The following is a 144,179-nucleotide window of genomic DNA, read 5'->3' as shown; positions in this document are numbered from 1 at the left end:
TTAAATATTTATCTAAGCCAAAAAAAGTTTATAAAGTTATTTCTCTGGCCTTTCTATCATTCCTTGGTTTGAGTCCCGGCTAGAGCATTGCTCATTTTTCTTGTCTCTTGCTTCGAAATAACCTAATGTCTGTACAACTTACACCGATTTGTTAAGTGCACAAAAAGCTTTTCAAAGTTTCTCTAGACCCAGAAACCGATGGTGACAGAAGTGTTATTGACTACCTTAAAACTTAATAAGCCGTGAGTACGAGATCCTTTACTGCTGGGTTCTTGGACACATACAGATAACGGGTAACGAACTGGCAGATATCACAGCAAAATCTGCCGTGGGACTGTTTAAATCAGCTTGTTACTTTGAGAAATATTAAAGTGATTATCAAGGGTAAAATCCTGAGTCTATGGCAAGGACCTGCAAGTGAATAATAAAATTAGAAGCATAATGCCTAGAATTAAATATTGGGAATCAGAGTAGGAGGAAGTCATTTGAACCTGTCTGACAAACGGTCACTTCCAAATTACGCACAATTATCTCTTAAAAGCGGATAGTGAACCAGTATATTCCAGTTGTAATATTAATCTGTCCTATATGACTGGCGGGTGGCGATTGGCCTCCCGAGGACAAATGTCCAAAACCGGCTGGAAACCACTGTAGGCGGTGTGAACCGTGCGCTTGAGATCGTCGTAGGCAGTGGCGGAAGGCAGGAGACCTGGCGTTTGATCAATGGGCGGGACTGTGGGAATGGCTTTAGGCTTGCCTGCTTGCGTCTCCCACAGCTTAGCGTCAGCCTCCTCGTGGTCCCGCTGGAAACTATGCTGTGCCTTGGTCCAAGCCTTTGCTCGTATAGGCTAATGACGCTAAACAACCAATCACAGGGGATCGACTGGTGGGAATTTCCGGAACCGACCATTTATGGGAGGAGACCCGGGGTTCTCCCAGACCACTGGCTGGACTTGTGTCCTGCCAGCTTCGATTTGTTGGGTAAATAATCAGACTTCACAGGACTAGAACCACAGGTCCATCCTATGGTAGGCGCGGGCTTGGCAGGGACCGTACTGGTACTGTCGTATCCGTTGCCTTTGCTGTGAGGGCGCTCTCATGTAGATTTTGAGTGCTGTGCCGAGGGGGGGGGGGACGGCTCCCCGCGTAGCCCTCAGTGTGATGGATTATGGCGATGAACATGAGAAGTCCCTGCGGGCTGTTCGGTGGGTTGGCGCCCCGCCAGCGCAGTCAACTGAGGAAGGCCTCTGTATCATGTTAAGGCACTCTAGAAGCAGCCAGGTAATGTTGCCCGAATCGGAGTTAATGTTCTGTATGACAGATTTTGTTAGAAATGCTCACGTTTTGATAGACTTCAGGAAATACTATTTCACTTTTTCAGGTACTTCTCTCGACTTTTAATTGGAAAACCAATCGGGTCTCACGAAAATTTCCTGCCACCGCAAATATCGTTTGAGCAAATAGTTCGCGTTGACGTGTTGAATCATATTTTGTCAAACAATTTTTGGCGTTTGAAAGGAAGAGACTTGCTTTAGAACACTATATTGTGAAATTTGTAAAAAAAAATATCATTATTATTATGTACAAGATGTCTGAAATGGAACTATCACGCTACGAGATTTAAACTATCATTTACTTCCAGTTTTATTGCAAAAAGTCAGCTACAGAATGTCACCAAATCGTGTGTATAGCTTTAGGTGTGTGTGTGACTATGGCAAAGCCTCGAGGGCTATCTGCCTAAGGGGAGGAATGCCTTCGTGGAGGACTTTCTAAGGGAAACTGTCTCGTAAACATGTTACACATGGGGAAAACCACGAAAACACCCATGCAGCCAGCCCATTCACGGGATTCGAACCTCGTATAGCTTTATGTACTACTAATGTTTGACATTGTTAAGGTCAGTGCCGGATTTATGTATAAGGTGAACATAGCTTAGGGCCCTCCGAAATATTGTAGCATATCCCATATAAAAAAAATTGACTGATATCCCTCATAAAGGGCCCCATATTTCAAATAGCTTAGGCTCTCGTCAAATCTAAATCTGGTGCTGGTGAAGGTTTGGTATCGAAATTTCAAAAACAAGCATTACGACATTCAAGAGGCAGAGCATTCGAGTCGGCCTACTGATGTTGACGAGGTCCGCCTGCGAGAGTATGTGGAAGAAGTGCAGTATGCAACCAATTGAGAGCTTGTTAATGAGTTAGTGCCATGTCCATTGGTCGCAGTATGCATCTCATACACTTGACGTTAAAGTTGAATCGCTGGGTGATACATGAGATGATTAAAGCAGATAAGGACGGACGTGTTTGGGCCTGCACTAATCTGCTCGAATATCAACGCAAGGATAAAATTCTGTACCGGATCATCACTTGTCATGAAAAGTGGACTTCAACAACACAGGCCAAAAAGAGGGGTTGGTCTGCACCCGACGAGCCCATCGGCAGCATCGCAAAGGCCAATTTGGCTAACAAAAAGATAATGTTTTGTATCTGATGGGATTGCCGGGGTATTATCTGCAATATATATCTGGAAAAAGATAAAGAGCGAGATGCTAGTCTGTGTTGACGCTGCTATTAAGGGCAAACGTTGAATTGAGTTCCGGAGCAAAGAGGTAATGTTCCATCAAGATAATACAAGACCACATGTGTTTGCTTTCACTGACTGGACTCTGTAAGGACTCGAATGGAATCTTTTGTCACACCCCCCCTCCCATATAGCCCTGACATTGCTGCTTCGGATTTCTACCTTTTTTCACATCTGCAGTTACATCTTGCTGGTGCTATCTTCCATTCGGCACAGGACGTCTGAAATGAGGGTGATGTTTTTTGGATTCTTGGCCAACAAGTTTCTATGCCGAAAAACTACCAAAACTTTGGCAGAAAATCATAGATTTGGGAAGTGATTACTGCCCGCACTAAAGGTACTGGTTTCATGTTTTCTCCCTAACTTTAATGAAAACATTAACCAGATATTAATCCATTTAAGTTTTTAAGGGAGACTGGGTTTTATTCCTTAATCTGAAGTGGTTGTAAAGCGTTTTAACGTACTTTAATAATTAGAGATTTTACTTGGCTTTATATTTTATTTGATCTTGTGAATTTTATGCATCCCTTCACATCACGGTTTTACTACGAGGCGTTTCATTATTTTGTTGCTTTTATGTTGTTTTGCATTTTTCTCATTACATAATGCATTTTCAACATGTGTTAGCTGATTTTTATAATTTCATACCATTTCTAAAGGAGAGAATAGATTATCATGCTTTTGACCCATTATAGTCATGTGCCAAAATATCCACCAACTAACCAACAGTATATAGTCATAAACAGACCTAAAATTGTATAAGCTTGGTTTTTTGAGATGAATCATAATTCTAGACGGAGCGCACCGGAGTCCTAAATAAGAACGCTCCGGCACTTCTATGTAACTGAACAATAATTTCAGTAGAAATATGGTCTCGAAAATTTTATTTTTAGCAATAAAATTATATTAAAAATTGCTTATTAAATTTTAATTCATCTCTGTACATTTCAGTGCTGGTTTAAGCTCATTTCCGGCGCTGTGCGCAGAGGATCTAGGGGGCCCCTTGGCACTGGCAGATCCAAGGAGGAGCGATAACAAATGAAACAAAATTTTAATTTTTATTGTAAAAATATATATAAAAATAAACAGTATTCTTAAAAAAAATAATTATACCAGCATTTGCTATGACTACACATAAAGCACAAGGACAATCATTCAAAAAAGTGTAGGTATACACTTAGCTGAACCTTTTGTCACATTAAGTAGAGTAAGAAATAGATACAATTTAAAAATCGCATTGCCCGTAGATTCAAAAGAACATATTACAAATGTAGTTTACAAGGAGTTATTGTAACCAGATTAAAAGAAGCAATACTTTTATGAAATATATATACTTAAAAAAAACTTTTAAAGATGAATACTATAAAATCCATTCTCAGAACGGGTAGCTCTGCTAGTACTACTACTAATAATTTACCTTATTCACTACTATCTGCTATCTTGCAAACCAGTACAGTAATCTATCGTTTTGTTTTTCTGGCAGTCCACACTCCATTATTTATTTATAATGTTTGTGTCGTGTTACATATTTGGTAAGGTACTGTCTGTAGTCTAATTCATCTGCCTGCTTCCTGATGTAAGACTCATTATAGTTGTCATCCCACTCTTACCACCCGGAGCCACAAATTTGATATAGACAAATAATATGGACATGGATGTGCAGGTGAGAGGCGTAGATTATTTCCACAAAACTATTTATAGTTTTTCTATCGAAATTTATAACCAAAAATTCTGGTTGGGTCCAGCTTATCCGGGCTATTTTATATTATTATTATAACTACTTAGGTTTTTAAATTATTAAAGTTTCTCATAGCCATTTTATTTATTTATTTACTTTTGTTCCTCTTTCCTGATGGTCTTGCATAGGGCTTCGGCATTTTAGAAACTAAACCCTGGTCATAAAAGACAAAAAACAAAAACATAGCACCAAAATGTATCAGATTTTGCAGATGAATTAAGGCTGTTTTCCCCAATATTTCAATAAATTATCAGCAGCTGTCTAACTATACTACATTACAAATATGAAAATAATTTGGGAAACTTTTCCTCCGGTGCGTATCAGTGCATCCCAATATATAAAGCCTCAGAAGAATGCAGTTTTGTGAAGCCAATAAAAAAATATTCACGATTTTCAACAAATGATGGAAAACTAACAGTTCTTTCAAAAAATAATAGCATAGGAAAATGAGTAGTTAGTTAAGGCATTTTCTGCTCTAAAAACAAGAAAATTAATTAATTTAGGAGGAAAATTATTCAAAGAGAAAGGAAAGAAATAAAAGGAAAAATTATGTAGCATTTGTGAATGAACAAGACAGATTTTAATGCAAATTGATCAAAAGCATGTATTGTGATTTGCTAGATTATACAGAAAGTATGCCAGACATTTTGAGATTTATTAATTCCTACAAATATTTTCCATTAGATGCTATTTCACTACCTTGTTGTAGAACAGCAATTTGCAACTGGAAAGCAGGGAAATGTGATTAGTTGCAGCTTTTCAGCCACATACCAGCAAGCCATCATTGTACCTTTTACACGAATTAGATGACTGGCTATTAATATCATATTGATCACCAATACGACATTCGACAGTTGCAACAGGATTCACTTTTTCTTCATAACTAGACTCTGACATTGCGACTCTTGTTTAGTACAACAAAAATTATTCCTTACTTAATAATGTCCTGAGCCATTCATTTCATTACACCAAGAATCTTAGCACCTTCACATCAATCCAATCTCTCTTGTCAGAACAGCTGTTACCAAAGGGTTTTCAAAGATCTACAGCAAATCACATCCAAGCAATCTTAAAAAAACTGTCTTCACTTAAAATGGAATATCTGCAATTCCTTGTCAGAATGTCAAAAAAAAAAAAAAAAAAGCATTATGTAATTTTCAAAACATATTATAATTATGAAATAAATCTTACCATTTCTTTTATGTCTTGAAATGTAGTGTTTCCCTTGTGCTACTTTAATTGAAAGTAGTGATTACACATTTCCATTTTTTGTTTTCACCCCATGCAAAAACTAACATATTAACTATATTTGTTAAACTATCATTTGTTAAAATCAATTCCTTCAAAAATTTCAGTACTGTTCTGTTATCAGGATCAGATTCAGAAATGTATGTGTTCATGTACGCATATATATATATATGTACACATGAATGTATGTACATTTCTGAATCCAGTCCCGGTAACAAAACAGTACCAAAATTTCATTATAAAACACAGTTGTTACTAATAAATGCACATGTGTAACTGATGTTTGACAAATATCATTATATTAAAGAAATATTTTTATTTCATATAATAATCAACAGATGATAAAATAACAATCAAGAAAAACTATAATAAAGCAAAACTGAGCATAGGTGAACTTGCTATCCTAAGGAGGGTCCAGACACCAGACATAGAACTAAGATGTCCTAATTTTCACAAAAGGGAAATCTGAAAATATCCTAAAAGCACTTATTTTTTGAAAGCTATCCAAATGTACTACATAGACAATCATAAAAACAAGTGCCATTGGGATTTCATGAAATATGGTCAAAACTATATTGAAATCTACGTAAATTAATTTACATTTATATCTTTAAACAGACACAAAAACATCATGTAAGCTCTTATTTCAATATTAACAATAAAAAAATGTCAGCAGAGATTTTAATGGCTAACAGAGAAAAAGAAATTGATTATAAAAAAAATCCCTCCTGAAACAAAAATTTAAACTAGTTTTAGGAGACTATTTAAAATTATTAACATTAGAAACAGTCTCAACACTGACAGACATCAAGGCCTAAATATGAAATCGAAACAAGATTCATCACAGCAATTTAATTATTAAATTTCAATATATAAAATTTTGAATGTATCAAATTGTATGGTTTTTCTTAATTTGCATAACATATTGATTTTAAGTTTTCCTGTTCTCAACTTCTCAAATTTCCCTTCACATTCTCTCCAGGACATAAATTTAAAATTAAGTGAAGTGCTATTTAAATGTGTGATTATATCAGTTTATTCAGAGCGTGTTTCGCTAGCCTAGCACACGTTTCGTAATTTCGCGGTCACTCGAGTAAGCCTTTTGGCCTCATCCGTTTAGTATCACACCGATTAGAATTCTGTGATTTATAACAAAATTATCGAAAAAAAAGCAGATTTAAAGTTGTTATGTAAAGCTTTATTATTGCTGTAAGTTCATCTCAAAATCTAATTGTATTGAATCTCATTCTAATCGTCTAATGGTAATAAATATTATTATTATTATTTCATTAAATTAGTCATTACCATTATTTTGTTAATGAAAATATGTTATTAAAAATCACATTCCAGCCTGCAGACTTACAAAGCTAGTTTGTATTTATTATGTTTTGTTAAATTTTTCTCTTGTTTTCTTATTTCTAATACGAAAATACGCGAATATAAATGAAGAGTGAAAACAAAGTTAAAAAATTCACAAATTATTTACGAGATTGATCAGAAATAGTGAGTGAAATATAAACATTGCATACATTTTGTTCTAAATAAATAGTGCACTAGATATGCATCCAGTACTGCATATTTATTCAGAACTTCATTTAAATGAAAGCAAAATAAATATTGAAAAAATCACAAATCTAGCAACTCATCTACTATGGGACAGCATCTGACAAACATGTAAATTTTACTGTATCCATGGGGGGGGGGGAGACTAACGACTTTTCTCATTAGGAAATTTCAAAGAGGAGGCAAAACTGTTTTGGATTACGCCGGTCTGAAGGCTATATTATGAGAATTTCGGCCCAGTTTTAGAAGGTGAATAAAGGGTTATTTTGCACGCCTCTACTGTGCTGGTATTTATTTCACACCTGTGACAATTTGCCAGGTTCATTGTAGGATCTAAGTCAGTGTATGTAGAAAAGTAGATAGATCTTACAAAATTTAATATTTAGAAATAGCATAGCATAAAAATACACAGGTTTCCATGCCACCCAGGAGGTACTGTGTCAGCTCGTTACCATAATGGTTCCCCAAAACTTGCATTTTTACATTCAGTTCTACATAATTACTATAATTTAGGTTTTAAAAGTAAAGTTTGTAGCTAGCCAAAGTAAAAATGTTTGTTAAAGGCCTATAATAAACTAACTTCATGAGAAATGAAAGTTTCAGAAAAAAAAATTAAGCTGTTTAAATTTTTTAAAAAGTGTTTACTTATATGATATAAAATACTAATAAAAAAAATAAGTTTAGGACATATTAATTATTTTGAATATGAAAAACAGGATAAAATACATCACTTACATAAATTTAATACTACAAGAGAATTAAAATTTTTAAAAAACAAATATACTAAATATATCATTCAAAACCAGACTAGTTAAAACTTTAGCTCTCATTATCTCAGACACATCCATTTACTTGAGTTTTCAATCTTTAAATTTTTTTTTTATCATTTCCAATGGCTTGGCAAAAAATTAAAATTTTATAAACAAAGGTTACAAACAATAGAACTATGGTTAAACAGATTCATGGTTTTTTTATACAGACACAGTATTTTTATACAAATAAAGCAAAAATAAATTTTCTTAAAACAAACTTTATTACATGAATATTAAATTGTACTAAAAAAAATCATTAAACATTTTAAATCATGACCTGCAGAAGATTTTGGCAAGCTTCAGAAAGCCACTGTTATTTCAACATAATGAAGGTATTAAAAAATGAAACAGATTAAAACTGTGTAAGATGAAACCATATAACCTGACTAATGTACTTTGGTGTAGGAATAAAAACTCAAAAATCTTGGTCTTCTGTTTCTTATCATTAAAACATGCAAAATTATTTCCTGAACTTACTTTCCTTCATTTATCTTCCCACCTAAACTAGTATAAATAAACTTTCTGAAATCATATGTATTAAAAGGCTGATATCCAAATGTCGGCTAAGTTGATGCACAAAATAGCATATAAATACACCACAACTCATACCATCATTTTGAACAGTGTGACTTGGAAATGAAACACACCAACTATCACTAATGTTTAAAATACTATTTATGACTTTTTGCCACAGCTGAATTAATGAAGATACTGAATTTTGAACCGAGTTAAAACCAAGCGGATCATAAAATTGAAACATTTTATCTTTAATTCTTGCTACCAGTAAAACCCAATGATTATTTTTTACAAGAACTGGAATAAAAAAGAAATCAACAGAAGCTAAATCCTCTTTTTGCCATACAGTTTGATCTTTACTACCTGATTGAAAGAAAGGTGTATGATAACACTTGGCTGCTACTGAAGAAGAACCACAAAGACTAATAAAAAGAAAAGCATCAATAACATTGTCACTGAGCCAACCAGGCTGAAAATTTAAAGATGCAGATTTTAATGTTTGAATTTCCTCACATGGAATGTATGGATCCAGAGATTTTACATCCAAAAATGTTAGCAGTGTTTCTCCAACATATAAAATGCATTTCGAAATATCCTCATCAATAAGCTTGGGAGTAAAAGTACTTTTATTAATTGTGCACGCTAAATTAATGCCTAATAAATCTTCTTTAACGGTTTTTTTATTCTGAATATTCAGGTAAGTTGAAATTTTACGCTTTGCACTTTTTGAAGCAGTTGTACGAAACAAAGTCTGACGGGCTAATTTTAAATTTGGGGGAACACTGACAAATGGCATTTTGTCAGGAAATTCTTTCAGATAGTTCGACTCTATTACACCTTTACAATTAGAAACAATTTCTTTCAAATTTTTTGTTATAGTAGGCAACAATATTTTTTTAACTGTTGGATTAGGCAGCATAACCTGTAATTCAGATATTAAAGTCTTACAATTATCAATTTTATGTTCTAAGTTACATGCTACTGCGTTCGAAATAACAGACTTTGTACCTGTTTGTATGGCTGATGAACAGCTTTCGCTTTTATAAGTATCTGTTAAGAAGAAGGATGGATCTCTTTGTCTGACTGAATGTACTTTATGAATGTGTTTACATAATGGACTGAAATCTGGACAATTACAATTATATAAATGACTACACAAATTAAGGCAATAAGCTAATACATTTAGAGTAACAGTGATCAGTTTGAGGACATAACTCATATAAGCATTTAACTGTATACTGAATATTAGAAGTCTGTGATTTTACAATCCACAACAAAAAACCAGCCCCTGTTACATCACTATCTAAAATTTTTATTCCCGAATCATGTCGCTTATTATATGTTGGTGGACAAGTACTCTGCTTGTAATTAGTTTTAATTTTATAGCTGTGAGCCATGTATGTATCCTCTTCAATTTTTAAAAGTACTTCAATTAATTTATCTAAACGCCTGTTAAATTTTCGTCTAAAATATGTAGTTTTTAATTTATTATGAAACGATTCACAATACATATTGGTATCTGTGAACGCATGAGGGAAGTTTCTATGGGCCATTGACCAAAGAATAGCACGGCTATAGTAATGTTCTTCAAAATATTGTATAAAAGATGGTGCAATAGTTCGAAACTTCTGAAGGAAATTATCCATCATCACTATGAATCGAGCAGAATTGCTTTCTTCAAGTAATACTACCATATTAAAATAGATTTCATCTTTAAGTTTTTGATTAGAAACCATTCGGCACAAATTACGTTGCCAAGCACGATGCACATGCCATTTACATAACAAATGTGTAATACCAGGACCAAATACTTTATCAAATGCAGGATGGGTAGTCTTATCATCATCTGTCATAAGACAATTGACATAAAGTTCCAGTATTACACATTTGATACTAAGGAATAAATTATACGTTGTATCCTGGTCTAACTGATTTGTAATGAAATGCGCTACAGGATAACCACTACCAAACTCATCAGGAACGATTAAATTTAATAAATAAAAATCATATTGATTTGTTTTGTGAGTAGAATCAATACATAAAATCCTGGAGCAACCTTTAATCATCATATCTTTCTGCTGTTTAGTCTGCAATCCTAATGCAAAAGACTCATTTGTAGAAGAAAGTTCATCAAGCCCTTTTGGACCGTACAATGTTGGCTTTCCTTGTGGTTTATAAATAAGTACTGGATCATATGATTCTTGCCTGAGTTTTTCAACTATTGTGGCAACTGAAAGTGAATCATCACCAGGAAAGGAACATACTAACCGCTTTTTGTAAGTGTTTATCACTCTTCGTGTTACAAATACATCTTTATCATATATGCCCTCCCTATTATCCCGCAGTCCACTTCCATCTCTGATAAATTCTTGAATTTGATCCGTGGATACACCTAACTGTGCATAAGCTTTAATTTTGTTACGGAAACTCTGACTAAGTTGGTGGAACCTGCTATTTTCAAAAGACAATTCATGATTATGATTCGAATAAAATATGGCTGTGACAAGGTGCGATTCTTCACAAACTAAAATTTTTGACGGACACTTAAAGTTGGAAGGTAAAGTATCTTTTAGATTTTTTCTACTGGAAACAGGAACTTTCTTTTTATGCATTACATTAAATTGACAACAGTAATAATGAAAAGTTTTATCATTCCTACATCTACTTCCAGCAGACTTTTTATAAGAACTGAATGTCTGCTTACTATGCGATTCTAACCAGAATTGAAATTCTCCTATTGATGAAAATGTAAGTTCTTGCATAGCCATCTCATAATCATGATATTCAGCCAAATGTTTATTACATTCATTATCAGAACAAAATATTTCCTTACAATCAGGAATAACACATGGCTTAGAATTATTAGATGTAGGATTTTTAATACTACAGATCTTTTTATGATGAAAAAGGTTACTGCGGCTTTTACAATCTCTCTCACACCAGTCACAAATATATGCCTTTGGAATACATTCAGCTGATGGTGCTTTGCAACATTTTTTATGATTGGAAAATGATTGTCTAGTGGAGTACGACTTCATGCAAACTTCACACACTCTGGGATATTTCATTTCTACAATACCTTTACAGTTACGTTTATGATTAGATAAGGACTGTTTAGAAGAAAAAGGTTTCTTACATTTAGGGCAAATCTTAGATTTTCCATTAGAAGCACAATTTTCTTTATCATAATTACTCACGAGTTCAATTTTATTGTTATTTTCAGATTTATTTGGACTCTTAGCACCCCCAAACTTAAAGTTTGAACATTCATTATCATCTTCAAAAAGTGAAATCGATGAAATGGTTGAAAAACAGCCGAGAGATCGAAGATCAACAACTGTAAGATCTGATGAGATGAAAGAAGCCGAGTCTGAAACAGGAGAACTAGAATAGGTGAGAACCTGAAAAGCAGAAGATTCAGAATTGAGCACAGAAGCAACAGAAAACTGAGGAACAGATGCAATGGCATCAACATTATTTGGACCAATGTTAACAGCACTTTCAAGAAATGGAAAATCTGATAAAGCAGATGAAATGGAATTAATTGCAAGCTCAGAAGCAACTGTAACAGGATACAAAGAACCAGAAAGCTGAGAAACAGATACACTTGGATCAGCAGAAAAATGAGAAACAGATGGAGTACTGGAATTCTGAGAAACTGGTGCAGTGATGTCAAGAATACTCGAAACAGTGTCGGCTATAGGCTCAAGAACTGGAAAATCCGATAACAAGAAACCACTGGGATGATTATCCAAAGACGTGTTGGTAGAACCATATTTTAAAACATCTGAATAAAGAGGTTTAGAAAGAACATCAGGAGAATCCAACAATACTGAAATACTGGGATGGTTATCCAAATCAGTCAAAACACCAGGTAATGCTAAAGCATTAGGGCGACTATCCAATGTAGTACAGACATGCGAAAGTTTCAAAACACTTGAATAAAGTGGTTTCGAAGGAACACTTGAAGGAGCACACAAAACTGAAACACTAGAATCTGATAAGCCTAAAGTATCAGGATGACTATCCAAAGTGCTGCAAACAGAAGAAACCCGTTTCAAAACACTTGAATAAAGAGGTTTAGAGTGAGTACTTGAAGTATCTGAAATGACAGAAGCACGAGGATAATTATCCAAAATCGTGATAGGTACAGAAGGATGTTTTCCTGAAACAGTGGATAAAGCTGGAAACTCAATAGCAGATACAGAGGAAAAAGATGTAGCACTTACCTTTGGAAGGGATTTCACACTCAAAACGCTCTTTATGTCCTTCACAAAAATTCTCCCAAGCTGTGCATTACCCTTACGGTTCAGATGCAATCCGTCTCTTGACAGACAAGTACTCCAATAGTACTCACCAGATCTGCAAAAAGAAAAAGCTTCTCGGCCTTTGAATGCTTCGAAAAGATTAGTGTTTATCCGAGCTAATTTTCTGTTCAGCTTCTTTAAACTGTACGGGTTGAAACCATTCTCGAATAAATTTCGTTCACGCGGGAGGACACCTGAAAAGAGAATGATCTTCGGGTTTAAACGCTCAATAACCTTATACAGACAATCATATTTATGATGAATATCATCCAAAGTGTCACAAGAGTTATTGGTACCAACGTGAACCAAAACTAACTCAAATTGATTGTCTATCAAGGTTATCTTGCGTGTCAACCTTTCAATCGTAGCACCCGGAAAACAATGAAAATGAACTTCATAATCCAGTAAATTCAGCAATAAATATTCTTTTAAATATTTTATCATCGAATCTCCGATTATAAGTATTTTCATTTTTCCTGTTTGCTTAGACAAAGACATAATAAAAATAATACAAATAACAAAATCAAATTAAGAATTAGCACGTGCAGAAAAAACACTCACCGACGAGAATGGCGGAATACGATTTCTATTTTTACTAGATTTACGTATTTGGCGCCAGGTCCAGTTTGGCGTGAAAAAGATAACCCTCCAACCAATCACAGCAAAGTACATTTTTCCGTAAACATTTGGCGTTTGGCTGTACATAATTGTTCAAACTCCGAAGCTACTAAAGCGAGGTTGCCAAATTTCCATGATAATTTTCTGAACAGGTGACAATACCAGATGTAGATCTTTTTTCCTCCCCGATTGAAGCACGGCTGTACCAGCTTGACTATCAAAAGAGGAGGGGAACTTCTGTTACAACCTTTAAAAGTATTATTGTACGATACTGTATCAAATCTACGATAATGTGTAAAAGATATGCCAAAATTATTAGTTGCTATTATACCTTATCCAACGAAGACTTCATCTGTGGCCGATATATGGCGCCACCCCTGATCAACTTCTTCACTACTGAAGATTTTGCACTTTTATTACAAGTGCACAGGACTTTTCCAGTTTATGGAATTTAACGAACTGTTACAGGTCCTTAGGGGATTGATAAACATGTAGTGGTAAAGGCCCTCGGGTCGAACAACCACTTGACGAATGATGATCTCCGATAAAACTACTCTTTACAATAACATTCGAATCCAATTCTAAGGCAACCACAACATTTTATAATAATTACTTTTCAATAGAAATATTTAAACATATATATATATTGCCATTTTCACAACCTATTGCCTATTTATATCGAATATGTACACATAAAAAAATAGATTAAAATTTTTTTATCATTTTTAATTAACAAAATTTAAGTAATAATACTTTAATTCTAAAATTTAGTGTGAAATTTGGACCTGTTTAAGAGAGATCAAGGTTTTTAAATTCATTTGTTGAGATTATGTATCAATTTTAAAAAAATTATTTATAATGTCGGATGCTAATTTTCTTTCATTTTCAAATTATTTTCGGTTCGAGAACTTTCTAAAAGTGGTAAAAACTTACAGTATTATCCAATTCTTTAGACCATTTACACTATTTCGCTATATTTCCGCATACGGAAGTTCGGTGGTCGATTGCATTTATTCCTTGATATTGCGAAAGCTTTTGATAGGGTGTGGCACCGGGGACTTATATACAAACTTATCAAGTTAAACTTCCCCCATCATTCTATTAGAATTATTCCTTCCTATCTCCAAGACAGAATCTTTGCAGTGAAAATTGGCAATTCTGTTTCTTCCACGATAAACATTTTTGCTCGAGTGCCCCAAGGATCTGTACTTTCTCCATATTTATATAACATTTACATTTACGATATTCCTAAAGACCCACAAATTACCATTGCTCTTTTCGCTGATGATACTGCAATTATGACTCAAGCTTCTACTGTTACTGATGTCCAGCTCCTTCTTCAACATTACCTCAGTCATCTAGAAAATTGGCTCACTCTTTGGAGGATTGCAGTTAATACCGAAAAATGAAAAGCAATAATTTTTCGCAAAGGCCAAACAAACTTCACTCTACCTAGACCTCTTCTGTTTGATGAAGAAATTGACTGGGTTGACGAAGTTAAATATCTAGGAGTCATTCTTGATAAAAAAAATTGACTTTTCAGAAACATCTCAGAAAAACTGTGAAAAAAATCAATATCACGCTTGCAACTATGCACCCACTTCTTGGCAGAAGAAGTCATATGTCCGTTTCTAATAAACTCCTCTTATATAAATCTGTACTTCGACCAGCATTACTCTATGCTAGTCCTGTCTGGAGCCACGCTTCCAAAACTCACCTTCAACACATCCAAGTTCTTCAAAACAAAGCAGTCAGAGAGATCATCAATGCGTCATGGTTCATTCCAAATTCGTATATCCACCGTGATCTCAAAGTAGATACAATCCAAGATTATATTCATAAACTTGCCAGAAATTTCTTCTATTCAGTTCTCACTCATCCTAACAACTGCATCAACTCTCTTAGATGTTCTCCGTTTCCCAGAGAAAAGCACAAATATCCATCTGACATTCTCCATCCTTAATATTTCTTACTTATACTAGATTCTTCAGTTCACTGATTAAAGGCCCGTCTACACGTAGCGACAATTTTCTCGGCCGACTTATCTGGCCGACAATATCTGAGATAGCTCGCCTGTCCACACGGAACGATTTTCTCGTTAGTACAGGAATTCGCTCAGCCAATCACTATAAAAGGAAGTGTTCCCGCCCTCTACAGCGTCACACTGTCTACGATTTTAAACAAAACTTACGGTGTTGTCAAATAGTCAAAATAATGGATGACTATTTTAAATTGGTACCATAGATACAGCTACAATTTTGAACTTAGCTTCTGCTACATAAGCGGGGAAAAAATGCGTTTGGACTAGAAATTGGGTAAAACGACGAGAAATTCATAGTGCCTTCGTAATTCCCTGCTCCGGGAGTTGCGTATTGAAGACAGTACAATTTGGAAAGTATTTACGGATGATGCCGCGTGATTTTGATTTTTTGCTAAATTTAGTTTGCAGGAAAAAAAAAAACTTTTCTTTTCTGTACTGAGTACACAGATTACTCCTTTTTTAGTTTATTTATTTATTTTTAAATTTCCCTTCCTGGCACTCCTATCTGTGTATTTAAATCTTGAAATAATAAAATAACCATGTTTCAGAAAAAATAATTAACTACTGTGCTTTAAATCAAAACCTTTATTAATGAATAAATAGACAATAATATCATGAATATCAAACCAATATGAGTAAAAAGTATTAATAAAGAATAAATTTTAAAAAAATAAATTTAAATTTTAACAAACGCGTATAAAAGTAATAAAAGCAAATTAGCCAAAATTAAAAAAAGCAAATATAAAGCCAAAAAAAAATTTTTTTTTAATTTAAAAATGTGTAAGCATATAAAAGATTTAAAAGATTTAATTCTTGAACTAATCTACAATATCATTTAAATTCAGAAGCATGAGCAAATCAAGTGCAAAACCATTCCATGAAAATAAATTCACTAATTTAGCAAATTAAAATTAACCCAAACAATTTTTTAAAAATGCATAAGTGAATGACTGTTGAGCAGGCAGGAGACAGACTTTGTTTGGATTAACTTTAATTTGCTAAATTAGTGAATTTATTTTCATGGAATGGTTTTGCACTTGATTTGCTTATGCTTCTGAATTTAAATGATATTGTAGATTAGTTCGTGAATTAAATCTTTTATATGTTTACACATTTTTTAAATTTTTTTTTAAATTCTTTTGGCTTTATATTTGCTTTTTTTTATTTTGGCTTTAATTTTGCTTTTATTACTTTTATACGTGTTTGTTAAAATTTAAATTTAATTTGTTTAAATTAAAATTTCATTCCTTGCAGCAATAGCGCAAAGAATTATTTAATTAAATTTGTATTTAAATTTAATTAATTTATTTAATTAAATTCAATTTTTTCTTATGAAACAATAAAGAATAAAGATTACTACATTACAAAGCAACAGTGTAATTTCAGTGCAAAAATTTTAAATAAGAAATACCATAAAGGTGCAAAGTCTTAAGTAGTATATTTATTGAACATTAAAAAACTAATATCAGCATAATTAAATAACTAATACAGTCTGAAAACTATGATTATATGACTATCAGTTAATCAGCGAATAAAATTTAGCAATATTGAATTAAATTGGGCTGTAATTTGCTTTCGCAAAATTCAATTAACAAAACTGAGTTTGTGACTTTCTTTTGAGCAGTAGATCTAAAACACGTGCCAACGGCCATTCGAAAAATAAAAAGACGTTAAAATTCAATAAACACTCCACCCGTAGGCGAAAAAATAAAACGTGACTTTTAAGCCATGCAGTTCGGATTTAGCAATGGAGAAACTAAAAGTACAAAATGAAGATAGGGGATCGAACCCACGATCTCGATGTACGGAGACAACCTAGTCTGCTCTTTACCACTATGATCGCTCGTGTAGTAGTTCTCGGAAAAGCTATGTACTTCGTCAACTGATTAACTCTCATTTTCGGCGAAGTCAGTCGAGTCTCTGCGCTGCTTTATTCTCGACTGGAGATTTTGCTTTTTCATTTTTTCAATTAGTGCGACCACAATTTCAAGTAGTTTCTGAATATTTTCATCTAGTACCCATGACATGGCATCATTAATAATTTTTGGAACTTCTCTTAGGGGAGTATCATTTTCACCCGGAATTAGAAAATATTTGAATACATAAAGTAATGGGGAAGACAAATCTTATCAAAATAAGAGAATCCCTTAATTTTTTTATTTTTAAAATTTACATTACTCGTGTCCCACAACACAACATTTTCTCTATGGAAATCTATTAGCTGAGTTTCGCTCCAACGAAATGCAGCCATGTTTATTATTCCAAATGAGGAGAACAGCACGTGATCACTCAAAGCAATCTTATTGGCTAGAGACTCCGATTTTATCGTTCGCTAGTGAGCAGTGAACACCAATTCTGAAATCGCGGCAGAGAACATGACCGATTTTTGACGCATGCGCACATCCTTAAAATTGTTGCTCTACGAGAAAGTCGGCCGAGAAAATCGCTACGTGTAGACGGGCCTTAAGACCTTCGACCCAGTGGCGTAACTAGAACTCTTGGATCCCCTATGCAAAAATTTTTCCTGGTCCCCCCTCAATTAATTTAATGTGCTTAAAAATAAAAATAAAAATAAAAATTTTTAAAAAGTTAAAAAAATCACGGATTTCACGAGCCAGTGTTTTTATGATGAATTTTATTACATCTGGATTATTTGCTAATGAAGAATAAAATGACGTCTTCTATTGTGGTGATGGCGATAAGGAGCGCGCCTTGCGCCCTCCGATAAGTGTGGCAACCCTAGAGGAGAAGTTTCTTACGAGTAGCGAGCAGAGCGAAACAGGCAGGCTGTCGGGCAGTGTGCGCGAAGTTCCTAAATAAAGCTTAATTTTTATTGTGCACTATGTCTTGTTAATATTATATTAATGCAGTAAGAACATAATCTGTGATATGGAATTCGAGGATTGGTGGTAAAAACATAACCGGAAAACACCATAATGGTAACCTGGACTGTGTTAAATCGTATGAACAGTTCTCAAGCACTTTCGGTTTTGACTACAAGCCATCACTCAAGATCTCCAAACCAGAAGTAATGGATTACATCGGTTTTCGTCCTCCGGATCACAGATGAGTAGTAATTATAGATCATTTTATAATTCTGTTTTCTACTTATCATTTAATTTCATTTTCTTTAGTTAAATTTTTGCTTTTATTTTGGCTTAAAAACCTTGCACAATGTCTGATGTTTATGCCGTCCAAATTCCGGTTTATAACCGATCAGACCCATCTTTATGGTTTATTATGTGTGAAAGTACTTTTGCTCTTGCCACCCCCAAACCTATCACAGAATCCATTACTAAATATAATTATGTAGTTTCTCATCTTCCTCCAGATATCGCATCACTAGTACGGCATTTACTTATGAAACCAGACCCTATTGATCCATATGCAAAGCTTAAAACTGAGTTAATAAATCGTGCAAGAGAATCTTCTCAGCAAGAAATTCGCCAATTATTATCTGGAGAAGAATTAGGTTCTCGAAAACCTTCCGATTTGCTTAGAAATATGAAACGTCGAGCAGAATCTTTAAATGTTCCTGATAACTTAATGTTAGAATTATTCCTTCAACGTTTGCCTTCGACTGTTCAGTCTATTTTGGCAGCGGTTTCCAATTTAACTGTAGATAAAGCTGCAGAAATTGCCGACAGAATTTTAGAAGTAAATCCAACCACAGGGACTTGTGCCGTTTCTCGCACAGTCGATGAGTCTCTTGAAGATAAATTATTTAAACAAATAGAAAAATTAAACAAACGTATTGATCGCATTTCTCTTTCTCGTGGTCACTCACCAAATCGCGGAGATCGCAATAAGGAAAGAAGCAATTCCAAAAGGAGAGATTATTCTGTTTGCTGGTATCATAGACGTTTTGGGAAAAAGTGTAGAGATGACAAATGTACAAAACCTTGTTCATGGCAGGGAAACGAAACCAGCAAAGAATAGAGGCGACTTATTCTTTGCCTCAAGTTTCACGTCGCCTGTTCGTTCGTGACCGTAGAACAAACCTTTCATTCTTGGTCGATACCGGCTCTGACGTGTCCTTACTTCCAGCAAATAATTCTCAAAAACGGAATTCGTCCCAACAAACACTTTTCGCTGCTAATTCTTCTACTATTCATGTTTATGGTCAAAAAACACTTTCTTTGGATTTCAAATTAAGACGACAGTTTACATGGACTTTTCTTATAGCAAATGTTAGTTCACCCATTCTTGGAGCAGATTTTCTCCATTTCTTTGAATTGGTGCCTGATCTCAGAAACAAATGTCTCAAAGATTTAAAAACGCATTTTAAAACCGTCGGTTGCGTGAAAAATGCAAGCATTTATTCAGTAAAAACTGTATTTAATGATACACCATATCACAAAATTTTAAAAGAATTTCCTTCAGTTACTAGATTACCAGATCCTAACCAACCTGTTAAACATAACACCGTTCATTATATCGTAACTAAAGGTCCACCTGTGGTTGCAAAACCTCGTCGGTTAGCTCCAGATCGCTTAAAAATAGCAAAACAAGAATTTCAAACTATGATGCAATTGGGGCATTTGAGACCTTCGAACAGCAATTATGCATCCCCACTTCACATGGTTCCAAAAAAGGGAAGTCTGGAATGGAGACCTGTAGGAGATTATCGAGCATTGAACGCTCAAACAATAAAAGACAAATACCCTATTCCATGCTTAGCCGATTTTACTGCTGCATTGCACGGTACTAAAATTTTTAGTCATGTCGACCTGATTAAGGCATACCATCAAATACCAATTAACCCAGCCGACATCCACAAAACCGCCATATGCACACCATTCGGTTTATTCGAAAGTATCCGTATGCAATTCGGCTTATGCAATGCATCTGCGACTTTTCAACGTTTTATAGATGAAGTCACGTGGGATTTAGAAGGCGTTTACGCTTTTGTCGATGACTTGCTCATAGCCTCTAAAGATTCTGAGGAACATTGCAGGCATTTGAAAGCTTTATTTTCCAAACTTCAGGAATATGGACTTTGCATAAATGTTTCAAAATGCACCTTTGGTCAAACATCTATTGATTTCTTAGGTTTTCACCTTAGTGAAAACGGAATTGAACCTCTTCCTGACAAAGTCAAATGTATTTTAGATTTTCCTCAACCTACCACTCTCACTCAGCTTCGCCGATTTTTAGGCATGTTTAACTTTTATAGATGTTTCATACCTAAAGCAGCACATATTCTTTCTCCTTTAATAAAATTGTTAGAAGGCTATATTAATAAAAAGAAATCTCGTTCTCGTGTTCAGGATTCATCCCCACAATTAAATTGGAACGAGAATGCTGAACAAGCCTTTATTGCTGCCAAAAATGCCATTGCTCAGGCTACCCTTTTGAGACACCCTATTCCCGGAGCCCAGCTAAGCATCTGGGTAGATGCCTCAGACGTCGCAATCGGCGGCACACTTATGCAGTTGTCTCAACAAACATGGGAACCTATAGCATTTTTCTCTATGAAACTCAGTAAAAGTCAACAGAAATGGTCCGCGTACGATAGGGAATTATTTTCTATTTATTCTGCAATTAAGAAATTCCGACACATGTTAGAGGGCAGAAATTTTATAATTTATACGGATCAAAAACCGTTAATATACGCTTTTAAACAGAACCCTCATAAATGTTCACCTCGACAATTGCGCCATTTAGATTTTATTTCTCAGTACTCTACTGATATTAGGCATGTGCAAGGTTCAAAAAACGTCGTTGCTGACGCTCTTTCAAGAATCGAAATTGATTCCATAACAAAATCTCCATTTTTGGATTTTAAAAAAATTTAGGAAGCTCAACGGCATGATCCGGAGGTACAAGACATACTCAAAAACAACACATCATCTTAGAAACTGGAATTTAAACCGTGCCAATATTCTGATGGTAATATTCTTTGTGACATATCAACAGACATTCTTCGTCCATTTGTTCCGAATTCCTTTCGCAGACTCATCTTTAATCATCTGCATAATCTGTCACATCCAGGAATTGCAGCTACTACGACGCTTATTTGTTCTCGTTATGTATGGCCCGATATGAAACGTCATATCAAAAATTGGGTGAAATCCTGTGAATCTTGCCAAAAATCGAAAATTACTAGGCATACTAAAGCACCACTGGGCACATTCTCTCTTCCTGATGCAAGTTTTTCAGAAATCCATATGGATATCGTCGGACCGTTACCTCCATCAGAAGGCAACGTGTACCTTTTGACTCTAATAGATAGATTCTCCAGATGTCCTGAAGCCATTCCCATCCCGGATATGAAAACGGAAACCATTTGCAGAGCCATCTTCAACTGTTGGATATCTCGTTTTGGCTGCACATCGATCATAACAACAGACCAAGGTTCTCAAATGAGATCCGCACTTTTTGTAGAATTTACGCTCATTTTGGGTACGAACAGAATCACAACAACAGCCTATCATCCAATGTCCAACGGCATTGTTGAACGATTTCATCGACATTTAAAATCTTCTCTCAAGGTTCACGAGACCAATAACTGGACTGAAACACTACCAGTTGTTATGCTTGGTATTCGGACAGCCGTAAAGGAAGATCTACAGTCATCTTGTGCTGAACTGGTGTACGGCACAACTCTCAAGCTGCCTAGTGATATGATAACGTCATCTAAGATATCTCCGTATGACACACAATTTATCACGAATCTTAGGCATAGAATGCAACAGTTGAATCCAATAGCAACATCTGCACATTGCCAAGAAAAATGTTACGTAAGTGCTACCTTAAAGTCGTGTACGCATGTATACTTACGTGTCGATCGAGTAAAGCCACCTCTGTGCCAACCATACACAGGTCCGCATAAAGTCCTTTCTAGAACGGACAAAACCTTCACAATAGATGTTAACGGTCTGAAATCTACTGTGTCTATAGACCGTGTGAAACCAGCCTATTTGCTTTCGGACTCTAATTTGCCTGAACTGAAAACAAATAAAGACTTAAAGACAGTTCAGCAGAATGAATCTGCAAACGAACTCTCTAAGACACAAACTGTCACCAGATCGGGAAGACATGTTCACTTCCCTAAGAAACTTGCTTCTTACATAACAATTTAAAACATTTTTTCTAAATTCATATCTTAACATATTTCTTGTTATTTCATGTTTATTATATGTGTCAATACCTTGTTATATATTGAATTGCATTTTGATCTTTTCTAATTTTATATTCTAATTTTGTAATCATGTAAAAAATACCCGACAGTACGGATCCTCTGAGATAATTTCATAACCTATGTCGTTCCTTTGAATAGCCATTAAAGGAACTGGGGGGAAACTCTGTGGTGATGGCGATAAGGAGCGCGCCTTGCGCCCTCCGATAAGTGTGGCAACCCTAGAGGAGAAGTTTCTTACGAGTAGCGAGCAGAGCGAAACTGGCAGGCTGTCGGGCAGTGTGCGCGAAGTTCCTAAATAAAGCTTAATTTTTATTGTGCACTATGTCTTGTTAGTATTATATTAATACAGTAAGAACATAATCTGTGATATGGAATTCGAGGATTGGTGGTAAAAACATAACCGGAAAACACCATACTATATACATGACGAACATTTATTTAAACAATGAAGACGTTGAATAGCAGAGTAGAAACATGATATTACACAGCACTTAGCACTTTTCGCTTACATGCAATACTCACCATTGACTTTGGCTAACTACCCATTAACTAATTCTATGTATTACGCAGCAGAGAACTTGCTTATCACGCGCATGCGCTAGGGAAATCGACGGCGGTTGCCAACATACCCCCTTTTGACGTTGATTCTCCTATTCCTGAAAAGTAAAACAAAATACATATTAAACAGTGTTCAATCCTACAATTGTACAACAGTTTTGATGTTTAACGGGAGTCAGGGATTTGGTTAACACATCAGCTCCCATTTCACTGGTAGGTATGTACTGCACATCTAATTCACCGCGTTCATATACTTCACGCACAAAATGATGGCGAATGTCTATGTGCTTTGTACGGAAGTGAAACACAGAGTTCTTGGTAATTTTCTGAGCTCCTTGATTGTCGCAGTATATTGTTGTTGGGTGTTCTATGTTGTACCCCAGCTCCTTCAGAAAACAACGTAGGTAGACGGTTTCTTTGGCGACCTCAGATAAAGCCATGTATTCCGCCTCCGTTGAAGATAGAGCTACACTGCGTTGTTTTCGTGATTCCCAGGTTATGGCTGAACCACTTAATATAAATACAAAACCGGTGTAGGATTTTCTATCATCGACATTTGATGCCCAATCTGCATCCACAAAGGCGATGAGTGGTTTTCCTGTTTTCGTATAAATTAGTTCTTGATCTTGTGTTCCCTTTAGATATCGAAGTATTCTTTTCGCAGCATGCCAATGTTCTTTTCCCGGATTGTTGTTAAATTGACTTAAGAAATTCACAGCATATGTGATATCTGGCCTAGTAGCTACTGAAAGGTACATTAGTGATCCGATCAGATTTCTAAATGGAACATTTTTCATGTCAGCGATTTCGTTTTCGTTTTTAGGACTCATCTCTTTTGATAATTTTTTGCTATTATCTTTAGGTGAAGACACGGATCTGGCATTTTGCATATTATACCGATTTAAAATATCTTCAACGTATTTCTTTTGAGAAATTTTAATTGAATTCTCATTTTGGTGAAATTCTATGCCTAAGCAAAAATGTAACTTCCCCAAGTCTTTCATTTTGAAAGCAGAAGCTAAACTATTGCGAATTGTTTCATACGTTTGCTTAGAATCGGTAAAAACGATAAGATCGTCTACATAAACGATTATAATAGTTTCACTGTTAGGCGTCTTTTTAATATAAACACAATTATCTGAATTAAGAGATTTAAATTTCATAGATTTCAATTTTTCATCCAACTTTTTGTACCACTGACGTCCTGACTGTTTAAGGCCGTATAATGATCTCTTTAAAAGACACACTTTATCTGAATTAGTTTCATCACGAAAACCTTCGGGAATTTCCATGTAGATTTCTTCATCTAAATTTCCATTTACATAGGCAATTACAAAATCTAATTGTTAACCTTTGAGATTGTGTTCTACTGCGTAGGCTAAAACTGTTCTTATGGAACTTAATCTAGCAACAGGGGAAACGTTTTCAGTGAAATCGAGACCAGGGATTTGAGCGCACCCTTTAGCAACTAGCCTAGCTTTGTATTTTCGATAGTGCCGTCGTGATTATATTTTAATTTAAGAACCCATTTACTGCCAATAACTTTCTTGTTTTCAGGTCTTTTTACTAATTCCCAAGCCTTTTCTTGAACAAGTGAGTTATATTCTAACAGCATGGCATTATGCCAATTTTCAGCATATGGTCCATTTAATGCTTCTTGCACTGTAGGATTAATGCTTTCCTCAACAATATTTTGAGTTTGTTCATTTTTATTTACAACTGTATAGTGATATTCTTTTTTAGGCCTTCCTGGCAAACCTGTTTTTATTTTCTTGGGTCGACCAGGCCCCCTTTTAATCAGGATAGGAAGCATTGATTCGCTATCTAAATCACTTCCGCTTTCCTTTTCAGATTCAGAGTCAAGTGGCGACTCGCTGCCGTCCACAGGTGATTATTTTTCACGTGTTTTATTTATAATTTTTTTTTCCGGAGCGAAAGGTAGATTTATTTCTTGCTTTGAGTCATAACTACAGCAGTTTTCAAACTCATTAATAAATTTTACGTCTCTGCTTATTATCACTTTACATGCCTCGGGATCCCAAAGTCTATACGCTTTTGATTCATCAGAATAGCCAATAAAAATACATTCTTTAGATCGAATATCAAATTTGCCTATTCCTGGCCTTTTATTTAGCGAAAATGCTTTTTGGCCAAAGGTTCTGAAGTGAGAGACAGCAGGTACTCTGCCAAACATCACTTCGTAAGGTGTTTTTATTTCGTCTTTTAAACCTCGCGTTGGGCAGCGATTTCGAATGTAAGCAGCCGTATTGACGGCTTCGGCCCAGAATTTCTGAGGCAGATTGGATTGCAATAACAAATATCGCGCCATTGAAACCAAAGTGCGATTTAATCTTTCGACGACGCCATTCTGGGCTGGCGTGTAAGGAGTGCGCATTTCGTGTTTTATTCCCGCATTATTAAGAAATTTATTAAAGTCTTTCCCTAAATATTCTAGCCCGTTATCGCTTCGCAGGATTCTGATTTTAGAGTTAAGTTTATTTTCAAAAGATGCTTTAAAATTTCTGAAAGCCTCTTTAACCTCATCCTTAGATTTCAGAAAATAAACACGAACATATCGAGATTTATCATCAATAAATGTTGCGAAATAAAATGATCCACCGATTGATTCGGTTCTCATGGGACCACACAAATCAGAATGAATTAGATTTAACACTTCAATACTTCTATATTCAGATTCTTTGGGAAGGGAGGTTGCGGTTTGTTTACCCTGAATGCATACCTTACAAGTAGAAAGAGAGTCATTTTGAGAAAAAGAAAGACCTCTAACCATGTTATTTATTTGAAGTTTTTTAAGATCATTTTCATTTAAATGGCCAAATCTTATATGCCACTGATCTATTTCTTTAGCAATTGATACAGATTCAAATATTGGTATGACAAAATAAAGATAATTTTCGCGTTTAGCCAAAATTACTATTTCGTTATTAGAATTAATTATTTGAGCACATTTTTCTTTGAAAATTACTGAAAGATTATTTTCAGTTACTTTAGACACTGACATTAAATTATTTTTCAAATCAAGTACACACAATACATTTTTGAGTTTGATATTTTCAGTTTTAGAACCTATGCGAACTTTAAATTTAACAGTTCCTTTTCCAATAGCTTTAACAGTTTTATCAGCAGCTAATTTAACATAAGTGTCACCTACCTCGTGAATTTCTTGAAACAGTTCCTTGCTGTTACACATATGCGATGTTGCACCACTATCCAGACAAAAAATGTCTTTAGAATTACTATTAGTGCATGCTACGGCTTTTTCTCGCTCCAAGGAATTCGAAATTTCTGCAGACATCGCAGTTTCACTGAGGCGTTTTAGTTTCTTTACTTTTCTTCCTACATTCCGATGCTCTATGCCCATAGATATGGCAGAAGTTGCCTCTGTAGTTAACTGGATACTGTCTTCGGTTTGCAGACTTATCTGCTTTCGGTTTAGGAACCGGTCGTTGAGTATACTTCCGATCTTTTGAATAGAACGCATGTTGTGGTTCAGAAAACTTTGAATCTTTATTTTTGCGAGCGTTAGCTTCTTCCAACAGTTTAATTTTCAGCATTTCTGGAGGAGGCAGTTCATCACGAGATTCGATTGCTATTCGAAAGCTTTCATACGAGTCCGGTATGCTATATAAAAGCAATATTGTAAGCAAATCATCCGCAATGCTTATTTCCATTTCTTTCAGTTTGTCCACAAGAATGAAAAAATCATTTAGATGAACAGTCATTTGTTTAGAATCACTCATTTTTGTAAAAAGCAATTTTTTTAGAATTGTGGCCTTTCTAGCTGGTCCCTTCTATTCGTAAATAGAATGCAATTTACACCACAGCTCGTGAGATGTTGCACAATTCTTTACTTGTGGAAGTTCACTGGGTAAGATGGATAGGATTATATCCGCTTGTGCTTTTTGGTCAATAGTTTTGCATTTAGCAAATTCTTCATCACCGGGTTCTGGTTTCGGAATTTTCCCAGTTATATAGTTTCAATGATCATTTTTAATCAGTTTTGCTTCCATTTGCAACTTCCACATATCAAAGTTGTCCTTGTTTAGCTTTTCAATTGACACTGTATTAGTCGTCGCCATTTTCATTTCAGTCGACGCAGCTTGGCTTGCCGAAAGAATTTAACAATGGTAGTTGCACTGCACAGTTAAGCGCTATCTGGCACAGTTAAGCGCTATGAAGAATAAAATGACGTCTTCTATATACATGACGAACATTTATTTAAACAATGAAGACGTTGAACAGCAGAATAGAAACATGATATTACACAGCACTTAGCACTTCTCGCTTACATGCAATACTCACCATTGACTTTGGCTAACTACCCATTAACTAAATATAAGTATTACGCAGCAGAGAACTTGCTTATCACGCGCATGCGCTAGGGAAATCGACGGCGGTTGCCAACAGCTAAAAAATAAAAGCACATCCTTAGGGAACCAGTTGAAAGGTACGTAACATGAAGAAAGAATAAAAAGGAAAATATTTTCCCTTGATCAACTGTAAAATTTGCTTTAGTCTGGGTATTTGATATCAGATGATTTTAATCAGTTATTTAAGACTTTTTGTGTGCGTGCGAGAAACAGACTTTTCTCTCCTTTCACTGAGATACATAGTGATAATAAATGAATAAGTCTATATATAAAAAAAGAAGAAAAAAACATGTCACGTAAAGTAGAGCATTAAGAAAAGTAAGAAAGCTTAGTTTTACGGAGATTTTTATATAAAATCCAAGAGGTTTTACATACAAATATGTTTTGAATTTTTATATGAAATCTGCACCAATCTAAGTTTTTTTCGCTAAATTTAGCAAACTTAAATAACTGGTTATATTATAAAACATTGAAAACAATATATTCTGTGAAAATAGAAGAGAAACACGCCGAGTGAAAGAAAATTAGTAACACGATAACCTTAAATTTGGTGTAGATTTATGTTAAGATCTCAAACAATTTCTAGGTCAAGCAGTTTTAGGTCCCTCTTCGTCAGAAGTAAAGAAATCTACAAGACTGAAGAATAGTCATATTTTTCAATTGCGCCAAAATATGTGTAAATATTTATTTTTGAATGATTTTTTTACCAGGGTAACAACTTTTATTTTATAATATTAGCTATAATTTTATAAAAGCTCCTTGCCTTCATTTCCGAAAACTCTCGAACATAGTCAGAAAGATCAATTTCTTTAGGTGTATCTTGCTCTATAGAAATTAGAGCAAGATTTGTCAGCCTAGTCTCCGTCATAGAAGATCTTAAACAAATTTGTATGTATTTTCATTTTGAAAAATATCTCTCTCTACTTGCAACTGTTATAGGAAAGGACAGCAAAATTCAACTCCAGTATATTTGCAAAACATTCAAGATTTTATACATATTCTAAAATCACAAGGGGCTCCGCTCCAGGAACGATGTATTTTGACAGATCTTCCAGTTCATCACAAAGTTCCGAAGCTTTCAGATTACTCGAATGTTTATTTGTGAGTTTCAATTTCTAGTCTTTGCGTCTATTCAAAAGTTCTCTGAAAGATGTTTGAAGGTTCCTACGTCGTACAGGAAACTGTACCGTAGTATACTCCATATTCCCGAATAAGTTCAAATCTTTCTTCTACAGAACGAATAGCAATGTCTAACGTGTAGAAATACAGTTCTACTTTAAATTACTCTTCCAACACTTTGTATGTTTTCATATGAAGCCTCGTACCCAAACAATCTACGTCGCCTTAGGGTATGATGGACTGGCTAAAGGAAGGGTAGATTTCTAACGTTTCTGCCATTTACTTTTCTTCGGAGATGAAATCTATTAAATTATTATTTAAATTATTAAATTATTATTATCACTTCTACAACTTTCTAAAAATGTTTTCTCATTCTGCAGAGCTCCGACAGCTGACTGCAGATTCGTCTTTATACTTTGCAGAATTTACTCGCGTGGTTTACATGAATAAGTATATCATTCCAAATAGCAACCGAGACGAGAAATTTTAAATTTTGTCTGCCGAGGATGACGCCGAATGCCATAAGAAACTAGAATAAATATTTTTAGCAAGCTATAATAGTACAGAATAAATTTCCTCCACAAATAAAAAAAAATGAAAATGTAAACAATGATTTGTGTTAATTTTTATTTACTTTTTGCTTAAACCTTTAAAAATTTTGCAAAATTTGTAAAAAAATAGCTCTTTCTGTAACGTTATTTTATTGGCAATAAAACACAGAATAAGATGAAAATAAAAGAATAAGAGCAATTAACTTTAAAATTTCCATTTAATTAACCAAACAGACAAAATATTCTGCTTCTGTGCTATGATTCGGGGGAGGGAGCGCCATATAAGTTATCCATGAAATAAATATATGATGAAAAGGAAATGAATAATCAAGCCAGAAACGAGACAAGGGTAAAGCCAGTGAGAAACTTACTGCAAGTAAACGGCTAGAGGGGCAAAATTAGTTCATACGAAATTTACAAAAAAATCTGAAAGCTTTCAGGTTTTACGTTACGCCCAAAGGGGCATTTTTTTAAAGTTTCGTGTGCTACTTTTATTTATTAAATATCATGTTCTTCCCGCTTAAACCATTAAATTAAATTCAACAGCAATATCGCATGAGCATATCTTTAGAATTTCCGATACACAGTCTCGCGCACTAGCGACAATTTTTTTTTTCGTAAAAAATTTCCATTGCGCGCTTTGAAATCGTTGAGTTTCTTAATCAAAAACACGTTAAAGAGTTATAAAATATGAAATCGATAATAAAACAAATTTCAAATTCCAAATTCGGGCTTCCAGATGCCCATATTTGGTGCAAGATTACATGATTCAAAATTGGACGGCTCTAGGTACCGTTGTTTTACCCCAATGCGAGAAATATAGATACGTTTATGCAGATTTTTCATTATTTAATTTCTTTAAATATAACACAGGGCTGTAATATTTAGTGGCAACAATTTGAAAAGTGAAACGATATTTATAGTGAACCAACGCAAAATGCCAAAACGAAATCAATAGCCTTTTGGGGCTAAAAATTTAGAACTTTTAGTGTGAAAAATCTAGCGCAAATGTAGCTAAGATTGATCAAATTTAAATTTTTAAAATTTATTGTTTATACTATCAGGAGAGAGTAATATGCTTTTGAAAAAGATTATTGCAACCAATATAAATATTTAACGAATAAAAATTAAGCAAAATAAATTAATTTTTTAGTCCAAAAAAGGTGCAATTTGCTCTGTTGGACTATTATTTTCGTTTTGGCATTTTGCGTTGGTTCACTATAAATGTCCGATTCACTATTCAAATTGTTGCCACCCAATATTATAGGCCTGTGTTATATTTAATGAAATTAAATAAGGAAGAATCTGCATAAACGTATCTATATTTCTTGCATTGGGATAAAACAACGGTACCTAGAGCCATCCAATTTTGAATAACGTACGTTTCCCCCGAATATGGGCATCTGTAAGCCCAAATTTGGAATTTGGTTTGTTATCAATTTCATATTGAGTAAAACTTTAACGAATTTTTGATTAACAAACTAACCGATTTAAAAGTGAGCAGTGACAACACTCTATGAGGAAAAAAAAAAAAAAAAAAAAAAAAAAAAAAACGCGTGGAACTGTGTATCGGAAATTCTAAAGATTATGCTGATTTTAAAATTATTTTGCGACATTGCTGTTAAACTGAATTTTATGGTTAAGGTGTAAAAAACATGATATTTAATAAATAAAGGTAACACACAAAACATTTTAAAAACGCCCCTTTAAACGTAATTTAAAATCTGAAACCTTTCAGATTTTTTTTCTGAATTAATGCTATATTAAATTTTTAACTCATTTTATTTTTTTAATGTTTTTATTATATTAATTTCCTGAACTAAAATCTGGAAGGATTAATGTAAAAATGCATTACAATAAGTTTCTGATTATCTAGCTTCTGTAATGTATGTAGTTTCTGTGTGATTAACATTTGCCGGGATAATCCGAAAAAGCATACAAGTCTTTAGAGGTTAAAATTATGCACATTGATATTTATTAAACCGGGGCTTAATTTAGGAACTAAAGGTCCTACTGTAAGCCATCAAGAACAGTGAATGAAAAATGATTATAAATTAAACAAATAAAACAAGGAATAATTAAAAACAAATAAAATGTAAAGTTAAAAGGTATGTTTTAATTTTAAATCTAATGGTATATAAAGAAATAATAAGCAAATCGTAAAACTTATATGAATATTGAAACAAATGAAAAGTAAGAAAATTAGTAAGATAGGATACAAAAGACAAAAGAAAGGAAGACATTGAATACACACATATACATGCAAATACGCACATTTACATAATATACACACATATACAAGCAAAAACATATCTCGGGCAATTTGGAATTTATATTTTGTTGACTTTTACGCCTGTTACCGAATTTAATATTGCTTTAGTTTAGTTTTTCGCATCATTTTAAAAATCAAGGATAATGCAAAGAGTATACAGAAATAAACACTTTAATTTAATGATAAAAGAATGGATTGGATTGGATTATTTAATTATTGCAAAGCACACGAGGGCTATCTGCCTAAAGGGAGGGATGCCTTCGTGGAGAACTTTTTAAGGGAAACTGGCTTGTATACACGTTACACATGGGTAAAACCACGAAAACACCCATGCAGCCAGCCCGTTTTTCCGAGGATTAGAACCTCGGACCGAACTACCAGTGTTCAGCGTCTTTACCACTCGGCCGTTGGTGGGCAATAAAAGAATGAAAGGACATAAGAAAAATTTGTATTTTAGGCAGAATTACAGCTATAAAAACCGAAGATAAGGGAATTACAGATATTTAAACATACATAAGCACAAAAATTGATAATTAAAACTTTTATATAATAATCTTAACATTAATGTATTGCATTACTTTCCTGGCAATTACAATTTTAGCTGCAGTATAGTTTTCATTGTTTCTAAGCCGTATAATTAAATTCTCAAATAAGAATGTTTCAAAAATATTTTAAATGTATGCAATAAAACACGAAAAGCATTTATATAAAAAAATTTTTCAATAATTTCAGACACTTACTTCGTTTGCTAAACGAATTGTTTAAGTTTTGAATTATTGGAGTTCAGATTTGCCGATGAATTTGCAGTTCGGAGACATTACACATTAGAATCACATATCAAAAACGTTAAAAAAAAATCATGTTTGCATCATCTCTTAGACAAAACGCTCAAATATGTGAACTATTTCGGGGATCACCCAATTTTTGAGTGTTGTTTAAATGACAATTTGGTTTAAAGTACATTTGCTTTGCTCTTTATTTGTAATTGCTTTTGAATTTCGGATTTGCATATGATGGCTTTAAACCAATTTTTTTTGAAAGGTCAATTTGCATAATGAAAAGTTTTATGATTTTTTTTAGTAGTCAATTTGGCACAATGTTATGTTTCATTCTTTTTTCCAAGTGTTTCGAAAGCGTGTAGAGAAAATTCTCGTACATTTCAGATTCGATTTTTCGGTTTTATATCAATTTTAATGTCTTAAATGAAAATTTAATTGATTCTTTTTACGGTTTTAGATCTCAAATGAACCAGTACAACGAAATATGTTTTCAAAACGTATTAATCGACTATTATGAAGCTTTAATTCATTTTCTCCTGATGAGTTCTGAATTGGAGTTTCAGTAAAAGGAGAATAATTTTTATAATTTTGTATGTTTTCCCTTTTGCATTTTTATTTTTCGAGTTTGTACTACTATTTAAATTTGTTTAGATATTGTGTTAAACCGCTTATACACGGTTGCAGTTATTTATAGCGTCAAGGAATTTCCTTCCTTTGATTCCAATTTAATTTTAACTTTAGATGCTTCAAGTTTATTTTACGAGTACTTCAATCCTGCAGCTATAGCGCAGGACAAGTTTAAAAAAAATTCTTTTTTATTTTTGGCCTGTCATTATGTTTCTTAATGTATGGAAACATATATTTATATTTCATATTTATCATAAAAATATTTCATGTTAATATAACAATACGTTATTAATATTAGAAGACATTTGCATTGTTAATGGTGATAAGTTTGGATTTTTAGATAAATGGATTAAAAGTTTAGTTAAATTGAATTTTTAGTAAGTTTGAAATTATAAGAATTTAGTTTATGTAATATTACAAATCAATGACTTACCTTTATAATGAATAATTATATTTGAGATCCCTTTCAAATTTAATTTTAAAGAAAAACTTCTTTATGCTCTCGATGTAGTGATGTAGACTAGAGAAATGTCATTAGAATACGAGCAAGTTCAGTTTACTGTTCTGAGTCATCAGCCAATTACAAGTATACTGAAGATAGCATTTCACAGTTCAACGCAGCTGTTTAGCAAAGAAAGGGACCCCGCCTCCACCATAAATTTCCAGTGTCTTCCTAAGTTGAGTCACAGTAAAACTTTCATCTAAGATTTTACTGTAAAGATGTCCACTTTCCTTTCTAAAAAGCTGAAACATCTGTTTTTTTTTTTTTTTTTTTTTTTTTTTTTCAGTCAAATTCTACTATTATTATTGTCATATTCCAATGACACATAATGCATGACCTGCTATATCTTTTAGCATTTCCTCTGTACTATAAATGTATTTCAGTTAATGTATAATTATTAAATATTTAACAGTCAAAATTATGGATATTCGAATAATTTTAGGAAATTCTTCCACAAGTTTAGGATGAAATAATAAACAAATTTTATTGACCTGCATCCAAAGAGCATTGAAGGTGACTGTGTAATACGTGAAATGGAAATTTTAAAATTAAACCTTCCAAGTTTCAAGTTTCCAGAAATGTTTAATAATTTGTAGTTACACTTATTGACACTAACGTATTTGAAGATGAGTACTCTGTCGCATAGATTCTAAAATTAGCATAAATAAATACTTGTTTAGGAAACAAGTATAAAGTTTCTTTAATTACTAAAAATAAAGTTGCATGAAACAAGTTTTGCGCACTTCTTAGAGAAATGCGAAAAACATCATTTAATGAAAATAGATTTTTTTTTTTTTTTTTTTTTTTTACCCCAGGTCGATCAAAAAGCAAAAATCAGTTAGGAAAACAAAAATCACGATATATTTTAGGAGCATTTATATTTTTGATTATTATTATATTTTTTATTTACGTCTTAAAACAACTATTTCTGGCTCAGAAATTAATTACGTCAGATTTCCAGTTTTTACATTGCTTATAAATTAAGCCGTATCATTTTTATCTTAAACATTAATTTATTAATGACAAAAACATGAAAAATACATATAATGTATGGGAACATATATTAACGGAACCTATTTATGTGTTAGAAAAGCTACGCAGTGGTGCCAAAATGAAAGAGAATAATGCGAAAAGGGATTTTATGAGTAAAAATCGCATCATTTTCCACTGAAACGTTTTAACTAATTTTTTTTTAATTGCGAAAATTATTGAAATATTGCATTAAAAAAGGGAGAATTCTTTTCCATTCGTCTGTGTAGTGAACATTGTATTGTAATTCGTGTTCTTTCAGATGTTGAAATGCAACTTAAAACTATTAGGTCCAACGCTGACATTGATATGCTTAATATTTTCAGTAATTAATTTATTGAAATTTATGAAGTAGTATATACTTTTAGTTGTATGATGTCATTTTATTATTATTATTATATTATTATTGATGATTTCACGTACTGAATACTCTGTGCAGAGTAAAAGTAGAATAAAAATTAAAATAAATTAAAAGCAAAAGTGTAAATTTTAAAGTTTCATTTCAAATAACGGCACACTAGCGACTGAGCGGTAAAGTCGCTGAACACTGGTAGTTTGGCCTGAGGTTCGAATCCCGTGAACGGACTGGCTGCATGGGCGTTTTCGTGGTTTTCCCCATGTGTAATGTGTATACGAGCCAGTTTACCTTAGAAAGTCCTCCACGAAGGCATTCCTTTCCTTAGGCAGATAGCCCTCGAGACTTTGCTACAATCAGACACACACACACACTTTTTCATTTCAAATAACGATTAGAAAGTACTCCACGAAGGCGTTCTTCCCCTTAGGCAAATATTCCTCGAGTGCTTTATTATTATATAATAATTCAATTCAGTTCCGTTTAAATAACATACAAATTATTGCGCATTACTGAATTCTAAGCTTAAATGTTTCACGTTGTTAAAATGAATTGTAATTTATTATATTTTTTCAAACGAAGGGAAATTAAAATATCTCTTTCAAAACAAATTTAATATCTTCAGAATTATCTTTTACAGATTAGTGTGAATTTTTGGTTGATGAGTAATTTACAGACTAAGAAACACCACAGCTATTCTCTTTCCTAAAGCAAATCAATTTACGAGTTCTATGCCTTCAGATTTAATTCTCGTTTAGGAATTTTAAAGAATTCTTAACCTCCACTTTAGCTGCAATGTGAGAATATTTTGTAAATTTTGATATGAAAAATACGATAAATATTGATTTACTCATTATTTCAAGTAAAAATATTCATCCATTCCATTTCCTCTCCCCATAAGTGAAGAAGAAGTCATGAATTTCGATAAATTTAAGGGAAAAAAATTTACTGGAATATTTGCCGCTTAATGTTTAAGCAACCAGAATGAAACTTTGTGTTCTTTGTTGAAACACAACAAAACCTGTTGAATTGGGATTGCAAAGGGAGTTAGCTTTGTCGCATAAAACATGCCCCTTTTTTCTTTGACCTTGAATTCATTCAAAGATCCCTAATAAACGGGAAATCTCTCTTTTCTAAATGTGGTGTCATAAATTCTTTGCAATTCCTAGACGAGGACATTTCGACATGTGGGTGGGGCAAAGTCCTTTCAAGCCACGACTGCTCAACTTACGTCAATGATTTTGTGTCCTTAAGAAAGGAAAGCATACATTCTGGAGTTAGCAATTTATACTTACGAATAATTTCCCCCTCCAGATTATTCATGGAGGTAGGAAGTAAGATGGAGTCGCCCTAAACAAGTTTCTCCCGTACCCTGCTCTGAAGCACCGGCGATCCCTACGTGGTGACCAAAACATTGGGTCATTTACCATTGAGTTCTATGGGATTTGACACGTTCGGATGTAAATATTTTGTAATTACGTCGTAAATATACATATAAATGTATATATTTTCTTTTTCTACAACACTTCAGAGTCCTAAGTATGTGAAAACAACATATTTTTAAACAACATTTCATTGTGAACGGAATTAAATGCACAGGACAGTTTTCTTTTCACAGGACAGTTTTCTCAGAATGGTTTAATTTGAATGAAATATTTTCACAAGTTTTCGTTAATTACATTAGAAAAAAAAGTTAAGGTAATTCGATTTTATTCGGTTAAGGTACAAAAATTAAGATCAAAGTTTATTGTATTATTAATATTAAAATTATGCATTATTTCTTTTCGATTTATAGAGCTTCTTCCTAAAATACTTTCTTAAACATGACATGATTTTTTGGCTTTTGAGGCATCTTTTAAATCGAAAATGTAAGTCAATTTATAATTAATGCTCTATTCGGTTCATTTTAAATTAGAGAATTATTAGGCGCATCTCCTAGAATTTGCTTTACTATAATCCTTTTAACAGATTGCTTTCCAGTACGACCAATTCTTGCTTAAATAGTTTTATAAACGTGTTTGTCAACAGGATTTCAGTTTATGTTTACCAGTGGCGTAGCGAGAGGGGGGCATGGGGGTGCATGATGTCCCGGGCGCCGTTCGTAGAGGGGCGCCAAATGGTCTTCAAACAAGATTTTCCAGAAAATTTCAGTTTTTATTTTGATCGATTTCTGGAAAATATATTTAAACTTAATAACTATTTTAATTAATTATACATAATTAATTATTTATTTTCTTGATTTGTCTGATAAAATGTGTAATAAAATGTTTGCAGTACATCAACCAAAACGTTCTTCCTGACCACTTTATTTCTCCAAAGTAGAGATATATTTATATTTTTTTAAACGAAATGCACGTATATGTTCTGCTTTTATTTTAAAACGATTTCTCAAACATACCCAGTTCCTAAAATCCGATTCCATAATCTGGAAATGACATTTTGGGAAAATCCTAACGCTTCCGCTACAATGGATTGCGTTTGACTCTCCTGTAAACGACTGATGGCCTTCCTGGCTACCGATTCAACTATGTCATCTTGCTGAGACATCGTATATTCACTGCTACGAAGCATTCAACGCATGTGAATTGTTTTTAATCTCCTATTACAAAAGGAATACTGCAGGTCGCTCCTCACTCCTTATCTAAAACGGATAGGTTTTGACGTCCCAGACTAAATTTGCATATTCTCAACTTTGTAAGCGTTGTAATTTTCCTTTATAATCTCTTATATTTCCTTTTGTTCAAAAAGGTTGTCGATTATATGGTTATTTCATACCGAACCCACAATATCCCCTAATTGTTTAGAGCAGTAAATGTGACTGTACGACGTTACTCCGCAGTAGAAAAAAAACGGAACCTAAAACTCCACTACAGATCTATAGAGAAAATGTTTTTCCAAACCTAAGAGTCGCACTTCAAATACTACTTACATTCATTATCAAATACTAATTATGAACGTTCGTTCAGCATATTAAATAAATTTTCACATATTTACGATCAACGATGGGACAAGATCCCCTAAGTCATCTAGCATTTTTAAGTGTGGAAAGAGAAAAATTCGAAAGGGACGACTTTGGTGAAGTAAATAATAAATTTGCTTCATCCAAGGTAAGAAAAATGTATACATATTAATTAATTGCATTCATGTATTATATTATTATTAATAAATATAAGTGCCCGACAAGTCGAGGTGCACGTGATTGAAGGGAGATGAGGGCAAATTAAAATTTTTAATTGGCTGGTGGTGTGTGTGACAATTTTAGAACTTTGGCACTCCAAGCACGAACGTGTCTACTTGGCTATGTCCTTTTGCATGCTAGGCCATACGAAACGTTGGTGTATCAATTTTTTTTTCGAAGCCTTGATGCCAGGATGTGACAGACGATGTAACTGACTAAAAATGGCAGGGTGAAATCCGGAGGGAACGTAAGGTCGAAATCTTCAGTCCTGAACATCACAATAAAGTGATTTTCCAGGTGACAGCTGCATAGGCTGCAAGTTGAGATTGGTGGAAGATTTGCTTTTCAAGAGGTTTTGTAGTTCTGAATCCTGGTGTTATTCATCCGCCAGGGCAGCAAACTTTATTGGCGAAGGAATGGCTAGTTCTTCAATACGAGACAAGGTGTTTGCAACAATATTCTGCGAACCCTCAATATAACGGATAGCTGTTGAAAATTGCCCTATGAAGTCTAGGTGTCTCATTTGACGAGGAGAAGTTTTATCCTGTTGAAAAGCATAAACCATAAGCCTTTTTAAAGGGCGACTGGTGTTTTCAGGGAACCCCATCGCCAAATCCTGGGTGTGGAAAATCCTCATCCTTTTAGTTTGAGCGCCACTGTAGAGACATTAGGATATTTGGAAGCAAGAGAGATTGAAAAATTAGCAACCGTCTTCGCCGGGAATCGAATCGCGGACCTCTGGAGGTCCAGCGTGCAGAATCGCGGCCCAGCGTGCAGAACCACCACACCACGAAGGCACACTAGGAAAGCGGGAGAATACCTTATAAACGTATAGTGATAATGGTTTAAATGCGGAAAGATACTGCAAATTTGTTGCCGAAATTAAATCATTTTTGCATTTTTGGAACGCTTCTCGAGATTCTGCGGTCCAGGTTATAACACGTTTATCATTTTTCTTGCTTCCAACCAGAAAAGAATTTAGAGGTGCTTGTATGGTTACTGCATGAGATAAGAAACGTCGATAAAAATTGAGCATAGCAAGAAATCTTAAGTTCTTCACTGTAGATGGTTCGGGCATATCGCGGATAGCAGTGACTCTGGAAGGGGTTGAACGCCATCAGCGGAAATTTCATGACCAAGAAGGGATACTCTTGGTTGGCCAAAAACGCATTTGGAAGGATTAAGACTTGACACCGTACCTTTGAAAGTGTTCAAAAACTGTTCTCAAATGTGATAGGTGTTCTTGCTCTGAAGAGGAGGCGATTAAGACGTCATCAAAATAAAGTACACGAAAGTCGAGGCCGATTAACACATGATTCATGAAGAGTTGGAACGTTTGAGCAGCACTGCATCAGTCGAAAATCATGACCGGAAACTCAAATAGTCCAAAAGGCGTAATAACAGCAATTTCAGCTGGGTTAACAGCTGGGACTATTAGTTGGGTTAACGGGCATTTGGTGATACGCTCGCTCAAGATCAAGGGTTTTGAAAATAGCTTTTCCCTCTAAAACTTGCATACAGTTTTGAATGCGCGGGATTGGGTAACGATGAGAAATTGTAGCTGCATTTAACCGGCGATAATCGCCACTTACCATTTCGTTTCCGAACTAGATGGAGCGGATTGGCCCATGAACTTTTTGAAAGACGGCAAATTCCCTGTTCCATCATGTATTAAAATTCCTCTTTGGCGGCTTTAAGCTTGTCCGGAGGTAAGCGTCTAGGTTTAGCGGCACTTAGAGGTCCTTTAGTTTCAGTATAATGTAGTACATTGTTCTCGGGTTCGGAAATACCCATAACTGTGCGCGTGATTGTATAGAATTCTCTGAGAAGTTGATGCCATGGGGAGTTACCCGAAATCTGTTTAATGCTCAAATCTTCACTATTGCGAATTACTCCCGGATAAGTTAAGTTGGTTATGGAATCTATCAAACGGCGATTCTTAATATCGACAAGCAACGAAAATTTATGTAAAAAGTCAGCGTCAATGATAGGACAGTAGCAATAATGAATTGTCATTGGAAGTTGCGGCGCAATCCTAAATCAACAGATATCAGGCGTTCACCAGAAGTTTGAATATGAGTTCCATTTGCTATATAAAGTTGTAACTTAATAAGGCACTTTTGTTCGTGAAAATGTGGTGGAACGACAGAAACATCAGCCCCGGTGTCTACAAGAAACCTTAAGCCCGAATTCTTTTTGATGGCGAAAAGGCGTGCAAAATTCCGGCCGCTGTCATTCATGACTTCGAGCAACGGCCCTTCTCGTTTGCCTGGTCACGGTGGGTGGCATTTGTTTGCCTTGTTTCTAAATTTGTGGTGGTGAAAAACAAATACCCGGAGGAGGGCTTTCATAACGTTTTCTCAGTGGGTTAGGACGTGTATTTTGACTACGTGATGTGGAGAGGTTGCGGTAAAAAGATTCAGCTTGGATGGCTACTAACTGAGCAACCTGTTTGGACAAATCATCAATTTGAGCCTGTAATGCCACAATACCTGGACCAGGAGCCTGCACTGCGTGTATTTGCGCAGGAATGGCCAGTTCGTGAATTTTATCAGCGATTTCGGGAAGATTTTTAAGTGGCTCGCTACTGGCCGCTAAAATGGTTTGCATGTTAGATGGGAGTCTATTCATCCATAATGTTTTAAGAATGTTATCCGTTAGGTTACCGGCGGCTAAGTCTGACATTTTAGACAGCAACTAAGAAGGCGCCTTATATCACTCAACTGTAAATTGTGCAACAGCTGCTTGATTTTAACTATCTCGGATTCTTCATAAACAGAAATTAATCTTTTTTTAAAGATTTGTATTTGTCCGTCCCCGGTGGATTCAAAATTATTTCACGAGCTGATTGCAGTACCTCTGATCCTAACGCGGGGATCGCTGTATAAAATTGAGTTTTGTCGGCAGTAATGTAACTCAATTTAAACTGCGCATCCAATTGAATGAACCATAACGATGGGTCTCGGGAACAAAAAGGCGGTGGCTTAACTGCCACTTCGCGCCAATTGTGAAGCAGCATCGTTGTCAACCACTTTAGATCAATCAAATATGCACAGTAATAATATGTATAGAAAAATAATCAATATGTATATAGTGACATAGTTTCTTGGTACTTGAAATCAGAGAAGTTGGCGGCTCAAATGCAGCAGGCGATACATATATCCGCTGAAATTATGACAGAAATATATTGACTCGCTGACGGAATGCGGCACAACGTTGAAATACATATATCCGCTGAAATTCTCATCACACTGGATAACTTACTGCTGCTCAGGATTTTGACATATAAACTCCATATTCGTGCAATATTGAAGATTGCTATTCGTAATAAATACGAGTCACCAATTATGGTAGTACAATTTTTTGAGACAGATCATTAAATAATTATAACAATTGAATAGAATAAATATTATTTTGTTTTTGGTTGCTATGGGTTACCAGACTGGCAGAATTGAGTTGTAGTAGGCAAGTTGCCACATATCTATTTATCTATAATGTATATTAAACTTTTAATTGTTTAAAAATTGTACTTTTTAAAAACACTTATATAAATATGTAAAATAAATAACAGCTTTTTAACTAATTCTAGATCATCGTATGTCTTATTTTTTTCGCCGACACAGATGCATTTCCGAACCCAAGGCTAGTGTAGTTAGGTAGTGACTATTCTTAATATATTTTTGAGTATTTTATGGCAGATTCAGCATTTTATTATTATTTGCATTATTTTCTTATTAAGAATATATTCTATACATTATATACTGAAAGGTTTCTTGGCGGGGGAGCGCCATAAAGGTATTTTGCCCCGGGCGCCAGTTATGCTTGCTACGCCACTGATGTTTACAATTCAATATTAAGGTTATTATATGTTTAAATAATATTTATAATCATTATAAATTTAGATGCATTTAATAATAAGATTTCTTCACAGAATTTTATGAATGATTAGATGCTTTATTTCAAATACATTTATAAATAATTTAACAAACATTTACGTATTTTATTAAAGGCAGATACATGCTCTTTGCAAGCATATGCATAAATACCCATACATATTTCATATTTTTCATCACCCATACATATTCATCATTTCAACTTTGCCATTTTCCAGCATGTGCAAATCTTTAATTTCTGTGCATTCACTATATTTTTCGTGTAAAGTAATTTACACTAATTTAGCATACACCCGAAAGTTTTACATAAAAAATATATATGAATATAATTTGAATGAAAATTATAAGTATTATTTTAATACCCACTCAAAGGTCAGTTTTTCTTCAAAATTCCTCCACGATGGCATCTCTCTCTTTAGGCAGATAGCCCTTGCATGCGTTACTCTATTTAATAAAAACTTAATCTGACCTATGTACCTAATTACAAATATTTTAACATACATAATTTTATATTTATAAAACGTCTAAGCCCAAAGTGATTATTTTTCAGATATATAAAATTAAAACGATAGGTTTAAAATGAGCAGCAGTAAAGCCTCTCCTCTAAAAAATTTTAAAAGGTACATGTTACAATAATATATGGATGTGAAAAAAATTTGTTTTATTTAAAACATTTTGACGTTTGGAAAATAAAATAAAAGTAGCGAATACTCTATCAAGGGTATCGAAAGACGTATACAATTTTAAATGTACCGTAAGGTATATTTCATTCTTTAAGCATAACATTTTTCTTAAAATCTATATTTTTGTAGTGCAACAGCTTAGAATTTTATAAAACAAATTCATAATCAAAATCGCTGTTGTTAGTTATCGAAAAATAACCAAGATGTGATTTTTGCGTAAATGTCACTAAACTATACAAATTGCTATTATCCATCACGCTATGAATGTTTCTTTCATGCGAAAGTGTCCCTTTTTCGATTTCTATCGAACTATCGTGTGTCGAAATACTATCAGAATCTTGTCAAGCGAGCTTCTGAATGTAAACAAAGAACACCCCAACTGGTGACCCAAGCTTCAAAGCAGTGCTTCACTTTTAGCGCGGGTTGGCCCCTTCTCCCTTTCCTACCTCCATGAGATTATTAGTCTAAAAAAGAGAAAAAAATCAATCCGCCTTTAACTTTGCCATTTTTGGAATGTTTCATACTTCTAAAACCAAGATTTCCCAGTCCCTATACCCTGTTTTCTGGTGCGATGCACCGTCGTTTTTTACATTGTGAGAACCATACATTCAAACATTCTAGGTAACGTTGTTTCGTCCTAGTGCGAGAAACATACATACATTTATGCAGATTCTTCCTTATTTAATTTTTTAAAAAATAGTACAGGATGAAATTATTTGGTGGCAACAATTTGAAAAGTGATACGTCGTTTATAGTGAACCAACGCAATACATGTTATATTAAATTGTAAAAACCATTCATATTAATAAATTCAATTTCAAGCTTAATATTAGTCCTGATTTTTGGATTTGGGTTTAATGGAAGTGCCAGCAACAGATTCAATATATAAACAAAATTAAACGCTTCGGAATTACATATTATGAAAATTTCGAACTGCAAATAATATACCACGTTTCCTCTTAATTTGCAAAGGTCATTCGAAATTAAGTACCAGAATCCTGTTTAGTTACTTCTTTATTTATACTTAGAAAATGTGTCTATTAATTATTCGATCATAATAACAAAGTATATAGAAATAAATTAATATACAAAATAATTACATTATAATAAATAGTTATAATTAATTTTCACTTCCACCCCCTGTTGAATTGGGATTGCAAAGAGAGAAACCTTTCCTTCAGGGGGTCGCCTTTAAAAATTTTCCGGTAAGAAACTAAGAAATACAAAGGAACTTTTCCTATTTTCTGCTAGCACCTATGCCTGAACTGAGGTAGGTCACGAAGTTACTATTTGATAGTCGAATGATGGAATATTAACTTTTGCAAACAACTGAATTTAACTGTTTCATGTGCTTCCAAGGGCCCCTTTTCTGCGTCTTATAGGGAACTGCGTCACTGCACCATATAGGAAGAGGGCCCTTAAAAACTTAAAAGAAGACGAATTCTATTATATTAAAATAAGAATTCATAGTAGTACAAACTCTAAAAATAAAAATGAAAAGCGAAAGGGAAAAAGATACTTTTAACTTTAAACATGTAAATGTAGTTCAGCAGGACATTTAAGGGCCCCCTAAACCTTCGGGCCCTTATGCGACGGCATTCCTTGCATACCCTTATTTACGCCACTGCTTCGACCAGACACTCACCTTTTTCGTCGACTGATGGCGGCCACCTGACTTTTACTTTCGTCTTTTTGTTTTACTGGTGTTCTTCACGTGATACAGAGTAAAAGGAGGCTCTGCTCTCTGAAACTCAAATTCACTATGTGTTTTTAGTAGATTACATATTATGAACATCACTAATTGCATAGAAGCTAAAGTAAATTTTAAAAATTTCTTTGCGTTTCTAGAAGCCTTAAATATTAATGAAATAATATTTAATATATTTGTAATAATAAAATTCCATCGTCAAGAATACACTTAAAATTCTAACTGTATGTTCTTTTCATTTTTAATGGCGACGTTCTCTTATTTGAAAGTACGTGGAATTAAATCCACAGCCCCGTAGTCAAGTTGTTTTACCCGCTTTTTCTACACGTACAGTTATAGAATGTTCTCGAGATATTTTAAAGCGAACTGGATTGGCTGACGATTTCTTGGAAGCTCCGCCTTTCCAGAGGCTATAAAAAGACTCGCAAAAGGAACATCGGGGCTTTTTCTTAAATGTCACGATGCAGTAAACTTCATACAAAAAGTTATTAGTAATTCTTTTTATTTACTCTGGATATCTGATTTTGTAACTGCTATTTCTCCTGTATAATAATAAATAGATCCTGTTTGTTTTTTTTAACTTATCGTCTGATAATTTAACCTACGACTACATCTATATTTCTTCAACGATCTATTTATAATCTATATGATAATTTAACCTACAACAAAAGCTGGTACATCACAAGGAGTCGGCAGGATGGGTGTACCCAAAAGGAAAATAATTCCAATGGAAGAGAAAGAACTTTTTAAGTGCAAGTTGTGTCTGTTTTTTACAACTCAAGCAAGAATTGTGAATTGGGATACAGCTTTGTCTTCGAATTTTGAGCGCGTCTCATAGTTAGAACCGCATGATTTGGATTTCGTCTGCTGGAAAAAAGCTGAAGAATTTCAATTTTTTATGCTTTGTTTTTTTTAACAGCACACAAACGAGCAGGATTAAATAGTGTACTCAACAGCCAAGTAAGAACATATTTTAAGAAATTATTTTTTCTCAGTGTGTGAACTAAGATGCTACGACAAAATATATTATGTTAAAGTAATTACGAGTTTATTTAAATTTCAAGTCTTATTCTAATTAATAGTATTCTAAGTAAGATTTGATATTATCCTGAAATGTATAGTGATAATCTTAAAATTTGAGATTACAAAATTTTTGTTCAAGTCTATTATTTTATGAAGTGTTGATAATACTCTGAAGAGTTTTTGGTTTAAAAAAATATTTTAACTATTCTAAAAATATTTTGAGAAAAGTGCACATTTTTGTTCTCAAGAAAATTTTAAAGTTTTCAGTTACAATGTCGACAAATCAGGAACCCGTTAATCTTGACGATTCACTGAACGTGAATCAAGATACAATAGATTTAAATATTATTCCATTTGAAGATTCTACGGACAGTGACATAATTTCTTGGTTAGGTTATTTTAACAAAGTCTGCCAAAATAAGGACGAAAATTGGAAATTTCAAGATATTTCTCGTTACATTAAGGGAAAAGCCCTCTGGCTCTATATTAAAAATTGCCATGAGCTAAAAACTTACTCAGAATTTGAACAAATATTAAAAGAAAACTTTATCGATCCCACCTTAACTACTTTCGGCGACTTCGCTAATTTAAAATATAACGTCAGAGAAGACATCACAAATTACTTTCGAAAGAAAATAGAAGTGGGTAAGCGGCTTAATTTGGATAAATCAATGATTTTAGAAGGTTTGACAGATGGTTTGCCAACGAACTTAAAGTCTTTGATGATTGTTCAAAGTCCCGCTGATCCGATAACTTGGCTAGAACAAGCCCACAAACTTCGACAAATTCATGAATTTAAAGATGAAAATTCACAAAATTATAATAGACATAGGAATAATCAACAATTCAGACAAGCTAATTTCCGAAATAATAATCGTCAGTTTGTTGATAATCGACCCAATGCATCTAATTACAAACCTCATAGTTTTCAACAAATTGGAAATAAATCTAACAGCAATATCAACAACGGAAAGAAAGTTGTAAGTCATCATACTAATAGTAATTTTGACGGTATCGCCCCATCACCTTGTAGAATATGTACCAAAAGAGGGATACCAAATTGTTATCACTGGGCTCAAATCTGCCCATTCCGAAATGAGAACAATGAATCTGAAACTAATTCTAATGTGGAAAACAAAAATTCGCGGTCTTATTCTTCGGGAATTTGACAACTAAGAATTAAGGGATTTTTTTCCCATGGTAGATCAGTCGACTGTGTCGTGGACACTGGCGCGACATTGTCTATCATCTCAGAAAAATCTGCAAACAATTTACAGTTAAAAGTTCAAAAGGTAAAAGGTATTAAAATTAGACAAACTAAAGGAAATTTTTCTATTGATAAAATGTGTAGATTACAAATGAAAATTGGAAATATTATTAAACTAATTAACTTGTTAGTGTTAGATGCTAATTTAGATTATGTTCTTTTGGGTTTAAATGAATGTAAATTATTTGAATTAAAAATTGATTGTAGTAATTTAGTGGTAACTCAAAGAAATGAAAACATTTCAAATTCTGTGAATGTAAATAACAGAGTTTCTTTGCATGTACAACTTGATCAAGTACTTGAAGAAAACAGTAATGTAATGCCGTCAGTTAAGACAAAAACTAGAAGTAATATCTTTGAGGTAATAAGTGTTGATGAAAATATTATATCTAATGAAAATAATGTGTCTAAAAGTATAATAGTTAATGAAGGTAATAAGTCTAATATTATGAAGTTTAATGATGATAAGATGTCTAAAGTAACAAGAGTTAATGTAAATAATGAAAGTAATGTAAAACTAAAAAGTCAAAAAAGTGATGTGGAAAAACAAAGTAGTGAAATAACAACAGATTCAGAGAGTATGGAGGAAGAAAACCTTGAATTAATTAAATTGTTAAATAAATATAAGAATGTGTTTTCCAAAAATAAATATGATGTAGGTAAAATTAACATTGAACCACAACGAATTAACTTGACTTCTGATTTGCCTGTCACTGTAAGACCTTATCGAACTTCCCCTAAGGAAGAAGAAAAAATTAGACGACAAATTGATCAATTATTAAAAAATGGAATTATTAAAGAAAGTAGTAGTCCTTATGCTTCCCCAGTAACTTTAGTATTAAAACGCGATGAGGGCAAAAAAACTAGAATGTGTATTGATTATGGTAAGTTGAATGTTTTAGCAAAGACTGATGCTCATCCTCTGCCCCGAATAGACTTTTTATTAGATAAATTAAGTAATGCAAATGTTTTTTCTACAATAGATCTAAGATCAGGCTTTTGGAACATTCCTATTCACCCTGATGACACCGAAAAATTGGCTTTTATAACAAATTTTGGACTCTATGAATGGCTAAGACTGCCTTTTGGCTTCAAAAATGCACCGGCTATCTTTAACAGAGTTATTAAACGCATCCTCACTAAAAATAAAATCCAATTTGCTTGTAGTTATTTTGATGACATAATTGTTTACTCTTCTTCCAAAGAACAACATCTAAAGCATTTGAGTGAATTATTTGAAATATTTATTCAAGAAAGTATTAAATTGAACCAGAGTAAATGTGTCTTTGCCAATGATAAAATCAATTTTCTAGGTTATGAAATTAGAAAGGGTAAAGTTACCCCAGATAACCAAAATATTGAAAGTATTAAAAATTTGAAATATCCAAGTAATGTAAAAGAACTACAAAGAGTGTTAGGCAGTGTAAATGTTTATCATAGATTCATACCTAATTATGCTAAATTAAGATCTCCTCTAAATAAATTATTGAAAAAAGATGTACCATGGCATTGGGATGATCAGTGTCAAACTGCTTTTGACGAACTGAAAAATATTCTTATTTCAATACCAGTCTTACAATTGTATGATCCAAATAAACCTTGTCATGTTTTTGTTGATGCATCACAGATTGCTGTGGGAGCTGTTTTGAAGCAACCAGATGAAAGTAATGTATTGCACCCAGTTTCCTACCATTCTAGAGCTTTAAAATATTACGAAAAAAATTATGCAAATACAGAACTTGAATGTTTAGCTATTGTTGATGCATTAGATAAATTTTATTACTATCTTCACGGTCAAAAATTTACAATCCATACCGATCATGCAGCCCTTGTTGGGCTTAAAAATGTTAAGAATTTAAGAGGCAGATTATTCCATTGGTCACTCCGACTCAGTATGTTTGATTACGAAGTTAAATATCAAAAAGGCTCTACAAACGTTGAAGCTGATATGCTTTCTAGACAACCTGTTTCTCACCAACTCCAACATTCTGTGTATTTACTTAATCGTGATGAAATTATACAACAGCAAAAGAGTGATAATGTGTGTGATAAAAAATATGTAGAAGTAAATGATTTGATGGTAATTAAGAAGAAAAAAGGTTATAAAATTGTGGTACCAAAATCCTTAAGATTAAAATTATTAACTGAAACTCATGATAAATTCGGACACACAGGTATTCATGCTATGTTAAATCTAATCACCCCACAATATTATAAAAGTGGTATTTTTGAACACATGTTTCTGCGGTATTTCTTTACAGACATAGATCAACAGATAAGAGGCCAACCCTTGATGTTGGCATTGACAGATTTCACCACCAAAAGGCCTTTCCTCTAACATAGCGGACGCCATTTTTATCTTCTTTTGCTTTGTAATGTAGTGTAACTAAACCCATTGGCCCTGTTTGTTCGAATAGCTTCTGAGAACCGTTCGCATTTGAATGCGTCGGAGCTTGAGTGACTGAAAGACTACTTGTTCCCAAAGCTATCAGTCAGACACCAATAAAAATATGTTGTCCGTATTTCTACTCTCTCTCTGTGAGTTCTTCAAATACAGGAAAGGGTTATGCGTGCATTTGGGTGCATGTGAGAAAAAGAAATTGCTATTTTCATTTTGTTTTACTTGTATAGTGAAACATTTTTAAAAAAAACAGCTTTATATGCAAAGTGTTTCTCTGATGAATGAACTCAGCTGAAAACACGTTACTATCTTCTGTAAATCCCCCCCAAAAAAAAGGATGCTCTTTTTAAGTGAATTAGATTCTTATTGTGCTCTTATTACATGTTTCTAAATTTTTCTGTTCCCCTTTTCTTATAACACATAAGCAATTTTTCAAATATGCGTGACCCCTGAGCGCTAAGATCGGTAAGCTCGTTAAAGACTGGTAATTTGTATTAATATAAATTTTGTGCACTCTGAGTTATAATATGAACGAAATATAATACTGTTAAGTGAACCTAGCGCCAGAGTGTCGCTATGGTAAACAAATAGAGTGAATTTTAAAGCATGCATTTATTCTATTGTGGTTTATGCGCTGTCGGCGAAGTAGATTTAATTCAATCCAATAAGTTTAAACGAAATGCAACAAAAAATGCGTATAATTTATTATTCCGTACAAGGAAGTCATGTGGTGTACACATCAGATTTTTATAATAAGGTAACATGCGCTAAACAGTTTTGAATAGAAAGAAATCGCTCGCGCGCTGTTGGGCTTTCTCAGTTTACGAAATATGTATTTTAAGTTTGTTATTTACATAACAGAAGAACAAAATAAAATGACAGATTAGAAATAGTGCATTTTACTGACAAAACTTTCTTTGAAAAAAAAATAAATAAAAGTATTGCAAAGAATAAGAACGATATAGTTAACTTAACGGCGGCCGATAATCAGTGCTGGTGCATATGTTTTTGCAGAGAAAATCATTTTGTTAGTGCTGTCGTATAACAAAAAATATCCATAGATTATTTTTTACAGTTGTTAAAATAGTCCTGGACTAACTGTTTTAAGAGAATACCTTTTTGGAAAATTTTCGAAATGAAATTGGCTTGAACTCGCATAACGCATGGGGAAAATTATAAAGACACCAAGCCGCTAACTTGTTTGGTTGCTAGCGACAAATCCAGAACAAACATCAACATCCAGTACTCTTATTCACTCTAGTGAACGTAAATATTTGTTTGTATATTAGTAATAGTATTAAAATAAAAATATTTATTCTAATAAAAGCTGTTGTTCAAAAACACACCCTTGTAAGGCATTTTCTTTGGTTAAGAGACTTCATGTGAATAATAAATTCTGCGTTGAAGCAAGACAATTTCTTAGAACTTGATGCTTCAAACAATTGAATGCTGGGATTCCTAGGGAAGAAAATATCCTCAAAAAGTATATTCCACAAAAAATATTGAATTATATTCTTATAATGACTTATTAAATAATTAATAATTGTTATAATTATTAAATATAATGCTTACTTATTTTTTACAAAATGTACAATAATACCCTTTATTTACAAAAATACCATACTGAACAACTATATTATAAGCTAATAAAATAAAAACATTGTATTGTTTCTTATTAACTATGTGTCATCTTTCCTTTTCAGCTTTCTGTTATAGAATAATGTTTTTAATGCTATTTCAGACAAAGTGTACTGGTGTTTCAAGGACGGGAAGGCAAGAATTTTTAAATTTAGTCAATAAATTTATGATCAACTGAAATTCATAAAGAAAAACTATTTCAGGTTAAAATTCAATTTCAGAATATCTTGAATGTATATAAAAAAGTGAAATGCAAATTTGACATTGATATTATCACTGTTTCAGCCCTTAAATAACTCCTAAATGTTTTGTTTATTGCTCTTAAAAACAGATTAGGTGTTTAAAAGTTAATACCATAATTTTTGTATTAAAAAAATCTCGAAATTATTGCTAAAGAAAAAGCAGAAACAAAGGCATTACTATTTATTTATACCTAGGGCAAATTTAATTTCTTTGAGATCGAGAAGATATTAAAGGCAAATGTTTATGCTATATCCTGAAATTGTAGAGACATTAGGTATTTTTTAGAAAGAGGCAAGATGAAAAATTAACAACGCCTTCACCGGGAATCGAACCACGGACCTCTGAAATACCGGTCCAGCGTGCTACCGTTAAACCACGAAGGACGCTTGGAAAGTGGGAGAAATACGTTATATACTGCCCTTTTTAAAGGGCGACTAGGGTTTTAGGGGACCTAGTCGCCAAATCATGGGTGTGGAGAATCATCATCCACAACCCTTTTAGTTCGGGCGCCACTTGTAGAGACAGTAGGTTAATTGGAAGCAGACAAGATGAAAAATAAGCAATCGCCTTCGCCGGGAATCGAACCACGGACCTCTGGAATACCGGCCCAGCGTGCTACCGTTACACCACGAAGGCACGCTAGGGAAGTGGGAGAATACCTTATAAAATCACCTAAATTTTTTTTTCATAAATCAGATGAAAATGTCACATTTGAAACTCATCCCTTTTTCAAATCAGCTAGCTATCCAGGTATAATCATGAAAATCTTGTTCCGCTCTTGAAATTAAGATATTCAGTTACCAAATCTTAGCTCGCGGAATAATTAACTTTACTTAAAAGAACATATTTGGTATACATTAAGTATATATTGTTCACTCAAAAAACGAAATCTTTTCAGAAAATAACATCCTTTTTAAAAACTAAGTAAATTTCAGCATTAAATATGCCTTAAAAGTTTAAATTTTGAAAACTCCTTAATATTTAACTAGAGTTTCTCTAAAAGCAAGTTTAAAAGTCACATCAAGTTAAGTTGATTAAATTTGGCAGAAATAATAAACCATATATTTTTCATAGTAATTATTCAAATATTATGCTATATATCTTAAATTATAGGTAATATTTAAGTAAAAAGAAATTATTTAAAATAATTATTATCTGCATGTAAATGCATTACTAATTTATGACAAAAACATGGAAAATCAGAAATAATATCAAATGCAATTGAACTATAAACATTGCTTTTCAAATGTTTCATCAATCTCACAGAAGGAATGAATATTGCACCAGATATTTTTTTAATATGGATTTTATTAATAACAGTTTAACCAATCTGCATTGAAATTCAGATGATAATCAATGACCCAGAGATTTAGGTAACTTAGATTAAATATGAATAATAATAATAAAAGAAGAGCGGGTAAATTTTAAAATCAAGTTATTCCAAAATAAGAGTCTTTTAGGAAAGAAAACTTTAAGATAGTATTCGCACCTGTACCCCTCGGCATTCGGACGGTCATCACGGAGAAGCTATTATAGTCATTTGCAACTTTCTTGACAACTCACATCTACAGGTACTAATATTTATGGTAGTAATCCATCTTACTTACAGTCGGAACCCTTGATCTAGTATTCAGGAAGGGGAAAGAAATAACAATAGCAGTAGCTGACATTTTTCAGAGGTTTAGGGTTATTTTCCCGACATTATAAGGGAAGCTCGGTCCAAAATTAGTGACAGTTTTAAAGGTATTTGTAGAAAATCACTCGACAGGCTAAGGGCTAGGACACGCCCCCTGCTCCTCGACCAGCATTTCTTCTCACCGGCTCCAGTCAGCATTCGAGTATACATACATGAGGCACCGTATTTTCTCGTATTCATCATATCTTCCTCTTAGAGGAAAAATATTTAGGTTTTTACACTGTTTAGGGTTTCTACTTTGAATGTCTGCGAAGTATTGCCACAGCAATAGATACCCAGAACAACACAACAGTATCGCAGTAGAGCTTTTTCCCCTGAAACAGGCAGTGGAGAGTGATGACGTAGCCATGATGACACTAAGCGCGGAGATGCAATTGAGAACATAGAAATTAGCGTTTTAAATTTGAAGAACCAGCGTTTAAAATGAGCTGTGTGGGAAAGATAGCTATAATTTGAAATAGACAATGTTACTGCAGTATGCATTTTACACTGAACGTTAAAAAATTTAATAGAACTTACTCAATTCTAAAATAATAGATTAAATGCGCTACTCTTAGCATAAAGTTCCTTTTTTTTTAATTTGCAGGGATTTTTTTCTTTAAATGCCTGTTTGTTTCTAATCATTTCTTTATCTGCATGTTAACTAAGAGAACTGTACTACTGCTTCTAAAGTAACTATAATAACAGCTATTTAAAATTAATAAAAAAAACCACCTTAAATTGGCATAGTTTTAAACATGTATGGCTATATATGGCAAAATTTCTGCTAATCTAAGTTTGAGTTTCAGCCTAACTGTAAATTTTACATTGGCATATTTTTCTTCCGATTCAATATAATAACATATATTTTTTAAATAATTTTGTAACTTAGGCTTACATCAATATTACATCAATATTACATTTAAATAAATACATGTAAGATTGCTATCTTAATTTAGACAAAACAACTTTACTCACAGTACCTAAAAAAATTATTGAATTTTCCAAAAGTGGGGGTTAAGGAGGCAGGTCTTCTTATGCCAATTACTTTAATGCTATACTTTATATATACGTATTTTATCTAGAATGCTAAGCTAGCACAAAATCGAATCAATCGCACACAGGATACAATAAAAATAGCTTTAACGTTAACCTAACAAAATTAGTTCTCATTTAAAGTATGCTTTACGCTATTAACTTCTAAAATGTCATCTAGAAATATTTCAAATCAAAACATATTACATATGCTTACTTGTACAGTCTCAATGCAACTACAAGTTGTCGAAATATTATTTATTGGCTGCCACATTCGAAGCAATCCACTTTTTTGCCTTTTGGGTTGTTTTTCTTTGGGAAAAATCATATGCATTTCTATTTAAGAAACGTATTCTAATAAAAGTTCGATCTCTGCAAAATAAATGAATTGCTTCTCTGTTAACTTCAGGATAATAATTCTCCAGTTTATTAATTAAAAAGACCATCCATGAATGAGAAGGCGTAGTAAAACCTCCTAAGGACAATAATTTAATCTATTCTGAAACAAAATTTGGTTCATCAGCAATATTTTTAGATATTGTTCCCAATGATTGGTCTTTGTCTCGCACATGGTAGGCAATATAACCTGCAACATATGTTAATGCTTCTTTTTGGCAGTCGAAAATTGTCTGGCGGAATTCAATTCTAATTACCAAGCCATAGGCGAAGGTTCCTCTATGAAATCCAAATCCAAATCATCAATAGTATTTAATGGAAAAGTATCTTCCTCCTCAGTTTTCAAAGTCCTTTAAGGTATTTCTGATGTTAAATATGAATCAATATTTCTGCTTTCTTTAGTCATGCACACATTTGAAGATAAATTTTGCAGCTTATTGGCGAGTATTAATTGCTTTAAGCGGCGTATAACTTCACTAGGTGATGGAGGATCATTAAACCTACCAAGCCCTCGAATCTGACTACAGAGACTTTCAAGTGCATCCTGAATTAATCTGGAGGTTAAAATATATTTAGCATCATACGATGATTTCAAATCCTGGTGTAGGCCAAAAAGAGAATTTTTTGAAATTATTATACCTTTTTGGAAAAGGCAGTATGTTGGTTTTTCCCTGAACTCTTAATCCACCAATGACTTTCTTCATTAATTCCAAAACTTGAATTTGCTTTTCCTGATGTTCATTTAATCCAAATGCTGCTTTAAGTATTTTAACTGAATAAGGGTTCAATTCTGACTATTAACTATTAATTAATAAACTATTAATCGAAATCTATAACTCTTTCCACAAAGTACGAAATCCTCCTAAATCAGACACTATTGCTTTCACTTCTACTTCAGATGATTGAATATGTCTTATGAGTGAAAAAAGTTCTTTCTTCATTCGAGTGTTAAAATAAAAAATATTGGTTGTTTCCACTGCGAAATGAGACCTCTGATTAAAACAAGCTGCACGTTTTGAAAAGGACCAAGAATTTAGTCCAGTTTAGAGTCATAGCAGAGTTTAGAATCTATGTGCATTTCGTCGAAACTGAGAACGCATATTTTTTCTACACAATTCAAATATTCGCATCCTTCTTTCATTACAGAAAGAACATCACTCTGAATTCCTGGACTACATGAAAATTTAGCGCACCATGTCTTTAATGTGCTAGTGCTAGGTAAAGGAATTCCCATTTTTTTTCCTTTCCAAAAATCGTAGCTTTTAGATCATAGAACTCTTAAGACAATGCAACGTGAAATATCTTCACTAGTCCACCTGATTTTTTCCTTCTTTTCTAGCAATGCGGTAATCTGCGTTTTTGTAAAAATATGCTTTAGACGTTTTTCCAAATTCTCCGATCTGTGCTGTTTTTTTCCAAATTTCGCTGTTTGGGATTTTAATTTCTGAATTTCCGATACAAATTTCTTTCTAGATGTCGTCCACCTTCTTTGTCGCTGAGCAAACATTCTAAAATTTTTCTTTTCTCTATTTTTCAATATTTTTATTACAATTTTCTAAGGATATTATTTTGTTCTTCAAATTATCAATACATTCTTGTTTATCTTTACACTTAGGGCATTCAGGAATATTGTCACTTAGGGCATTGTCACTTGTGAGTTTTATTTCAAAATCATTCACATTTGATTTGTTATTGTCAGCTTCAATTTCGTTCTCGGCCTCAAAATAAATTTTCGTAGAAAAAGCAACTTATCTACTACAAAGAAATTAATCCTATATCGCTCCATACTTCTCCCAGCCCTCCTTTATGCAGCACCGATCTGGGGATATGCAGCTAAAACCAATATTAAACAATTACAAATTCTACAAGATAAAATTCTGCGAGAAATTATCAATGCTCTTTGGTATATTCCAAACATCTATATTTACAGAGACCTTCGAATCGAACTTATTCAAGAGTATATTAAACGATTAGTGGTCAACTTCTTTTATTCAGTGCAAACCTACAGTAATAGCCTTATTAGCACTCTCAGACACTCCCCGCATCCCAGAGAAAAACATCGGTACCCAGGTCACATCCTACCACATAAGAATTACAACCTTAATTGACTCATTCACGCTAAACTGACTCTGCGGTTTACCACCCGCGGCTACATCTTATAACGACACTGAACTTGCCACCACCCCTTGTTTTCGCCGCCGCTAGTGCGGACCTCACTCTCTCTTTTTTCCGCCTCCCACACTTCCTTCCACCCTACTCTTTCTCCTCTCACCCGATCCTTATCATCAGAATGATCTCTCACCCGATCTTTATCAGAAATCGAGCAAAAAGATGTTTCTACATCTTGACACTCAGGAATAAAATACGATGTGTGTAAAATAAATTTTCCTTGGGCTTAGTTCGCGTAGTCTCTCAAAAGCATTCTGCATTACTTTTCTTTTCAAATGTCTCCGATTTCTTGGTGTTATTTCGTTTACTGCATATAATAAATTTCTTTCGGCACAGTATTGCATTTCAACAGTTTCTTTTGCGGCCATCCAAACAAGCGATTTCTCTTGTCATCTTCATAATCACTGCACAGAAAATGTTCGCAGCAAATTCTTGAGTTTTTCACATTATTAGAATCCTGCCTTCGACATTTATGTATCCATTCTTTCGTCAAAAGCAAATTGTCCTTTGGGAAAGCATGAAATACAATATCTCTTCCTTTCGTATTTCTATAAGTGTTATGGCACGTTGCTACAGCACAAGAAGCCATATTACATAAAGGATACTTTAAATATAGAATTTAAAAGGAAAACCGACTAAAACTATATATATATATATATATATATATATATATATAAATTATTTTAAATATTTGCATTATTAGAAAACAAATATGTATGATTAAAATTAATTTGGGATATGCGACCTCCAGAAAATCGTCTCGCAACTGAATGAAAATACAGTTTTAAACGCGCAAAATCAGAGCAGGTGCAACACAGACAATTCAGATTACTTCTAGTTAACCCCCTCCATAAGGCTTGCGTCGGCGAGGAGTCGAACAAACGAATGGTCTATTTATCCCTGCTATGAGCCTTGTAAATGAACCCATCCTTCCTTGATCTTTCATCCTTACATGATTAGAAGCCGGCTAAAGGTATGGAGCGAAGTGAAGAAACTTACTCCAATATCAGCCAATCGTGGATTTATTTTCATAGCCTCGTATTCTCTTTTGGATGAAATCCACGTTTAATGGGTGCCGCGTAGTTACCGCGTGGTGACATGAATCGAGTGACAGTGTTAATGCGGTGATATTTGTGTACCTAGGTTTGATAAGTAATCTAATTTATGGTCCATTTTAAATTTATTTGAGCCCAATGTCATGATGCTTGAATCAAGTTATTTATATTGGAAGTAAGTGTTTTCACATGTAGTCTTTAATCACGTTTTGCCGACGTGGAGCGCCATGAACAATAATAGATCTTTCCCCCTTATCATTTGAACGACTGTAACTATTCTCTAAATTAATTTATTTACTTCTTTCTATATATGTATCTAAACATGTTACGAGTTTGTTGATTAAAAAATTAATAAATTTGCTGGAATGCGGCCTGAATGAAAGCGCGGACTATAGTATAACATGCGGTAAAAGCAGTGTAACTTAATTTTGATTATGATGCTGCTTCAGCTTTGTAAGGGCCTTTTTCATTCTTGTGCGATAGTGTTTACATCAGAATTGTTGTAAAAGATTTCTATTGTAAGGTATAGATTTGCAGTTGTCACCATGTTATTGCTATTAAGTTGGTGATAGTTATTTTCTTTTGATAAACTTTTCTATGAAAATGTATTGAAGGTTAGTCGGAAAATTAGTACATTATATATAATTACTCGTATGGTATTCCAGATGCATTAGACATAATAGGTATAATGTGACGTTAATTGAAGGATCTGTAATGGTAGAATCATAATAGTGTTGCAGAATCAAAACATAACACCATACTGTTAGTTTATTAAACATACAAAAAATAACCTTGCATTCTTTAATATCGGTTATTATTGCGTTATTTGCCATATTTAAATCAATTTAGGAGAGAGAGATTTAGTTTCTTCTTTTTCTCTTTAAGTAATCAGTCTTAATATTCATTCTCTGCAAATGCTTAACTATCTAGTGTTCATTTAAAAATTTGATGTCAGATTGTATGCTCGGTATTTTAACTTTAATTACTTATTTTAATGTAACGGCAAATAGCATCCACATAAGCATTTAAATCTCTAATTTACATTATGGTAACTTGGCGATTTTTTGGCGAAAATTTGGCAACCAACTCTCCTACAGCAACCCTCTATATTTTTTCCCCGCCGCCATTTTGTCTTCACGAAGTAAAGACATGTTTCTTTTCTTCTTATCTACTGAACACTTCTTCCAACAATCTACTAGCCGAATTACACCTATGCTGGAAATTTTATCAAACAAAACTGCTTAATCATGACAAATATTCACTGCAAAATTGGGAAAAAGTGAACAATACCATACTCCTTACGCGTTTTTCAAAATAACACATACACATAAACCATGTACACGCCGACTTATTTTTACTTAAAAAAACATCCCAGAATTGCACAAAAATGGCATTGCGCACACTCTTCACTATATCCATGTACACTGCTTTTTTCTCATAAATTAGAAAAATTTCATTAAAATACATGACAATTTTCTCAATCTTTAAACCCGGTAAAAAGAACATATATGAAATTACCTGATCGTGAAAAAGTATTTACCCTTTACAAATATGAACATTTCCACATATAAAATAAATAAAATATCCAAAAACTTTTACCTCTAAATCATCTATTACATTATACACGTCACCAACGAATTCATACCGCAAACATTACAAATACTTAGTATCAAATATTTAAATTATTTCCATGCACGTTTATTTCAACTTAAACGTATACCAAATTCCTACAAACATAAAATTCACAAAATAACAATCATTTCATTAAAATATAATTAAATTCAAAAACACTACTTAAAATATAAATGAGCACGTACATTAAATTAATAAAAATTACCTTACAATCCTAATTACTTTAAACTAAATCATTGCTAATAACAATTTTCCCAATAATACCAAATTCCTTTCCACCTTACATTTAGAACAATGCATAAAAATAATATCCTCAAATAATTAAAAATACTAACTTACCTAATCTTCTTCAGAATCTTGATTACGTGGTGGATACACTTTTCTAATTCATTCAATAAAATTATTGAAAGATTTTTTCTGCGAATTTTTCCTCCATACTTCCTCCGCTAAATAAAAAGCAAACTTCTCTTTATCACAATACCTAAATACCCATTTCAAATTCACTTTAGTTAGGGCCATGGGATCCAAAAATTACACAACACTGTTTCACACAACACAGAATAAAGCTAAATACAAAATTTCCACATTTTTTCCCGATTTCCCCCCTTTTCCGATTAAAGAACCGTAATTCGTCCATTAATATCACATGACATATTCCATGATCTCTCATTTCCCTCACGCAAAATAATGCGTAATCGGAACTGAGTACTGCTCACATTATTACCAAAGTCCCAGGTAGTAACCTTTATCGCCTCCAAAATGTTGCCAAACTACCAGTTTTACCATATTGTAAAGATCAACCCTCTATAATAATGAAAACAATATAGGAAGGCACTTTATACGGAAATGGAACTTTGTGTTCTGTTCTATTGTTAAAAAGAGTAATATGATTTATGTAGCATAAAAGGAATACAAAGGAAATATCAGGTTTCATTTTCAAAAGTAACAATTTTAGAGTGAGAAGATGGAATTTTTTTCTTCATTGAAATATGTTTCAAATATATATACGAGTTGGATTTTCTTTTCGTGACCTATCTTACTGTTGTCGGCAAGTATGTTATTGAGAAAGTAATTTGCATTTTATCCTTAAAAGTAATGTTAATAAAGCATTTAAGGGGATGATACTATAGTAATATTTTATGGTATTATTTAAAGACTATGAAATAATTCAACTAATTTTAACTTTTGTACTTCTTCCTTATATCGCACAATCTCATGTCTGTCTGCTTATATGTCTGCATAAAATTCTCTGCGCGTTCACTTACGATGAACTAGATTCTTCATAACTAAAATTTGCCGATTATAATTGTCAAATATTCAATAACAAATTAGCACAACAGTGATCATCAGATGAAGTGTAATTTTATCTAAATTTATTATGATCACTGTTGTGCTAATTTGTTTCGTAAGATAATTCCCTTTTCCACCTCTTTCAGAATAAATTTAGTAAGTTTCTTTTCTGTAATTAAAATGTTTCAATAAAAGGGTTTTCATCCACAAAGAATGCGTTGGCGCCATTGCAGTTTTACTCGGCAAGTTCACCAACTGTTGATCGACGCCAAGGATGAGCGGCGTATGTTTATCGGATATTAAAACACGTTGAAGTAAGCCGCATAAACATGGTATCTGGTGCATATAATCTAAATAATTAAAGAATAAGTAACATAAATTCAAGTTAGCAGAGAAAACAATATATTATGCACATTAATTAAAGAATAAGTAACAAATTCAAGTTAGCAGAGAAAACAATATATTAAGCATATGGAAGTGAAAACTCAAAATTAACCAGTTAAACGTGATATGCGAAAGCAAATTTGTACTGAATTCAAGTTAGCACAGAAAACAATTCGTAAAGCCTAACAGAAGTAAAATAATCATGTATTAATGACCTTTTTTCTTGGCAAAGTTATCTATTTAATGGAAAACAAATAATAAAATTCAGATCTGTCTTTGAATATCTTTCAGTACTATAAAATTCCCAAATATTCCGGTTTTTAACAGTGCAGTTTCTAAAGAAATTGTGAAAGTATAAAATCAAAAAGCCAATTTTATGATTAATATCTTTATTGCATGATTTTAAAGTACTTCAGAAACTATGATTGAAAATCCATTATCATCACATAAATAAAATCAATTAACTTAAATGAAAATCTCATTAAAAAAAAACTATTAACATAAATGAAAGTATCATTTTAAAAAAAAACTACCTTATTTGACGGCATATAAGATGCACTTTTTTTCTTAAATTTGGTCTCAAAAACGTTAATTGCATCTTATACGTGAAGGACACAGGCTAATCTTCGGAATATGGTAACAGGTAGTTTGGCGACATTTTGGTAAGGCGATAAACGTTACTAGCTAAGACTTTAGCAGTATACATGGATAAAGTCAAGAGTGAGTGCAAAGCCATTTTTGTGCAATTCTGGGATGCTTTTTTATGTGAAAATAGGTCGACGTGTACATGGATGATACCGTGTATGTGCAATTCTTAAAAACGTGGCAAGCAGTGGGCGATTCTGCACTTTCTCCCAATTTCGCACCTAATCTTCATCATGATTAAGCACTTTTCTTCCATAAAAGTTCTAGCATAAGCGTAATTCGGCTAGCAGATCGTTGTAAAAAAGTGTTGAGTAAAAGAAAAAAAAAAAACCATGTCTTTACTTCGTGAAAACAAAATAGCGTCCAAACAAAAACTAGCAGGTTGCTGTAGCAGGGTTGGTCGCCAAAAAATCGCCAAGTTACCATAATCCAAAGATTAACCGACACAGGTTAACTTTCAATACTGAATGCCATCTTTAGCCCGGATAAAGGTCTAGACACACATAACATTTCTACATCTGCCATAATTATTTTGCGCATGCGTGAAATATCTGTCGCCAAAAAGCGGCAAAGCTTGAAGCTGATGTCTAAGTTCGAGCAGGTTCGACGGTCACGTTACATCTATGGAGCCTTTCCTTCTTTACATAGACTTTCTTTGACTCAGCTGACACACTTTTCGGTATCGGTGCTACTCTGTATAAACATGTCGGTATCGGTGCTTAAAACTATTTGTTAAAAAAAAAATACGCTGGAAAATATGACTACAGGAAACAAGAGATTAAGCTATACAATTCAGTATAAACTAAGAGTGTTAAACTACACCAAAATGCATGGAAACAGAGCAGCAGCAAGGCATTTCAGTCCATCACCTACCGAAAATAATTATACGTACTTAGCAACTGCAGAAAGATCAACTAAAGACTGCTAAAAAACAAAAACATAACCTTCGATGCCCAGTTCTATCTTGGCCTGAACTTGAAAATGTGGGTGATAGATAAGAGGAAATCTGGGATAAGTGTTTCAACCAAAATGATAGTCAACGAGGCCAAAGAATTTGCAGAAAAACATGAGAATCAGAACTTTTCTGGGAACAGGGTCTGAGGGCTGGTGCTACAGGTTCATGAAAAGGCAAGGCTTATCAATGCGCACAAAAACAACTATTGCACAGAAAATGCCAGCAGATTATGAAGAAAAAATACTAGCATTTCATAGGTTTGTTATAAATGCACGCAGGAAAACATCTTTTGAGCTCAGTCAAATAGGAAATATGGATGAAATTCCACTCGCATTTGATGTACCATCTAACAAGATTGAGAATTAAAGGGTCTAAATCAATAACCATAAAAACCACAGGTCATAGAAAAAACCCGATATACGGTAGTTCTAACATGTTATGCTGATGGCACAAAACTACCGCCATTTTTCATATTCAAAAGAAAAACTCATCCGAAAGGAAAACTTCCAACGGGTGTAATTGTTCATGTTCATCCGAAAGGCTGGATGGACAAAGCTGGAATGAAACTGTGGTTACAGAATGTATGGGCGAGGCAACCTGGTGGACTTTTAAAAAACCCTTTCTTTTGGTTTTGGATCAATCTAGCATCTATAGAACTAAAACCATAAAGAATAAAGCTAGAGAATTAAAAACCCAGAAAGCTGTCATTCCTGGTGGACTGACTAGCCAATTGCAGCCTTAAGATGTATCGATGAATAAGCCATTTAAGGAAAAAGTGCGAGATTGATGGAACAAGGAGAGCCACCTCACACCTTCAGGTAGAATGAAGCGGCCCTCTATTTCGCAAGTGTGCGAGTGGGTAAAAAGATCTTGGGAGGACGTAAAGGCTGAAGTAATTGTTAAGTCCTTTAAGAAGTGTGGAATTAGTAATGCTCTTGAAGGAACAGAAGACAACGCATTATTCGAAGAGGGTAATACTAGCGTTGACGGAAACTGTAGTGATGACGATATTCGTGTTTTCGATGATGAAGATAGTAAAAAGGATTAATAATGGTTTTGAAAGTGATTAAAGTCAATTTCATGGTAGGCAACATTTTTCTTGAATCTGTGTTTTTTGTTGTTTCTGCTTTATTTTGTATTATGTTTGATTGCTTGCCGTTCATTCATTTATTCATTATTGAAATTTACATATCATGTTCAAAATAGCTTGCAGTTTCTTAATTTTCCTTAATAAAAATATGTTTGGTAATTGCATTCAATGATTGTTTACTTGGCTTTTACAAAACGTGAGAACTAAAAGAAACCACATTTAAGTTATTGTGGTACCACGCTGTCGTGCGGACTATTGAAACTTTTTTCCTTGTGTATGGCCTTCTAAAATAAGGGTGCGTCTTATATGCCGTCAAATATGTTAATTACAACTATCTGATTACATAAAAGTTTTTTTTAGTAATAAATTATATTCTGCTGGTCCTTTTTTTTAATGCATATGTTCATGTATTGCATAAAAAATAACATATTCACTTTAAATTTGGCTTATTAATTTTTATTAAGACTTGCTTTCTTGCATGTAACTCGTAACAAGAACCAAGGAACATATTTTTTGTTGTTCACTGCTTTGCAACTGATAATGCAGCTCATCAGCAGCCAAAGAGTAAAGTGACTGAAGTCTGGTAGTTTGGTTAGCCAAGCTATTGGGCAAGTTATATGGTTGTTTTCGTGGTATTCCCAATATGTAATGTGGATTTAAACCAGTTCCCTTTAGAAAGACATCCTTGAAGGCTTCTTTCTTCTTAGGTAGATATCTCTCCCATGCTTTTCCATAATTTAAACAAACCAAACACAACTGATGTATGTTGCTAAAAATTTTATTTAAGGTTCAAATTTAATAATACAAAAATTGCAAATATGGTCCAAATTAGATCATTTTAAATGCAGATATTTATATTAATTACACATATTTATTATATGAATATTTTAAATGTCTATTTTATGATTAATTATTATAATATATTTATGGACAACATTTATTTTTTGATTGTACTGTTCAATTTATCTTCGATTTAAATTTTCACACCATAATTTTATTAAAATTTTCTGAAATTTAGTCAGTTTCATTCGATCAAATCTGACAGTGTAGTTCACAGATGCAACCAACATAAGAACTATGTCAAATATCAGTCACTAAGGATGTATGGATTAGGTTTTTCATGCCATCTTTTTTTTTTCTTCTTTATTTTATGCTTATGACTGCATAAGAAGACTTACGAAACAAATTTTGTGTCACAAGCAGTGACACCAAGATGTTATTTCATATATAACTGAGAAGTACAGCACAGAGAAGTTAGCACTATAATTGTTAAAGAAAATATCCTAGCTTTTAAAAAGCTTCGTTGCATGTTGTGTGAAATTAGTTACTTTATGATTTTAAGAACAAGAAGGGTTTGTGTGTTTATTTAGTTTAATATGCAAAGCATGTAAGGGCTAGCTGAAAAAGGCATGCTTTTGTGAATATTTTCTAGGTTAAATAGGCTCATATTTAAATCACTTAAGGAAAACCACGAAAATGTCACAAAATTCACAAAACGCATGCAAAAAAAAAAAAAAATAATAACCTGCACAGTCAGCTCGTTTATCAGAATTTGAGTCGAGATTGAACTACCAGTATTCAGCCGTCTTAACTACTCATAGGACAAATCTAAAGAAAGTATTCGTAATATCATGTAATCAAAAGTTATCTATGTGTTGTATGGCAGGATTGCTTTCTCAAGTACCGAGGTAGGGAATACATAATCTATTCTTTTTTAAAGTGTTTGGTCATGGTATTAATCATTACACGTACTTTCCGTAATCCTGGTTCAAAAAACACTAATTCAAATCACACATAATATCAAGGTAAATGAACACTCCGAATCAGGTTTCAAAATTGCCAAGTTTATTCAAGTCTAACACACATTCAACTGGCACTGCCAGATCCAAGAACAAGAAGTTTAACATCATGAAAGGTTTATGCCCTCTTTGGCGATTAAAATATATTTCCACATAAAATTTCTTACACACTGGTCCCGGCTGAACTGTAGTTCAGAACAATCAAGATTATCAGTGACATGAACATTTTCAAGAATTATTAGCCATTTAAATACAAATTCAAGTTTTTGTAATCAAGAAATGTCACATAAATATCAAGAACATGTAAAACTTACCATATGTTCCAAGAATATCAAGTACATTTTCATTCATCAAGGATTATTTTCATAACATTCCTGTTCAAGCATCAGGATTTAAATCAAGAATTTGTATAACTCAAGATAATATTAAAGAAATGATTTTAAAATCAAGATTATCGTAATTCAACTAAAGTATTAAAATTATTACTAGAGACCTGTCTTTTTTCTTTTCAGAATTAAATTAAAATTTTAAACACACTTATACATTTCTACAACCTTAAAATTTTCTAATATATACATTTCTTTAAATATTAAATATACAGTACTTTAAATAGAAATTAAATAAAATAGATACAACATTAGTAGCATTACGATTACATTTTCAAGAAGAAAAATACAATGACACAATATTAATACTCTTAGAACTCTAAATTTAGATAGAGGTAATGGTGCTATGACTTGTCGCATCGGTTGCGAGTTATAACGCTGACACAGTACAGTTTCTTAAAACACGTTTCACATTTTGTCTGGATCTAATTATCCAGTATTTTTCACAGAGGAACATGAGAGTACTAGCTACACCTGTATGAAGAACTTGTTCATGTGCATCATGTACTAGGTGATCTGTAAAATGAGTTTTTGAAGGAATAATTATAGGATGCTTTACATGAAAACTTAAAAGTTGATTTTTGTAGTCTTCCTCTTACTAACAAAACTCTTTTCTCATTTAGAAAAGGATTTAGTTCATAAATGTTTGAGTGTTTTGAAATCAACTGTCCAGAATTTAAACTAATTATTTCATTAGAAAAATGTTCATATTGAACTTTTATCAAATATAATTCTGTGGCAAAAAGTTCTGCTATCAAGGATCCGGTTTTCTTGTCAGTTTTATTTTTCAGATTGTGAATAAACCTAAATATCCATGCAGTCACTCTAATGGCTCTAATTAATTTACTATAATTTTCAAGATTCAACAGAGAATTGGATTTTTCCGCAATAGACGGCAGTATTGCGGTATTATTTATACACCTTTTCCATTCTAATTCAGCATCAGAAAACTCCGTTCTCACGATAAATTTACTAGGCCAAGCACTCACTGATTCAACTAACCAGTCTGGCCCAGACTGCCATAATCTTGAAGACAACAAATATTCGGCTGAAAACCCTCGAGATAAAATGTCCGCTGGATTGGACTTCCCATTACAATGTCTCCAGTTATTTGGGCAAGTTAATGATTGTATTTCAGATACTCAATTTTTTACAAACATTTTCCATCTTTCAGGAGCATTATGAATCCAGTGAACCACTATCATACTGTCAGTCCACAGATAAGTATTTTCTTCATGAATTGAAAACACCTCTTTTAAATTTTTAGCAAGTCTTGCCGATGTTAATGCCCCTAGCAATTCTAACCTTGGAAGTGTGAGTTTTTGTTTTATTAGTGCAACTTCCTTCAACTGACCTAAAATATGCAACTGAACCATACGCTTTAATAAATGCATCACAAAATAAATGAAGTTTGATATCTTTATTTTGATTTAATTTGCCGGGGAAATATTCTCGAGAAATTTCAAATTTCTTTAACTTTTCAATTTCACCGCTCCACTCGGACCACAACTGCTTACATTCATTTGGAACTTTGTCGTCAAATTCTAAACCCAACTGCCAAAGGTTTTGCATTATCAATTTTGCACAAATGGCGCCAAGAAACCTACTGGATCGAAAATAGTAGCAGTCACCTTACACCTTACTTAATATACAGTGGATGGACAAAAATATGGAAACACCTTGTGAAATGCATGTTTGAAAAGAAAGATTGATTTTAATGAAATATGTAGGTGGCGCTGGCGTTTTTGACTACTGATGCCACCTATACAACTTCGTAAATGTGCTAAACAGTTCAGTTGTTGTCGGAGTACTGTTATGTGAGGTTGTCATTGCATTATGTCAGAGTTAACAGACTTCGAACGTGGGCAAATTGTTGGAGCACGTATGGTAGGTGCTTCCGTAAGCAAGGGAGGCGAGGTGTTTAGTGTTTCAAGAGGTACTGTATCGAAGATTTATTCCGCATATTTGAAAAGCGGAAAAACATCATCTGCTAAATCACAGCGCGGACAAAAGTGTGTCCTGAGTGATCGTGACAGACGATCATTAAGGGCAATTGTGACGAAAAATAAGAAGGCCACAGTTGCAAAAGTTACTGCTGAAATGAATGTTGTGTTACCAAACTCTGTGAGTACCAAAACAATTAGAAGGGAGCTTCATAAACAGGGAATTGCTGGCCGTGCTGCAATTGAGAAGCCACTCATCGGTGATGCTAATTCCCGTAACAGGAAAAGGTGGTGTTTAAGTTATAAAGCCTGGACTATAGAGCAGTGGAAGCGAGTAAAATGGTCTGACGAGTCTTCTTTCACATTGTTTCCCCACTTCTGGCCGAGTTTACGTCTGGAGAAAGCCATCTCAAGCCTATAATACAGACTGCTTGTTGCCAAGAGTGAAACATGGCGAGGGTTCTGTTATGGTTTGGGCAGCCATATCGTGGTTCTCTGCTAGCCCCATGATAACTATGTCAGGGCACATGACTGCCAAGACTTATGTGAACATTTTGGCCGATCAAGTTCATCCCATGGTACAAACTTTGTTCCCCAATGGTGATGGTGTCTTCCAAGACGACAAAGCCCCTGTTCACACAGCTCACATTGTCCAGGACTGGTTTTTTGAACACGAGGATGAGTTGTCCCATCTCCCCTGGCCACCACAGTCACCAGACCTGAATATTATCGAACCTTTGTGGTCTACATTGGAACGGAAAGTGCGTTCTCGTTATCCACCGCCAACATCGTTATCTGAACTTGCCACCATTTTGCAGGAAGAATGGTATAATATTCCCTTGGCAAACATACAGGAACTGTATTTATCCGTTCCGAGAAGACTGCAAGCTGTTTTGGATGCCAACGGGTTTCTTACACCATATTAAGCAAAGAAACATGTTTTTTTAAAGATGTTTCCATATTTTTGTCCAACCCCTGTATTTCTTTTTGTTGTTTTTCTACAACTGTTTAATGTTTTGCACAAGTTGTCTATGTTCAAGGAAATTACATCTTTACTCGTACACCAGTTAAGCCCTAATACTTTTAAAGAACTATTTAGTTCATTTTCTGATTTAATTATTCCACAAACATCCCAAAATTTTTTTAATTTCTCTGAATTTGTATTAAACTTACGCAAATTCATTCTGGCATCTTTAAGCACGCAATAGGCTCCAGTACTTAACTTAAAAGCCTGTTCCACAGAATCTGCACCATAGAAAACATCATCTACGTAGATCGAACAGTTCAACATCTCAAAAATATCTGCATTTTCTAACTCTATTTTTTTTTATAGTGCACGCCAGAATGAGACGGCTACATGACACACTGAAAGGAACTCGAGTCATTCTATAATGTTTCAAATTGTAATTATTATCAAAGTATAAAAACCGTAATACATCTCTATCAATTTCAGAGATTCCAATCTGGAGAAAGGCCTTTTCAGTGTCTGCTGAGAACGCATGTTTGTATTGTTTGAACCGCAATATCAAGTCCAAAACAGAAGGATTCAAATTTGGGCCAGGCATCAAACAATTGTTCAGAGATACCCCATTACACTTCGAAGATGCGTCAAACACGATATGGACTTTAGTTTTTGATACATTTTTTCTTACAACTGGAGAATGTGGCATGTAATACATTTTACTACTATGACAACTTTCAATTTCGCACTCTTTGACTATTTCATTTTTTAACCGTTCGTTTATTATGCTATCATAATTCGCCCTAAGCCATTCATCACTTTTTAGTTTATTAACCAAAGATACTAGACGTCGCTTGGCATTTTCTAAATTATTACCCAAGTTTGCATGATGTGATTTCCATAACAAACGAGCTACATATCTGCCATTAGTAAAATGCAGTTCTTTTTCAAATTTCTCAGTGATAGATTTATCGTCAGGATTCTCGTTCTCCTCTAAACCCAAATGGTCCAGAGTCCAAAATCTTCGCAAACAGTCATTAACTGAATTATTATCTTCCTTCAAGTAATGAGAAGCACCAGTTGTAAAAATACAGGCAATAGACTGATCACCTTCTAAAGATCCAACTAAGGACCAACCAAATATAGAAGACACCGCAAATAATTTATTACTTACTCTTTTCTTTTCGCCTGTTTCCACTTCCCAACATGAATTAGATCCCAGCAATATTTTTATTTCAGCTGCTTCACCATTGTCGGCTAATTTTAGATTTTCTGATTTTAATGTTTCTAAAATGATTTTGGAAGGAATTTTTATGATCGCTCCAGAAATTGTATCTGTAACAAGAGCTTCAACAGTGTTTGAGTCATTAGGGTAATGCATACTTTTCAGGGTAATTTGAACAACATTATATTCTATTAGTCTACCTTGGCTATACCCAAATGAATAAATATATAACCTTTCTTTCCTTAAAGTCCTTAATTTTAGTTCTGTAGCCAAATCAGATCTAATAAATGACCTCTGTGATCCACCATCAATTAAAACTTTTACTATTTGGCTTCTAGTATTATCTGTATCTGAAGCGTAAACAGTGCAAGTTTGTAAATATACACCTTTATCAGCAGTTTCAGAAACAGTCCTAAAGTTAAACGACATGGATGCAACTACATTCTGCTTAGAATCTGATACTGTAACTACTTTCTATTTAACATCTGAAACTGCTTCCACTTCAGGAAGAATATTTTTACAAAATAGCTTATGATTTAAACTATTGCACAACTTGCAAGGTTGAAGTTTCATTTTACATCTGGAAGATACGTGGCCTGTCTTAAAACATCTGTAACAACGTCCATGGTATTTTAATATCTCTCTTTTTTGCTCATTAGTTTTCTCACATTTTCCTACATCATGTGTATTTTGATTACAATAGAAACAATACGGCTTAGTCACTGTAGCTAACGCCGAAGCAGTAGGAACACTTGCCCCTTTTAAGTAATTATTTTTATTCTGTTTAACTCCATAATTTGTGTCCCTTTTCTTTGAGTTTATTATTAAATTAGAAGCTTCCCTACTCTCAACTTCCAATCTAATGAATTCGAGAAGTTCTGTTAGGCTATATTGCAGTTTAGACTTTCTTTTCTATTAAACTCCAGATTTATATCGTCTCAAAAAAGCTTTAAAATAACAGGTTCTAAAAGGGTTCCGTAAGCCTCCGACACAATACCTAATGAATTTAAGCTTCTTATATTGATTTCACAGGAATCGTATAGTGTTCTTAGTGCTTTCACATTGCACGAACTTCTAACTGGTTCGAGATTCAAGAGTTTATTCATGTGCAAAGATATTACCAAATCTGTTCGTCCAAATCTTTCTTTAATTAAACTTATAGAAGCGTCATAATTTTCATTAGATAGTGCAAACCCGGATACTGCACTTAAAGCAGGTCCTGCGAGTAAGGATTTAAGATAGGTAAACTTCTCGACCTTTGTTAACTCATTATTATTACCAATAGCATTTTCAAAGGAATTATAAAATTCCAAAAATAAACTAGGATCACCATAATATTTAGGAATTGAAATTTTAGGTAACCGAATGTTAGTTTTATTTTCGACCTTTACGGCAGCAGTATGGTTACCAGGTGATTCACTTTCAATGCTCACTATCTGAGAATTTAAATTAAGTTTCTTTTTAGCCCTAAAAATACATAAACTCATTTTTTCTTCATACTCTAACACAGTATTACATTCTTTCTCAATTGCAGACTCATCCCCTTTAAAACAATCCAATATTTTTTCATTAATTTCTTTCAACGCAGACTGTTTAGAAGTAAGTAAAAACACATTTTCTTCTACCATATTCTTACCCCAAATGTCTTTTTTAATTTCAGGTTCTAGTACATTTACTATTTTAGAAATAGCTTGTCTCATGACTTTTCTGGTAGATTTCAATTTAATAATATCGTCTGCCATAATAACAACAAAAGTAATTTTATTCTCTTACCTGGTGCAGGCTTCAAATGGTACAATCCAAATTTAAGAACTCACCTTCCTGGTGAAGCACATTCAAAAGTATTCTGAACGTTAATCCTGCCACGTTCAGTGCAAAGGAATAATTTTTCAGTAACACGAAAAACACCGCATTCTAAATAAAAAAAATTGTTTGTGCGCAACTGTTGGGCGCCAAAAAATATAAAATATTATATTAACTGTCAAGAATTTCAAGTTATCCTGGTTCAAAAAATGCTAATTCAAATCCCACATAATATCAAGGTAAATGAACACTACGAATCAGGTTTCAAAATTTCCAAGTTTATTCAAGTCTAACACAGTATTAACAGCAGTAGTCTGGCACTGCCAGATCCAAGAACAAGAAGTATAACATCATGAAAGGTTTACGCCCTCTTTGGCGATTAAAATATTTTTCCACATAAAATTTTTTACAACAAGTGTCTTTTTGTCATTTTTGAGTGTTTTGCTTGTTGATATTCTCAAAATTGTATCTGATAATTAGTATAAATACAACGGACATATATGATAGATCAGGGGTGGCCAAACTTTGTCGGTGAGAGCCACAACTGCATATTTACATCATTCTAAAAGTGGTGAAATAGGTTTCAGGCAGCAAGAAATGTCCAATTCCAAACAATCATTCAGTGACGCTCTTAGTTCAATAAGAGCCATGCCCCTGTAATAAATTAATGAATGCATGACTTTTAATACATCCATTTTACATAAAACAATTTTTCATTGTTATTTATTTATATATATATATTTTTCAATTTACTTGCAAATAGCTTAAAGCATTTTATGTCGAAACAACTACCTGTCTTTTTTCATAATATATTTGACAGTACCAATAATCTTCAAGACTACTGAAATTCCCTTTAGTAGCATTGTTAATTTACATTTGGATTCATTACACAAGTAGTGGTTTGTTAAGTTTGATGACTTTGGGGATCCATAAAACTATTCTGTCACTTAAGAATCAATAATATTTATTATTTCAATTTAATTATCTAATTGTGTGTCAAACCTGAGATCTCGAAGGTTATAGTTGGAAAAGCATTAATAATGTATTATCTGGTTAATGTTTCAAGCCATAAATATTGCTTTTCTCATTATTATACACTCATGTCCATAAATTAAGGATAATTCGGAGTCACGCGGAAATCGAACTCTAAAATAAATATATCACCTGTAAAATCACTACACATATCTTCAAGAATCATATGCAAATTTCAGAGTAACCAGATGTAACCGATGGTACGTCACAATGACGAGAGTGTAAGAGAGTAATATATAAGGAATACAGGCAAAGAAGTAAAATTGTTCGCAGGCGCTTTATAAGCATTTGAATGCAATAACGGAATAGTTATGACACAAAGGACGCATTTGTATGATTTTTTACGTGGTAGAATTATCGGCCGTCTGGAATGTGGGCGTACCCGACTGGAAGTATCAGACGAACTTGGAATTGCCCAGACTGTCATCTCTAGGCTTTGGCAACGATTCCAAGATGATGGTAATGTGAGTAGACGTTACAGCACAGGTCGCCCCAGAGTTACAACGCCGAATGAGGACCGGTATTTGGCAGTTACTGCCAGAAGAAACAGGCGGAGCACAGCCTCAGACCTGTCTCGTCAGCTCTCTTCAACCACTGGTACGACAGTTTCAAGGCAGACCGTGTACAGACGCTTAGGGCAGATTGGTCTATATGCTCGTAGACCTGTCGGATGCATTCCACTTACTGCAACTCACTGTGGCCTGTGGTTAGCCTGGAGTAGAGAACATGCATTCTGCACACCACAACAGTGGGCTTGTGTGATGTTTTCCGACGAGTCCAGGTTTAGCTTGCAGTTTGATTCTCGCCGGACTTTCATATGAAGAGCTCCAGGTACCCGTTACCACCAAGAAAACATCATTGAACGACACCGTTACGGTGGTGCAGGAGTGGAATTATTCTGAGTTCCAGAACTCATCTGCATGTTCAAATTGGAGCCATGACAAGCCAAACCCATCGGGACGTCATTCGGGAACAACATGTACATTTGTTTCGGAGTGCCATGGGCGCACAATTTATGTTTATGGATGACAACGCCCGTCCTCACTGTGCAAACATTGTAAGTGAATGCCTTCAGTCGGAGGATATCACCCATATGGACTGGCCAGCATTCTCACCGGACTTGAATCCAGTAGAGCACGTGTGGGAAATGCGTGGCCGACGAGTTGCAGCCCGTCTACCTCCTCCTACATGTCTACCGGAACTTCGGAGAGCATTGCTTTTTGAGTGGTGTAATAGCCCCCAAGATGAGATCGATAATTTGATACTCAGCATGCCTAGGCGTTGTATGGACTGTATTGCATATTCTGGGAGACATACAATGTATTAACAATCATATCAACCATGTAATATAGGTTTTTTTTTTTTTTTTCAATTTGCTCCAGGGAGAAAAAATTGCTAATTTTTTTAATAATATCAAACATATAGCATCTTTTTTTTGCTCTTTACCTTTTTTTTTAATAAATAAGGTTTACAAATAAGTCAAATTTGTTTTGCTTCGATCTCTTCCTTTGCCTGATTTTGCATTATCCTTAATTTATGGACATGAGTGTAGATGACAATAACCAATAATAAAAACATTACTTAATTATTTAAATTGCATATTTTGGCGGCCCACGAAATCAGATATTTTATAGGGATTGGAAACCTCATGGTTTTGCGTGCTTAACGCCATGTTACCAATTATCATTGACCCGCTCCCACGGACCTGCATTTGTCACCGAAAACCTCAATTATATGAAAATAGTTTTATGTATGTAAAGTTCATAAAAATAGCGTGAAAATATGAAAAAATAATAAATAAATGAAGAATAATTTTAGTTGGCAATTGCGAACAACGACGGTCATAATTCAACAAAATGAACATAAGAGGAATGGTTGCAACTTTCGAACAACGAATAGGTTGAATCCACTAGGTTACCAAGTTTGAACTACAGTACAAAGTCTTTAATCCGGAATGATCTATAATCCAGACCTCAAAGCTACAAACTTTCTGCGCATGTGCATAATACCTTTAGGCATAATACGTTTACGCATGCACGTTTAATGTATAATGGATGGTATAAGTTAGGCTAAATTTATCTATTTCAGTTAATGTTGCAGATTGCATTGTTCCTTAATCTTCTAATTGTTTCCAGCTTATTTTTTTTTTTTTTTTTTTTGCAGACTGTTAGAGCAATTTTATAAAAAGCTTGAACTTTCGATTATGTCAAAAAGAGTTTTCGATTCTGGAGCTGCCAAAGGATCTACAAAGCGGAAGCATGTTTCGATATACCGCTTCCAATAGTGAAGAAAGTGACAGAGAGGTTATTGAAAACAAAAAAATTTCGATTCACAAGTTAGTCGGTATTCTCGACACAGTAATTACAGGACTTGAACAGTGGAACTGAACAAGAAATTATGTCTGTTTATAGAATTAAAGAGGCGGTATTAGCACAAAAAACGAAGCTACTTAAACAACTTACATTGAAAGAAGTGTTTAATAAAGTAAAATAAATATTAAGCTTTTTTTTTTGTAAATTTTGATACCCTTTAGATCATAATTGCTCTTTATTTCATAAATTACGGTTTCATATTTTTTATTTTATAATTTCTGCATGCCATCTTACCAGATCTTACCAGAAGTGCCAAAGTCCCGACGATTTCTGGAGTAAAGACTTTGTACTGTATTATCGCCAAAGTTGGCGATGTTTACTTTTACCTGGTTCTTTGCTGAAGTGCTTCCCAATAAAATATCCTTGTATGAAGTGTCTGAATTGTTCAGTTATGCATAAGGAAAACTCAAAATTCTTCTGGCTTTGAATAGGAATATGTTAAAGGTCTTGAATTTATGACATCCTCTGTTTCGATCAGAACTGTCTCTTAATTCTTTCACAGTCGATGAACGTCTTCCATTTGCTTTCCGCAAACTTGTTTTTACTGATCTGACTGTCCTTTCATAAAATCTACCCCAAGCTGCTCTTTCAAGGATGTATTTCTAGTTGATTTGATGAGATGAAATTATTTATGTATAAATATTCCCTTATATCATGGTGATTAAATGATCTCTCTATTTGATACAAGTTCATTTCAGCTCATTCAAAGATGAGCCATTTGGCTGTTTGCATGAACAACTCTTAATTTTGTAGTTTTGCTGTCTGAATGACAGGGTGATGGGGCATATAATATATTTTGTTTTGAAATACTGCCATTTCAGGGTTTATTTAATCTGTAATACCTTCAACTAACTGTTCAGTTTTAATCCTTTCATATTCTTCATAAAGAGGTAAGCTACTCTCAAATCTGTTCTTTCAACTGCGTAATCTTCGTTTTGCAATGTTCAAATTATCTAATTTTGATTCCCCTTTAAATTATAATCTAACTTCATATCTTTTACTATTATTATTATTTTTTTCTGTTTCAAATTTTTAAATAACATGAGAACAATGCAATTGGTTATATTCAAAATGATATTTATTATTAACATTCAATCTATTAATTTGCCCAAACCTCTTCAATTCTTTATTTATATGACAGTCAGTGAACTAACCCATCATTAATACACTCTTGTTTATTTTTGTAGCTATGAACGAAAGCTGTTGGAGCCATTGCTACAGAGATATTACCTAAAATTTCACTATGGCAAACATCGGATGCTGAACACATATTCCGAACAAAGTCTTCACAGCGGTTAAATCATTGCTTAACTTTTCGCATACACCAAAATTTATTTCTCAAAAGTATTCTGCGCCTATCAAAATTTCAAATGGCTTCATACCATAAAATATGGGACAATATAGGATTTTAAGATAAATGAGTGCAGGCATTACATTTCTCATAGGGTATGTTTCTAATAAAAATGAATTTGAGTCTCTTACTTGCTTGCAGTGTGATAAAGACAAAACATGTCAAAGTTATTATTTTTCAAACTTTTATCCACAGTTCCAATTTTTTCATAAATGCAGTAATCTTGTCTTTCTGCGTAAAAGCATGAATTTGAACCCCTTGCATTGATTTATTTAAAATACTGAGTCTTTGAAAAATATCAACTAAATATGCAAGGAATTTCGTGTCATAGAACAAGTGTGCTTCATCTCTATTATTATCACTAAGAAATATGGCGATCTCTTCTTTTAGCTCAAACACCCTTTGAAGTACTTTGGCACGAGAAAACCAATGTGCCTCACAATAGTATAGAAGTGATCTATATTCTGAACCCATGTCATCACACAATTTTGCGAAAAGCGTTCCTCTTAATGGGCTATTTTTGATAAAATTTACAACTCTTGTAATAACTTCAAATACTGTTAGTAGATCTTCACCCATATCTCTTGAAACAAGTGGTTGTCTATGAATCATGCAATGCGTCCAAACTGCACGAGGAGCCACCTTTCGAACTAGTGCCTGTAGACCAGCATTTTTTCCTGCCATAGATGGAGCTCCATCTGTGCATAGTCCAACACAGTTCTCCCACAGAATGCCATTTTCATTAAATAAATTATCAATGATTTTAAAAACTTCCCTTGCTGTAGTATTGCATTCAATAGGTTTACAGAATAACATGTCTTCTCTAACATCAGTTTCCACAACATATCTTACATATGTTATCAAGTGTGCATCCTTAAGAACATCGGTAGCCTCATCTACCTGCAACGCGAAAGAAGATAGTTTTACTTTTTCTATTAATTGATCGCAAAGATTTTCAGATATATCGGATATTCGTCTTCCCACCGTATTATCTGCAAGTGGAATGATTTTAAGTTGATCAGCATATGATTCACCGAGCATCATTTCTATCATGTCAATAGCTGCAGGTAGCACCAAAGTTTCTCCTATTGAATGGGGTTTTTTGCATTTAGCAATTCTATAAGAAACTTTGTATGACGCAAGCAATGCTTTTTGTCTCAGTTCCATAATAATACACTACAAATGTGCAACCAACATTTTCTCCTAGGCCTGAACCATCAGTAGAAATATTTTCAAATACAGTGCATGATAATCTCATAATCTATCTTCAAGGTGAATCAGTTCAAGACATTCTTCAAAGGCATCACTTCTTAATTCTATAGTAGACATTTCCAATGATGTATTTGTTTCTCATTAAAAATTTGTTAAAGAAATATCCATATTGATATGAGAGGGGGGCATAACGGCAAGCACACAAGCTGCCTCCTTTGAAATGGCCCAGAAAGCACGCATAGCCACAAGAATCTGGCCTCTCTGTATTGTATCTAATTTCTGTTTAATTCTCGCAAGTTCCCCTGTGCCAGCGCCATACATAACAATTGGAATTAACATATTTAAAAAAATAAACAACAATATGGAGCTTTTCTTTGCAAGAGTTTTCACAGTAAAAATATTGCGATAATATTTCCTACGGTCCTTAAGTGTCCTCAGATTTTTTTTGAAATCGATTTTTGGTCCTTAAAAGTGTGAAATATCTGTCTGTTTTTATGACTGCCATTTTGAGTGTGAATTAGCATTTATATGTCTTAATATGTCATACACATTTTCCCACGTGATGCAATCTCTGTGGATTCTAAATTCTGCTGCCTAGTGCCTTTCTAAATTCTGCTTCCAATGCCTGCTCTAAATTCTAAAATTTTTGCCATTTTTAGATTTTGTTCGGTGTGTCACTAAATTCTAAAAATTCTGCCACATCAGCTCTGTAACCGGCCTTTACCATATATATTTCATATTTCTTCTAAATGTTCATATTACTAAAGAAATAAAGTTAGCAACTTTTTCTGTACATTTTAAATGCATTTAGTGTTTTTTAGAATAACAGAAGTCCTTAATTAAATCCAAAAATTCTAAAATGAAAAGGAAACGTATTGAAAAAAGGAACTGAGTACATAAAGAAAATTATTCTTCAAAGATTTGTGCAGTTATTATTATATCAATTACCCAATTGTCAGGCTTTACTATAATTTCCCATTTCTATTTCCTCATATGATTGAGTTACTGAGCCAGATTAAATTAAAATTAAATTTTATAATCTTTGACCACTAGTCCAAATTATTAGTTTGAATTTAACTGTTCTTGTTTAATTACATTACCATGAGCTGAAATTGATTTTTTTTTTAAGCATCAGAACATGCCTTTATGTTCTAAGTTCTTTTTAAATAAGATGATTATTTAAACATTTGCCTGATATTGTAGTTACTTTCAGACATAGCGATAATATGCTTTACGTCTGTCGGGATTTTGGACTATTTAACTTTTACCAAATCAAGTAACCCATCATAGGTACATTGGGGAGAGGTTGACAAGTTAGGAGATGAAGCGCACAGAAACTAGCGAGAGCATTGGTTTGCATATTGAGAGAAACCTCTAATTGTTAGAAAAAATGCTTAAAGAGAAGGAAATTGATTTAAACTAGCCAAAATGTCTGGGAAGGCTTCAAATTAAAATGACAGATAAATATTTTGTTGAGTGTTGTTGTTACAAAACATAAATGTTTTGTAGCTTTTAATGTGTAATTATCCTAATATGGTTGTAAGAATCAATGTCATAAATTACATGTATTTTAAACACTGAAATTTTTTTAGATTTTGATTTTAATAGGGCTTTTTTAACAAATATTGTTAAAAAATAAAATTTAATAGTGGTCATGTAAATTCATAATGACTGAGGTTATCAAACTACCTAATTTAATTATTTATAACTAACTGCTTACACCTAAAAATTATCTCTACATATTAAAGCAAGTTATTGCCTTACATTAATAGTCACTGTGGTCACAAGATAAAATACAAAAATGTAAAAAATCAAATAAAATTTGTATTTTGCATCTACTGAGACTTGAAATAATACAAAACAACTTATCACCTCTGGTGCTTTAATGGTTTATGGGAACCTTAAAGTATATTAACTGGGTTACAACCCCTGGAACTCTACCCAAAGCTACGACATTAACTGCATGAAACAAAGCCTGACTTAAATTTCAACACTTGCCAACCATGCCTACATGAGGCCTTTCAGGTTTGTTTTAATCAGCAGGTCTCTCTCCAGACAAACAGCAGCGGTGACAACATTGTCTTTTGTTATGAATCATGCTGATTATGATCTTACTTCTCATTTTAACCTTAGCCGCTTGACATAAAATCTACCTGCGATTTTCTAAACATCTAGACTGACCAAGTATGTGACAAAAGGAGACATAAAATTGACATAAAGCTAACTAAAACATAAATGTCGCTTATCTTCTTTTAAATATGACTAACTGTAATGTAAAATATTTAATGCTACTTGATAAATTGCATGAAGTTTATTTTATTCTCAAACTTATTAATAATTATGTTTATTAATAATGCATACTGCTTAGGGATCTATTTTATTTTTAGGATGGTATTACAGAAGAGAAATTCAGGCATAGGTAATATTTGAAATTGAATTTATTCAATTCCCATTTGCTCATATGTCCTTAATTTTTTTCATTAATGTTCCTTAAAAGTACTTAATTTCCATGTGCAGAAATGTGTACGAACCCTGAAAATACCATTGATTCTTTTTTGTACATCCTTAAAATGATCCAAAATATTAAATTTCGTTTTGATAATAACAATGAGGTATTTCATCTTGTCATAATGAAATCGTTTAGCATTATATTTAAACCTAGAAGGGCAAATAACTCTACTACCCTGCGGGAAAAATACTGCATAAGTCTTTTCTAAATTAAATTCTATCTCGTCTTGCGAGCTCCAATTTTCCAATAGCTCCACCAAGTCAATAAATTTTCCAATTTCTCAACTGGTTTTTCATATAATAGAAATAAAAAGTCATCAGCATAACAAACAAAATCTGCATTTTTCAAGTCAGCATTGTATATTTATTAACTTATTGGTGATGAGGTCCCAGAGCAGGGGTGCAGAACATGAGCCTTGTGGGCATCCCTTGAACAATTGACGTTTAGTCAGTACTTTTGTTCAGTTTTATCCATAACTATGATCTATCAATTTTTTTAAAAATTTCTTAATACTGCAAGTAGATTATAAGGTATTTTCAAATCTTCTAATGCTCCAAGAAGGAAGCTCCATTTAACTGAGTCAAAAGCACCCCTAACATCGAATGAGATCGAGGGCCACATGATGTTCTTTTTGCTTCTTCCAGATTTCACTTATAACCTTATGTTGTTGTTGCTTATGCTCACTTTTCTGACGTAGTCAGTCCAAGCCCACAAAATTCCTTGTGGTGAGAAGCGCAAGATTTTGCCTGTCGTTGGCAACAGCCATGAACACCTGACAGATGACAGTGCGGTTTGGCTCAGTTCCGCCCCCAATTTTAATGGAGAACACCCTGGGGAGGGATGGGTCCAAGGGTCTCCCACTCCTGTCCTCTTCCACCAAATCACACGAGAGGACTTTCTGCTCGCTACATATTTAGAGTGCCCCGCCATGCCGCATTGTCACTATACATTTACAAACATCCACGCCTTCTCCGAGATTTGAACCGGGCCCATTCATCTACCCCTCATAAATCCATACTGATTATCAGGTACATTCCCAGTCATTTGTTGATAAAACATAGTTGTTTGTTGATAAAACAGTCATTTGTTGATAAACAGTCTTGTTGTAATTAGTTTATCATAGATCTTTTCCAAAATCTTCTGCAAGCATATTGGTCTCAAAAGTTCATTTTCTTTTGGAATGAAAACAATCCTTGTGATTTTCCAAATTTCCGGAAAAGGGCATAACGTAAACATTGATTGTAAAAATAATGAAAACAGAGGGATAGTCTTCAAATAATTGTTTTATCAATAAGGCCCCAATCGTGTCTAGTCTGTCCTTGCGATTTTCCACGTTTCCAGGAAAAGGGCATTGATTGTACAAAATAATGAAAACGGAGGGATAGTCTTCATATAATTGTTTTATTAATAAGGCCCTCAATCCCGTCGAGTCCGGGGGCGCATTTATATCATGAAACTATAGATCACTTCTAATACTTCATAGTAAGAAAATGGCTTTTCAAAAACCATGAACTCATCTATGTCATGATTAATATCTTCAGTAGGGTGTTGTATGTCTAATAAATCATTCAACATCTCCTTATAGCTTTCTGAAATGGTTCAATAATCTTCGTTATTTCTTTGTAAGAGCAATTTCTTTCTCATCGTATTTTTCGCCATTCTATGGGTCTTACCATAATTTTCAGTACTAAGCAGAAAACCGTGTATTTTAATACCTTTTTTTTCTTTTCGCTTTCTTAATATTCATATTGTATTTAGACAATTCACATTTATAAATAACTTTTCTCTTCAATCTCATGGCATCATCCAAAGTCGTAATCTGAAAGCTCTTACGAAATGCCTTTACTCTCCTTCTTTCAGAATCTAACCAGTCCATCAAGCAGAATGAAATTTACGACTGTATCCTTTATGAGAAATTATGAGTTTATTCATTTTCAATTTTAGTTTTTCTTCAAATTTTTCAATAACTTCATTTAGTTCATAACCGTTCTTTGAGTCCACAATGTGACTTTTTTAAATTCCAATATATCCTCTCTAAAATGTCGACTAAACTTTTAAATCTGATATTTATTTGTAGTAATACTCTTTTTCTCATTTTTCCTGTATTTCAATAATCAAAATTTATATATGTGTATTTATGGTCACTCAATTATTCTTCCTCTAAAACTTCCATACATACTTTATTAAAATTAGTGCCCAGTGCCAGTGACTATGGCTGTCCAACCCGCTCCCACCAGTGACATAAAAGTAGGAGAATCTTCTTTATTAACTAAAACCAAATCATGTATAATGAAGTCATTAAGTAAGAGAGACCTTGTGCGGCCACTTTATTTGCTCCCTAGTTATAACGTCTAGCATTAAAATCGCCAGCAGTAATAAAATCCTTGTACCTATTCTTTATCTCTTCCAGTCTGGCAAGATGAATATTCAGATCTTCAGCCGGTGAGAAGTAGGTGGACAAGACTCCAAATTCGTTGTCAGAGGTAATTACAGATATGGCAACAATATTATCTTCAACAACATCCATTATAAAACCTAAATTTCTATTTAAAAGATAAATAGCTGTCCTTCCAATGTGAGCATTTATTGTCCTCCACTCTGGATCCACATTTGCCAAATTCTTCACATAATGGGCCTCTTGTATAGATATCAAATCAATATCTCATTCTTAGACGCAAAATTCTCTTTACATATATATCATTCTTAAACCCAAAATTCTCTTTACCAGTTCCATCAGTCATTAATTTCCTTTTACAGTTCTTTAAATTTCATTCACTTGAGTATATCTAGTCTGAATAACATTAGCTTCAATTAAATTTAAATTATGTGACACTACCAAATCAGTAATGCGTTCTAAACATGTTGTCAATAGTCACAATAATTAACTTTGGAACTCCTTTCTTATATCTAGAAAGCTTTGCCACAAATCCATAGATATCCTGCACAGCGCTCAAAATTGCATCCCTAATTGAACCCAAAGTCTGATCCAATATTTCATCACTCAATCTATTACTCTTCTCCTATCACTTTGTTCTCCCCGATCTTATACTCTAAGGTTTGACTCTGTTTAATATCCATATCATCATCCTCTACTATTTTTTTATCCTCATTGATTTCCCTAGCTATATTATTCTCATTAACATACATCTCAGATTCCATAGTCTTATTTTTGGTATAAATTGTCATTAAAACATAACGAATGCGATAAAAACATCTCTCGCCCCATGCCCAGGCAATATATTTATAAAAGATCAAAACTTCATCATAAATGTCTCAGACGCAATCCAAAAGTTCTAAACAAGTTTTAAAACTGAATATCGTAAATTCCTTACATAAAGAATAATAATTCGCAAAATTTTCAGTTGAGAGAAAATAACGTTCAATAAAATATCTTATAAAAACACAATAATATAATTCAGTTGATAAAATCTCTTTCAAAATGCTCTTTGCAAATGTTCTCTTTCAAAATACTCATATATATTCAAATGTTTATAATTCATTTAAACATTTACATTTTATAAATAAATATGGGGAAAATAGGGCAATAAAAATCAAGCTTTAGGCGGCTTTCGTTTGTCTTGGTCAATTCAATAAATTCGGATATAATATTTGAATAAAATTGGTTACTTTCTTTATACAGTATTATGCTCATATCGCTACACACTGTGGGTTCCACAAGAATCCAGTATGAAGAAAAGAAATTTCCTTCAAAATATGAAAATTCCTTATACTTCTCGGACAGAAATAATTGTTAAAAAATGTGGTTCCTTGCAATTCCTGAGCTTGAATACTGAAAAAACAGTGTATAAAGTAACTATTCCATCGAATTGCCTAAAGGTGGTCCGACTTGCATGGCCAGAAAAGCTTCAAACCCAGATGCAGCAAAATGTAAACAATCCGATCTGGTTAGGCTTAAGTACCTTCCAGTTGAAGATGTTTGTAACTCTCCAAATAATCGCTGTCGATTCACAATACATCCCTCAAACAGCTTCAAATCACATATATATTAAATAATTACCAAAATATAATTATAAATTCAGAAGCTTACAAAACCACAGACAGCAATGGTGCCGGGCCTGCATAGAACCTCTATAGGCCAGTGTATTCTATCCCGCTAATCAAAACACAATCAAACGTTATATACACATATCACTGTCTACTTTAAATTCTCTACAAAGTAAAGTCCATGCCATTCAGAGAAATGACTTGAAGAGTTGAAAATCTGAGTGAGCAAGGTCTGATAAATCTGTGAAGTAGCACAAAACATTTCAGGCATACTCAATGACTGTTTTGGAGTAAGAAATGCTGTCTCTGCTTTAAGTGAGGTGCTATAACATTTTTAGATGATGTTCAGTGCTATCTGGTTAGGTGGTGACATTTTTATTTTTGTTTTCCTATATGCTTAAGTCCAAAGTGTCGTTAACTTTGTTTTCAGATGAGCATCCATTTTTTAAAATTCCGTGTGATGAAGTATCTTTATACAGAAGTAGGATCAGCTTCGGTAAGAGAATAAAAAACATTTTTCTTTTTAGTGTACGGGATTCCGATCTTTTACAAGATTTCATTTCTCTGGGAGAAGATGAGTGTGTTCTAGATTGTGAAGACTATGGCAGTAATATTGAAAGGTAAGAGTACCCCCTTTTTCTAATTATATACATGTGTATTTATTTTTGTATATAGTTAATCTTTGAACGTAAAGGTTTCTTGAAGCATACGGAATTTTAGCAATCATAAGTTTTTGTATGCGAAAATATGACAACTAACTAACGCTACGGTATCTTAACGCATTTTAAACAAGATTCTGATAGCATTGGTTTAAACACGAAGATTTTTAGAAAAAACAGCTCCGCTGGAAACAGTCCCGCATAGCTACGGAAACGATGTCCCGGCTACGCAGGATATTTCGAAACTTTGCCAAAAATATTCCGTTTGCAGCTCTGTCCCAGGTAGAGATCGGCTAATCAGACTAAAGTTCTGCTTCTAAAGGATCACGCGATCCCAATCTGAGCGATAATTGATTACTGTGTGGCGTTCAAGTCTGTTTAGTAAGTGTAAATGGCAACCTCTACGTAGGTTTCATGGAAATGTGTGGGTTCTGAGAAATGTCCCTTTTGATGTCCAGTCCCGTGTAGCTGAAGCACATGTGATAGGGACTTTATATACACATGGAAGATCAAGCTATCCTTTAGTTAACGATTGGATTGAAGCTATCATTTAATTAAAGCTAGTAGACCCATCGTGTAGTTATTGAACCACAAAAAGATGAAAAATGGCTGAAAAGTGATTCATAGGAATTGCAAAAATGTATTGACAGACCAAATGAAATCTGTCAATTAATTAAATACTAATATGTATTGTTTTCACAGGAACAGCTGACTGCCTTAAATTTCTTTCACGGGTTCTTGAATAAAAGCTCTTGGTTGTTATTTGATATGCAGAAAAACTTCCAGTGAAAATGTGATTGAGATTATGTTTGTTTCAAAGTTTTTACATAAAAATAGCAAATATATCCATTCATGCATAAGTGACCTAAGGAACATGTTCAAGAATATTTTAGCATAAAATCTGCTGTGTGCAGCATCACAAGACTGCGGGAGGATGCGTCTCCAGATACTGAGAATTGCTTGGCATAATTATGGCCAGCTATCATATATCATGGTAGGATGATGAAGATGATAGCCACGAATTTGAAGGCTTTCGGATATCGCAAACCAAGGGTGAAATTTTCCTATCAATGGATTTTGTAAAGAAATGTAGAGAAGTGATAATAAATGAAGATGATGTAACAAATTTTGTGTTGCAATGAAGCCCCAATCGTGAATCAGTTAACAAAGAGGGAAATCTGTAGTACAGTTCTAGATCCAGAAAATATCGCTACCAATATAGTGAAGGACATGATAGAGAGGTTATAGAAAACGAAAAGTTTTCGATTGATAACTTAATCAGAATGCTTGACACAGCAGTTACAGGACTTGAACAATGGATTTTTGTAACTGAACAAGAAATTATATCTGTCTATAGAATTAAAGAGAAAATATTAGCACAGAAAACGAAGCAACTTGAACAACTTACATTGAAAGAAATGTTTAATAAAGTAAACGAATAAATATTAGGCTTTTTTTGTCAATTTTGATACCCTTTAGATCATAAATGCTTCATTAGTCCATAAATCACGATTTCATATTTTTAATTTTATAATTTCTACATGCCATCTTCCTAGATTTAAACTGATGATCTAATATCTGAAATTCCCAAAGTCCCGACGAGTCCGGATCTCGGACCTCGGACTTTGTACTCTATTAATGAGTTGGTATACAGGCAGTTTTTTTTTAGCACAAGCAAAACTACAGTAGTTATGTTTCTGTATTTACTGATGGATCAAAAGCAGGTGGGTGGCAGGGGGTATCTCTTTCATTATTGAAGATCACATGGTAGGCAGATGATTGCCTGATGCTCAGTCTTCACATCGGAATTGACTGCTATTTATTGCGAGCTCTCATTCAAAGTGAGAGAAAGTTTATAATATATACCCACTATATTAGTGCCTTAAAAGCATTAGAAGCATTTTGTGATATCCAGAATCCTGTCATAGTTTTTTTTTTTAATGGCAGATTGTGAACAATTATAAATGTAACCTAGTCTATTAATTTATACAAGGCCGGATGTGGTGGTCTCTTTATTATGGAGGCATCTAATAGGTGGGCCACTATCGCCTTTCCTATGAAAGGACGGACAGTTATAACCATGCGCTCTCCGGGATTCAAACCCAGGCCCTTTGGCCCAGTTTCATAGTAGATGTCGTCATTCTCGATCTAAATTTAAGGTACTGTGGGTATGAGATCTTGTACTGTTGGATACCTGGGCATTTAGGCAGAAGAGGTAATGAGCTAGCAGATGCTACAGCAAAGTCGACTATCGATTTGTACAGTCGGGCTGGCCCTCCTGACGATATCGTCAGCGTTAACAAAAAGAAAGTATTAGATAAATGGCAGAAACACTGGGATGGTCGGGTAGATAATAAGCTAAGAAGTGTGAAAATTAGAATTGAATATTCGAATGCTGCTAGGAACTGGGAAGGAGAAAGTCCAACTTACTCAAATTAGAATTGGTCACTCATGAATTACCCTCGAATAAAAGCAGATTGTGAACCGATTTGCCCCCACTGTAATGCTCAGTTCATCATTTTTTAATTAAGTGTCTGTATTTTAAAGACTTTGGTTAAAACATTTTAATGAATGTGACTAGCTTCTTTGGGCCAGAGGTGAATACTAATTTGTTTCACTACCTGAAAGAGGCAGTTTTTTGTTATTTAATTTGATTTTGTTTTGATGCTGTATGTTTGTGTCTTAATAATATCTATTTTAATATATTTCACGTTTTAGGATTTTGCACCTGTTCAAACAGGGTTGCCATGCTACCTTGAAAACCGTGAAAAGTCAGGGAAATTGAAAATTGACCAAAAAAGTTGGGGAAAAATCAGGGAATTTAATAACTATTTTAGTCAAAATCTGGAAAAGTCGGGGAATTTCATAATGGCGAAACCCCAAAAAATTATTTTCGCTCCAATGTTGAAAGCGATCACATTCTTGGCGAATTATGTATGGCATATGCCTTATTTGGGCAGCTGCCGTAGAGCAAATTTTCACAGTGCTGATCAGATTGTCTTTCAAAGTCAAAGAAAATTTCCACCATCTCTGTTTCCAGTAACCTCCTGAATTCAGCGGCTCGCATGTGTATGTGGAACAGAAGAAAGAGTTGAAAAAGTTCTGCCTCGTGGTTAAGAGAACTCGTTTCTCTGTTTTCAATTAAAAAAGTCTGGTAAGTTAAACTTTGTAATCTGTTACATATTTTTTAATGTATGTTTACTTAACTTTCTATCGTTATTTGCTTGTTAAAATGATAAGAATTCATGCAGTGCATTTTTAAAGTTAAAAGAAGTTTGTTGCTTTTTGAATCATATTATTGTGGAGTATTGAACAAATCAAATTGAACTGTAAAGCTTCTCAACCATCGTTGGTGTCATGTATACATCATGATTATCGGACTCTGAAATTATGCAAGAAAATATGGTAATTTATTAAAATCAGTTCTCCGTTGTTTCGATTTGTAAATAATTCTCATTTAAAATTTAATTTTGATAAATAAACGGTGATAGAACTCGTGGCAGAATTCAGAAACAAACATTAAATATTAAAATGTTTGTCCCCTCTTTTTATACTCTTCATATAGTAAAAATAATCAATCCTGCTCTCGCTTGAATTTTCCGATTTTGCTGTGCCCTTCCCCATGCTCGTACAAAACAAAATCTTTTAAACATTTTTCTATTTCATAAAAGCCTTATTTGTTATTTTGCAGTAAATTAAACAAAATAATAACCAGTCATCTTGGCTAAACATATAACTATATTTGGCAAAATACTGTTGATTATTGTAATTCACTTTTTAATCTTTAATTAATTAACTTTATTTTAATATTATTCATATCATTTGATGTGGGTTCTTCCTTCTAAAATTATTTATTATAAGTTAAAAATGCTTTCAAATTTCAGCAAATTTTCTCTGGCATACCCGTGAAACTAATTTTATCAGTATGATGACATACCATTGTGAAATTTAGTACACACGTTTTTTACTTAAGTATGCTGCTAAATAAGTATAAAATATCTGAATTTATTTAAAAATATTAAATTTTTTTCTTTTCTTTCTTTCCTTTAGATTTCCTTTAGATTTCTTTCTTTCCTTTAGCTGCAAAAAAGCTGAAAAAAGGACATTTTTTAATCCAGATTGGGCAGATTCTAATCTCAGTACTCAGTGGAGTCCATGGTTGCAACATATCAAAGGAGCTCCTAATGTGGGAAGATGCATGTTTTGCCAAAAAAAAAAAAAAAAAAAAAAAAATGCTTAGTAACATGAGAAGGAAAGCAATCACAAGCCACATAAACAGTGTAAAACGTAAGAAAATCAGAAAAAGAATGGAATCAAAAGATGAACTCAGAAAACTTTAAAAAATATTTCTCCATACATAAAAACAGTTCTGAAACACAGCAGTCTTCGGCACTAGTTGCTGAATCATCAAATTTAAACTCCTTTGTAACTAAGGACAAAGTTTTAGCTGAACTAAGAAACTTGTTTGTTCACATGTTTCTCATAATGCATTTAATGATGCTGCTATTCTGTTCCAGAAAATGTGTGATAACAGCAATAAAGCTAAAGCTATGACACTGGGATATACAAAAATGTCATATTTAGTGTCATTTGGTTTAGCTCCATACTTAAAAAGGATGCTCATTTCTGATCTTAAGAACAATGAATTAGTAATATGCTTCGATGAAGCTTTAAATAGAATTGTCCAGAGAGGTCAAATGGACCTTTTTGTTAGATTTTGTGACAGTGTGAGGAATGAAGTCAGTACAAGATACCTCACATCAATTTTTTTTGGGGCATGCTTCTGCCAGTGACCTTCTGAGAAGTTTCTTTGAGGGAACCTCAGAACTGGATGAAAAGAAATTGCTGCAAGTATCATTGGATGGACCAAATGTCAATCTTCAATTTCTCAGAGATTTGAAAGAAAATTTAGCAAATAATTCTGCCGGTCATATATTAGATATTGGGCCATGTGGTTTGCATGTCATCGTTCACGATGCCTTTAGAGCTGGCCATAAAGCTCCTGACTGGAATTTAAGTGCATTATTTAAAAATATGCATAGTGTATTTAAAGACAGTCCTGCTCGGTGAGCAGACTATATTGCCATCACTAACTGTACGACTTTTCCACTAAAGTTTTGTGAAGTAAGATTGTTAAAAGAGCTATTGCTATCTTTCCTCGTGTGAAAAACTACGTAGAATCATCCAAACTGCCAAAAACTGCATCAGTTAAAAGACTCAAAAGATAGCTATTTTTGGCAAAAATCTCCCCTTTTTATTTCTGTTGCGGGAGTTCTACATCCATTTCTAAAATGTCATTTCAGACAGCTGATTCTTTGTGCCCATTTCTATATACAACTTTTCATAGTATGCTAAGTCATCTTGAAATTTGTCAAAAGGGATATACTGTGAGAGGCAAAATCTCCTGAAAAATTGATAAAATTAGATATTCTGGATCAAAACATTTATTGTAATGTTGCAGATGTAGATGTGGGTATTGCTGCTGGTGTGATTTATCTGAAAGTGGAGTATCTGATCTTAAGAAAAGAGAATTCAGAACTCAGTGCAGAACCTTTTTGGTATAGCTTGCATCAAAAGTAGTTGAAAGTAGAATGGATAAATTCCACAGTTGCAGATAAATAAAAAATGTAGTTTAAAGAATTATTCAGAAGTGTTTGGAAAGACACATTTGTTAATTATGCTGCAATGTGACTTGATCACTTTTATAAGGACTCGATTAATAACTCAGCTTTTAAAGAACTTTGGAGTGTTATAAAACCAGTTCTAATATTTATCGCATGGCAATATTACAGTAGAGAAAGTGGTTTTTCAATTAATAATATGGTAAACTGTTTATGATGCCATAAAAGTAAATGGAGGTGTGATGAATATTAATATAACTCCTGATATGTTACGATATGCCAGATCTGCTTGTGGTGCATATCATCAAGCATTTGAAGACAAAAAAAAAAAAAAAAAAAAAACTGTGTGATACTAAACATAAAAAAAATATTATAAGACAAAAGGAAAGCACAGGCACAGATTAAAATTTTGGAGTCAAAACAAAACTTGTGCAGATATTTCTTCAGTGTACTTACAAATTGCAGAGTTAAAACAAAAAATCTAATTTGGTGCTTATTTTTCATTAGTATTTTTTCTATTAATGTTTTCTTTAAATATTCTAAATGTCTTTTTTTTTTTTTGTTTTGAATTATAATAAGAATTTACATTTAATTTATATTATGTATGCTTATATTAAAAGTTTTGCATCAGAAGAAAAAATGCTTTTTTAACTTTTCAGAATTTAGCAAGTGTTGTAATATCACTGAGGTGATTGTTTGCCAATTATACATTATTTAATAGTATCGATATAACTGCCCCCTTAGTGCTACTTTGTGAACAATAACTTCCATTTCAGAATTTATCCATACTTTTTTAAATGATAAAGCTATCATTCATGGCATAATTTTATCACAATTAATGCTGGAGAAAATCCTATGTTTAAGAGTGCGTAGATTGCATTGAAAATCAACGAATTTTATTTCTGATTTTGTGTACCGTAATTTCCGGGAAAAAGGCCGCATCAGCGGAAACGCCGCAATAGATAAAATTGCACGTGACATCGTCGTGGGCCGTATAGATGCAAAATCTCAACCCATGTCCTGATATATGACATATCAGTTAAGAAAAATGCATGAAATGAAACCATAACTCAAAAATAAATTAAAGGTAAGAAATGTTGAAAATATATTTGCGTTCACGAATATGCTTATATTTACCCACTAAAGAAGTCCATATTTGTAATACTTAGACTATACTATAAAAAATGTTGCAACAACGAAATATTAAATTTGGATTACAAAAGGAAATTTTAAATTTTACTTACAAAAGGAATTACAGCAAACTATACATCATATAAAGCCATCAAAATCTGATTCTTCACTATCTGAATTAAAAAGATTTAGTAAATCCTGATCTAAGTCCAAGTCTTCCAGATCGTCACATTCATCCTCTTGGTTTACAGTCTCTTTATCTAAAGATATAATTTCAGCTTCTTTATTGACGATGTTTTTATCGATTTCCACGCACTTCCTACCCACTTTGCAATTTCTTCATAAGATGCTCTACGAATTTTACTGCTTTTGGTATACTATGCAATCCTTCACTCATCCAACACTTCCACCGCTTTCGGGCTTCAGCTTTGAAGGATTTATTACCTGACAAATCTAATGGTTGTAAGATTTTTGTCAAACCACCAGGAATTATTGCTACAATCGTAGACAATTTTTGACATCTGGTTTTCACTGACTCATGTAAATGAGCACGCATGGAATCCATTATCAATAACCCTTTTGGTTGGAAAAAAGATCCCTTACGACACTGCCAAACTTTTTGTAGCCACTCATGCATGATTGTTTCGCACATCCAGCCGTTCTCGTTTGCACAAATAATTACATCATTAAGAAAATCTCCTTTCAGAATAGTTTTTCATTTAAAAATGATCATCTGCTTTAACTTGTCACCGTTTGCGGCACAAGCCAACACACATGTAAATGACGTTCTTTCATGCCCCGTCGTGAGCACAGATGCAGTTTTTGCACCAGTTTCATCAACAGTTCTGTTTGCAGGAGAGTCGAAAGCTAACGACGTTTCATCCATATTTATTATCTGTGACCGAAGAAGCTTTCTTTTGTCAATAAGATCTGTCACATATTTTAGAAAAGATGCCTTTTTATCCTGCCAGTCCATTGCTAATTGTTGCCTGACTGTTATTCTAGTACGCACAGAAATATTTTTTCTTTTCATAAATCTGCTACACCAGCAAGGCCCTCCTTTGAAATCATTTATGTTCATTTGCTTTGCTATAAAATTTGTTTTTAAGTGAATCTCTACAGTTGAAATTGCCATTCCTTTTTTTCGTTGCTCTTTTAGCCAGTTTGCAAGGTTGCCCTCTAGATTCGGCCACCTTACAGTATCACTTCTTTTGGCTCGTTTCTGTTGTGGCATATTTTTCAGTTTTTTTTTTTAGTTCTCCAACGTCGAATACATCTCTTGTCTACTTCAAACTCTTGAGCTGCTGCTCTATTTCCAATTTGTTCAGCATGTGAAATTACATTAAGCTTAAAACTAGCAGTATAGCTTCTGTGTCGTTTAGGTGCCATTTTCAAAAATTTTCCGCTCCCTTCTTACTTAAAAACTATTCAACAAGTACTTGTACCTAAACTGATGGGATCTGTATCTGGCAGAATGCCAAGAAAAATCGATTCATGCTGAAGGGGAAATACATCAGAGTTCGTTATTGCAAGGCAGGTGGAGTCGTGTCCGCCTTTGAAAAAATTGCAGAAAAGGCAGGGATGGGGAGAGGATGGGTCCTGGAAGATTCATCGAATGGCAGAGGAGAGAGACTTCAAAATGATGAGAATGCTGATTTGAGAGGGGGAAGAATGTTATTGTTGTGAAAACTTTTCCTTTCTTTCTCCAAAGTCAGTGATAATGCATGAAAAGGGGGAAAAACTTCTTTTTTGTTCTTTCCTTATTGCGAGTTATGACTCATTCCACTGGTTCTCGGACATTCTCTTCTGGATTCTTTTCGGTAAGTAGGCGCGGCAGAAAAAAAAAGGAGAGACTTCGTTCGACCAGATGTGCGATCACGTGACTCTGGGTTCAAAGGTCTTATCTCTCCTGGCATGGCGCCGATAAGTAGAGAAGGGGGATTTTTTGCTGTATTAGCTATTTGTCATTGATTGCTTCTCAACTTTTTTTTCTCCGCTGTGTAAAATTTTCGTTTCATTTATTGATGCATGTGTAAATTTTTTGTTTCGTTTATTGAAATATTTTTTTATTTATGTACGCAAGAGAATTTCACTATGAAATTTCTCAATATAAATAGTGATATTATACAATTAGTAGAAGGTGTCCGGAATGCATTTAGATGGAATTGGATTGAACGGAGAGATGGTAATGGGGATACCATCGGCACATGGTGCAAGAAAATAAATGTTGCTGGACAAGCATATTGAGTTTTTTGTAACTTACTGCTGAAGTATGGTGGGGAAAGATTCAAGGCTTTCACAAATAATTCTAAAACTGTGATGCACATAAAATATTCAAAGTGCATTAGACATTCAATGACTTTAAGTAATTATGCTAATTCAAAAAATACTGATGACTTACTGGAGACTGATGCTTGGCCATTGGATATAGTGACAAGAAAAGCATGCCAAGAGGTATTAATAACTTCGTTTATCGCCGAGAATTCTCTTTCTTTCAATGTTGCTCCCAATTTAATTGAACTCTGCAAACAGTTGAGCCGCGATCAGACGGCACTAAACTCGTTGGAAATGTCCAGGACTACTGCATGTTATAAGATGAAATGTGGGCTCGCAAAAACTATTAAGGAAAATATCATTAAAATTTTAAAGGAGACTCCATTTTCTCTAAATTTGGATGAAAGTACTAGCAATGCTCAAGAAAGTATACTGGAAATATTGGTGCAGTTTTATGACAACAATCAAAATGAAGTAGTTCATCATTTTGCATCTCTAAAGATGGAATCTTGCAATTCAGAAGATGTTTTTAAAGCAGTTGTTAATACTATTGAAGATAATAATATTCCATGGGCAAACTTAATTAGTGTATTAATGGACTCGTGTAACACCATGCGTGGAAATAAAAAGGGTCTTGAAACCAGACAACGATCAAACAAAGCACCTCACTTATTAGATATTGATAGATATTGATGGTAACGCATGTCACACAGCTAATAACTGTGCAAAAAAATTTGCTTCATGTTTTGATAGATACTTAGAAGATTTGTTTGATGACATCTATTTTGATATAAAAAGCTGCAGTAAAAGAGAAAATTTTTTGAAAATCTGTGCATCCCTTGCCATTAAAAAACTTAAGCCCTTGAAGAGACCAGAGCATAGGTGGGTGTACGTTTTATGTGTTTTAGAAAGAATCAAAGATCTGTGGGATGCTCTTATTGCATTTTATTTTCACTACTTGGATAAAACTGATAAAGGGGATTATTTTTCTTATGTTGAAACTGTATACAATAAAAGAAATATTTCTGCAGCTCAGAAAAAAATTGTTGAAGGGGTGTATTCTTGCTTGCATTCTCAACAACTCACAAAGGATGCTTTAGCTCGAAAAAAAAAAAAAGAATACTAAATGGGTTATTTGTTATGCAAAACAAAATTTATTGCATATGGCATTATATTCAGCAGTATTACCAGAGTTCAACACATATATTAAATTATTTGAAACAAAAAAACCAATGCTTCATTTAATACATTCCAGTATTTATAAATTGATGGAAAAATTTTTCTCTTTTTTTGTGAAGCCAGAAAATATAGAGTGCACATCTTATAATGATTTATTAAAGGTTGATGTCACAAATCCAGAATTCCATCTACCTAGCAAAGTAATATTTACTGGTGTAGAAGCTTCCACTCTCCTGGAGAAATTATCAAAAAATCATCCAATAGCAAAAGAATTCCAAATTTCTCTGATGAAAGCTTATACTTATACAGCACAGCATATGAAACAGAAATTACCCCTTAAAAATTCGTATCTAATTAGTTTTACAGCATTAGATCCAGAGCTAAGAGGTAAAACCAATACAATATTAGCTTTTGAAAAATTATCATATTTTATGTTCCATATTTTTAGTGATAATGAAAATTCAAAAGTAGAAGCGGAAATAAGGTTATACCAGAGTGATATTGATATCACCAAAGAAATGCTCTACACATCTGATGAAAGTGGAAGTCAAGTCAAGTGTACAATTGATAAATATTGGTCTAAAGTTTTTAATTTAAAAGATGATTTCACAAATGATTATAAGTATCCTACATTGGCTAAATTGGTCAAAGCCTGCCTTAGTTGCTTCCATGGCCCATTAGTGGAAAGTGCATTCAACTTAATGGATACACTTGTCACTGACTATAGAATCTCTCTTAAGATTGATTCCCTAGATGCAGTGCAGACTATTAAATATGATTTAATGGCTTCTAAAAAAACCTCATGTGAAAAATACGGCTAAAAAAATCCAATGACTGATCCAATTCACAAAGATCTCTTACTGAATATGAACAGAAGTTGGAAAACATATCAAGAGGACTTAAAAACGTGTATTTCAGATGAGTCACCTACAAAAGTCTCTGAAAAACCTTCTACATTAGCAGAAAAGGAAACTGCTTCTACCTCTGCATGTGCAATTCTCGAGGAAATTTCTTCAACTGTAAATGAGAAAAATAAAAGTCAACCTTCCTGCAATTATGAAGTTTACCACAAATGAAAGACAAGCCCACAAATATCAGAAAATAAAAAAAAAGCAGCAGAAATTAGATAATACCATCAGCACATGGTGCAAGAAAATAAATGTTGCTGGACAAACATATTGTGTTTTTTGTAACTCACTGCTGAAGTATGGTGGGGAAGGATTCAAGGCTTTCACAAATCATTGTAAAACTGTGATGCACATAAAATATTCAAAGTGCATTAGACATTCAATGACTTTAAATAATTATGCTAATTCAAAAAGTACTGATGACTTACTGGAGACTGATGCTCGGCCATTGGATATAGTGACAAGAAAAGCCCGCCAAGAGGTATTGAACAGTTGAGCCGCTATCAGACGGCTCTAAACTCGTTGGAAATGTCCAGGACTACTACTGCATGTTATAAGATGAAATATGGGCTCGCAAAAACTATTAAGGAAAATATCATTAAAACTTTAAAGGAGACTCCATTTTCTCTAAATTTGGATGAAAGTACTAGCAATGCTCAAGAAAGTATACTGGCAATATTGGTGCAGTTTTATGACAGCAATCAAAATGAAGTTGTAGTTCATCATTTTGATTCTCTAAAGATGGAATCTTGCAATTCAAAAGCTGTTTTTAAAGCAGTTGTTAATACTATTGAAGATAATAATATTCCATGGGCAAACTTAATTAGTGAATTAATGGACTCATTTAACACCATGCGTGGAAAAAAAAGGGGTGTTGAAACCAGACTACGATCAAACAAAGCACCCCACTTATTAGATATTAATGGTGACACATGTCACACAGCTAATAACTGTGCAAAAAAAATTGCTTCATGTTTTGATAGATACTGAGAAGATTTGTTTGATGACATCTATTTTGATATGAAAAGATGCAGTAAAAGAGAAAATTTTTTCAAAATCTGTGAATCCCTTGCCATTAAAAAACTTAAGCTCTTGAAGAGACCAGAACCATTAGGTGGGTGTACATTTATATTTTAGAGAATTAATTCAGGTAATTTAAAATATTTACATAAAATGTAGTAGTTTATATGTTTGAAAATTTATGGTATTAATTTTGCAAAAAACGTAATTCATTGAACTTTTATAATTAGGTCATTCAATACTTCATAATTGTAATTTTTCATTTCTCTCTCCCCTTCTCGAAACTCCAAAATGTCGGTAAGTCCGTAAAAGTTTCAGGGGATTTTTTGCAGTCCCACAAACACCCCTGACTACCACCAAAAGTAGTTCATCAACTGGCAAGAAAATGATGGTTACATAACTTGATTAATTTTACTATTTCGATTTAGCGATATTATCTTTCCTCTCATATCTTAAAAGTTTCACTTTGTTACTGTATTCTATACATTACAAGAATATTTCTTTGTGTTGATTATTACATTAACAAATATTAGTAATGATAGCTTTAAGTAAATAGACATGCATCTTGAAATGTGTCTAGCCAGTTATAGTAGTATATAGGAAGAAAGGGAATAAGGATATAACTTGAGAGGATTATTTATATATTAAAATCCAAAAATACTGCATGTGTAATGTGTATACAAGCCAGTTTCCCTTCGAAAGTTGTCCATGAAGGCATCCTTACTCTTTGGCAGATAGCCCTCGAGGCTTTGCCATAATCACATAAACTGAAACCAAACCGAAATTACCACTTTCTGATGGTCTTTTGGAGAATTTTAGAGGTTCAGAAACCTTGGTGTTTTGGAAGGTTAATGTTTTTTTGCTGTAAAAGGTTTTTAGAATAAATATACTGCCAATTTAAATTACTATGATCTTTGTTTTTATTACAGTGAAAGTACGAGGCTATCAAGCTGTTCCACAACTCCAAATCATATGAGTACGTGCTCTTCTGACTATGAAGGACTAGCACTGGATGATCTAGATAACATCTTACCCATATCAGATAATTTTGTGTCTCAGATTCTCGAAGACAACAATGTAATTGGTAAATATATTTGTCTGACTTATTATGGTTACATTTATTTGAAGTTGAAATTGACAAATGAATAAAAGAGGAAAATTAACAATAAGATACCAGCTCATACTCAGCATTTATATAAATGTTCTTTTAATAATTCGGTGTATTGCGATGTGTATAAATATATAAAATGTGAAGTGTATTTGTTATTCATTGCGTTTTGCCTTCCTGACATTAAAATATGAGAAGAGCAGTTTAAAGCATCAGTTAATGCTTTTTTCCTTTTATATGTAGGTTTTTCTGATTTCGATTGGTGGTCGTTAACCGATAATCCAAAAAAGTGTCAGCCATCTGGTACTGATAAAAACACAGATATAAATGTCACAAAAAGGAAGACGAAATCCCTGGAATATTTATCCTCTTCAAAATTATGGTAATTTTTTTCCATGTCTCTACTTGTGCAGCATTATTTAAATAAACTATGTAATTAATGAAGGAAACTAATATTTTTTAAATTATATTTACAGAGCTAAGTACATGTAGATAACATACAGTAGGTGCCACTTCATGTGATCACGTTTGTCCACAGCTATTTTGGTAACATTAAATGATGAGAAAAAATATCCTTCAAAATAGCAGTGGATTCTAACTACTAATTGAATATAAACATGTTATTTTGCAGCATTTTAGAAGAAAATATATTTTTAATAACATTTTTTGAAATTAATTGACTGATGCTGTACCACAGATCTTAATACTCGGAGGGCATACCCCAATTAGAGAACTTTCGCAATGTGAAACTTGGCAACCTTAGTCTAAATGTTTTCGGGGGGAGGGGGTGATTTCTGTACACTTTTTTAGTGCTTGAAGAAGATGGACTTGTCTCATAACCCATCAAAATAGAATTACTGAAAATCAATGTCAGACTAAGTTTTTTTTTTCTCTTAAATTTAAACAGTTAACTAAAATTAAAACTAAGATCAAGAAATCTGTACTTGTTGAATGAAGAAACTTTTGGTTTGAAAGGTCATTTTTCTTAGTCATCTCCAATTAAAAAATTTGAGTGAAACTGATTTGTACACATTATTAAATATTTTTTATGTTTACTTAGTATTATTATCGTATTGGCTTGTTAAAATAAGAATTCATGCAACACATTTTTTAAGTTAAAAGAAATCTATTGATGCTTTTTGAATCATATTTTTGTGTATTGTTAAAAAAATTAAATTGAACTGTTAAGCGTTTCAATATTGTGGGTGGCATGAATATATTAGGATTTAACAGACTTCAAAATTATGCAAGAAAATATGATACTTTGTTTGGTAAATCCCAAAATATTTGATTTTTCATTGTTTTTATTTTCAGATAATCTACATTTAAAATTTCATTTTTAAGAAACAAACGGGGGCAGAACTTGCAGCCACATTCAGAAACAAACATGTTTAATATAGTTTGCTCCCCTTTATTTATGCACTTTCTGAAGTAAAAATAAGTTACCAGTACTTCTTTCCCTTAAAATTCTTGATTTTGTTCAGCCTTCCCAACATTATCATGGCTCACCAGTGGCCAAGCAGTGAAATCGCTGAGCACTGGTAGTTCTTAGAGTTCACTGAGGTTCGAGTTATGCGAATGGGCTGCCTTCATGGGATTTTTGTGGTTTTCCCTGTGTGTATACGAGCCAATTCCCTTAGAAAGTACTCCATGAAGGCATCCTTCCTCTTAAGCAGATAGCCCTCGAGTGCTTTGTCGTAATCAAATAAGCCAAAGCCCCCTCCCCATTCTCATACAAAACAAAATCTTTTAAACCTCTTTTTGCGTTTTAATAAAGGCGTTATTTATCATTTTGTAGTATTTGTTTAAAAGATAATCAGTCATCTAGGTTAACTAATTAAATATAACTGTTTGCCCAAATGCCATTGATTATTGTAATTCATGTTTAATCTTGTTCAATCTTTAAGTAAATATCTTTATTTTAATGTTATTCATATCATTTGATGTGGGTTCTTTTTTCTAAATTTATTTATTATTAGTTAATAATGCTTTATTAAATTTCAGCAAATTTTCTCTGGCATACCAGTAAAACTAATTGTATCACTATGATGACATACCATTGTGAAATTTTGTAAAACACGTTTTTACTTACATATGCTGCTAAATAATAAAGTATAAAATACCTGAATTTATTTTAAAATATTCTTAGATTTCTTTCATTCCTTTAGCTGTAAAATGTCTGCGAAAAAGACGTTTTAATCCAGATTGGGCAGATTCGAATCTGAATGCTCAGTGGATTCATGGTTACAACTTATTGAAGGAGCCGTTAAGATGGCAGTGTGCATGTTTTGCCAAAAAACATCATCCTTAGTAACATGGGAAGGAAAGAAATCACAAGCCACATAAGCAGTGTAAAGCATAAAAAAATCATTTCTATGTGATCAAAAAATTAAAAATAAACTGTGAAAATATAAACTGTTCTGAAGTGCAACAATCTCCAGTACTAGTTGCTGAATCATCAAATTTAAACTTCTTCGTAGTTAAGGAGAAAGTCTTATTTTGGGCTGTCAAACTTGTTTGTTTCACATGTTTCTTTAAATGTATTTAATGATGCTTCTGTTTAAAAAAAATGTTTGATGACACGAATAAAGTCGAACTCTGGGTTGTACAAATATGTCGTTTTTAGTGTCATTAGGTATAGCTCCATACTAAAAAGAAATGCTCATTTCTGATCTTAAGAATACCAAATTTGTAATTTGCTTTAAGAAGCTTTAAATAGAATTGACCAAAGGTGAAATGGACCTTTTTGCTAGATTTTGGAACAACATGAAGAATGAAGTTAGCACAAGATAGCTTGCGTCAATTTTTCAGGGACATGCTACTGCTGATGACCTTCTGAAGTTTTTTTTTTTTTGGAGGAAACCTAAGAACTAGATAAAAAGAAATTGCTTCAAGTGTCCTTGTGTAGACCAAATATCAATCTTAATTTCCTCATAGATTTGAAAGAAAATTTAGCAAATGATGACTCTCGTATATTAGATATTATGTCCTGTGGTTTGCATTCATTCACTGTGCCTCTAGAGCTGGGCATGATGATGGGAATCTTAAATGTATTATTTAAAGACATGCATAGAGTATTTAAAGATAGTTCTGCTTAGTAAGCAGATTATATTACTATCACTAACTGTATGGCATTTCCATCGACATTTTATGAAGTAAGATGGTGTGAAAACAGACCTGTTGCTGACAGATTTTTCCTCATGCGAAAGTGTGTTTAGAATCATCTGAATTGCCAAAGACTATCATTTGAAAGACTGAGAGCTGTTAAGTTTCTTTTGGTGAAAATATCCTCTCTTTTTTAAATTTCTGTTATGGGAGTTCTACATTCATTTCTAAAATCATTTCAGATAGTTGTTTCCGTGTGCCTCCTTCTGTATGCAAATTTCCATAGTATGCTCAGCTTCTTTCAAAATTTATCAAAAGATATTTAAATCAAGAGGCAGTAACTTAAAAAATTGATAAAAATGGATATTTTGAATCAAACCATTTTTGTAACACTGCAGATATGGGTGTGGCTGCTGGTGCAAGTTTAGCTGAAAGTGGAGTGTCTGATCTAAAGAAAAAAGAATTTAAAACTCTGTGCAGAACCATTTTGCTATAGCTTGCATCAAAAGTAGTTGAAAGAATCCCATTTAAATATAGCTTAGTCAGATAAATTTCTTCATTAAATCCTAAGCTCATTACGTGTAATTAATTTTTATGTGAGAAAAGGGTTGAGAGGTTACTGCATATACTGTATGAAAGTAAATGGCTAAATTCCACAGTTGCAGATAAATCAAAAGTGCAGTTTTAAGAATTGTTATTCAGAAGTATAAGGGTGTGTGGGAATATATTTTTGTTAACTATGCTGCAGGACTAAGGCTTCGGTTACTAATTCAGTCTTTGAAGAATTAGTGTTGTAAAACTAATTCTAATTTTATAACATGGTAATGGCACAGTAGAAAGTGGTTTCTACGATATGTTGGCGGAAAACCTTCAGCAGTATGAGACTTTTATGATGCCATAAATGTAGAGGTGTGATGAATATTAGCACAACTCCTGATCTATTACGATATGCCATATCTGCTCATGGTGCATATCATCAAGCACTTAAAGACAAAAAACAAAAACAAAAAACTGTGTGATACTAAACATAAAAAATATTATTAGACAAAAGGAAAGCACAGGCACAGATTAAAATTTTGGAGTCAAAAAAAGAAAAATTGTGCAGAGATATTTCTTCAGTTGACTTACATATTGCAGAGTTAAAGCAAGATATATAATTTGGTGCTTATTTTTCATGATTATTTTTTCTATTAAGATTTTGTTTAAATATTTAAAATTTTTTTTTGTTTTGAATTATAATAAGAATTTACATTTAATTTATATTATGTATGCTTGTATTAAAAGTTTTGCATCGAGGGAAAAATGCTTTCTTAACCTTTCAGGATTTAGCAAGTATTGTAATATCACTGAGGTGATTGTTTGCCAATTATGCATTATTTAATAAAATCAATATAACTGGACCCCCCACTGCTATTTTGTGAACAATAACTTCCATTCCAGAATTTATCTATACTTTTTAAAATGATAAAGCTATCATTCATGACATAATTTTATCACAATTAATGCTGAAGAAAATCCTATGTTTAAAGCATACATTGCATTGAAAAATATAAAAATCATCTTTATAAAAATATTGTTCTTATAATTTGGCACTGATTTGGCAGTTTAAGAATTTAATAGCTGAGTAGTTTATACAAGTGTATTGAAAGCTGAAACAACTTAAGTTTTTGGAGTTTTGATTTAACCTTTTAAAATAAATTCTATGTCTATTCTAATTAAATAACTAAAAGTCACAAGATCAATGTCTCTATTAATTTTCTTCCTTAGCAGCATACCTCTGACAGAGCCTGCAAGTTAATCCTTTTTTCTTTTGTTTTTTGTGAATGAGTTTGAAACTAAACAGGACAATGTAAAATTAATCTAATTTTTAAAGGATTCAAAAATAACTATGGATTTTATATGAAAAAACACTTTAATTGCAGATATTTCCAAAAAATTTAGAAGCAGTTATTCTTACAGAAACAATAGAACTTATTTTTCAACATAAACTTAAAACCTAAACAGAGTTGAGTTGTAGCTGGTCTTACTCAAACAACCTCCCACTTTGCAATTTGTAGGATACCTATAAATTGCACCAAAAGTTATAAATCAAGTCTATTGGGAATTTTAACACATCGGCCAGCTCTAGTAACAAAATGTTGGACTTTGGGTGAGGAATCATCATCTTCGCTGGAATCTGAATCATTAGCTGCAGGGTGTAGAGGCACTTTCCTCCCTTCGAGCATCTTGGGCAACAAATGGTAACTTTTCTGAACTGTTAATTTCTAACGGATAAAGTCTTTGAAATGGTCTCAACTTCTCTCCATCAGCTGTTCTCACTCTGGCAACTCTTGAGTGCCCATCTGCTCCAGAAAAGACTTCAGTGACGATTCCTAAAGGCCAGTCGATACGCTTGCCATCAGTTTCTAAAAGAACAACCTCTCCAACTCTTAAAGATTCTTTCCGACTCTTACCTTTATGAATCAACATTGCTAAATACTCATTCCAAAATCTCATTCTTAAATCCTGCCTTAATTTTTGCACAAAATGCAATCTTATATTTAAACTTTTACTGTCAGTTTCGTCTAAATCAGTTGTTTCACTGCTAGGAATACTTTGTAAGAAACAAGCGGGAGTTAGACTTCAGACCTTCAGAATTGTCTTCAATATGTGTAAGTGGCCTAGAGTTTATTGTAGCTTCTCAATCACAATAAATTTCAATAAATTCTTAGCATCACAACCTCTTGAAGGCAAATCTGCTGGGTTCATATGCCCTGGCACAAAATGCCAGTCATTTGGGTTTGTATTCTTTCTTATTTCTGTGACTCTGTTTCCTACAAATGTATTCCAAGAACTCTCTCTTTTGATCCAAGTTAAAGCAACAGTTGAATCAGTCCAAAAAAACACTGTATTGTCTTTCAATTCCAGTCCGTCTACGGCTTGACCATATAATCTTGATAAGATCAAAGCTCCCAAGAGTTCTAATCTAGGAATTGTAATCTCTTTGGTAGGTGCCACTCTTGATTTACTCGTTACTAACTTGACAGAAATCTTCTCATTAAATTCGGAACGTAAGAAAATACAAGCAGCATAGGAAACTACACTGGCATCACAGAAACAATGTAGACTTATTCGGCAGTCTTCAAATGGACCTGAGACGAGTCTCCGTGAAATCTTACATTCTTTCTGTAAAGATAGTTCCTTGACCCAGGCTAAAAATCTATTTGATATATCTATTGGAAGTACGTCGTCCCAATTAATTTTCCTCTTCCAAATGTTTTGAAGCAATAGTTTTGGTATCAATGAAACGGGACATGTTATCCCAATAGGGTCAAATAATCTTTGGGCAGCCGATAACACAACTCTTTTCTGGATTTTCAACCATACTGTTACGAAAAAGTTCATCGATTTCAGTATCCGAGAGACCTAGAATTGAAATTAATTTGTCATGTGTCTCTTCTACAATTTTTTCAGAAGTAACCCAGCCTCGTAGTTCGAATTGTGCTGAAGACATCAGCTCCTTAGCTTCAGAAATAAATTTTTCTGCCTCTTCTTTAGTTTCTAAACTCGTAATACAGTTGTCCACATAAAAAGATTCTTTGAGTTGACAAGCGGTGTGCTTCCTTTCATCCGGAGCATTCTCTAGATGGTAAGCTATAGTTGCTTCTAGTAAAAATGGACTAAGAGGAGCACCAAATACCGCTCTACAAGTGATTATTTCTTCTCATCTTGATAAATCCTTCCACCACAGAAATTTAAAATACTCCCTATCCTCTGGATTCAAACTGATTTGTAAAAATGCTTTTTTGATGTATGATGTTACGCCAATTGCTTTTCTCGAAACTGCATTACCAATTCTAATAAATTTGGCCCCTTTTCTAAACAATTATTCAAGGAATTTCTTTTGGAATTTTTCGTTGACGCATCAAAAACCGGACGAATTTTTGTTCTTGTTACACCAGTTTTTTTCACAGGATGATGTGGTAAATAGTGTCCCTTTTTCTCGTCTTTATCTACAATTTCGATAATTCCATTCCGAACCTGCTCATTAAACACATCGTATTCTCTTAAATGTCCAGATTGTATGAGATTTTTGATAGTTGACATTAACCGTTTAATGGCTAATTCCTTATTTGTTTCTAATTCTGGACGTCCACTTTTCCATGGCAAACATACTTCATATCTTTTGTCTTCGTTTCTTTTAATAGTTTTATGGAAAAAATCTACCGTTTCTTCATCAGTTACCTGCTTTGACTTCTGCAGGACATCTTATACCAATGACATCTAGGCTCCATAATTCCATCAAATCCAAATTATTAGCATATACAATACTCTCCAAAGATTTTGAGTTATTTCTTTGTTTACCTTAAAGCGTCCATCCAAGTTTTGTTTTAATAGTTACCAAATTATTATCAATGGGCTCAATTCTCCCAGTCAATAATGCACCAAGATAATCAGCTCCTATTAATAAACCTATTTCAGGCACATATTCTCCTGTATCACTTAAGCGTATATTTTTCTTTTTCAAAATTGGATAAATATCAGGATCCTCTACACGTGGAATCGCACCACATATCTTCTTTTCATCCAAAACTGAAATAGTGTACTTGAAATTTGAACACAAGCTTTGTAATGTAATATTGTAGACATTATGGGACTCTTGTTTAGTTTCACTGCCCCCAAAAAGTCCATGACTCATTATGATCTACAAGTTTCAATCCTAGTTTCTCCGCAATATCTTTTCGTATGAAAGATCTCTGAGCACCAGTATCAAGTAATCCACGAACGATTCCGGACTTGTCACCATTGATGATTTTCACCAATATAATTAACAATAACGTTGGAGAATTTTTTGGTGACAAAAGAACCTGTGCATCCGATTCAGCTTAGATTGTGTCCTGGCTTCAAACTGACGAAACAAGCTCCCCTTTTCTTCAATGTTTCCCTTTTCGCCTCCAATGACATCTCGGCAGCCTTAAAACATTCTGAGGTATTATGAAACGACTGAATAAAAAATATACAGTGCTTGCCATTTTTCTCAGCTCTTTGCTTTTCATTAGATACAATACAAGCTGCAGTAGGAATTTTTTTTTTTTCATTTTAAATTTTTCAAATTGATCATTCGCAAACTCTGATCGAGCAAGTTGTAATCGCTCTTCACTTTCGAGTTCCAAACGAAGAAATTCTAATAAATTTCCTAACATGTTCATCTTGTCTTTATTCTCTCCACGGTTGTGTGTGCGTTCCCACTCCTTGATAAGAGCTCCTGGCAGAGCTGATTCTACTAAAGAATATAACATCGCTTCATATTTTCCAGACGTTACCCCTAAAGTCTCTAATGCTCTCAGCTGAGTCTCCAACTTATCATAAAGAATCCACAAAGTAAAATTTTCGCCACTTTTCGCTTGCGTTAAAACTAGATTTAAAAGTTCACGAACATAAATTTGAATTAATAGTTCATCTTTAGCAAAACGAGATTTCAGCTGTTCTATAGCATTGTAATAGTTTTCGCCAAATGGTGGAAAACTTGCAACTAAATCTCTAGCCAATGAGCCTTCTTCAGTTGCTTGTAAAAGATACTGAAATTTATCATCTGCATGAATGCTATCATCATCATCATGAATCTTTTTAAATTGTCCCCAGAATCCTAGCCAGTTTTTAATATTACCATCAAAACGTTTCAATTCTAACTTAGGAAGACGGAAATTTCGCTTGGTTTCATTTTTACTACACTGGAAATATCGCCCTTTTTTTCATCTAACTGAAATAATCTGTCAGCTTTATCGCTAAATATATTAAATACAGATATCAAATCAATCTTACTTTCTGCTTCATCTTTTAGAACATTGTCCACTTCTTTCAAAGAAGTTGTGAAATATTGCCGTAATTGTGTTCTTTCCCGTTTTAAAAATTTTCCATGGCCCTGTTCCACGGACGGCAATATTTTAAAGGATTCGAAAATAACTATGGATTTAATATGAAAAAACACTTTAATTGCAGATATTTCCAAAAAATTTAGAAGCAGTTATTCTTACAGAAACCATAGAACTTATTTTCAAAACATAAACTTAAAATCTAAACAGTGTTGAGTTGTAGCTGGTCTTACTCAAACACTAATCTTAGTCATTTGTCTGCTGTGTATGATCACTTTTTTAAAATTGTTTGTGCTTTTTAATCTCATTGCAATTTGAGTGGATATTTGTCAATTTCAGTGTAGAATAGTTTCAGTTTGAGTGGGTATTTTTCAGTTTGTCAGTTTCAGTCAGTGTAATTTGAGTTTTATTACAGGACTTAAAAAATCATGTGCAAGTAGATTTTTGCGAGTTGTCAACTGTTTTTCTTAGCTTTGTTATCCAATACTGTAAATGTGTTAAAAATGCTAATGTAGTGCATGTACTTTGAGATTTCAGTCATGGAGATAGCAATGAGGCAAACCTAAAACATATTTGAAATTTTGTAAAATATCTGCCAAAAATTCTTTTCTATGAATCAGCATTATTTTGTTTAAACTTTCAAAGTAGGAGACATGAGTAAACATCTTTTACTTTTCAGATGCTATGAATGGGACACATATGATCACATTTTGTGCTTAAGTCATCTTTGTGTGAAGAATAATAATTTCTTTTATGATTTCATATCTAATATAACAACACTGTAATAGATTCTTAATCTCATTTTGAAGGGCTAGGGAAAACTAGAACAGTAAGCTGATAAACATGGTGAATGTTTAGTCACACATGTATCTAGTGATGTCATAGGAAAAAGAGGGTTCATCTTTCCTTAATTTTTTTGAAGTAACTGAGTTAAAAAATATGGAAAATAATAGTTTATTATTGTAGTGTTCAATCTTTTAATAGACACTTGTTGAATATAATTTGGGGGATCCTATGCCAGCCAAATAAATAACACGTGTCAAAATTTATAGCTGAATTCTATTTGTCTTTGATTTTATGATGCACATCCCTTTTTCAGGATCACCAGCAGAAAAAGACCGCATTTATGCATATAAAAGGCATTTATCAAATATTTTTTGAATAAGTCATTTGTTGTGTTATTTTCCTTCAGATTCTGACAGTCAGACAATGTCCAAAAGACTTGATTCTAAGAAAGTAGAGTGGAAAGAGGGATTTGGTATAAATATCCTTCCTAGAGAGGCTAAAAAAATTTTTGGCAGATGCCTGATGTTCTCGGCAGTTTGGTGCATGTGGAAAATTATTTTCATGCCCTCCTTGAGAGTCATTTAATGTGACTGCTGGCAATTTAAGAGTGCAGTCTGGGAGCTCCTGTCACACTCAAGGTTTAGAGCCTAACCAGGCCTGCTAGCCGAGTGCTAGTAATGGGTGGGGGGCACAAACCATTCCACCATGATTTGTGATTTTTTTCATATAGTTCCAGATAGGTGAAAGCAGAAGAGAAAGGAGTTAAAGGACCTCAGCCCTCCTTTGCTAATTTGTCTACCATTTCGTTGTATAAGATTCATATGAGAGAGGATCCACTGTAAATTGGTATCAGGGTGCTAGGAAAGTAGCTGTAGTTTTTGTAGGATAGAAATACTGATTTTGTTGCCTACAAGAATCCAGTTCTTTCTGTTAGTATAGCCATGAGCCCCAAATTGTTTGTCATCAGTTTGCTCCAAAAGACAGAACAGTGCTTTGGATCATGATGACAGTCATTTTCCCCGAGGGGTCTCACTGTAAATGCCACTACCTCTGTAATCAGCAGTTTTGCTGCCATGTGTGAAAATCTTAATAGCATTTGTTGGAATGGGGCTTGTTACCTCCGTAGCCAACTGTCTTAGGTATTCAATGATAAAATCCTTATTTACAGAAGTAGTAAAGTTTTAGCAGACGTGAACACTGAAAGTCCCTCAGATTGATATAAACAGCACTGTAGTGAGTTGGTCTCAACATTGTAAGAAAGGCTCTGAGACTCAACTAAGCCAAAAGTGCTGTTTTTATTTATCTGTTTGTTTTTTCACTCATTTAGATACATTGAAGTTTTGTATTGGCCATAATTAGAGAGTTTGTGAAAGTATTTAACAAGGTCAGCTAGTCTTCTAATCTGAAGAGGTTGCCAGTTGGCCTCAAAAAAGAGTATTTCAATAGGGCAGCTATGGCTTAACCTAGTAATAATACGAGCTGCACTTAATTGAACATTTTCTAATTTATTCAGTTTGGAGTCAGAGGCACAACAATAAATTAGAAACTGAAACTCAAGTATGGGTCGAATGAGTGGGAAATAAAGTACACTCATGTCCGTAAATTAAGGATAATGCAAAATCAGGCAAAAAAAAAAGAGTTAGAAGCAAAACAAATTTGACTTATTTGTAAAGCTTATTTATTTAACAAAAGGTAAACAGCAAAAAAGATGCTATATGTTTGATATTATTAAAAAATTAGCGATTTTTTTCTCCCTGGTGCAAATTACAAAAAAAAAAAAAACCTATTTACAAAAAAACAATATTACATGGTTGGTGTGATTGTTAATATATTGTATGTCTCCCAGACGATGCAATACAGTCCGTACAATGTCTAGGCATGTTGAGTATCAAATTATTGATCTGATCTTGGGGGATATTACACCACTCAAAAAGCAATGCTCTCCGAAGTTCCGGTAGACATGTAAGAGGAGGTGGACGGGCTGCAACTCGTCGGCCAAGCATGTCCCACACATATTCTACTGGATTCAAGTCCGGTGAGAATGCTGGCCAGTCCATACGGGTGATATCCTCCGATTGAAGGCATTCGCTTACGATGTTTACCCGGTGATGATGGAAGTTGTTATCCATAAACACAAATTGTGCGCCCATGGTGCCCCGAAACAAACGTACATGTTGTTCCAGAATGATGTCCCAATAGATTTGGCTTGTCATGGTTCCAATTTGAACATGCAGGTCAGTTCTGGAGCCCAGAGTAATTCCACCGCAAACGAGCACTCCTGCAGCACTTTAACGGTGTCGTTCAATGATGTTATCTTGGTGGTAACGGGTACCTGGAGCTCTCCATATGAAAGTCCGGCGAGAATCAGACTGCAAGCTAAACCTGGACTCGTCGGAAAACATCACACAAGCCCACTGTTGTGGTGTCCACAATGCATGGTCTCTACTCCAGGCTAACCGCAGGTGACAGTGAGTTGCAGTAAGTGGAACGCATCTGACAGGTCTACGAGCAAATAGACCAATCTGCCCTAAGCATCTGTACACGGTCTGCCTTGAAATTGTCGTACCAGTGGCTGAAGAGAGCTGACGAGACAGGTCTGAGGCTGTGCTCCGCCTTTTTCTTTTGGCAGTAACTGCCAAATACCTGTCCTCATTCGGCGTTGTAACTCTGGGGCGACCTGTGCTGCAACGTCTACTCACATTACCATCATCTTGTAATCATTGCCAAAGCCTGGAGATGACACTCTGGGCAATTCCAAGTTCGTCTGATACTTCCAGTTGGGTACGCCTACATTCCAGACGGCCGATAATTCTACCACGTAAAAAACATCCAAATGCGTCCTTTGTGTCATAACTATTTGGTTATTGCACTGAAATGCTTATAAAGCACCTGCGAACAATTTTACTTCTTTGCCTGCATTCCTTATATATCACTCTCTTACACTCTCGTCATTGTGACGTACCATCGGTGTCATCTGGTTACTTCCTGAAATTTGCATATGATTCTTGATGTGTGTAGTGATTTTACAGGTGATATATTTATTTTAGAGTTCGATTTCTGCGTGACTCCAAATTATCCTTAATTTATGGACATGAGTGTAGTTCTGAGGGTAAGTTCCCCAGTCCCCACCCACAATGTATTTCAGAATGTTTGATCGTTTTCTACTTTTCTAACACTATATTTGATATGCGTGTAACATGAGAATTCAGTGTCAAGAATAAACCCTGAATATTTAGGGGGCTTCTTGTAGGTAAGTTCCTGATTATCAAGCCTCAACTTCAGCTGGTATCTGTATAAGTGCTTATTTGTAGCGAAAAAGTAACAATTAATTTGACTCGGTTAAAACATAATTTCAGCCCTACAGCAAAGTTGGGCAAAGCTGTTAGAGAGTTGGTAAGTTTCAATTCTGTTTCAGTTATAATTTTTTCAGAGCTCCAGAGAACAATGTTGTTTGCAAAAGTTCTAATTCTTATATCCAAAGAAAGCACTTTGCACTACTTTAATATGTTTTTGCTGCAGAAAGTCTGCTATCCATCTAAAAGTATGTCTTGAAGGTTAAAACTATCATGTAGTTTTAAAAATCCGTTTGTGTATCCATAATCTATCGAAGGCCTTTGTGAGGTCTAGTTGGGCAGCCACCATATGGTGAGTGAGTTTAAGATTCTGAGCATCTTTATGGTTTGACAGAAATACAGAACTTGATCTGTAGTACTATGGCCTCTTATAAAGCTACTGTTGTTGACAGGGCATTAATGTATCACAATCTAGGTAATATTAGACTCTTGTTAGGATCATTTTCTCCATTATTTTGATTACTGGTCAAGTCAGAGCTGCAGGTCTGAAGTCTTCTGGGGTGCCTGGTTTTTTTGATTGGAATAATCATGGCCTTCTTCCATTCAGATGGTAATGTACCTTTTCTCCAAGACGTATTAATGATGTTCATTAGTCGGTGTGTACCTCTATGACCAAAATTTTCTAGCATTTGTGCGTGAATGCTGCGAGGGCCAGGGGATTTTCTCAGAGAAAAGCTATCGCAGGGAGTAGTTCTCGCAAGGAAAATTGTTTGGCTGAAATTGGGTCTCCAAAGTCAGAGCTACGACATCCATGAATGACATTTCCTGCTTATCTCAAAATAGATCTATCATCACTCGTAAAGTTAAGCCTACTTGATTGATAATGCACAGCAAGGTCATTGCCTGCTGTTTCATCATCTGGTAAAGCCTGACCATTTTCATCTTTAACTGAGTTACATTTCTTTGAACTGATCCTGTTCCTTATTATGTTCTTGACCAATCTGCAAAGTTTTGAATTGGATGTTGTGGCATCAAGTTTATTACACATTTTCTTCTATCTTGATCTTTTCAGATGGGCATAGGCTGTCTTTATTTCTGCATTGATCTTGTTAATTTTGGATCTTAAGTTGTGCTCACTGTCGTTGAATGTCCCTACAAGACAAGTTCTTTTCTCCAAAAGGGGTTTTAGAATAGTAGCATTTTGAGTGAAGAAAGGAATGTATTGTTTCATATTGCTTTTAGTGATGTTTCTCCTGTCACTGTTAAGGACAACTCCTTTGAAATTTAAACAATTGTTATTTAAATAATTTGCAGCGGTTTCAAGGCCAAGCTGCTATCTATTGAATTTGTAAAAGAGTTCCAGTTAGCCATTTTAAAATACCAGAATTTCATTCAGGATAGGTAGACTAATTTTTTCTTAAATTCTATAGAGATTGGTAGATGATCATGAATTATAGTTAAAGAATCTAATCTCTACTATTCAGAGGTAAGATGTCCTTTCCTCTATCATTGTTACCAGAATATCCCCAACTAACATGTTTTGCATTTAGATCTCCCAGAATTATAGTATTTTTGCCCATGAAGCTAGAAAAGTTTGATAGTTTTTTTTTTTTTTTTTTTTTTTTTTTTTTTTTTTGTTGGGAGGGTGATAAACATTTAAAATACATATTTCCCTCTCCATTGTATCCTGACGCTCTGAATTTCAAGATCGGAAGGCTGATCTACTGAAATATCAATACTTTAATATTTAACATCCTTAAAGAAAAAGTCAGCCTCCTCCACCTCCTGATATTCTGTCTACTCTAAAGATATATCCTTGAATTTTCAAAGCAATATTTTTGTTCAACTTTGTTTCTTGGACAGCAACCACTTGAACATTATTTAATTTCACAATATCTAAAAGTTCTGGTTGCTGTAGTCATTAAACCATTAATATCACATTGGAAAATTATCAAGGTTTCAGGAGACTAATATTCATTTAAGCAGTATTAGTATATACATATTTAAATTATTAATTTGGGAAAATTTTCCTTGCTTTTTACGTGTAGGTTGCAATAAAAATTTGTCACTTGTTTTTTCTTCTTATTCTTTTTTTTTTTTTTTAAATTTAAAATATTTTCTTAAAATGACTTTAAAATTTTTCCCATTTTATACCCGTATACTATCTAACATTCATGAAACATGTGAAGACAATTTGATTCTTCTAATTTTTTGATTAAAAAAATTTACATAGGTTTACCGAAACATAAGGATATTTAGATCATTTATTTTATTTTTGTTGTTTACATCCACTGTAATAAACTTATATGTGAAACTGCAAGTTCCAGACTTTATCCCTTCTTTTAAACACTTCCAGTAATGCCAAGTTGTCATATATGTGAAGCTGTGTATATACAGTTAACATTTCTGTAATATGTCTCAATTCTTTTAATTTTTAGGTCTAAAATGTCATCAGAGGAGCAGTTGCAAACATTGCATGCATTATCAGAAATAGTCACTTGTCATATGGATATTAGAGAGCAGATAGAAGTTATAAAAATTATAGATCCATCTGCAGTCATATCACCAGATGACAAGGAATTTGCACTAGGTATTATTTTTATATTGAATCAAGATTTTAATTGAAATTAAATATCCTTCCCAGTCTTTCCCTGGTATGCCGTTTTCAGGCTAAAATTATGTTGTTTAATGTAATTTCAACAGCAGTAACTTTTCTAAATTGTGCTTGAACTCTTAAATTATGGAGAAACTTCATAAAAATCAGTAATTAGATATCATTAAATGAGATATCAAAGTGAAAAGATTGATATTTTATTGCCAAGAGTTTTTAAATAAAAATTTTGTATTTTTAATTGCTAGGTGCTATGATGGTCTCTAATTTGAGACAATAGAAAGTGAGTAAAACTTTTGATAATTATAAAATTTTTAATCCGGTACTGCAGTTAAGCAAAGGTTTACCTTGTTATGCAAAGTACCACTGTGATTACATCTTGTATATTTATACTGACTGCAGATTGGATTTAGTTTACAAAATGAAGTAAATTTTTAAACCCATTTTTAGCAAATTTAGTGTCTAAAATGTATGCAGAGTGCAAAATAAAGGCTTTAAAAATATGTTCAAGTATATCAGCAGCTGCCCTTTTAACAACCTTATTTAGAGTACATTATGTAAATATGTATAATCAAAAACTAATTTTGATTGCATAAGGTATCTTAAACTGTTTTAAATCTGACATTGTGTTGTGTATTGTATGAATATCTTTGACACAATACTTTACATATTACCGTATTTGATGGCATATAAGACGCACCCTTATTTAGAAGGCTAGACACAAGGAAAAAAGTTCAATAGTCTGCACGATAGCACAATGGCTTAAAGTGTGGTTTCTTTTAGTTCTCGCGTTTCGTAAAAGCCAAATAAACAATCATTGAATGCAATTACCAAACATATTTTTATTAAGGAAAATTAACAAACGGCAAGCTATTTTTAACACAATATGTAAATTTCAATAATGAATAAATGAATGAACGGTAAACAATCAAACATAATACAAAATAAAGCAGAAACAACAAAAAACACAGATTCAAGGAAAATGTTGCCTATCATGAAATTAGACTTTAATCACTTTCAAAACCATAAAAATCCTTTTCACTATCATCATCATCGAAAACGAGAATATCGTCATCACAACTGTTTCCGTCATCACTAGTATCACCTTTTTCCTATAATGCGTTGTGTTCTGTTCCGTCAAGAGCATTACTGATTCCACACTTCTGAAAGGACTTAACAATTATTTCAGCCTTTACGTCCTCCCAAGATTACCCACTCGCACACATGTGAAATAGAGGGCCGCTTCATTCTACCTGAGGGCGTGATGTGGCTCTCCTATCCACTTGTTCCATTGTTCTCGCACTTTTTCCTTAAATGGCTTATTTACCGATACATCTAAACGCTGCAATTGGCTAGTCAGTCTATCAGGAATGACAGCTATCTGGGTTTTTAATTCTCTAGCTTTATTCTTTATGGTTTCAGTTCTATGGGCACTAAACTGATCCAAAACCAAAAGAGAGGGTTTTCTTCAGAGTCCATCAGGTCTCCTCGCCCATATGTTCTGTAACCACAATTTCATTCCAGCATCGCCCATCCAGCCTTTCGGATGAACACGAACAATTACACCCGTTGGAAGTTTTTCTTTTGAATATGAAAAACGGCGGTAGTTTTGTGCCATCAGCACAACATGTTAGAACTACCATATATCGGGTTTTTTCATGACCTGCGGTTTTTATGGTTATTGATTTAGACCCTATAATACTCAGTCTTGTTGGATGGTACATCAAATGTGAGTGGAATTTCATCTATATTTCCTTTTTCGCTCAGCTCAAAAGAAGTTTTCTGGCGTGCATTTTCTGTGCAATAGTTCTTTTTGTGTGCATTGATAAGCCTTGCCTTTTCAAGAACCTGAAGCACCAGCCCTCAAATCCTGAAAAGTTCTGATTCCCATGTTTTTCTGCAAATCCTTTGGCCTCATTGATTATTATTTTGGTTGAAACACTTATCCCAGATTTCCTCTTATTTATCAGCCACATTTTTACATCATTTTCAAGTTCAGTCCAAGATAGAGCTGAGCATCGAAGGTTTTGTTTTTGTTTTTTAGCAGTCTTCAGTTGATCTTCCTGCAGTCGCCTAGTACGTATCATTTTTTCTGTAGGTGGTGGACCGAAATGCCTTGCTGCTGCTCTGTTTCCATGTATTTTGGCTAGTTTAACACTCCTAGTTTATACTGAATTGTATAGCTTAATCTCTTGTTTCCTGTAGTCATATTTTTCTAGGTATTTTTTTAAACAAATAGTTTTAAGCACCGATACCGACACGTTTATACATAGTAGCACCGATACCGACACGTGTGTCGGCCGAGTCAAAGAAAGTCTATGTAAAGAAGGAAAGCCTCCATAGACATAATGAAACCGTCGAACCTGTTCGAACTTCGAATCAGCTTCGAGCTTTGCCGCTTTATGGCGACAGATATTTCACGCATGCGCAAAATAATTATGGCAGATGTAGAAAAGGTTATGTGTGTCTAGACCTTTATCCGGGCTAAAAATAGCATTCAGTATTGAAAGTTAACCTGTGTCCTTCACGTATAAGACGCAGGTAACTTTTTTGAGACCAAATTTAGGAAAAAAAGTGTCTTATATGCCGTCAAATACGGTAGATTTTAAAATATGGAATTTTCAGTGTTTCAATAGCGAATTTGATTTTTTAGTGTTTAAAAGATAAATTATCATCTTCATTGACTTTTATATTCATACTTAAAAATAGTTTTATGTTTGTAGATAGTTCTTTCTTAAACGATGTTAAATTAAAGAAAATAAGAGATTTCATTAAGAAGCAGAAGCGTCCATTATTAAACTCATTACAAAGCATAGAAAGTTCCTCTTCAAATCTAGGAAGTCCTAGGAAAGCATCAACTACAAAATTGTTGCCCACAAAATCAAATAGCTCAAATTTGTCTAGAACAAAGAAGAAACAAAAGGTAAATTGTATTTGTACATTCTTTTATTTTCCAATTTAGTGTTTCATTATTTTCAGGATACATCTCATTTCTATAAATTATTAGTAAATTGAAAATTTATAAAAGTAATGTAATTTTGTTAATTTTAAACGCAATCAGAAAAAACAAGAAGGCACTTCAGAACCTTTTAAAGAACAATAAAACGTAATGTATAGTAGGGTTTTTGATAACATCTGAATGCCTGTAATCTTTGCTTATTTTTTGGTTACAAGCAAACGAAATTTTAGTTTCCTGGGAATTTCAGCATGGCAGATAGCAGTATTTTCTTTACAGTAACAAGTAAAATGAATTTTATAATGTTCTTATTTATTACATTATATCTAATAGTAAATGTATGAATAGAACATTAATTATAATTTGCTGAAATATAAACTTGATCTTTCATTTCCGTGAGTGATTATATAAATTAATAGAAATTGTAATCTAAAAAATGTGCAGTATGCAGTGATTTTTCTTTAAACTAATACTACACATTACTCAGGAAAGTGTCAAATATTTGAGATGGGATAGTGCTATTCAAGAATGCTTTGCCAAAGGTTTGGGATGCCTTCTAATAAATACTTTGTGTGAAAGTGGAATGAGGAATTCAGGAATGAGACTAGAATCAAATTTTAAAGAATTAGAGAGGGGGGTGCCAAACTTGAGGGTAATAAGAGCTGCCTGTTGGGATTCAGGAAACTTTGAGAGCTGCAGTTAAGATTTTCTTCGAGTCACAGTTCCTTGCATAAAGTGTTTTAAAGGTAATGGAACAGATTTATATGAAAAGAAACTTCTCATGAAATTGAGGAAAATATCTCATTTTTGTGTAATTAATATGGTCGCATATAATATTTTCTCTCACTGTAAATTCAATGAATATTTTTCTATCTTGTACAGATTTGAAACTCATATGATGAAACTGGACAATTTCAGATACAAAAAGCAAGCATTTTCTTCTGCTTTCCCTGGTTTATAATTGTTGAATGGTCTTAACAGAAGTATAATAAAATCAAGACATTTTAACGGTCTTTGCGAGTACAATGTAAATTGCTTAACATTTTAGTGAACAATAAAGCAATATGCAGTGATTTTTCTTTAAACTAATACTACACATTACTCAGGAAAGTGTCAAATATTTGAGATGGGATAGTGCTATTCGAGAATGGTTTGCCAAAGGTTTGGGATGCCTACTAATAAATACTTTCTGTGTGAAAGTGGCTCATGTGCATGTTCTTCAAAATAGGAATATTGTTTGAAAATAAGTTGTAAAAGTTTCAGTATTCTATACAAAAATAATAATTTAGTTTTTCCATTACAATTAACATGAAAACTGATATGCTAAGATAACCTAGTCCTAACATAAAACATTCAAATTCTCAGATCTCGCGAATCTTCAAAAATATTTAAATTTGCAAAACTCAAAACTTAGTGCTTCTTTTTGTGCTAATCCTAAGAACAGAAATCACCAAACATCTTAATTGAAAATTTCAGTTTTATTAACTCGCTGAAAAATAAATGTGATTCTGGAAATGTTTAGTTGGTATCTGATTCACAAAATTTACCCTTTGATGGTCTTGCGTGACACAGTATTTCAGTGTGGCGTCCTCACTAGAGTAATTCATGCACTCCTAGTTCTCGGAACTTCTTGAAATGAACACTCGTACACTGCCCGACAGAAAATGCAACACTGAAGATTTGACAATTTAAATATACAAATTTTTGGGAATATATAACGGACCAATGATACAAGATGCAAGTTGGTTGTGTGATTATACCACAAGATAAAAGAGAACGAAGTGATGGATGAATCGGCATTTGCTTCTCTCTGATGCTTAGGGGATCCAGAATTTTGTGAAGTTCAGTGTTCTAGAAGGCGTGTGAATGAAGAGATGCCTGGAAGACAACACTGTAGGCAGTTCCAGCAAATGGACGATTTTACTAGGAATCTAATTTATAGGCTTATGTGCGGCTGGTTGGGCTTACCATCTAAATGTAAATAGTTGTGAAAAACCAGGTCTATCTAGGTGTGCTACAGAACATTCTAATCAATGCATATGAAGAGAAGATGTTGTGGTTGAACAGTCGATTAATAGCCACATTTTGTGGAATGGTAGGGAGCCTTGGATGCTCCAATATCTGGGGAAACAGTTTTGTGACATTTGCTGAAAGTGGCTAGCACATAAACCACCTTGTCTTGTTGAAAGTCTGTGATGGTGTTGTCAATGAGCCAATTGTACATCTGAATGGCACAGTATGGTATTTGTAAGGGGCAAATACCCAGCACACGTAGCCGGAATCTTCTGAGTTGACATTACCTTCTACCCAATCTTTCATGGTGTTCCATTTTCTATGTCAGGCAGTGTATCATCTCAATAATTCTGGATGTAGATAACCTATTGCAAATAGCTGCTGAATGTTTCTAGGAAGCTTATGGCTTGGTATGGCTACATGTCAATGCAAACATGACTCCTCTTGTCTACCTATTGAACTATTCAGCTATGGTTATTAATTTTATATGTTTATCAAATTACATTAACCTTTTAAAGGGCACCAGTATATAAAATATACACGTTGTTTGTCAAATATTAAACCTCCTAAGGTCCTCTTATTTTAAGACTGGTATATAGATGGTAGCACCAGGCTTCTCCTTTTCTACTCTACGAGATGACAGAATAATAGTTTATGATGTAATAATTTTTTATGATTAATATACAGGTTGTTTAGGATTCAGTATTATGTTCTTGCAGGGGAGGTTTACTGACAATGTGCTAGGGCTGAATGAAAGTATATTAGTTTCTTTTTATTCTTTGTTTACTCAAGTTTCTCATTCATCTCTGTTTCGGCACTTCATCCTTTCCCAGGAGAGACTCACCAATTTCAAAATTTCATCTGGCATCAAAACGTTACAAATGTAGGGGTTAAATGTGGCATGTTAGCCCCAAAAGACACTCATTGTTTTGTGTTTTCCAAAATCCTAGAATGCAGCGAAAACAAAAAGAAGTGATTGACAACTAATTTGTCATTCGGCGGTCATGCCATCTTCACAAAGGGGGGTGTTAACATCACACAAAGAGAAAGCTCACTTAAAAATATGGGAAATAGAAATGCATTTTAGGTCCACCGCTTAGTGGAATGGCAAAACAGCTGATTTGAATGCATGTTTTTATTCTTTAGGGTATCATCTTTGTTGATTTCAGATGAGAGAATAGGGAACGCAAGAGAAATTTTCCCCTTGGGTTTGGATAATAATAGGTGGTTTTCGAATTAAATTTTCACGGTTGGTGAAAGAAAATATTTCTATCTTTCAGAAATGCAACATACTTTTTTAGCCGAGTCGTAATGTTAAAATAAATTTCATTTTTAAAATTTTGGTGACTGCCTTTGATTCCCTTCCATCCCGCACGAGCGTCTTGAACAAAGGTGTGCCATCACAAAAGGGTTAAGAAAAAGTGCATTATGACCATCATATGCAAATCAGTATTGTAAGTTATAAACATTCATTTCTTGTGAACAGCCCAAATGGACTTAAGGGAAAACTAGACTGAAACCAAATGAATCATTTTTTTTTAAAGGAATACGAAAAAATGTATTTATGTATTAAGCTGTGTCTATTTCACAACCTAATGGCTGTTTTTGGTGATTAAATATGTTTTCAATGTTATCAGATCTATGAAAGAGTGTTTTTAATTTTAGACCATATAAATTCTGCTAAGTGAGGAGGCAAGTAACTTCTCTGGAACTAGTTCTCAGGTGTTATTCAAACATTTTATTTTCTGTTGTTGAGCCTATGTATGCATTGTGTATGTTTTCATTGTGTAAAAATTGGAACATTCATGAACTTTGCAAAATAGTACATGGCTGGAAATAAAGCATTATTTCTGTTTTCATTTCTATGCAAAACTAGTGAATGTTTGAGGTAAAATGTATTAAAAATTAGCATGAGACAAGTGTCTTCCTCGGGATTCTTAGGGGGGGTTACCAACAAAATGATACAATACATGTATGCATTTGCTGTAACTGGTGCCAATTTGGTGTTAAAAATATAAAAGGAAGCCATGTTCATCCTTGCTGAGATGACGGAGACAAAATACCACCACCAGGAAGAAAAATAAGTCTCATCTTTCTAGAAGAAACCATAACAGCTTCTATGGTTGGTTGAATGCTTCTAATAATCAGAATCAAGATGCCTATTCTACGATCACTGAGCCCATCAACTACTTGCACAAACAATATTGCCTCAAAAAAAAAAAAAAAAAAACAGTATTGCATTCCGCCTACAATTTAATGGAGAAAGCCATTCTGTGGTCCTCTGTTGGTGGATGTGTGGGTCCATTTGTCTTTATTGAGAGTAGACAAGGCTTCAAGGAGCTTTAGATCAATCACAGTACATACAAGTGATGAAACTTAGTGTACACTGGCTAAAGCTCTAGGAATATTCTTCAAACATTTCACTAGTTCACCGCATTTGTTATTCAAAAAAAAAAAAAAAAAAAAAAAAAAAAAAAAGGCACAAAACAGCAAGTCCAAAACGCAGTTGCTGCTGTGTTGTGTGGAGGAAAATAGTTTTTTTAAAGGGGAAATTAACGTAGGAATTTATAGCTAAGAAAAAGATATGGAATACCATTGCCTACAACTTAAATGCACAAGAAGAATATACGAAAACAATAGAGAAACAGATAAGAGTTGAATTAAGCTTACTTAAAGTCTCTTTAAAAATAAACAATTTATAGGTATGATTAATTTCTGTTGCAATCTAATTGCAAACTAAGTTTTTTTCCCACGCTCAAAATAAAACTGTTTTCACACAGTTTATTTTAGTTATTAGAAAGAATATATTCCTTTCTTTCTTTTATTTTCTTTCTGTGAAAACGATATATTTAAGGAAAATAAATAGAATTCATTCGTTCAGTACAGTATGATCGATTGCTGCTGCATTCTTGTGCGATTACTATCACACAGGTATCAAAATATTTTATTTTAAATAATTTATCTTATAATTAACGTGATAGAAAATAATTTTTCAGTATAACCAAAGTTACAATCATCTAGTCTGTATTGTGTGATTAATTTGTATTGCAATTTTTGTCATACAAATTAGTAATACCTTTTTTTTAATTACTTTAGTGTTATTTTAATTTCTTATATATATATATAAGAATTGCTTGTTTTAAATATTCTTCCTTCTCAAAAGATTTAAAGTTTGCAAAGAAACAATTATTTTTTAATACTAATAGATTACAAAAGTACTATTTCATGAAGAAACCCTCAGTCCAGGGTTGCCACGCTACCGGGAAAAGTCAGGGAATTCCGAAATTGACCAAAAAAATTCAGGGAAAAGTCAGGGAATTTCATACAACGATCCCGCCAAAAAAGACAAGTTTTGCGCCGACGTCGGAAGAGATCACTTTTTTGGTGAATTGTGTATCACGTGAGTGTCATTCGGGCAGCTGGCATAGAGCCAATTTTCGCAGCTCCAATTTGATTGTCTTTTTAGAAAGGCAAGCAAGTTTCCCGCAACTTTTGGTTTCCAGTAACCTCGAATCGCATGTGCAGTGCATGAACTAAAGAAAGTACCTGTTCTCGTATAAAACAAAATGGGTTTAATCCTAGTATACGGTACCATGAAGGTTACAATTAAAAAAATATGTATTGTAAAGAAGGAAAACCTCTCTGCAACAGACGTGGCTCGGTTCCATCATAGCGGGAAACAGCTGTGCATGTGTGATATATCTGTCGGCGAAGCTCGAAACCGGTGTCGAAGTTCGAAGGTCACGTTTTCAAGAGTTCATAAAATGAATATCGTTTAAAATGTCTTTAAACTCTAAAGGAAAAGAAAATATTTTTTGGCGCAACTAAATTAATTCATGGATTAGTTATTTTGACGGGAGAAAAATAAATCTACGAAAATCCGTTTTTAAAATTATTGCGAAAAATCCAAGAAAAAAACGTTCTTTGATAAAACGTTTCTTCTTGGATTTTTCGCAATAATTTAAAAACGGATTTTCGTAGTTTGTTTTTTTTTTGTCAAAGAACGTTTCTTCTTAACACGTGTTTCTCAATTTCCTGTACAGATCGCGGAGAGGGAAATTCTGGCCGTTCCGTCGTCAAACCCCTTGGCAAATTTTCCCTCCGCTTTTTACATAGACGTTCTTTGGTCAGAATAATCTCCATGTATGGTACAGCGGGATTTGGCGACATGATGATGAGCAGTAAACGGGTCGTTTTGTTCTTTGCGACAATTTTCAAAATCATGCGAAGGCCGTATCGTATACTAGGATTTTACTGCAAAATCTTTTTTCTTTTCTTTTTAATAAATACCTTGTCATTTTGCAGTAAAATAAAAAAATAGTAATCAATCATCTAAGATAACCATATATATATTTATATTCGCTAAAATATCGTTGATTATTCTAATTGAATTTTTAAGTAATTATCTTTATTTTTATGTTATTCATATCATTTAATGTTGCTTCTTCCCTCTAAATTTATTTATCATTAGTAAATAATATCTCCAAATTTCAGGAAATTTTCTCTGGCATAATCCTGAAATTAATTCTAGCAGTATGATGACATCACGAAATTTAACGCACATGTTTTTTCCTTATTCATGCTGCGAAATAAATATAAAATACCTCAATTTAGTAAAAAAATATTGTTAAATAGATTTCTTTCTTTCGTTTAGCTGCAGAATGTCTGCAAAAAAAAAAGCCTTATTTTTTTCCAGATTGGGCAGATTCTAATCTCAATCTTCAGTGGAGAAAACAACTCCTATTATAATAATATTTGTGTTTTCAAGTGTTAAGGTGCCTTTTAAGAAGACACCTCACACAAATTAAATTTACCTAAAATCTAACCTAACTTTTAGCATTGCGTTGTGATTTATAAGAACCGGATTAGCCTCGTGTTGAACTGGGGATGATCATGAGTAATAATAAAACGTACAGTTGTTATCCAATGTATATATCTTAAATTTTATTAAGTTTTTTAAGCGGAAAAGTAAACAAAATTATCAAGCAAAGTGTACGAAGAATAATTAAGAATAAATGTCCTCTTGGATTTATTGAATAATTAAGTGAATTTGCTACACAGTACAAGTAATACCATAATTAATTTACCTCTTAGCACAGCCAATGTACATTACGCGGATAGACTGGAAATTTCTCGAAACATACCTGGAAAACCTGGAAAAGTCAGGGAATTTCATTCTCCTCTTTGAGTAGCAACCCTGTCAGTCTTATAGAATTGTTACTTTATAACACAATACAATAATAATGTATCATTCTGCTAATAAATTTTAGTACCTAACAATACGTTACACAGTTATAAAATATGTATAAAACATTTAGTAGCCAGATCTGATTTAAGAATAATGCAAGTAAAGTTCAAAATTAGATTATTATATGTCAAATAATCACAATGGATTTTTAAAAATCATGCCTCTTTAAGTGTTAAAATTTTTAATAATTTCATTTTTTTCCTTTGTAAAAATAAGGAATTTAATTCAAAAACAGTGTGACCATTTATTTTCATATGGTAATTCAATCTCTTTAAGTGTTAAAATTTTTAATAATTTCATTTATTTCCCTTGTAAAAATAAGGAATTTAATTCAAAAACAGTGTGACCATTTATTTTCATATGGTAATTCAATATGCACCTTTGCTCAAAGCAATTATGAAGGGTTTTAATTAAAATTTGTGACCAGTATGTCATTTTAAATATAATATATTTGTTATTAACAACTAGTTTTAAATCATAATAGAATTATGCACACACACACACACACACGCACATGCCAAAAAAAATTGAGGGCCTTCAGATTTTATATTACAACCAAAGGGGCGTTTTGCCTGCGACGGTCGAGTGGTAAAAGCCATCGAACACTGGTAGTTTGGTCTAGGGTTTGAGTCCCAGCAAACGGGTTGGCTGCATGGGCATTTTTGTGTTTTTCTTCACGTTTAACATGGATACGAGCCAGTTTCCCTTAAAAAAAACCTCCTCAGGACATCCCTCCCTTTCCACGTAGTGCCTAATGGTAGAGCACCTAATAGTAAAATATAGTTTATAATTTTAATATTGTAATAATAGTTTATAATTTTTTTCATTTTTATTTTACAGTCGTATGAATTTCGAGTAATAATGAACAACATTCCTTATTGTGTTCACAGTATTATTCGTAAGGCATTCCACTGTTAAATTTCAAGATGAATTTAATTTTTGCTGTACATAGATAGAGTACACTCTTCTCAGAAGTCTATATCAATATTAGCTGAAGATTATGTGCTAGATAAATACTTATTATCATCAACATTTTAAAACAATATAGTTATATAAATATATAATTTCAGGAAAAGTATAAATAACCATTCTATCAGTAGGAATTGCATTCTAGTTTTCTGAATGTGGCTTCAAATACTCTCTCAGTCCGTCACACATTAAAACTATAAATTATGGCAGTCTAATTGTGTGTAATAATAATTCCTTATTGTGTTCACAGTATTGTTCATAAGGTATTCCACTGTTATATTTCAAAATAATTTTAATTCTTGCTGTACATAAATTGAGTACACTCTTCTATATTAACTGAAGATTATGTGCTACTTATTATCTGCATTTTTAAACTGTATAGATACAATATATATATGTCATAATAAAAGCACAGGAAAAAGTCGAAACACTGTTGATGCGTAGTTATCCTAAATTGAAGAGGAAGTAATCTGATTGCGTCGTAAGCTAATGAATGTGTTGACTTCGTAAATAAAACTTGGCAGTAGAAGCGATTTTAATTCCATTTTTATTTCCAAATGACATATGTGGCCACAGATCACTTGGCACTCTAGTTGTGCCTTTCCACTCAAGATTTACATTTTTATATATTGTTAAGATAGAAAGCAAGCCAGCGAAATTACATCTTAGCAGAGTAAAGAGCAAAGCTGAAGTGCGTAGTTATGAAAGATGGAAGCACGCGAAGAGAAAAGTTTTGGTTTACAATTCGGTGATTGGTCGTCAAGAGGCATCTGGTATTAACGGTTACGTAAGATCGCATGATTAATTTGAATGACGCAATGCAGAGAAGTTATTACGATTTTAGAATAAAGAGGAAGAATTAATGTTTTATAGTTTAATCTATAATTTTGATTCATATATATTTATCTTACATATATATATATATAATTTCAGGAAAAGTATAAATAACCTTTCTTTCAGTAGGAATTGCATTCTTGTTTTCTGAATGTGGCTTCAAATACTCTCTCAGTTCATCGCAAATTAAAATAACTATAAATTTTGGCAAATAGGCTATGAAAACATCTGGAAGAGCAAAAGCATTGTCATGTTTTCTATCAATTCGCCGCTGATGAACGACCATGTTCTTTTAAATACAAAAAAATTAGCGGCGAAAACACACACGTCATCATCTAGTTGGAACGCCAACTGCACAAGCCTGATTGACAATGTGGCAACATTTTTTCCCGCGCTTTCCACAAAATCCGTACTCACAGAAAATGGGATGTTGGGCTGACCTGTTTTGTGTGCCAGATGTAACTGGGCACACGAGCTGCAGCCGACTCTCGGAACATACAATAAGCGTCCAGGGTTGGTAATTTTGGCTGTTTATTGGGAGTAATAGTTTAATAATAGTTTTTTTTAACTCTGCAGAAAAATGTTTTGAAAACTATTTTTCTGCGGAGTTAAAAAAAAAAAAAAACTATTATTGCTGGATTAGTGTTACAGTAGTTTTTTTTTAAACTGTTCAAATAGTTTTATAATTTTAATGAGAAATGTTTATTAAGGGAGGAAAATCTTTTTTTTTTTTTTTTTTTTTTTTTTTTTACAGAAACAGAAAATCACGTTTTCAGATGAAGATAAGCGGTTACAACGCAAGCGTAGAAGACAGGGTAAGAAAGAGGAACAGAGTGGACTTTTTGTTTATGAAAAGATGATTAAGAAACTTAACAACCCATCGGAAGAAGATGAAGATGTAAATATATTAGAATAAAAAAAGTGAAGGTGCTAGATTTTCTTTAAATTTGTTTCTCATGATTTCAGATAATAGCCGAAAAAAGTTTATATAAATTTTTTGTTAATTATATTTATTATTATAAAAACTTATTGGGGTTTTAATAATAAATATTCCAATTTCTTTCTGAATTTTTACGATAGGAAAAAAGGGTAAGATACAGAATTCCCTTACTATGCTTTTATATACAAGAACTCTTATGGTAAATAAGGGTACTAATTTATAAAATTAAAGTATCTCAGTTGTATGCAGATAGCTTTTTGAGTTATAAAGTTGATACTATCATAATGAAATAGCTTCCCCACCCCAGTAGCAAAACACTTGTATCATTACGGAAGCTTACATAACTGTTCTCTTTTTAGCAAAACTAGTTTTGCCAAATTTTAGCATTTCATACATATGAAAATGCTTTAAGCCTTTCTTTGTAGTTAGATAGTAATCTTTGAAGCTTATTTTTAATGATATTTTATTAGAGCACACTTTCAAAAGTTGCTTATATAATAATTACAGGAATACTACTGTTTTAATATCAATGAATTCTATTATGTGATGTTGATGTGAGAAAAATATTTACTGATCAATTTGAAAGCCGATGGCCCAGAAGGTCCTGTATTATCAAGAGATGGGCTTAAGCACTATTTCAATTGAGGACATGAGAATTGCCACAGAAAAAGATAAGTTAATTTTGTGCAAAAGATGGTAATATTTCTTGTGTATCAAGTTTCATCACAATGATTAGAATTTCCCTAATAGTTAAAAATAGTAATAATAGTTGTGTATATAGAATATTGGATTTAATGAGATTAAATGAGAATCACATGTATTTCTTTGGACAGTGTCAGTATAAGATTTTGTGTAAGTTCTTGACAAAATTCTGTTTAAAACAACATGCCAAACAAATAATTATTTAGAAGTCAAACAACAAAAATCAGCATTATATTTGCAAATTTTCCCAGGACTAGTTTCGATGGTTTTTACTGAACCATGAACCTGAGCTGCCAAAGCGTAAATGAACGAGATTAGATATAGTGATAAATATAATGCTGATTTTTGTTGTTTGACATCTAAATTAGAATTCTGGTGTTCAAGATTTTTATATGAAAATATTTAAATAAAAAAAAAAGTAAATCTCTAATAAAAATGGTTTGTTAAAAAAATTTCACTTTTTTTTTTTTTTTTTTTTTTTTTTTTATGTGCAAGTCTTGTGTATTTGAAAGTGTTTGGGGGAGACAGACAGCTAAATTAATGATAAGACATACTGAAAAATTTTGTTTCTTTTGAGTGCAGTAGTGGAGCTGTACTGTTCTCATTACTTGTTGGCATTTCCTGGCATATAAATATCTTTTATATGGGGTTTGAAATAATATGGTTGCCTTTGCCATCTAACATTTTCACATACAAGTAATGTGCCTTCTATCTTTGCAAAGTCATTGTATAAGTCTGTTGTTTGTGTAGCAGTATTTTGTAGTATGTGGCTGTTAAACAAATATGCACTCAACCAAAGAACTACTGAAAGTAATTGATCTTTTATAGTTGTATTTCGATGTATTTGTTTGGCAAAGGTCTAAAAATTATCTGTCATTACATTCTGCATGTGTTATGTCATACTTAGCTGCTAACTCTATTGGTTGTACTGTGGGACTTGCAGGTTTTCATCGCATTTCCCAATAGAATGTGGAATCTCCAATTTTTTTTATTTTTAGGTTTTACTAAGGAAAATGTTTTCCAGCAAGAAATAAAATTTATTGAAAGAATGATACTTAAATTGTGTAAATTCTATTCTCCTGTGATTTTCAAAATAATTTTTGTGATTTAAATTTTATTTTATCTGAACTATATTTTAAATTACATTTTACTGACCTTATTAAATTTCATTTTATCTGAGTTGTCTTAATCTAATGTGACCATTTGTAGATTTTTAGGTGAAGATTCAACGAATGTTTAACCACTTTGTGTTTATTTTACTTCATAATATGGTACATTACGAAGTTTTTTCTGATAAATATGATGTACTTTAATTATTGATTTAATTTTCATGTTTAAAAGTGCTTCAGTAAATAAAATCTTTTCTTTCCATATTTTGGATTTCTCAGTATAAAAGTGTAAGAAAATTACAGAATAAAATCTGGTTTTTCATGTATCAAGGTTAGCAGCTATGACAGTATTTCCTTGTATATGTTTTTGCTAAATGAAAGTTGGGGTTCTAACAATATGCAGATTTTAAGATAGGTTGTGCCTAAAGGATATACTACAAGTTACTTTAATTAGCAGAAGCATTTAATGCTTTAAAATTCCATCAAATTTTTCTGAGCTAGTAGCATGCAAGTAGTCCTTTGAAGTAAAGACTATATAATCCATTCCTTTGTATATACTGTATTTTTGCTAGGTATAATTGCTCTAATGATTTTCCATTGTTAACTATAAATAATCAAAGAATGTCTAGGAATTGATCAAAAACCATTAAATGGCATAAATAACTTTCCTGTTACCTCTGTTTAAGTATTAATTTACTTATTATAACAGTGGTTTGCTGCATTTGCAGCATCTTACATTAAATCATAATTGAAACCCTCCATAGCACTCTTTTGGAACCAAAATGTAACCATCCGTGGCATTGTAAATAATGGTTTTTATAAAGCTAGTTGTTTATTGCTGGTAAAATTAATTTCTGTGCCTTTATACAGTTTAATATTGTTGTACATCCAGGTTGTTTGCAGTTACCATCAATTGTGTATTCTTTGAAAGATTTACTTGAGATGTCCAGCGGAAGTTAAGCCTCCGAGATTTGCATGGGTATAACCATTTATCATTCTTGGACAGCCATGATTTCTGTGCTTTAGTAAATAAAGTCTAATAACATTAGTCTAGTATATGCCTTGTCTAATGCATTTTCCATGCAAAAAATATTTGGATATTATTTTTTCTCAAAAATTTGTAATAGAAATGAAGTTTAGGAAATATGTTCGAAAATACAGTATTTTAGAAATTGTATAAAAACCAAAGAAGAGCATTAAAAATGTGAGTGAATGATGTCCATTGTTTGTAATTATTGGTAATCCAGAAGTAGTGACTGCAACGAACAGTCTTTTCTCTTTGTAGTTTTGTATGGCTGATCAAGGTGGATATTTTTGTGCAATTCCTAACCACAAAGTGTCTTCCATTATTTCAAAGCTTGCTGAAGTTTAGAGATCATAAATAATTGAAGTTTGCTGAACTTTAGAGATCTAATCTATATGTCAGTGAATGAATGTCAGCTACTGCATATTTTTTATAAGATTAAAAGTATAAATGTGCGAGAGGTGTGAGTAATGTATGTTAATTGGTATTTAATTTTACAGTGTGAAGTATATTATATATGTGTATCAATTTCATTTGTAAGGAGCACACTAAAAGAAGCAATTGAAGAAAAGTAGCAGCTGAAAGTTACTTGATTTGTATATTCTGTTTATTATATATTGCTCTGATATTTTTGCTAAGTGTAATTAATGTTAGTTACGAAGGGTGGGAACCTATAAAGTATTTTTAATTTCTGGAAAGTAAGCCTGAAAAAGTAACCACCTTTTTGTGGATTTTAAAACATGCATGTTGCTAATAGTATATTACGGTGGTTGTGAAATTTAGTCTGATGATTCATCAAACAGACTGAGAATTCAGCAGCAGGGGACATAAAGATATTGATTTATTTCAAATATTGGAAACTTACATGTTTGAAATGTGTTCGCTTTTCCTCTAAAAATCGGTAATAATTATGAAATTGTATTTTAAGCAAGTTTTATTGTAAACTTTCTAATGTATTTATTTTTAGTAATCTTTGGCAGAATTTCAATTTGATTGTACTTATTAAAACTGTTGGCTCAAGTTCCACTTCTGTGTCAAATTTGGATAATTCAGCATTATTACTTTATGAGATACTTTCAAATCCAAGATTTCTTACCTCGTGTAACACCTCCCCCCCCCTGTTCAACGCAGAGCACTCTGTGTTGTACTGGCTAGAATCTCTACCTAGGCAGTCTTGGTGACGGGGGTATATAATTTACGAACTTGGTGGTTCCCATGGTCCGTGGGGTGGATCCTATATTAACTCGTCATCGGCCGGGAAGTGTAAGTTCTCATCCACCAGGGTATTGGTAGCCAAATAGCATCTGAGCCTCTGAGTGTCCAGTCACTGCTGTCCTTGGTATTTCATGTAAAGCCTAAGGAGAGGAGCATCCCATATAGTGCTGGCAGGTAGCCAAATAATGGGCAGTCATCGATCCTCATTCACAATGCCCACCCCACCGTGGTCTCTGACCTCTGGGACAGTGGTTCTGGCAGGTTTAGTTTAGTGGTGGGTTTGTTAAAGTGAGCCTAAAATAGTTGCTGTCCCGCAGATGTGGGACTCTGGGTCCAGCTGGAATGTCATACCATCTTCGGTGGCTATTGCTGGTTCGCCAGTTCCTGTAATGTCATTCAGTTGACGAGGCAGGTATGTGTTCTGTTGCCTGTTACCTCATGTAAAAAGAACATACGTAATATCCCATCGATCACTAAGTAGCATGATTTAGCACCAATTGGATGACAGTGTCCTTTAGAATTTCCCAGTAACAACTGGTGATTGTTATCGAAATTTCCGTGTGCATTCGATGCGATAATATGTAAGTACCAAGAGGATAATTTATTTTTGAAATCTAGCGGTTTTATTTTGCCCAACTATGTATTACAGGAATGAAATGTGCCTTTGTCATTTATATATATATATATATATAAAGCTATGTATGGATTCTGTTAAAATGCATTCATTAAAATATCTGAAACTAAAATGAAGTAAATAAATTATGCTTTTCAAGTTTGATTTGGTGTAGAATCATTATTCGAAATGTCATTTTTTTTAAAGTTCAAACTGTAACCAACAAATTACCTTCACTTATATTTGTATTTCATTAAAAAAAACATTATAGAATTTTATGTGATATTAAAATGCATGGCATAAAAGATGAAGTGTGAATATAGTAAATTATCTGCTTATGGTCAAACAGATAGTAGATTATGAAGGGAGTTTTATGAATTCTTTCTGTAAAACATTTTATAAGCTATGTTGAATTTATGCAAGTGGAGTAAAATTTGAATTAATGGAAAGAAGCATGAATGTATCCTCTAGAGTGTAACTGTATTTTCTATTTTTCATAAATGTTATTTAAAAAGAACTTTATTCATTGAATGCATTTTTCAAAGTATTTTTGTCAACTGTAGAGAAAGTTATTTTCTGTAACATTTAGAATGTGATTAGCTGATTTTTTTATGGAGGTCATTAATTATGTTCAAGTGTAGTACATTAAATAAATGTTTAAGTATGATGAGGAAGAGGCATATAACTTTCTTGTTCTTAAGAAAATCTAAAAATTCATGCATTAATATCCAAGAAAGACTGATGTTTAGGCAACTGGAAACGAGAATTCTTATTTTTAGTTTATAGGATTAGCAGTCAGGAATGTATTAAAATTCCATAGGTACTTTGTAACTTTGAGAAGAGTTAAATTTACAATTAGCAATATAAGTTTGCATTATAAGTTTTAACTATGATTAAATAACTATGATTCTAACTTATGTATGAATTCAGGTTCATGGAGTTTGTATTAAGGCTCTTGGTACTAAAATTTCCTAACACATCTTGTCTTAATTTTTTAAACATCTACATATATTTATCATTTTGTTACTGATTTTCTAATTAATAAGCTGTTGATAATCATATATTTGCTCATCAAAGTAATATGTAGTATTATAATCCATCTTTAGTGAAAAGTTATTAGGTGTTTTGAGGCAGATGTGTTTTAACTACTGAATTTTTTAAATTGTGTGGTCCACACAAATGTCAGGTAGCCCTGGAATGCTTTACCAGTAACAAATGAAGTTACCAAAACTAAATACTTAATATTCTTATGAGAGAAAAATGAGATTTGGGTTAGAAATACAAGCTTTTGGATCTAATTTTGCTTTAATTTTTTTTTTTTTAGCATTCTTTTTATCATTTCATGGATTGCTTACTTCATTAGAACTTATCTTCTGTGGCAGATATTCAGGTCAACAGTAACTAGGATTGCTCTAAAATACATGCTATATAAAAGTGTATCTTAATTTGTGGGGTAGGTCAGGGATCATTGGAATAAAAATAAAAATATTAGTTGAAGACCTCAAAACCTGCATTAGATTACTGTTTTAACAGTGGAAAATTATTCTGTATAGCTATTTTTATGTTCAAGAGAGTCTCTTATATTTAGTGTGTGAATTAAAAATCACATATTTAATATTACATCTGCATATCAAATTGTTAAGTTTCATTATTGACTAGTTCAGTGAATGATTTTTATTTAAAGTAATGGTATGTGTAGATAGATGTTGTAAATTTGATTTTTTATTTTTGTGTAAATTTGATAAATAAAAGCTTTTTGACTTTTGTATTATGTTTTCGGCTTTTCTTTCAGTTCATATATAGTTTTGTGCATACTCTTCCAAGAATGGTTCTTAAAATTTGTAACAGTTTGATTTTATGTAAATTCTAAAGACTGTGTTAAATCAGTGGGCTATTAAATTTGTTAGAAATATATTGATTAATTTCTTAAATCTTTTTGGTATTAGATATCCAGTATTTCATAATACTAATGATCATGAAACCTCATGATAATAGAGAAAATTAATTCTTTGTTTTTGTTTAATACCATAATTGTTCAGACTGTCCTTTGACTTACAGAAGCTCCTCACATCACTAAGTATATGCACTCAGTAATAAAGATCTTTTTTAATATAGTACGGAACGGTCATATTTGAACTAAATTTATTCACTTTTACATGCATTAAAAAATTATTTTTAAACTATATCCAATACAGATTGTAATAACAGAAATGTCAAATATCTTATTTTCTGTGACTGCTTTAATTTTAACCTACTATAAGTACAATATAAAATAAGACTAATAATAATGAATAAAGGTTTTAAAAAATAATTTATTAGATTTATGTTGAAACTGGAGTCAAGGTTTTCCAAAATAAAAAGGGAAGAGCATAAAATGTATCCAAAAGCAATATTTATAGTATTCAGTAACAAAAATGTTTCGATTAATACGTGCTTTAAAGATACAGATTTTAAAAGTCTGATGATATAGTGAGCATTTGGTAGATAAATTACATACAAAAATTCGGGGTAACAATTCATAAAAATATAAACTTTTCGCAAATACATAAATTTTTCTCAAAGTAGTTCGTTTCTTCTGCTTCTCTTTTGGTATAAAAGTGTATCTGGATATCTGATTGTTTGAATTATCTTGGGTTCAAATCAAGTTGCAGTCACCAGCGTTCAACATTTTAACATTCAAAGGCATAGGTTCTTTCTCAAACATGTTTTCTTAAGAGTAAAGACACACTGCAAGCTCAGAATAGCATTTTTTTTTTTTTTTAAATTTTTTTTTTTAATATTAACTGTCTAAAAAACAGTATTTTTCCAAAAAGTTATTTACATTTTGAGCATTATTGTTTCATTCCTGTACTGTATTCATGTTCAAAGCAGTGAAGAATTGGAGTACAATTGTAATGAAAAAATTAACAATTATATTCACTTGTCCAACCAAAAACAAAGTGGGCACACTGAGGACGAAAGCAAGGAAAGAAGTGCTGAACATTTCTCAGTATAGCCCTACATCAGGTAGGAAATCTTTATTTCATTTGAATGGTGACCGACTAAGAGGTGTTAAGAACACTGAGTATGAAAGCAAGGAAAGAAATGCTGAACATTTCTCAGTATAGCCCTACATCATGTAGGCAAATCTTTATTTCATTTGAATGGTGACCGACTAAGAGGTTTTGAGATCAATTTTTAGAGAATCTAATTTGTCCACAGAAATGCATTCGTCCACCTCAGCGAAGGCACATAAACGTGATAATGCAGATGCCATTTTGTAAAGTAACATGGCCACACAGTTTAGGGAGGATGTCATCCTCCGATTTTGCAAAAAAAATATGCCCAATTAAGAAACTGATGATGTCATCTTAAACATGTGGTTCAAGAAGTTGCTAGTTGAAATAAAAAAATATTGTCATTGCCACAAAAATAAAACTATTATGAATAAGGTCATGCCCATGCTTCTTTTCTGTTACGTCACTTCCTTTTCCCTGTTACGTTTGCTTCATACTACCATCCCATCAGTTTATCAAGTGTTTTCCGCAATAAGTGACATTCTAGTATGTCATTTTGAAATAAGTCATAACCTTTCAGCTTCACCTATTTATCTTTTGAGTGCCGAATGAGGATATATCGTCGTTTTCATAGGAATCTATCTCAAAATAAGTTTATAAAACATTATAAATGGTTTAACTTCATTGAAAAAGAATTGAAAAAAATGCTTTTGAATTTCTATGATGTTTTATGTTGATGTTATTCGTATGATGTTAAAAAATATTGAAATACAACTGGCATTGCTTTATTCATTTCGTATTATACTGCTTTTTTAATTTTCATAGATACCGTTCGTAGTTTCGTTTTTACGAGCTCTTTCCGAAACCTTAGAAAACTCATCAAATTGAATCGATATTCTTGGCATAGGTACGATAATTTCGCTCGACACTGAAGTGATAAATATGTTTTTAAGTATTTCAAAATTTCTCGATATCGTTTAGATCGTTACCTTGAATAGTAGTTTTAAGTTGGGCCAAGAAATTTAGTCATTTCTGTATTTGATTTTCACTCGTCTTTCGGAGATATCTGCTTTGCAAATTAGTATCTCTTTATAAATTTCAGTAAATACACTGCTCGACATTGAAAATGCAACACCAAGATGGAGTGGTCAGAAAGTGATGAAATTTGCGATGCACGAAGAAACACGTCTAGGCATAGACTGAATAAGAGTGCAGATGGTGTCCTGAGGGATGGCTCTCCATTCCCTTTCAACATTTGCCACAGTTCGTCTTTTGAACGAGGCAGGGGCAGAGTCTGCAAATCGCGTCCAATCACATCCCACACAGGTTAGACACATGTTCGATTGGTGACAGGTCAGGAGAGTACGGTTGCCAGGGAAGCATCTGTATACCTTGCAGAGCATGTTGGCAGATGGGAGCACTGTGTGGTCGGGCGTTATCTCGCTGAAAAATTTCATTTAGGCAGCCCCTGAAGCTAGGGGATTGCCACTGGCCGCAGTACGTTATCCAAGTGTCCTGAATACGAACTAGAGGTGACCTGGAATCGTAGGGAATAGCGCCCCAAACCATTATGCCACGTTGTCGCGCTGTGGGGCGTTCCACAGTTCTGTCGGATTAGATCTGTCTCCACGTCGAAGCCATACACATATGCGGCGACTGTCACTGGATAAACAGAAGCGTGACTCATCTGTGAACACGTTTTGCCATTCTGTCATCCACATCGTTCCTGTCCAGCACCATTCTAAACGTTGGCATCTATGCTGTGGGGTCAGTGGTAGTCTTCTTAACGGATGCCGTGAGTGCAGGCCACGTTCAACCAATCGACGGGAAATGGTTCTGGTCGACACGGGAACATCCAGGGTATCTTGCACATGCTGCAGAATCGCGATACAAGTGACTTGCGGAACCACCACAACTTGTCGGCGGATGCGTCGATCCACGCATGCTGACGTCACTAGCTGCACCTGCACTCCATCTTCCCACATTTCCTTGTTCCAACCATGTTCGCTGTAGCAGATGCACCGTGCTCGCATTCATGTGGGTATCAGCTGCGATTTGACGTAAGGACCAACCCGCCCTTCTCAGTCTGATCACCATACCCCGCTGGAAGTGCCTTCGTTGACGGCGGCCTGGCTATTCTCTCCTATTGTACGTATCCTCCGGGACAAAAACCAACTTTGATAATTTGTCTGGCAGAAATAACGACAGGAATATTGGCCATTCTGCACGTTCCTTCCATTATATCTTACTTCACGTGCGTCGTAGAGCTGCGCATTTCACATCATTCGCATAGCTCAGTGACGTGCGTCTACTCTAAAATTTGCATAAATTTCTGACCACTCCTTGGTGTTGCATTTTCGATGTCGAGCAGTGTATTACGATCTTTTCTAATTGATTCTCATATGAAATTTACTCTTATGTTTCCTTATTTAATAATTTTGAAAAATGTTGCTCTTTCTGTATTCAAAACTCAGAGCGGTAACATTTAGTTCTCTTCCTAAGTTTTTAGTACTTTTCATTGTAGCGGTTCTAATTTCTGTACGCTTCTTAGTTTTCTCAAGTGTATTCATTATCAAATGACATATTTCGTTTTGACAAAAAGTATTAATTCCAGAGATAAGTGACATTCTATAAATGATGAGTCTGGTCTTAATGCATGCCTATAAATTCGAAGCAGCAAAAAAGGAATTATTATTTTTTAACTCAATCGAATAATAAAATCCTTATTAATTATTTTAAATACACTATTTGTATTGGATCATCGTTTTTATTTAGAATCAGAAATGTAAAAATAAATTAACTCCGCGCTGTCGCATCTTTAATTTTGCATTCTGTGTAAATACCACCATCATTAACAAAACAGTGCATTTTACTAGGACTAAGGGAAAAATTTTTTCCCGTTCTTTTCTTCCCGCAAGATGAAAGCGTCCCCCCTCCGTACTCGGTAGGCGGAAGTCACGTCACAGAAAAGGGGCGTGGTATAAACGTGCACGGTCTTGATGACTTCCGTAGCAGCTCATATGTACTTGAGGGTGACCAGACAAAAGCGCCACTGGGATAATTGCCCACGCGACTAATAATCACACCGATGAAAGCGTACATTGATAAAAGCCCACATAGATGTAAGCGCACGCTGATAAAGCCCACACTGACATACATGCTACGTTCAAATTAATATTATTCCCTTTTTTCTTCAGCTTCACAAACCAGATTCATGAATAAAGATAAAATAAAAAAATAAATTAATAACAAATAATCGAACAATAAATTTAAGTAGCGGAACACATTTCATTTTGGGCTCCGGCTGAATTAAAATCCTATATGTATATGGAACAGAAAATCAATCAAAATAATATCATTAAAAACATATGCGTATATGTGTAACTTTGTTTTTATATTTACGCGACAAATGGAAGTGTCCTCGTATAAGTCCGACAAAGGGAGGTTGAAAGGTAATACTGGCCACAATACTTCTTTTAATTCTACAAAATTATAAGAAGTATAAAATGTATGTAAATTTTCATCATATACAGAGAATAATTTAACACTGCAGAAAATTTTGCATATAATTAATTTAATGTGGAGAATTAAAGTAAAATTAAACTTTCATTTCAGCGAAAAATATAAAAGTACCGTATTCTATTATGATTAAGAAAACATTTGTGTGCGCTATCACAAACACTGTTTTAACCCGGCGTTACTCGCGCTAATCGTACATGCGCAAGTGCTCGCGCGTTCATGGATTTGTATTTTATGCAGGTCATGAAACATCCCATTATGTACAATTGGTACATGTTAAAACAAAATGATCTCCACAGACATTTCTTTCATATTGTGTACATATTATCTTAGATTTTAGGTCCTTTGAACTTGGGCAAATGTAGCACCTTTTTCTCTCAATTACATTCTGTTTTTTAGCAGTAGGTTCTTTGCTCTTGGGAGATAGTTTTTCTTGGAAATGTCGAGGGAGACATGGTACAGTGCGCCTCTCCGCTGTGTAGTCTTTCAGCAAATGTGTTGCAAGATCTCTCAAAAACTGACTCCGCTTCCTGTGCTGTAAGGATGGATGTTTTGAGCATTGGAATAATACTCGAGCATTGATTGCAGCACTATTTAGCAGTGTAAAGAACAGAACCATCGGCCATCTTTTGCTGATTCTTGCAGTTCAATACGCTGCTGACATTTGGTCCACCATATCAGCTGCTCCTTTCGTCAAATTAAAAAATTTTATTATTTCAGGTTTTTTTTGCCTCACCTGTTGTTTGGTCAATAGCTTCGTCGTTATGCATTGTAGATAAGAGGTTAACAAATTATTATTATTATTTTTTTTTTTTAGAAACAAACGACACTAAAGTCATTTCTTTTTGGAATGAAACTTCCGATTTTTACTGTTCACAAACTCTTTCGGTAGTTCCCTCTTGTTCTTTCTTATGGTGGCCACTAGAATAATGCTTTTCTGAAGGAGATACTTTGCAAGTTCATAACTAGTATACCAGTTGTCGACTGTTACATTTCTCCCAGAATTAAACTTTTCTGTTAACTTTTTGACGACTTCAACCGATGAATTATTTACATGATACGGGCTGTAGGGCTCAGTACCTGCATAAACTCTAAATTACATGTAAAGAAAGGTTTTGCATCAACAAGAGCGAAAATCTTTATTCCATACCTAACTGGCTTTTTTTGCATGTACTGTCGAAATGAACAGCGTCCTCTAAATGGTTCGAATTTTTCGTCAATTGTAACATATGACCCCTTTTTTCGCTTCAACCAATTTCAAAATTATGTATGGCTCTGAAATCCCTCCTAAACTGCCCGCCAATAGTTTTACTTGCACTGTGCTCTCTCTTTCTTCTCCAACCACTATAGCTTATCCAAGTGAGTTGACCAAGGCTCCTTGACTCAAAAATGTATGGCGAACTGGCTCCATCACTTCAGCTTCAGACGTTACAGAACGAGGACTTTCTCTCGAAGTTACTCCGAAATGAACTTTTTTTTATTCTTCTGCACTGGCATGCAACTTCGATCTTACCTACAAATAAAAAATGCCTTAATTGCCATAAATTGCTATACTCCTGCTAACTTCAATTGGTATTTTCAAGTATTCTGCATTTCATCTCATCTTCCGCTGATTGCCTATGAACGCTTCGCATTCAAGTACAAATCAGGGCTTTGCTATGCTTATCAAAGATATGTTGAAAATTTCTTTTCACATTGCTACACACAGGATAGGGCGATGCCCAGAAAACTGAACTGTGACTTCGTCACCTAATCTGACGGCATGCCTAAAGCGCCGTCTGATGGCTTGCGCTATCAATTCATAACACATGCTTTGGAGCTAATTCAAATTGCATCTCGTAAAGAATGCAGACATTTTATAAAATAAAATAATGTTAATTTAGTCATAATACTAAATACGAGAATACAGTGATTTAGCGGGTAAAAACCTTTTCAGCAAACTACTTATCTTGTATTTAAAATTTTGTTATCTGCCATACCAAGTACGAGTTGTGATGTCTTGACTGTAATTACGACTTGTACTGTGATTTATAAAGTGACATTAACCTTTAAGCACGTGCGAATGCGCAAAATTTGCGACAAATTCAGTTTTTAATGCACATTTTTCGAATATCGAAGCTGAGACGTCTGAATGTCATTTCTATTCCTCCTTTCTACCCTTCCCCTCATCATGGAATGTGCCAACAGGAAATCATTTGACTTTTTTTAACTGGGCATTTGTGCTACGTGGCAGCTTTTTCGTAAAAGTAACGACACGCGCGTGTTCGTGGGTAAAAATTCGGATAAATTTTTTTTTCTCAAATATTTTGTAATTTTGTGTTATTAATTGCCGTGTATTATTTTAATTTGAATACATTTGGCTCTGTAAATTTTATATCGGTTTTCATGGTAAAAAAATATGTGCAACCAACTGATTTTGCTCTCATTCTTCAAGAATTATCTGATGGAGAAAAGGAAGACAAGGAAACATTTGGATGGGAGAACAATAGCGATTTCCATTCCTTATTTTTTTATATTTATTTTTTAGAAATAAATAAAAATACTAAATTTAGTTTAAAGTGCGTTTTTGTAACCAGTAAGAAGTAAATTTCCTTGCAGAAGTAAATAATTCTAAACTTACATTTTTCCTACCAAGGTGTTTTCCTTTTTTATTTGTCTATACTTGCCTTTGATGAATATTAAAATTAGCTCCGATTTTAAAATGTAATTATTAAATAATAAATTTAAAATGTTCTATAATGAAATACATCATTGCATTTACATCTCGCTAACATAAGAACTTGAAAATAATTTACTTATTACTTACCTGTATGCCTTTGTAAAATAAGGGCTGATTGGGACTGTTGGCCCGTCTTCTCTAGACACGAACATGGTGGTCATCTGCTCAAGAGCGAAGCGGGATTCATCGCTGAACACTATACGATGCCAGTTTGAGGGCAGCCATGATGATCGGCTGCGATACCACTCCAGACGACTCCGCCAGTGTACTATTAGTGTGTAGTATGTTAGTGTGACGCATTTATACGCACTGATGTATTGTGTCTATCTTTTAATGTATAGTATATTAGTGTGAAGCATTTATGTATATTGACGCATCGTGTCATTGGTGTATTTTGTTTATAAATATATTCTAGCATCATGTTGTCGTGTTTCAAGATCTAAGTACATACAGAGCAACACCTGTAGTAAATTGAGTATTATTAATATTCACACAAAAGTGCATTTTAAAATATAGCGAAGTGAGTATTATTAATATTCACACAAAAGTGCATTTTAAAATATAGCGAATTTACGCAGTATCTATGTGTATCAATACTTAAGTTTTTTATATAACGTAATTTAGCGTACGTTTCTACCTATCTCAGTGTATTATATCCACGTGTATGTTACAATAAGTATAATAGAATAATTGTGTTACTTATTTACGTGTATTTTTGTGTATATGGTACTTATGTATTAGTGTCAATGTATATTAGTGTAGAGTATATTAGTGTTTCGCATTTATGCACATTGGAGTATTGTGTCTATCTTTTAGTGTTGAGTATATTAGTGAATTATTGTATACCATACTGGTGTATGGTATATTAGTGTATAGTACATTAGTGTGTCGCATTTATGTGCATTGGTGTATTGTGTCCATCTTTTAGTGTACAGTATCTTAGTGCATAACATTATGTACATTGCCGTATCGTGTCATTGGTGTCTATAAGTACTCTAGCATCATGTTGTCATGTTTCAAGATCTAAGTACATACAGAGTATCACCTGTAGTAGTATAGTGTATTATTAATATTCATAAAAAGTGCATTTTAAAATATATCGAATTTACGCAGCATCTATGTGTACCAATACTTAATTTTATAGATATAGTAATATAGTGTGTCTACGTATCTTTGTGTAAGTGTCTACATATATCCAGTGTATCGTATTCATGTGCAAGTTATTGTAAAATAATAGAATAATTTTATCAATGTGTTTTTATGTGCCTATCGTACCCACGTATTACTGTCAACGTATATTAGTCTCTAGTATATTAGTGTGTTACATTTTGTAGTGTCTTGTAGTATTAGTGTGTCGCATTTTGTAGTATTATTGTGTCGCATTATAGATAGTTTCAGGGTCCAGACAGCATCCGAGTAGTCATTGTAAGCCGTTCGGGTGTCTGGCCCTGCTGTCACCTGTACTACGAGAGGTATATTTATGTCTATTTGTAAAAGTTTCAGCAATAGATAGTTGCAGGGTCCAGACAGCACCCGAGTAGTCATTGTAAGCCGACCAGGGGTCCGGCCCTGCTGTCACTTGTCCCTGTACTGCGGGAGGTATAGATGTGGCTGTAATGCGTTGAATAGTCAACAATGATACCGTTGGGGCGGTTCGAGCCTGGTGAACATTCATCCTATATTTTTTACTTGTTACGTGCTCCGCCCTTAGGCACTACACGGATAGGGAGGGATGCCCCGTGGAGGTCTTTTTAAGGGAAACTGGCTCGTATCCACGTTACACATGGGGAAAACCACGAACTGTAAGTGGTTAACCATACACTGCAGGTGGCGGCCTATTGCTTGGTATGACAACCCAGCTTCAATCAACCCTACAATGCGACCACATTTTCGAAGTCGTTTAGTTGTCTGTAAGGTGTCCGATATGGTCGTAATGGCATCTTTAGTTGCTTTTTTACGGAATTACAATGGCAGCAACAAAAAAGATAAATTTTCCGCTTCTGTTACTGGTTTTATACTTTGCCACGTATACACGTTACACACGGGGAAAACCACGAAAACACCCATGCAGCCAGCCCGTTCGCGGGATTCGAACCTCGGACCGAACTACCAGCGTTCAGCGACTTTACTGCTCGGCCGCTGGTGGGCCCATAAATAAATAACTATAGAGGTTACTTTAAGTTCATAACAATTATTTTAAGTTTAAACATGCTTTACTCTCTGTTCTTGTTTCCCATCTACTATTCCCTACCAGAGTGAGTTTTTAGCATTGCGTTTCATGCAAATGAGTTAGAAGGAGTATTTAAGGAAGGTTCAGCTTACTTCTAAAGATAGAGATCAGAAGTCCTTAGAGGCGCGCTTATTTTCTTATCTTGAGTTAAAAGTCCGAGTGGAGGCTTTTCTGTAAGCCCGAAAAGGGGCCATCTGTTATTAATTTTTTGAGTGAATGAAAGGGTATTTTAACCCTTCCGGGGACTTGATTATTATACACATGGACTCAGCGATAAGTCGCTCGGCAGTTCATTACGTTCCTTTACGCTCAACATAGACAAAGTACCAAGGAACATTACATAACACGCATTGCTTTTATTGATCATATAGTGATTTCAAAGCATGAGGTAAAAAAGTTCTAATGTAGCTAAGTAATGCATATCCTCTTTATCAATTACTTCTATCCTTATGAGAACAGTTTGTAAGGTAAACTTTTGTTTATAAAGTAAGCATTGAAGAGGGATTGTAATAAACATTATTTCAGGTCTATAAGAAAATTGTTGGTTTAATCATTAAATTTTAAAAATCTTAAAGAGGCAATGCAATTTCTAATACTGTAACATGAGATGGGCATCAGCTGCAATCGAATGTTGTTTGTTTATGAAAGAATAACATTATGAATTTAAACACTGGTTATTAGTGGTGTAATTTTCTTAGTTAAGCAACTGTTATTATTTGTCTATTCTTGCAAGTGATCAAGCTATAACTTTTTATGTAAAAGCAGTTTAATATCGAAATTCCGAAACAGGGGGGAAACAAACCATGCACCAGCAGTCGCGTGGTTGTGTTGCTGAATGCTGGAATGCTGGTAGGTCGACCTGGGTTCAAATCCAGGCGAACGGGCTGACTGCGTACGCGTTTTCGTTGTTTTTCCCATGGATTCGCCCCAGTTTTCCTTACAAAGCTCTCCACGAAGGCCACTTCCCCTTAGGGTGGCAGCCTTTGAGTGCTTCGCCATGATTAAATAAAAGGAAACTAGAGGCAAACTGTGAATTATTTAATTACCTCTAAAGAAGAGTATAATATTTCTTACGTCTATTACACCTTGCGGGGGGAAAAAAAGAAAAAAAAGACTCTATATCTCCCGTTCTACCGGGCCGATTGAGGAAACTTAATATGCGTTTTCATGTCAGGAAAGCGCGACTTAGGATATATATTAGTTTTATATATAGCAATTGTTCTAACTAGGTATTTTGACACAAAATGGAACTTCTAAAATGACATATCTATTTTTTATATATTTCTATTCTACGACTCAGATTATGCCAAAGTGCCAATTTTTGTAAAAAATCGCACGAGTACTTTTTTAAGAATAAGCGGTCAATATTTTGTCTCCTCATTGTAAATCGAATTTCGTATATTAATCTCTCTTTTTTTTATTAAACTTACTCGATTCCTTCTTTCACAATTCAAAATTTAGGTCCGATCCAAATAAAATTCGCAGCTATTTTCTGATTTGTTTTTAAAATTTGTATTTTTTAGGAACTTTTATGAATTTTTCGAAAATTTTTTGAATTATAACCTATAGCATTTTTGCCATCTTCTTAAAGTAGATGCATTTTAAGGCACACCTGCAAAAAATTAGAACGCTTTATTCAAAATTTCCCAAGGTATATGTGAATTTATATAATGGGGGTTTTGAAATTTGGCATATTTGTTATAAGTGATAATAACGCCAGATATGATTTGCGCACTTTGTTAAAATTATTTGAAAAATTAATGATGCACCTTTTATTTCGCGCGTTGACAATAAAAAGAAAAAGAAATTGGTTGCCATAAATTAAGAAATTCGC

At 33.5% G+C, this 144,179-nt stretch overlaps 1 protein-coding gene across 3 annotated transcripts; it reads left to right on the top strand.

Moving 5' to 3' along the window:
- Positions 1-57,083: 57,083 nt before the first annotated feature.
- LOC118193001 (uncharacterized) lies at positions 57,084-132,649 on the top strand. Of its 3 annotated transcripts, XM_035364030.2 has the most exons (7): positions 57,105-57,292; positions 84,239-84,331; positions 97,433-97,587; positions 97,855-97,993; positions 113,086-113,237; positions 115,982-116,181; positions 126,033-132,649. In XM_035364030.2, the coding sequence occupies exons 1-7, from the start codon at positions 57,261-57,263 to the stop codon at positions 126,192-126,194; spliced, it is 933 nt and encodes a 310-aa protein (XP_035219921.1). In that variant the 5' UTR covers positions 57,105-57,260; the 3' UTR covers positions 126,195-132,649. The 3 variants fall into 3 exon arrangements, with proteins under 3 accessions (XP_085663732.1, XP_085663734.1, XP_035219921.1); XM_085807606.1 differs by lacking the exons at positions 97,433-97,587; positions 97,855-97,993; positions 113,086-113,237; positions 115,982-116,181; positions 126,033-132,649 and adding exons at positions 79,585-79,616; positions 87,411-97,425 and having other exon boundaries at positions 57,084-57,292; XM_085807608.1 differs by lacking the exons at positions 97,433-97,587; positions 97,855-97,993; positions 113,086-113,237; positions 115,982-116,181; positions 126,033-132,649 and adding an exon at positions 87,411-97,425 and having other exon boundaries at positions 57,084-57,292.
- The last annotated feature ends 11,530 nt before the right edge of the window (positions 132,650-144,179 follow it).

This window comes from Stegodyphus dumicola, chromosome X1, assembly GCF_044657685.1.
Source record: "Stegodyphus dumicola isolate Sdum_Otavi_A_Nest chromosome X1, ASM4465768v1".
NCBI lineage: Eukaryota > Metazoa > Arthropoda > Arachnida > Araneae > Eresidae > Stegodyphus > Stegodyphus dumicola.
Note: the sequence above shows the minus strand (reverse complement) of the source record. Positions and strands in the feature narration are given on the sequence as shown.

Coding starts and splice junctions, on each gene's coding strand:
- LOC118193001 (XM_035364030.2), top strand. CDS start 57,261: ATGATGCTTGAATCAAGTTATTTATATTGGAA. Junction 57,293..84,238: donor TCAAGTTATTTATATTGGAA/GTAAGTGTTTTC, acceptor TTTTCTTTTTAG/TGTACGGGATTCCGATCTTT. Junction 113,238..115,981: donor TGACAAGGAATTTGCACTAG/GTATTATTTTTA, acceptor TTATGTTTGTAG/ATAGTTCTTTCTTAAACGAT.